At 49.4% G+C, this 121,874-nt stretch overlaps 5 protein-coding genes and 1 long non-coding RNA gene across 11 annotated transcripts; 3 read left to right on the plus strand and 3 right to left on the minus strand.

The window, feature by feature from the left end:
* Positions 1–338: 338 nt before the first annotated feature.
* TFAP2E (transcription factor AP-2 epsilon) lies at positions 339–23,336 on the minus strand. Of its 2 annotated transcripts, XM_071576704.1 has the most exons (8): positions 23,212–23,336; positions 22,669–23,115; positions 22,308–22,359; positions 9,187–9,405; positions 6,508–6,736; positions 6,172–6,290; positions 2,902–3,043; positions 339–1,869 (listed from the first exon to the last, which is right to left on the minus strand). In XM_071576704.1, the coding sequence occupies exons 1-8, from the start codon at positions 23,236–23,238 to the stop codon at positions 1,581–1,583; spliced, it is 1,524 nt and encodes a 507-aa protein (XP_071432805.1). In that variant the 5' UTR covers positions 23,239–23,336; the 3' UTR covers positions 339–1,580. The 2 variants fall into 2 exon arrangements, with proteins under 2 accessions (XP_071432805.1, XP_071432806.1); XM_071576705.1 differs by lacking the exon at positions 9,187–9,405.
* A 5,683-nt stretch (positions 23,337–29,019) lies between these two features.
* NCDN (neurochondrin) lies at positions 29,020–33,599 on the minus strand. The gene is made up of 6 exons (XM_071576674.1): positions 33,364–33,599; positions 31,281–32,267; positions 30,923–31,149; positions 30,525–30,749; positions 30,182–30,324; positions 29,020–29,732 (listed from the first exon to the last, which is right to left on the minus strand). Exons 1-6 carry the CDS (start codon positions 33,463–33,465, stop codon positions 29,296–29,298), a joined length of 2,121 nt encoding a protein of 706 aa, XP_071432775.1. The 5' UTR covers positions 33,466–33,599; the 3' UTR covers positions 29,020–29,295.
* A 120-nt stretch (positions 33,600–33,719) lies between these two features.
* Positions 33,720–64,854, plus strand: KIAA0319L (KIAA0319 like). Of its 2 annotated transcripts, XM_071576568.1 has the most exons (22): positions 33,720–34,022; positions 34,988–35,143; positions 39,486–40,147; positions 44,687–44,978; positions 46,982–47,083; positions 47,926–48,023; positions 49,105–49,192; positions 50,215–50,307; positions 51,303–51,435; positions 52,410–52,638; positions 53,378–53,501; positions 53,891–54,023; positions 54,867–55,015; positions 55,316–55,467; positions 55,636–55,774; positions 56,099–56,258; positions 58,811–58,953; positions 60,048–60,170; positions 60,701–60,791; positions 61,134–61,225; positions 62,697–62,823; positions 63,128–63,200. In XM_071576568.1, the coding sequence occupies exons 2-21, from the start codon at positions 35,002–35,004 to the stop codon at positions 62,804–62,806; spliced, it is 3,255 nt and encodes a 1,084-aa protein (XP_071432669.1). In that variant the 5' UTR covers positions 33,720–34,022; positions 34,988–35,001; the 3' UTR covers positions 62,807–62,823; positions 63,128–63,200. The 2 variants fall into 2 exon arrangements, with proteins under 2 accessions (XP_071432669.1, XP_071432668.1); XM_071576567.1 differs by lacking the exon at positions 62,697–62,823 and having other exon boundaries at positions 63,128–64,854.
* Positions 64,855–72,341: 7,487 nt separating this feature from the next.
* Positions 72,342–75,479, plus strand: LOC139682312 (uncharacterized). Its single transcript, XR_011699630.1, has 5 exons — positions 72,342–72,761; positions 73,054–73,108; positions 74,302–74,367; positions 74,664–74,768; positions 75,234–75,479. It is a non-coding gene; the product is annotated as an uncharacterized lncRNA (long non-coding RNA).
* A 685-nt stretch (positions 75,480–76,164) lies between these two features.
* LOC139682454 (interferon alpha-inducible protein 27-like protein 2) lies at positions 76,165–78,274 on the plus strand. Of its 2 annotated transcripts, none has more exons than XM_071576808.1 (5): positions 76,165–76,378; positions 76,555–76,769; positions 77,190–77,240; positions 77,571–77,732; positions 77,951–78,274. In XM_071576808.1, exons 2-5 carry the CDS (start codon positions 76,574–76,576, stop codon positions 78,142–78,144), a joined length of 603 nt encoding a protein of 200 aa, XP_071432909.1. In that variant the 5' UTR covers positions 76,165–76,378; positions 76,555–76,573; the 3' UTR covers positions 78,145–78,274. The 2 variants fall into 2 exon arrangements, with proteins under 2 accessions (XP_071432909.1, XP_071432910.1); XM_071576809.1 differs by having other exon boundaries at positions 76,165–76,343.
* Positions 78,275–78,625: 351 nt separating this feature from the next.
* On the minus strand, positions 78,626–120,387 carry LOC139682305 (zinc finger MYM-type protein 4-like). 3 transcript variants are annotated; one of them, XM_071576517.1, is made up of 29 exons: positions 120,118–120,387; positions 107,936–107,978; positions 107,012–107,539; positions 105,410–105,477; positions 104,687–104,857; positions 101,949–102,027; positions 100,979–101,237; positions 99,932–100,103; positions 99,608–99,820; positions 97,839–97,989; positions 97,062–97,177; positions 96,665–96,940; positions 95,702–95,852; positions 95,290–95,462; positions 95,040–95,190; positions 93,863–94,003; positions 93,532–93,569; positions 92,707–92,851; positions 92,411–92,529; positions 91,918–92,089; positions 91,284–91,337; positions 90,995–91,174; positions 90,379–90,473; positions 90,095–90,266; positions 88,197–88,348; positions 86,871–86,982; positions 85,558–85,806; positions 84,517–84,646; positions 78,626–83,403 (listed from the first exon to the last, which is right to left on the minus strand). In XM_071576517.1, the coding sequence occupies exons 1-29, from the start codon at positions 120,154–120,156 to the stop codon at positions 83,196–83,198; spliced, it is 4,557 nt and encodes a 1,518-aa protein (XP_071432618.1). In that variant the 5' UTR covers positions 120,157–120,387; the 3' UTR covers positions 78,626–83,195. The 3 variants fall into 3 exon arrangements, with proteins under 3 accessions (XP_071432618.1, XP_071432620.1, XP_071432619.1); XM_071576519.1 differs by lacking the exon at positions 104,687–104,857; XM_071576518.1 differs by lacking the exon at positions 93,863–94,003.
* Positions 120,388–121,874: the final 1,487 nt, after the last annotated feature.

The raw sequence follows: 121,874 nt of genomic DNA on the forward strand, positions 1-121,874 counted from the left end.
AGCTCGTTTGGAGCCTCATTGCCTGGAGATTAGTGGGGTTACTTTATCTTCTAATTAATCACTGATACCATGAGGTCCTTCTGCAGCTTCTTCACAGACAGGTTCAGATTTGACTACCCTGGTTAGTTCTGAATATCAACAAACTCATCATCTCACTGCTCATCTCTAGAGGCACCAACTGGCTCGACCCACCAGCTCCTTCCTGAGCTCTGCTTGGGGCATCAAACTGGAGGATTCTTTCTTAAATCTGTATCATTTCTATAGAATTAATCTGTGTAATCTATTTCAGCCACAGAGGATCCTTCTCACAAAGACGATGGAGGTGCTTTCTTCAAATAAAAAGAGGTTTATTAAGAGAATGAGAATGACATTGTGGTGTGGGTGTTGTACATCTATTGCAGCATTAAGAGAGACAACAGCAAGTACAAAATCCTGCAGAACTTCTGGAGGCGTCTTCATCCCAGCCTGGCTTGTCCATGGTACAGTTTGGTGGATCCAAAACTTCATTCCCATTTCTAATGGCAGAAAATCCAAAGATTTTCATCTTTGCAAAAAAAAAAAACCAAAACTCAAACCCAAAACCCAACCCAAAATAAACAAACAAAAAAGGCAAAACAAAACAAACAAAAAAAAAACAAACCAACTCAATTTGATATAAATAACTTGCACTGGACATTTTAAAACTTTCAGATTTTAATTACACATAAATAAATATATACAGATTTAGAACAGTTCAGTTTGGCCTGGTTCAAGTTCTGCTCCTTGTGCTTTATTAATTATTATTATTATTATTATTAATTTTAGAAACTTGTGTGCTGTAATCTGTAGGTTGTGGAGGTTTAATTAGTCCTGGGTTTAACTTCACCTGCCTTATCCCCAGCTGTGAGGGCAGCAGTTGGGAGGGCTCTCCTTGGCATCTGTGTGGTTGTTCCTCCCTCCTGTCATGGCTTGGGGCTCCTCAGACCACGGGAAAATCCACAGTGAGTCTCAGTTTGTAAACGAAGTCTGAACCTGCTTTAAATCCAAAGCAGTTCTGGCGATTTTCCTTGGCTTGGCGTTAGGAATGGGCTGTAGGGGGGGAAATGGGAAGATTTCCTGTGGTTTTGCCTCAAAACCAGCAGATAAATCCAGGTGCAGCCAGGATTTATCCATCCCCCTGCCCTTGGCTGCTCCTGCTCTGGGTCTTGCACTGTTGAGGCTTTTGCTCTTTCCTCTCAGTTTTTCAGTTGAAACAAATTCCTGGAGCACTTCAGGATTTCACTATGGGTTTTAAAAAAGAAAAATCCCAAACAAAATCAAATTGCACATGACTTGGCTTCCTGCATCCACGACTTAAAAAAAGAAAAGGCAAAACCCCAAAGCCACCAGCCTGGCTTCTCTCAATCCCACTACGTCCATTAGAGCTGTTTTCTTCTTAAATTCTTTACATCTCTTTTTTTTCCCCATCTTTTCTTGGTTTGCTTTACGAGTTTCCTCCCATATTCCAACGCAGCAGTTCAGAAAACAGTGCACTGGGTGTCTTTCCTGCCCGGTGCCACCCCTGGTGCCCGTGGGGAGCTCCCACAGGGGGAGGCAGCGCGTTATTTCCGATGCTTCCCCTCTTTTTCTGAGGCTTTGGAGTCCCCGGCCGTGTGCCCGTTCCCTGTGCTGTTCATGAATATTTTATCCAGCCCCTTGAGGGACTCCACCAGGTAGTTCTGGAAGGCTGTGAGGGCGGCACAGATGGCAGGGCCCCCAAAGCCGTGGGTGATGAGGCTGAAATGAGTCAAACAGCTCTGGACTCCGGGCTCGAGGATGAGCGAGGGGCGGCTGTTCCCCAGCGGTGACCGGTCCTGGGCTATCAGGTCTGCAAACTCCTTGCAAATTTGCCTGGAAGAGAAAGGGTTTGGTTGTTACACTGCTCATGGAGAGCTGCAGGACACAGAATCATAAAATCAGAGAATCCCAGAACAGTCTGGGTTGGAAAGGACCTTAAAGATCATCCAGTTCCAACCCCTCTGATGTGGGTGCTTTCCACTAGACCGGGTTGCTCAGAGCTCCATCCAACCTGGCCCTGAACAACTGCAGGGATGGGGCAACCACAACTTCTCTGGGTGTGTTGGGGGTCCTTTTCCTCCTCCCTGACCAAACAGCCACCTCCCCACTGGGAGTCTTCAGCTCCAACTTGTGGAAAGCTCCTGGATGCAGAGTCAGAGCCACTGCCACTGCTCCTGCTTTGAAGGGGCACACCAGGGCAGTGCCAAAATGCTCCTCCATGGCTGTGTCACCCTCTGCCATGGAGAAACAAACCCTTCAAACCATGTGGGCATCTCGCCTTCAATCCTGCACATCTTCAAGGTTGGTGAAGGGACTGGAGCATAAGTTCTATGAGGAGAGGTTGAGGGAGCTGGGGGTGTTCAGCCTGGAGAAGAGGAGGCTCAGAGGTGACCTCAGCACTGTCTGGAACTCCCTGAAGGGAAGTTCTGGCCAGGTGGGGGTTGATCTCTTCTCCCAGGCACTCAGCAATAGGACAAGGGGGCACGATGGGCTCAAACTCTGCCAGGGGAAATTGAAGTTGGAGATCAGAAAAAAATTCTTCACAGAGAGAGTGCTCAGGCATTGGAATGGGCTGCCCAGAGAGGGGGTGGATTCCCCATCCCTGGAGGTTTTTAAGGTGAGCTTGGCCGTGGCACTGAGTGCCATGATCTGGTAAAGGGACTGGAGTTGGACCAAGGGTTGGACTCGATGATCTTGGAGGTCTTTTCCAACCCAATCCATTCTATGATTCTGATTCCTGCAATAGGTGAGCCCATCCTTTCCCCAGAGAAGAGTAAGCTCTGGGGGCTAACACTGCCCAGAGTGTTACTCCTCCTGGTCTGTGGGCACCGAACACGCCGGTGGCTCGTTGCCATCTGTACTCACTTGGTAGCCAGCAGCATGTTTTTCCTGGTGTGCAGCTCGCTGGGGTCGGAGTGCTGCCGGCACAGGTACTCGGCCGCCGCCTTGGCGGGGAACTCGGTCTCACAGACGTACCCGAAGTCCCGAGCCAGGTGAATGGCTTCACCTGTGAGCAGCACAAAGGAACATCTGAGCTGAGTCAACACCCTGGGAAAGGGGAGAACTGAGCCCACATCCTGGGAAAGGGGAGAGCTGAGCCCACACCCTGGGAAAGGGCAGAACTCCTGCAGCAGCCTCAGCCATCTCACTGGTGGGGCTCATTTCTGGTGGGACTGGGGTGCTTCCCTTTCTCAGTGCCCACCCAAGAGCTCTCCCCACCTCCAGCTCTTGGTGTGGAAACCACAATGAGTTTTTCACTCTCCTCTGTAAGGCAATTAGTCTACATGGACCAAATGAGCCATTGCCTGCTCTAAACAGCAGCTGGATCCTTCCTTTACTGCCTTTTAAAAGAGCTCCAGGAAGGTGCTGGCACTGGAGCAGGGTGAGATGAGACTCTGGGCACCTGCTCCAAAAGGAAGAGCAGCAGAAGTGTTTCTCACCTGGGGACATCCCCTACTGCACCTTTTTCTCCCTGCTCCTTCCCAGATTTCCTGCTTGGCCTCTCCAAACTGAGCAGAAATGGGGGCTGGAGGGTGAAAGATCAGCCTCAGCCCTGTGTGCACTGGACAAATCAGGGCTGTGAGGAAGGGGCAGGAGGGAGGGAGTTGCATCCTCCCACACTGAGCTGGGGCCCTCAGGCTGGATGTGCAGGCAGCGTATCCATCACCCAGTGGAAATGCCCACCCATTGATGGAATTGATCCATCTCCAGGCGTCCCCATGGAAATAATCCGAGCTGATGGCAATTGATCATGCCCAACACCCAAAATCCGGGTTGGGCAGGCAGAGCTAATTCGACTTGCCCCCCTGCTGCTCACACGTATTAGGCCATCCATCCTGACAGCATTAACCCAGATCCCAGCCCAGCCTGCCCTGCTCCCTGAGCTCAGCTACTGAGAATTGTCTGTGCCTCCCACAGAACAACAGCACTTTCCACTTCATCTCCTCGTCCAGAGAAGGAGCAAATAAGTTAAACCTAAAGAATCAGAACTGTGGCCGTTTGTGTGTTAAAAGACAGTCAGAAAGGAACAACTGCTGGAAAACTTACTGGGACAATAAAAAATGGCTGAGTGAGCCCATGGTCAGAGACAAGGCTCAGCCAGGATTTATTTCCTCCACGAGTGTGAGTGGCTGCAGAGCTGAATGTTTTAAGGCAGTTTGGAGGCTGGATTAGAGAGGTGTCAGGGGGAACAGGGCAGTTTGGCTTTGGGGAGGGGTGTTAAAGCCACACTGGGGTAGAGTTCAGGGAGGAGAGGCTGGAGGGGGCAGAGGGGCCACAGGAGCCTGGCTGGGGCTTTTATGAGAGCTTAGGGATGTTTCTGGAATGGAAATGCAGCCCTGGGTCCAGGCTGGAGCTGCTCTCGTGGAGAAGTTGCTCAAGAGAGGGCGAGTGCTCAGCGTACACGGTGAGATGTTTCTCCCTGGTGATCCCTGGGTTCCCCAGGAACACCCTCCCCATCCATATGAGTGGGTCAGCATAAGAAAAAATATATCATTAGCATTCAGAAAACCACCCAGTGGCTTTTTTAAATGGTCAGACATTAGGAAGGCAGAGGGGAGAAAACAAATTAAGCCAAGACAGCAAACATCCAAGAAAGGAGGTGCCTGGGACAGAGGGGCAGAAGCCAGTCCTGTGTGCAGGGTGAGGGCAATGCAGCAGCACCTTCCTCCTGGTGGAACATCCTCTGGTACCATCACACATTCAGGAGGAAATTGTGTCCATCAAGCACACATGGCACCACTGCTCTTTACCCGGAGCTGGTAAGCAGCAACCAAAACATCAGCAGCCACCTGAACTCAGACTGTGCATTTCTTCCTCCCTTTCTTTCCTTCACTCTTTTCTTTCTTTTCTTTTCATGGAAATCAGCCTTTCATTCAGCACGAACCAACTGCCCTCGGTAACAACCTCGGCCTAATGAAGCGGGTCATTTAATTTGCCGGCGACAATGGGGATGATTTTCTATTCAGGCTCCGCAGGCAGCTGCCGGCACCGCGCCCGGCACGGCCACAATGGATTCCGGAGCTCGGAGGGAGGCAGAGCTGTCATTCCGTTTGTTTGTGGCCCGTGTCCTTTTCTCCCAGGACGCAGTGGCGACATCATCATTTCCATGGTGCAAAAAAAGTGGGAGGGGAGGAAAGAACCAAGTGGCTTTGGGCAGGGGCACCTCACACATCCAGGCAGGGCTCACCTGCCAGGGCAGCACATTTTCCATTGCTCAGCCCTCCAAGGGAAGCTGCTACACACCTGAGCTCCACCTGTGAGACCTTGGAGCTGGTTGGCATCTCCTGGGTGTCTCAGTCATCCTCTGCTGTCCCAGAGAGGAGGGAAGGACTTGGATGTGGGGCATTTCCTTCTCACAGGAGACAAGGCAGAGACCTGACTGTGGGGATGGAGCCCTGATGGAGGGGTCAGTGCCACCCCAGGGCAGTGTTTGGGAGCATCTGAATTGTGTCCTAAGTGTGTGCACAGGGTTGCAGAGCTGTGAAATCCTTGGCAGATTTATTCAAGCTTTTTCTGTGTTTGGTCTCTGTGACCCATCTTGTAGAACCAGCTCACAGGAAGGAGGGATACCCTGAGCTCCAGCCAGCAGGATGCTCACAGACCCACTTTTGACACAGCTTTTAGAACCAGCTCACAGAAATGAGGGATACCCTGAGCTCCAGCCAGCAGGATGCTCACAGACCCACTCTTGACACAGCTTTTAGAACCAGCTCACAGAAAGGAGGGATACCCTGAGCTCCAGCCAGCAGGATGTTCACAGACCCACCCAGCATCCGCTATGGCTCGTCTGAGAGAAGTGGCTGAGCTTTGGAAAACAGACACAGAATCTTAGAATGGTTTGGGTTGGAAGAGACTTTAAAACCCATCCAGTTCCAACCCCTCTGCCATGGGCAGGGCCACCATTCTTGGACATTTTCTTGGAGATTTGCTGTCTTGGCTTAATTTGTGTTCTGCCCTCTGCCTTCCCAAGGGTCTGTTCATTTTAAAGCACACGTGCTTGGACCAGCAAGGAGACTTTGAGAGGGACATTCCCAGGCTCAGCTGATGGTGACTGCCCCATCCTTTAAGTGTTCTGGTTTATGGAAAGGGAATGGAAGTTTTGGCACTCCCACCCTCAGTGGGAGCAGCTCTTACCTTCCACGAGGGATGTGAGCAGGGTGACATTGGCAGCTTTGCGCCTTCCTGCAGGCAGATTCAATCCAATTTTCTCTAACCTTTCCCTTAAACAACGACCCCCATTTTTTGATTTGGCTCTGAAAAGAGAAAACGAAGATAGGGGGGAAAAAATTCAATGTAATTCCTGTTAAAATAACCATAACCCCAGTTTAGGCTTTGAGATTTGAAAGGAAAGAAGAATAAGCAACAAAAATATTATTCCCAATGTACCACACACCAGAATTTCTCTGAATTTTAACCAAGAGGCAAGAGCTGGTGCTGAACTCAGACCCCAGGGTTGCTGGAGCAGCTCACCTGCGGAGGACCCCACCGAGGAGGGAGGCGTTGAGGCACTCGGGGGGTGAGAGCCTCCTCTGCACCTCCCCGACCGTCACCTTGTACTTGGAGGTGGAGCTAAGCAGGGACAGGCGCCCGGGCACGGAGCAGAACACCTCGTTGGGGTTCGTCACCCCTCCGATCAGGCCATCTTTGTTCATGGACAGGCTGGAGATGGTGGTGCCGTTGGCCTTCGAGGGGATGGGCACTGCGAGACAAGGAAGGGAGAGAGAAGAGGAGACTGTGGCTGAGAGACCCCAAAGCCAGGGATGCTGCGTGGTGACCTTCTGAGCAGCCCTGCAGCCCCCACAGACAGCAGGATGGGTGCTGGGATGGTTCAGTTAGTTCCTTATTTTCCTCAGTGGAAGAAGAGAGGTGGGGTGATGAAACTAAACTAAGTAAAGGTTAAAAAAAGGAAGAAGCCTGGATGCTGCTCTCACCTTCAGGTCCACACCTCCCAGCTCATTATTAATTAAAGCCAAGGTTTTGGGCTGGTCTCCTGGAAGGCTGGGGGCTGTCTGCAGTGTCACTGGCTGGGTCTGTGACCAGCTGCCCTCCCTGGCCCCTCTGGGTGCTCCATGGGGGTGGTGACAGGGCAAAGAATGGCTGGTCCCACTGGCTGGGATGCCAATCCCCTCCCGAGTTGGAGCTGCAGCCCAGCTCTGCCTGGCACACACTGAGTCCCACGGGGCAGGATCAACCCCCTGAGCCACCCCCTCCATGCCCTGCCCTGACCAAAACTCAGGAGCTGCTGGGCTGGCCTAGAGCTGTGCTTCCAATGTGCACCCACAGGATCCAGGAGAGAGGGTTTCTTTGCCTTCAGCTTTGGGATTAACCCCACAACCAGCCACAGCCCTGAACTTTCATCATCCCTGGCTTAAAGGAAGCTTGAGAAAATCAAACCAAATTAATCCAGCACAGTCTTCCCTTTACTTAATGGGCAAAAGTCAATTAACACAAGGCTGGGCAGCATTGCATCAGGCCTGTGGCATCGCACGGGGGTGAAGGGGCTCAGTTTTCCCATTTGTCATTCCATAAGAAACATTCTTAGATGCAGTAAAGGTTTATGGGTTAAAAATGTGGCTGAGACTTATGTCAAATCTCTTTGGCTTTTATGTTCTGAAATTAATAACAAATTTAACTTGGGGAATAATGGAGGTTTTGAAAGAATCCAAAGGCTGTTTGGGGCCTGGCATTCTTTGTGGTTCCTCGGGAATGGCTGTTCCACAGCCAGAATGTTCCTGCAAGAAACACAGCAGCAAATGCCAGGGTGAGGTGCAGGGTTTATAGAGGAAATACACATGCCCAAAATGAAACAGAAACCCAGGAGAAAACAGGGAGGGTACATAGCCTGGGCCTATGAGGGGGCACTTACAATCAGTGTATTGTAAATCCAGCTCAGTGACTTGTGGCAATTAAAGTCAGCACATATTCCATAAAAATGGCTCATGTTTTAAGACTAAAGGATGAACGGAAATGAACTGAAGGACAAGGAGTTTCCTCACAATATGAAACTTGTCCAAAGTCAGGGAGTGAAGGGCGGGATACACCAGTGCCCTGTGGAACCAGCAGCTGCAGTTGGTGTTTGCCATGGCTGAGGCTGGTTCAGGGATGTGCAGGGAAGAGCAAATACAGAAACATCCCCATGAGACATAGGAAACCAAAACTATTTCCAGGAAGCAGCAACTTCAAAGCTTTCTTCCACAGTCCCAGAGCAGGTTAGGTTAGTCTGCAGGGGATCCCTTAAAATCAGAGTGTGGTTTTCAAATATCCAGGCAGAGCTGCCGAGTCCCAGTCCCAAGGGTGGGGATTCTGCTGCAACACCCCCATACCAGACCCCCCTGGGGAGCAGGTGCTGCTTGTAGTGTTGTATGAAGAGCTCTGCATGACTGATACACTCTGTAAGGTGTGTTACACGTGGATATCCTTGTGCATGCCTGTGATCATGCAGTGCCCACGTTCATGCATGGCCGGGGACCTGCACACACCAAGGGACGGCAGAGCCATGCAGGAGAGGGGTCATTCCTCACCACACATCCATGGCACAGGGCATGTGGGCAGCAGGCAAACCCAGCTGGCACCAGCATGAGCTAATACTGGAACCTACAGAAAACAGGGCTGGAGAAGGGTTGGGTACAGCTCTGCTGTGTTTGCCAATCACCCACACGCACAGCAGGGCGGTGGAGAGGCACAGAGGATGCTGATGTGCAGCACAGAGACACCACAACACTCGGGAAACACACACTGGAGCTTTAGGAATGATGCCACTGTGAGAAACAAATCCCCTGGAAGGCTGTGCCCTGGGCTTGAGCGGGATGAAGGGCAAAGCCCAGCGCAGTGGGGTCTGCCCAGCTCCACACCATGAGCAAACAGGGCAGGCACTGGCACAGAGCGTGGATGTTGGCATTGCTCTTCTGCCTCGAGGCCTCAGTCCCGTCACTTCGGGCACGTGCAGGTGTGGCACAGGACACTCATGTCCCAGAGAGCTCGAGCCCTCACAGGGCACATGGAATGAGAGGAAGGGACAGAGCAGTGCCGGGAACTCAGCCAGACCCTGGAGTCCTGCAACAGCTTCATCCACAAGCATTGCCTCAACACAACAAGAATAAACAAAGCCACATTCGCCATTAATTATGAATTATTGTTATTTTGCCTCACCTGCTGCTGTTTGCCTGGTCTGATCTGCAGCTTGTTTGCCCATAAACATGCTGCAGGAGGGAGACAAGCTACCATTAAAGCCTGACAGCTTTGTTTCCTTGGCTTTTGGGGAACCAAAATTGTCTCTTGTCATCTGAGTAAACCAAAAGTCCCCCTCGATCTTCAGTTGCTGCTTTCCCGTTCCCGCAAGCAGCAGGTGATCGGAGCACCTGAGCCAGCCTGCAGACAAGAAGGAAGCATGAGAGCGGTGCCACCAGCCCCACGCCCCAGCTGAGCCCCTGGCCCTTCCCAGCCAGGCAGGGCAGGGCAGGCTCCTGATCCCACCTGGTGCTGCTTCCACAGCCCGTGCCGAGGGGTCGTCCCAGACACGGCGCAGAGAAATGACCCGTGGGAGCGGAGATGGGGATTTTGGGATGGGGTCTGAGGCACTGAATGGCCCCAGTGTGACTGAGGGACACACGGAGCAGAGGAGCAGCCAGGCACAGCATGGATCCAACCCCCACATGGAGCTTTGCAGCTGGGAACAGAAATGTCACACGGTGTCTCTGCGCTGGTCACCCCTCCCGAGGTGTTCTGCCATCAGACATGGAACACACCCATTTGTGGTGTGGGAGCAGGACCTTCCCACAGTGACCTGGCTCTCACCCTGCTCATCCCCCTGGCAGGGGTTTGGGCAGGCTCAGCTCCCACTCCTGACCACGAGGGACAGGGGGCTCAGCAGAAAGGCACCCCAGAGATTCTTGTTCACACAGTGACCAACACTTTACACAGGCTGACGAAGGAAGGGTTGGATACTGGTGCCCAAACCAGTGCCCCTCCAGCCCTGCCTGATGAGCAGGATGGGGCACACCTGGGTCACCCCACCAAGTCCCCAGAAGGTGTAAAGGGCAGGACACAAACTGAGTTTGGGATGATTCAGCCCAAGAAGGGGGAAGAAGGAGGTATTGGACCAACAGCAACTGCTCAGAAAGCCTCAGGGGAATGCAAGATATTTTATGGCCATCTTTTCTATCTGCACTTGTTATTTATTTAATTATTATTATTTATTGAGACTTGGTTGCTTCAATCTGTCCCCCTAAATTTTTTTTTGCTCTTTTCTTTAACTGCCCAGAAGGTTTTTCTATCCCGTGGAGTGGTTATTTATTTGGATTAATCCTGCTATTTCTATTTCAGCAAATCCAGGTGAGCTTGGCTGCAGATTCCACCAACCAAAGCCCCTGTGAAGCTCCTGGATGCAGGGAAGCACTGCAGGGCAGCCACAGTGGCTTGGGTTGGAAATGGGAAACTGAATTTGGAACGAGGTTACACTGGCAGACCTCAAAGAGCTTCATGCATTACTAATCCTCAGCCTGATGCTGGTACAGCCACCAAAGTCATTAAATCACTCCTGGCTCGAGCCGGCTCCTTCGTGCAGCCGGGAAAAATGAGGAACAGAGCAAGTTAAATGATTTACCAAAGATCAGGTACGTGGGCATGAGCTGCCTGTGTGCCATGTCAGTCTGTGAGAAGGCCTTTCTAAACAATCCAGGCTTCAGCTGCTGCCCAAGTGTTGCTGTAGCCTGACTGTGCTGCAGCCTGATTGAGCACAGCCTCTGATTTTATATTTTCTGTAGGATGCTGTGAAATAGAGGTGTTTGTCACCACATCATCTTGGCTCGGGAGGCTCTGGTGTTTTGGGGAAGGGCAGCATGGCAATAACAGGTGTACAATCCTCTGCTGAGTGTGGGAAGGGAAAATATTCTCATTTCTTCTGCACAACATCACAGGAAATGCCTCCATCAGGCTCAGCATCTCAACGCCGCCTTTAATGTCACAGGGCAAGTGACACTTGCAATGTATCATGTTCAGGTGTGTGTTGAGCAGCAGTGGAGAGAGGCACAAACACACACAAACCACCTGCACCACTGCTCGGGGCAGGTACACGTGGCTTTGCCTTCCCTTTGAACCACACGACTTGTGATCTCCCATCAGAGGTGCTGAGTCAGCTCTGATTTGTCTTTTAAATGTACCCTGGGTGTAACTGGAAGAGAATGAAGCTCACACAACTCCATTTGCTGTGGCACAAATCCCCTTGATGCAGAGAGAGAGGGTGATTTCAAACAGTTCTTGGTGTCCAAGAATACCAAAACTTCATCCCTGACTTCCCTGAGCTTGAGGACACTGTGCCTGCCTGGGGTTTTCTCCCTGTGTCTGGCACAGCCAACATGGAATTGTGTTACACCACAGGACAGGTCACCACTCTGGTTTGGGCTTGTCTGTCTCCAGCAACAAATTTGAGATAATAATATAATATAATAATATCTACCTGGGAGGGATGCTGGAATAATCAATTAAAACTTGCCAAGTGATCTCTGATGAGAGATTTCTTCAGGTGAGAATTCCCTGGGTGGTGACTGAAGCCAGGAGAAGTTGTCCAGAGCCTGAGCACAGGATGGGATGTGCTCCTTGGAGCAGCAGATAAACATGGAAAGGCAATTCCCATGAGCAACACGAGGTCCTGATACCTCCAGCAATGCCGTGGGTGGGATGTAATGTCGCATCTTTGTCTCCATGAGGTTTTTTCAGCAGACAACCAGGATAAAAAGATATCCAGTGGAATGTGAATCCAGTGGATGGAGCAAGGAGCCTTGTGCCTTCAAAGTGTTCCAAAACAAACCACAAAGTTTCTGCCACTTCTGTTCTGGTTTGCAGAGGTGGGTCCCTCTGCCTTTAAATTCCAGGTTACAAAGAAGAAGCAAAACAAACCCATTCTTCAAAGGCGTTTACCTGGAAAGGCTCGGAGAATTTCGTGCTTTTCCCTGAGGAATTCGAGCACAGACCAATCCACAGCTTTGCACCTTCCTCTCCCTCGTGGTCTGGGCTGAGGATGCTCCACGCCCCAGCTCCTGCTCTTCCGCTCCTTCCTGTGCTCACAAAAGTTTGTGGTTGAAATTCCCCTGTGATTCCTGGAAACGGCCACTTTGATATGTAAATATTCAGTGAAAAACGTGCATTTGCAGCCCGGGCTCAGGTTCCTCGTGTGGGAATTGCCGGGAGCTGCGGGAGCAGGTGCCCCTGCTCTTGGACTGGCACCACACCATCCATTCCTGGGTTTAAGGGAAAAGAAACTTTACCTACAAAAAGAAAAGAAAAGGGGAAAAAAGAATAACATGAAGCACTGACTCACTTCCACGGGAGAAATGTGTTGCCTGCTTCCAAAATGATTTGTACGCAGGAAAATTTGTGGTACTTGGGAACTGAGTTGCTTTATCGTGGTGTTATTTGTTCTGTTCCGTTTCTAGCCTGAGCTCGGGGTGCTACGAGGGGAAAAACAAGTCCAGAGGGAACATGCAAATCGCTGCCCGTCTTACAAGACTGTTTTCTTCTCCTCTCAGATACACTACAGGTAAATTCTCCTCCTCAGAAAGGCGGAATCCCTGGATATGGGAGCTTTTGTTGCGACATCCCTTTAAAAGTGGGAGTGTGCTACAGTTGAAATTGCGTTTTAAAGAGGTATCGGTGAATAGCCCTAGGAGACAATCTGGGACAAAGCAATCGCTCATCTTCAGGCACAACAGCGCTGTCTCCAGCCCTTGAAAGCCTCTCAGCCCCCCGTTCCTCTCCGGGGCCGTGCCCGGGTCAGCTCGGCCGCCTCGGGCATCGCTGCGGGGCGGAGACCTGAGCTGTGCTGCCCTGCGAGGGGCCACCTGCGCCCTCCAAACCTGCTGCAGGTGCCGAGGTTTGGCTTCCACGTCTCTGCAGGTGAGGTGAGGAGGGCCCCAAAGCCCCTGATTTGTCCCCTGCAGGAGGGTCCTGCCGCCCTGCTCAGCTCCGGGTGATGGATGTGCCTGTGCAACCCCTGAGGAAAGTGCTGCGAAGCGCTGAGGGATCGCTGCCGTTCTTCCAGGAAGAGCCGTCAGTGAGCTCACCCAACCTTCGTTTGAATGTCTCTGATGTAAATTATAAGATGGAGATACATATATGAAGAATATCTGGACGTGGGTGTGAGCCGGGGGCAGCTGCTCCCGCCATCGCTTTAAAAGCCGTTTTTCAGGGAGGAGGCGCTGCCAGAGTTCAGCCGCTCCAGTTTCCCGGTGTTTCAGCAGAGAGGTATTTATTGATGGTCCAGGGAAGGAGGTCAGAGCCATCAGCTGTATTTCAAACCCGCAGTCTGTAATTATCCTCTCTTCCCAGAGGGGATTATACAGGTATTTTCTTTATCTTGAATGCACAACCTGAACCAAGTCCCCGTGTCAAAGAGCCTCTCTAGGAACCATCCTCATCGGCCTTTTCAAATGGAAGGATGGAAAGAATCTTGGTTTTATCTCTGTGCTTTCCAGATTGCTGAGTCCTGATAGGGAAATGGGTCTGGGACCCTCGGAGGAGAGCGGGGATACAGCCCCAGACTATTCCCATGAGAAAGCTGATCAGGAGAGGTCCCATGCCTATACAAAGCTCCTATTTTTAACATTTTGTTTCCCATGCAAATCAATTCATCGGGTTGGGAAAGAAATGTGAAGATATCATGTGATATTAATTGCATTTTTCTTTCTGTGCCTCTGTCTGACCCAGTGAAGTCACTGCAGGTGCCTCCTGGGGATAGATGGATGGATGGGGCAGGAAGGTTCAGCCCCCTCCCAGATCAGTGGGGGCAACGTCTTGGTTAAAGATGGTCCCTGTGCCTTGATAGGAATGATCACTTGATATAATATTAAAATTTACTTCGCCTCCTGTGCTCCTGCAGGGCTGGGAAAAGGATTAGTAAATGCTTTGCAATTAATAATTTCAGCTAATGCATTTCCCTGCCTTATTTAGGAAGGACTCAGCCTCAAATGTGCTGTTTTTCAGAATAGTTGGTCAATATTTTTTTTTGGAAACTGCTCACAATTGATTCGTTTTTCTTCCACACTTCATTTTGTGGAGTGGGTTCTGCTGTCTGGGAAGCTCCTGCTGTTGCAGCCTGAGCAGTAACACCCCACTGCAAAACACCGAATATTATTGATTAAAATGTCCCCTTAAATAGTGAAACCCAAATGTCTGAACCTTCAAAAGGAATGAATGAAAAGGTTTGGGATTCTGCTTTTGAATGTCAAAGTGTGTTGCCACCTGATTCCTGCACTGCTGGTTGGAAGCTGCTCTCACACAGCGACTTCACTGGAAAAGTCACTTCAGTCTGGGAATTCACATTATTTCCCTCTTCCTGATTCTGATTTTTTTTTTCTGAATCTGCAGCTGCACCTTTATATATGTACACTAGAAAAATAACTATTTAAATTTCAGTTCAATTACTGAATAACTGTTTAAAATTCAGTTCAAATCCTTCTTGTACAGAATTCATGTTTCACAGCACGAACCACACAGGTCTGGGGAAGGCAAGAACCAGAAACAGAAGGCTGGAGAGCCCAAGGATTTAAACCAGAGGAACTGGAAACCCACAGAGCTCAGTGCAGACACCAAGGGAAGTTCCCCATCCAGTGCCACTCCTGGCTGTGCAGCAGTGAGTGCTCCCAGCCCTGCACACACCATCACTCTGCCTGTAGCACCAACCACTCCAGGTTTGTTCCTTTAGCAGCAAAAACATTTTGGCATCCAGTCTATGGGATCTTTATGTGTTTAAACAGTTTAATCCATTTTACAGTGTCATGCTTGAGAGATTTCCCCTGTGTTTGCTGTAGATGCACCTGAATATGTGGCTGGGATCTACATAATCTGAAAGAGGAGAGAGAGCAGAGCTGGGGTGTCTTGGTGAGCAGGGGATGCCATGGGAGCCACAGTGAAATTCCTGTCAATTTGTCAAATGTATTTAGTTTATTGAAGGGCAAAAGACCCTTCAGCAAAGATTAGACATGAATAATAACAGGAAAAGTTTTTCCCTTCATATAGAGCTCACTGCCAGCCTGCAGGGCTGGTGGGATTTTGGTCCAGGTCTGACCACAGCAATGTGAACCTGTTGGTTCAGCAGCTGCTCCGGAGCCATCGGCTTGCCCAGGGATCACTCTGGGGGCAGGCACTGCTCACCCATTTTCACAGAGAAAATGCTTTTATTTTTCTTTGCTCAGATGCCTTGGGTTTCTAAAACTGGTGTATTGGTGGTACAAACCCCCTGATGATGGTTTTTCAGTGGCTGCCCTGTCTCCTGCCAGCTGGGACCTTGTACCTGGAGTCCCTCTGAATACCCTCAGCTGGATCCTCTGCTCACACCACTCCAACCTTGGGATGGTGGCCCTGCTTTCTCCCATGCATGTGGCCACATCAGGGCTCCCAGGGAGCCCTGGGGACACCACTTGCTCCCTGGGACCTGTCTGACCAGTCCCGAGGGAGCAGCGCCTGACCCGATTCCTTGTTCCCTGGCGCCTCAGCACTGGGGTGACTGATGCCAGATAAATGCCTGAGATAGAGGGTGGGGACACTCAGCCTGGCTGGAATCCCAAGCATGCACAGCAGACACCATGATGGACTTCTAGGCTTCGATGGTGACCCTGCTCAGGGCTCCCCTTGTCCTGCTCATGAGCTGCCAACACACTCTGTTCTGGGATGTTTAATTGCAACGTGTCCCTTGGGCTCATTTCTAGCAATTCCCTCTCACCCTCCATTCTTCTCTTCCCTTTCCCACCAAACCACAACCCTTCACCTCTCACCAAACAGAAGGTGGTACCTGGACATGGCACTGCTGGGTTTGGGACAGGGCATGGAGACAAGAGCTGAGCATGCAGCAGTTCCAAGCATCACATCCACGTTTGCTAATTAGTTCCTCCATTAAGAATTAAAATAAACAAACAAATGGAAGGACAGCAAGAGTGAGTAATTCCCTGGATCACACAGGAAAGGGTGGGATGGTTTAGTGGTTAGGGTGCTAGTCTAGAACTTCAGAGAACCTCATTTAGTCTCTTTGAATAATTAAGACAGACTGCAAACATTTTTTTCTGAGATCATATATCTTGGAATATTACTAAACTGGGAGGAATGGTCTGTGTTTGCCTCTGCTCTGCTGCAGGTTTGGTGTGATCCTGGGCTGGAGGGACATAGATGGGCCCCTGTGTGTCTTGCCTGTGGCTGTGCTGCAGTGGGTGGGTGTCCTGTGGGACCCCAGGGTGCTTGTGGTGGAGCACCATCTACGAAAATAAGATCTTGGCACCACCTCCTTTGCAGGGACAAACACCACAGGGTGTCACCTGGCTGAGGCTGCCCCACTGCCAGCCCACAGGTGGGTGAAGCAGCCCCAGTGGGAGCCAGGGTGGTGACAGTGGCCACTGAGGTGCAAAAATATCTCCCTGAAATGGTGGGAGAGATGCTCCAGAGCAGAAATCTCACCTGGGGTCCACCTCTGGAGCAGAAGTGCTGCAGTTTTGACTCAAGCCACATGCCAAAAATCAACCCAAGCTGGCTTTTCTGAACTTACCCTTTAAGAGCTGCTCTTTATTTCTAACAAAGAAAAAAAATTCATTTAAAAACATCTAATTAAACAGTAAGTCACGACAAGGTACATGAAACTTGAAGATAACACATGCCTGGGAGGCACAGGGGAGGTTGAGACAAAGCCCAGCGCCTTCACCGGTACCCGCGTGTGTTATCTCACATGAACACACACCTGGGCTTATCCTGGCGCAATTATAGGACATTAAAAATATAATTTTAATGGAGGAATGGTGATCTGGATGCAGTTCAGAGCAAAAACTTTCTTTCAAGTTCCTCTGTTTGATTAGTAGGTGTTCCTGCCGCTCACGGTGCGCGCGAGGGGGAAGCGCCGCCATCGGGAGGTGGGACCGTGTTTTGAGGAACGCTGCTCTATCTCCCGGTGTGTGTGAGGGCTTGTCAAAACTTTAAAGCATTTGCGAGCAGTGCTAAGGCAGCAAAGCTACCAGTCAAGACCTGGCTTGCCCCAGGTGAGCCCCTTTTCCCACTCAGGCAAACTTCCACCGCAGATGAAGCTGCAGAGAGCAGGGAGAGCTGCCGGCTGAGCCCAGCACTCTGCAGCTGACTCTGGGCCAAGTGCCTCCACCCACAGTCCTGGACAGTCCTTTCCAAGTCCTGTCTTTGCAGCCCCAGGTGTTTTACAGGATGACCTCATTTATTACCTTGCTCGTCACAGGAAATGATGCTTATCTAATCTACCATTCTTTCAGGATTTTTTTTCTCTGCCACATCTGGCTTCTTATATTTCTTACAGCCCAGTTTCACCCTGCACCGAAACAAAGGAGAAATGGCACCACTGCCACCACACCAGTGCCCTGGTCCCACCAGCACATGGAGCCCATGGGGAGACTTTGCATCAAAACCTGGAACTTGTGTGTGGTGGCGAGTGGATCGAAAGGTTTTGCTCTTAATCTCCCTCCTCTGCCGCATTCCTTAGTAGTGACAGCAACTTCTTGCAATATCCCTGACTGTGGGCTCTGAGGCACAGCTTTCCATCCATCTGTCCAGCATCCAGCCAAACAGGTCCACATTCCTGAGCAGAAACGCTACCACTGCCACTCGAGGCAGCTCAAAAGCCTCGGATGGGAATTGGAACCAGTCGCAAACATGAGCGAGAGTGGCAGGGGCCAGATATCCAAACACAGGGGACAGGGGCAAGGGCCGGATCCAAAAACACAGGGGACAGTGGCAGGACCAGATCCACCAACAGAGGGGACAGTGGCAGGACCAGATCCACCAACACAGGGGACAGTGGCAGGACCAGATCCACAAACACAGGGAACAGTGGCAGGACCGGACCCACAAACAGGGGCAGTGGCAGGACCAGATCCACAAACAGGGACAGTGGCAGGACCAGATCCACAAACACAGGGGACAGTGGCAAGAGACAAATCCACAAACAGGGGCAGTGGCAGAACCGGACCCACAAGTACAGGGGACTACAGCAGGACCAGACCCACAAACACAGGGGACAGTGGCAAGAGCCAGACCCACAAATGCAGGGGACAGTGGCAGGACCAGACCCACAAACACAGGGCACAGCAGCAGCACCAGATCCCGCTGCCCCACTGTGAGGCCTGGGGACGTGTGCCATGCGTGCCTGGGTGCCAACATGAGCCCACGCTGGTTCCACCCTGCTCTGTCTCTACTCCAGGTTGGAAAATGCCACAGCCAAAACTCGTGCCCGCAAGCACAGGCCCCTGTGGCTCACCCTGCTCCTGCTGCCACAGGGCTCTGCTTCACTCTGACCCACCACTGGCAGGACCCCAGGCTGCTCCTGCATCCCTGTGTGTCTCCAGGTGCCAGGGAAAGAGATTTATATTTTTCTTTGTAATAAAAAGACTCTCTCAGCAGCTTTCTGCTGATCCAAAAAGGATGTGAAGGCAATAAAACCCCTCCTTATTTTATGACTAAGGCGCAGGATTTTTTGCTACTGAGTGCAGGGGCCTAACACTCGATTTCATAACCAGAAAGTCACTCTCTCCTCAGCCAGCCAAGGGAAGGACCCACACCAGGAGCTCAGGGCTTGTTGGACTCCCAATTTTTTATCTGAGTGGTCTCACAGTAGCTGATCTGGGTATCTAAACACCAGAGCAGCAGGTGAATGGAGCAGAAAATGCCTGAGCTGCTGTAGCCTAAAGCAGCCAGAGCCCTGGACTAAACTTTATCAGAGTTAATATTAATGTTTTCAAGTCAAATATCTCCCTGGCCTTATATAAATTCCTGAGAGGAAAAAATAAATTACTTGTAACTGCAATAAAACCACACAAACAAAACGACAACAACAAAAGGAACTGAAGTATTTTTGAAATACTTTTGAAAAAGGGGGAGAACAAACATAGGTACAAAATATTCCTAAAGGCTCTGCTGCCCTATCCAAGATTTTATCCACTTAATTCCCGAACTAAATCTATCCCCTGTTTGTCACGACAGCACGAGTAGAACTCACCCTCTGCTTTTCTATCACAACTCTCCCTGCTCCAAGCGAATCCCCAGCTCTGCCTCCCTCACACACCTCACCCCGCAACAGAACCGGACACCCCTCACCACCCTTCGGCCCAAGGGGTGTCCACGGGGATAACGAACCGGAGCCAGTCCCGAGGGCGACGGTGAAAATGGAGCTTTGAGCGCCTGTTTCCAGCCGGGATTTACCTCCCCGGGCTGTCCCCGCCGCCGGGACGCGGCTCCCTGAGCTGCGATCCGGGCGCTGCTCAGTCACCGCCGGGGCTGCGGGACCCCCGGACGATCCCCCGAGCCCGTATTGGGGCGAACACCCCCTTGTCCTCTCCTCACGCTGCTTCCCAAACTCCGTGTTACCCGCAGCGAAGGGGCCGGAGCGCTGCGGGCTCGGGAACACACGCGGGGAGGTGGGGAGCGGTCTCTGGGATCCCCACAAAATCCCTGGAATTATATTAACGGCTGGAACCGTGGAAGTTTATTTAAGAAGAGGAAAAGCGGGGATAAGAGACACGCAGCCAGAGGTGCTCCCGCAACGCGTTCCGAAGGCTCTGGAGGCTCCTTTCCCGCATCGGGAAGAGCAGCCCCGCGCCCGCGGCGGGGCCCGTCCCTTCGGGGGGACACGGGCAGGGACCCCCCTGTGCGGGAAACGGTCCTGGAGCCCCGGGATACGGGAAGGGATCGGCTGCGGGGCAGCGCGGGGCTGTGCCTGCTTCCCTCCCTTTCCGGGCTGTTCCTGAACTCAACTCGCCTCCAAGGACGGGAGTTAAAGGGGGATTTTGGGATTTGTGGCAGGTGATTAATATTTTGTTGAACCAGAACAACAGTATCTCGGCAACTAATTACGACGAGATGCATCTGTTTTCACACGCACAGATTTCTATCAGGTTTCTCTCCGACGGACATTCCGTCAGGAATTCCAGCATTAATTGGTATTTGAGATCTCGGCGCGATTTAGGACAAAACTGCGTTTTTTAGGGTTTACCTTCGCTCCCTGCAGAGAGGGGTCCTCGAGTTTCGTTGCCCACCCATCCCCTCCTGCACCGCCCGCCTGGGACCCGCAGGGAGCTGCCTCCGATGGTTTTAATTTAATTGTATTTTTGTCCTGGGGTGTCATTCACCCACGGGGTCCCGGGCTCGGCTCTGGCCCCGCTGGGTCTCCAAGACACAGCTCAAAGCTGGCAGAGGACTGAGAACGACCACATATTATATATTATTAAAAATTAAATAAAGCCGAATATAAAGGAATTCATTCCCCGGGCTGAGCAGAAAGCAGAGGCGTTTGATCCGGGATTTCGGGTTGCAGCTTCCCTAATTCCTCAGCTTTCTTTTGAGCCGAACTCGCCCGTTTGAGGGTTTCCAGGGAATAAGGAGCGCGGCCACCGAAATACGGGCGAAAGAGGACTGGAGTCCCGGATCGGTGCTGGGATGGAACCCCCGGTCCCGCCACTGCTCCAGGGAACCCTCGGTGGTTTCTCCCACCCCTCTCGGGGTGATCGCCCGCGTCCCCCCTGCAAACACCCGCTTGGTTTTGGATATATCGATTCCTTCAGCAAACTCGGGGAATCGCGCTCCAAACGTAGGAATAATAATAGAAAAAATAATTTAAAAAATCAAACAACTAAAATTAAAATAATTTTAACCGAGGAAAACACGAGGAAGGTAAAAATATATATGTAAAAAAAAGAAAGATAAAAACTAAACGAGAACAAGCATGAGAAGAGCAACTGTCCGTGGGCACAGCGAGTGCGGGCGACCTGCTCCCACCGTGCCTGCTTTCACCCAGGGATAATTTAATTTTATTTTTCCTTTTTTTTTCTTTCCAACACCAGAGAACTAGAGTACCTCTAGGCACAAACCTGGCACCAAACAACAACAAATCCTCCCGAATGGAGACGAAAAATTCTAACTAAAGGAAAAAGGAGGGAAAACCCGCAACAAACCACTGTAACTCCAACCTAACTTCCAGACAAATATTGCCACTGCGAGGTGTTCCCGAGGGCTCCCGGGTGCTGCTGCCCGGCCCAAGCCGCGGAGACTCTGCCGGTCCCAGCCCACGCTCCCCGCAGCTTGTCGCAACCATTCCTCACTCCCGGGTTCTGATAAAACGCCTCTCCCGCGTTCTGATTAAAGCTCAATTAATGCGGGTCATTAATGCCCCGCTGGCAGCCCCGTGTTCCTAGAACAGCCATTCCCAGGAAAAGGGGCTGCGGCGAACCGGGAGCTCCGCGTCCCCCGTGGAACGATCGGCGGCGGTGGAAGCGCGGCACGATCGGGATACTTTTCCCAGATCGCGGGGACCGGGCAGTTACCGGGGGTTCGGCTGCGGCCGGGACCGGCACCGGAGCTTAAACGCGTCCTTGCTATCCACACATTTCTGTAAAAAATCGCCGGGAGAAGCCAAGAACAGCGCTGGGATAGTCCACAGGAGATTGCCCCGAGCACCACACAAATCGCTCCTGGCACCAACTCTGTTCCCGCAACACCCCGGCGGAGGGTTTAGTACAAAAATATTTTAGGGAGTTGAGATGAATTTCTTGGGAAGTGGAGGGGCTGCTCAGCGTGCGGGGGAGAACCGGAGGTGGGAGACCCCGATGGCCGTGCAGGACCCCTGAGTGAGGCCCCGCTTTCCCCACCGATACCGGAGGGAGAGGCTGTTTCTCCTCGCTGGTCCCGGAGCGAAGCCCCGTTTCTGGACCGGCAGCCGGGGGGTCTCCGTAGGCCCAGTTTTGTCGAGGCGGGGGATGACCGGCCTTGCGGGCTGCAGGCTGCTCCGATCTGCAGAGACGCGCAGCACCGGCCCCCACGGCTGTGCCACCTTCTCGCCCCCGTTAAACGCGTCCTGTTCCTCGTACAAGCCCCGCCGAACGGGCCCGATGCTCCGCAACCCGGGAGTGTGCGCAGCCCGCTCTGTCCGACCGGGAGTGGCCAGACCGGGAGCACGGGGAGATGCCGCCGAGCCCCTCCGGGGCATCCCCGGGGCTTCCCATGAAAACCGTCCGCGACCGCCGGCGGGAAGGCCCCCAGGTCTCCCCGACAACTGGATCCGCCCGTTCGGGTCCTTCGGTCCCCGGTACCGGCAAGGAGCGGCTGCCGCGGTACCGCCCGGGGTAGTGCAGCGGGCCGGGGGCGGGTGGGAGTGGTGGCCCGCCGGGACCCGCCGCTTTCGTTTCATTCACGCCGGGGACAGCAGCGAGCCCTTCCCGACGGGCAGGGAACCGGACGCTGGGGAGCCCCGAGGGCAGGAACGGGCCGCCGCGTCGCGTTCTTACCTTTCTTGATCACAGACTGATCGAGAAGGTTCATCCCGCCGTCGTCCACGGCCTGAAAGCACCGAGGAAAGAGCCGTCAGCCGGCGGCTCCCGGTGCGGGCGGGCACCGGCTGCTCGCGGCGTGGACAGCGCGGCCGCGGCCCGGTGCTCTCGCTCCCCCGGCCAGGAGGAATCGTTCTGGCACCAGTGAGCGCCGGTAACCGGGATGCCGGAGCGGCGACCCTGCTTGCCCGCGGGTACGGGCGCTGCGGGGCTCGACCTGTCCCGGCCGGGACCCACGGGCGCACAGGCGGCTGGATCGGCCGTCCCGCATCCCCCAACCCCCGGGCACCCTCCCGGTTATCCCGCCGTCCACCCGTACCTGGATATCCTCGATGCCGTGGTGGCCGAGGCCGTGGAGGCCCAGAGGGCCGTCGGCGAGGCCGTGGCTGCCGTCGGGCAGCCCGTGGAGCAGGCGGGGCACGGCGGGGTACTCGCGGCGGGGGTCGAGCCCCAGGGCGCGGTGGGTCTGTGAAAGCAGCCCCGGCTCGTCCTGCCGACCGCGCTGGGGGGGCCAGGCCGGCTGCTGGTGCTGGTGCAGCGGGCTGAGCGCCGCGTACGGGTCCGCCAGGTGCGGGTAACCGGGCTCCTGGCCCTGCGGATACGGCAGCGGCGGCTGCGGGTACGGCGGGGGAAAGTAGGGCGGCTGGAAGTCGGCGGCGGGCGTGTGGCAGAGCGGCGGCGCCGAGCCGTAGGGCGCCTGGTTGAGCGAGGGCAGCTGCGGCAGGCGGGCCCCGGCCGGCGCCCCGGGCAGCCCCTCGGTGCGGTCCTGCGGCGGCGGAGACAGCGGAGGTGAGATGGGCACGGATCCCCGGACCACCCGTCCCGTCCCGTCCCGTCCAGCCCGCGCCCGTCCCGCACTCACCATGCCCGGGTAGCTGTGCACAAGCATCGGTGCGGGCCCGCGGCGAGCCCCGGGCGGGCCGGGCCCCGGGGGTGCCCCCGTCTCCGCCCCTCTATCCCGCCGGAGCGACGTCTCCCATCGCCCGCCCGCTCCTCTGCGCCGGCCCCGACTCCATGCACGCCAGTTATAGCGGCGGGGGCGCGCCCGCCGCCCCGGGAGCGCGCGTCAGAGCGCGGGGACGGGCACGCGCCGCCCGCTCCCGCGGGGCCCCGACGGCTCCAGACAGCGGGAGCGGCGGGACGGTGGCCGGGGCGGGGGGCGAGAGGTGCCCGCCGCCCCCTGGGACCGCGGCCGGTGCTATCCCCGCGCCGTCGGGCGGCCCCGCTCCCCGCACCGCTTCCGTGCCGCGCGGTACCGCAAACCCCCTCCCCGGTTCCAACCCCGGGCCTCCCGCCCCGCGCCGCGCAACCTGAGCGCCCTGTCTCGGAGCTCCCCGGGCCGGGGACCGAGCCCCGAGGGTCGGGAGAGCCCGCGGGTGCGGGCGGGGTGCGGAAGGTGGCGATGCTCGTGGTTTGACTTTATTAGCTCGAGCCGGCGGCGGGGCACTGGTCGGGAGCGCACCGATGGCCCCGGCGGCAGCTGCGACTCCCCCGACGAGGAGCGGGGAGCCGCAGCCCGGACTGGGGAGAGAGAGAAAAGTGTCTGGGGGTGCTCCAGGACTGGCTCCTTGCCCCAGGGGACGGGCGGGAGGGCGGGCGCCGGGTGCGACAGAGCCAGGGGAAACGGGGGAGCACCGACCGGCAGCGTGCCTGCCTGCCCGCCCTCCACCATCCCTCCCTCTGCCCTTCCATCATCCCTCCCTCTGCCTCTCCATCATCCCTCCCTCTGCCTCTCCATCCCTCCCTCGCTTTTGGGCCCTCCCTCCGGGGCAGGACGAGGCGCTCCCGCAGCATCCGATCCCTGAGCGCAGCCCTGGGCACCAGGCACCGTCGAAGCGAACCAGGAAGCCCCTTCAGCCCCTTCAGCAGCACAGAGTGACCCCAGCGAACAGCCTACATCCCTCCCATATTATGCCCACGCAGATATGTCCCCACGGTCCCACGGCGGGGAGGTGATGCCCCCGCGCATCGCTACATGGTGTTGCCCACCCCGGGCACACTCTCTCACTCTCACACCCCGACACGCACTCGCAACGCTCGGACACACACGGGCACAGCTCCCCGCAGCCCACGGGCGCCGTGGCCGGGCTGTGGGGTGGCTGGTGTGTCCCCGCGGGTCCCCACCGTCTCACCGTGCCACCCGCGGGGCGCCGGCCGCCCATGGCTGGGCGGGAGGTTCCACTGGCTGCGGGTTTTGCACAAACCCTTCACCCCCAGCTGTAACACGCTGTGCCGTGTGATCGACATCAACAAACACAACCCTACACTGCAGTTAATTTAATTCCACTCTTCCCGCCCCGAGCTACAGCTCCCTTCATTTTCATTTTTCCTCTGAATTCCCACAACTCAGACCTCTTTGATTTCCAGGTTTAATTAACAATGCTCATTAAATGAATTTTTATTCATTTCTTTTAATATTACCCTGCCACCTGTCTTTAGGAGGAAAGAGCTGATCGTTTATTCTAATTTATTTCTGCTAAAGATGGCATTTAAGGGAGGGAGGAGGGATGTGCAGAGGTGTAGGGGGTTGATCCATTCAAATCTCTTCATCCCCCTCAAATGCTCTTCAAGGACGCTGCTCCGGGAAGTTCTGTATTTATTTTCCACCAGATCCGTTTCATTTGCTGGGAAAAATTGGATTGGATATGCTGTATTTTGCAGTCATGTTCCAGTTCATTCTTAACGTCTCCCGCTCATCTAGTCTGTATAATGTCGAGGGTTTATTCACCTGAAAGAGGTGAAACCACGAAATCCAGGCGGGAAAAGCCGTGAGCCGACCCTTGTGGGACCGGGTGGGTGAGCGGTGGATGATCCCTGGCAGCAGCTGAGGGAAATGGTATTTCCACCCAAGAACGAGGCAGAGCAGAGGAAACCTGCAACACCTACAGACAAAGGGAAGGAAAAACAAAAGCCAAAGCTGCCCCGCTGCCACCCACAGAACATGCTGGGCAAACTGGGCTCATGGCAACACAGTGGGCAGGGCAGGGAGCTGGGACAGCCTGAAGTTGTGGGGCTGTAGGACTGCCAGGGGGTCTCATCCTCCCCAGTGGTGCCCAGGAAGAAGACAAGGGACCAGAGAGCACCCAAATGGTCCTTGCAAGATGCCCAAGACCTGCCCAAGTCCCTCCCTGTCCCAGATCATCTGTGCAGCACCCACCTGGTGATCAGTACGGATCAAACCACTGGGCTCCCATGGCAGGAGGCACCTCTTAAGCCACCTGTGGTGACAGTAACAATTACTCACTTAAACCTGCTGTCCCAAGGTCCCAGGCAGGCCCCAGGGCTGTCACACTGGGGACTGCACACACAGTGTCCCAGCAGCTGCCTGGTTCTGTTACTGATTCAGCCTGACCAGAGCGATTGCTGGGGCCACCTGAGCTCAGGACACTCAAACACTTCTCTCCACTACCTGCTCTTTAACCCCCCCATTTAAAGATCACATGTCCAGTTGTGCTTGTGTTTTGCTGACTGTGACATGATCCTGGAGAGGTCCTCAACACGAGATCTGCCCCCTTTCCCCCCAGCTATGGGGAGCATTCACTGTGGGTCCAGGCCAGGATGTCACCCCAGGGACCACTCATTGCTTTTGCACCTGAGCCAGAAGTCTCTGAAAAACTGGTTTTGAAACAAAGGTCCCAGAGCTCCTTCCCAGGAGATCATTGTGTGTGTTGGTACTTCCAGGAGCGTGTGAGGGGCTTGAGGCAGCAACCTCTGCTCTCTGTGGGTCAGCAACGAAAATACCAGCCCATCAGGGCAATGGGAGCATGGAGGCAGAAGTAAGTGGGCAGAGCTCTTTCCAGTCAAAGATGAATCAGTTCTTCTCCAGAAGCCCAACTCCATCAACACCCGAGGGAAATGCAGGCTGCCCCTATCAATTCCCTAGGGAATCTAGGAGGGGAAGGAATCTCCTTGCTCTGGGTCTGGGAAGCCAGGCAGGGCCTTGGGGAAGACAGAAGTGGGCAGGGAAGGGGACAGTCCCCTCTCAGCTCAGGCCTCCACTCTTACCATCCTGCTACATCTCACAGCAGGAGAAGAGGGCTGTGCTGAGTTCCTGCAGGGCTGGAGACAAATAACAATCTTATGAAATATTTAATTTTATTGCTGGTGCTTTTGGGGTGAAATGAATAAACTCTGTAAAATAATGTATGGCATGGTTGGGTTTGCAATGGTGTTATGACATTTAAGCTGTCAAAGCAAAACAGAATGTGCATCTGCTCCTCTGGGGCTCTTGTGGGAGCACAATGAATGATCAGCTTGTTCCTGGGGAGCTTCTACTGGTGCTGGAAGTGCACTGGGAGATGGAGCATGGTTTTCTCTGGGCATACAGGCTGCAATCCCACTCTGTGCTGGGATCTCTGGCAGAGAGGGGGACACTGGGTGATGCCACATCCACTTCAGTGGCACTAGAGAATCGATGCCCATCATTGCCAGTGGCAGAACCTGAGGTTGGGGTGGCAGAGCTCAGGGTGTCTGAGGACACCTTTGAAGCCCTGGCCAGGCTGCTGTGGCACCATCTCCCTCGTGTGGGCTGAGCCAACCAGGCATGCCAGTGCCTGCAGACTGGCACACGTGGAGCCAACGGAGGTGCCCACGTGGCAAGAGGCCTCCACCAGCTCACTGCTCTCCCCTCCTGAAGGTGCTACACTCACCGTTGTCAGAGCCCAGTCTTGGGGAGGGAAAACAGCATTTTAGGGGTGCTCTGTCTGAGGATGTGTTTGGAAAGCGTTGCCCTGGGACAAGAGAGCAGTGGTATTGCTCAAGGAGCTCCTCTGGCATTCAGCCTGGTGACATCCCAGAGCAAGGAGGGTGTCTGTCCCCTTCCCCTGTCAGCTCAGGAGCTGGGAGGAGCTCATGAGAAGCGTGTCTTGTGTCATGCAAAGAAACAAGCATATGACAAGCCATCATGGTCTCTGAGAGGGTCCAGCACTGGCAGGGCATGGGTGTTCCTGCTCACATCTGATGGAACTTTCCATTGAAGAGTGTGAGAATGAGACAGGAGCTCTTCTCCAGGCACCTGCTGGTGGCCAAACCCCCTCCCTGGGATGTGGGGAAGGATAAAGCTGGAGAACTTCCCTGCACTTCTGATTTGCTCTCAAGTGGCCTCTCTGGGAATTAAAGACCAGCAGCCAAAGGCCTCCAGGTTAGGACTGTGCTGGTGTTGGACAGGATCCCGTGGGATCAGGTTGGATCTCTGGTCAGCTGCTGTGGGTGCTCCAACTTTTCCCAGCAGGGATGAACCAGGGCCAAGCCAGACCAGCTGCCCACAGTCAGCCCAGCACCGCGCTGAGGAGAGCAGAGCAACCTCCTGCTGATACAGATCCTGCACCTCATTAGCACTAATGAGTGCCTGTCATTAATAGGAAGCCCACACCCCTGCCCAGTGGCAGGAGAGCTACAGGACCAGGAACACTCGAAGGTAAAAAGGATTTGAGTGGTTTTTTCTGGCTCTGCAATATGTTCCTGACTCTTCCAACACACTGTTTCCCTGCAGTGCAGGGATGTGTTCCTGGCAGGATGGGGAGCCTCTCCCAGCCCACGCTCTGCAGAGTTCTGCTCTTTTCCAAGGCCAGGAGGCTCATTTGCCTGTTTGGCTCGCGCTGCTCTGCTGGAGCACCTGCCTTTGTCCCAACTTGCACTGACTGGTCAGGGCTGAGCTGGAAAGATCAGGAAGACACTTTCCCTGAGCACCAGCCTCCTCTCCAGTCGTGTGAGGCACTTGCCATTTGCTCTCATAAAGCGATCAGCCAAAACCACGGTGTAAAGCAGGAATCCAGCCAGAACCAGCCCTCTGTTCGAGGGAGCTCCTCGCTTGATTTTCCCTTGATCAGACGATTCCACAGCCCTCCGGGATGAGTTCTGATCAGCGTCTCTGGCTGGCAGCAGAGCCGGTCCCGGCGAGGCTGCAGCTCCCAGAGAACTCCTCGGCTGACACCTGGTGGAAAAGTGGGAGCAGGGAGCTCCGCTGGATGGAGGCAGCCCTGTCAGCCACCCTGTCCAGCTGCTCCTCTGGGAATTATCCTCGGGGGAGCGGAGCACCCAGGAACTGACAGCCCAGGCTGCAAAGCCAGTGCCACAAGTGATTTACTCCGTGGTACGTGTGGCCTTTCTCTTCTGTAGTGCAAAGTATTCCTCTGTGTGTGAGGAGTCACTGAGGGGGAATTCACTTATTTCTACTTTTATACACTAAAAAAAGCCAAGCAGGTGGAACCCCCTTTGCAGGTTGAACCCCTAACCTTGCAGGAGTGGAAAAGTCACCCTGTATGTCCCATCCCAGCAGTGAGAGGGAGCAAATACAAATCCCCATGGAGGTGCTTTGTGCAGGTGTTTTATGGGGCACAACAGGCAAAGCAGGTGGTGCTGGGAAGGTTTTCTAGGTGTGAATTTGGGGTGGTGGTACCAGTGGTGGGGTTCATCCTGCAGCATGAAATCTTCAAGTTACAGGGAGTTATTCTCACTGCTATCAGTAAGTATTAAAACTTTTCTTATCCCTGCCTTTTCCAAGGTTCTGTGTGTATTGCAAAGTTATTTACTAACATGTGCAGGACTGACAGAAAATAAGGTGAGAACCTGTAGGGCTTACTGTGACAAAATTGTGACAGTGTTAATGGGAGCAGCAGGCAACCTGTCAGGGCCTTGGGCAGAAAGAAATCCCAGCACTGAGGAGTTTGAAAAAAAGGGCAACAGAAAATACCTTTAATAACAAAACACACTTTTTTTTTTTAACAGAGAAATCCTGACAGCAGATCAAGCAGGGGTGAAATGTTCTGAGGCAGCAGCAATTCTGCACACCATGGTGTGGACAGTGCCAATGCTCTGCTGCATCACTCCAGTTCTGTAAAGGCTGGTCAGTAAGACGGTTTTCTTTGTGCCCACCTGGCACAGAAGTGCAGAACAGACTTTGTGCAGGTGTCTGGCTTCACTTCCCACCTGAGGTGCTGGTGGCTCTTCACTGCTCGGCCAGACACTGTTCCAGAGCTGCCATTCCATAGAGGTTGGCCCACTCAGTGCCGTGGTGGGACAGGATCACATCCCTGCATGGCTTACTGGCCGTGGCCAGCTCCACCAGCACGCCCTGGAAAGCAGCGACGAGCTCGAAGTCCAGGGAGGCAGGAGCAGCACGGGCCAGCAGCTCCGAGAGCCCCTCGAGCCAGCGCGCCTGCAGGACCGCCCGCGGCAGCCAGGGGAGCTGCGGGATGCAGGCGGCCAGCGCCTGCATTCCCAGGAACCACAGCTCCCGGATGTCATCCCAGGCGCTCCTGTAGGCAGGAGACACGGCCACGGCCAGGCTGTCGCTGCTGGGATCCGTCTGGGCAGTGTGGGCCTGCGAGAGGAAGGCAATGGTGGCGCTGAAAAACTCCTTGGCAGGTTGTGTTTCCTGAAGGGCTGGGAGAAAAAGGAAGTTAATGATACAGAAAAGATTCTGAGATTAGCTCAGTTGGTTAAAACTTGGTTGGAATAATGCCAAGGTCATGGGTTCAATCCCATATGTGGGCCATTAACTTAAGAGTTGGACTTTATGATCCATGTGGGTCCCTTCCAACTCAGAATAGTCTGTGATTCTGTGAAGGAACTTGCTCAATCCAAGGAGGACCCCGTTATGGGTCTATGTGCAGCAGGGTTTCCAGGGAGAGCAGGAAAACATCCTCCTGCCCTAGAAATCTCTCAATCACAGCCCATCAGCCTGCTGAATATGCTCTACATACTCTTTGCTCCCCCAAATTTTTGGTTTGTCACTTTTCCAATGATAAACTGGACACGTTTCCCTTCTATTTGCTTTCTCCAGTTGCATCTGTGCAGAAAATGTGGGTTTTGCCAGTGGGAAATTCTCTTACCTGTTGACCCTGCAAGGATCCTGGCCAGCATCAGGCCTAGAGTGGCAACATTGGCTGCCAGAACCAGGTGATGCTCCTGGGGCAGCAGAAGTGGAAGAGACTTCATCAACACATCCATCAGGGAGGAAAAGGTTTTGTCTTGCCTAGAGAGAAAGAAATACCCCTGAGACGTTTCCTGAGCAGAGCAAGAAGCACCTGAAAACGTCAAGGTTAGATGTAATGGAATTGGGGTTGAAAAAGGAACACCCTTTTCAGTGTGTTAACAGATCCTCATGTTCACTGCACAGCCTCTTTCTTCCCACTGCCAACCTTAGAGCTCTGTTCCTTCCCACAGCCTTGTTACCTGACCAGGTCTGGAGCAGTCACAACCAGGTTGAGGAAAATCCCACACGTGGTCTGCAGGCTCATTTCTGTGCTCGTCAGGGGCGTTGGGGCTGCAGGCTCAGAGGTCAGAACCTCCCACTGATGGAGGAAGTACTCACACAGCAGTGCTGGTGCCCCTTCAGAGACCAGGATGTCCCGAGGCTTGTCCTCTGCTGTCAAATGGCAAAAACCAGGCAGCAGAAACCTGGAAGGGGAAAGAAATTGGAAGCATGAGGTAGAATGGGTCTAAACCCTGCATTTACATCCATGTGGGGGAGAAAAACCCCTGGAATTGGCACTGCAGGGAGAATGGGAAGTGGAAAAATATTAGAGCAGGGCTCTGCTAAAGTGCAACAACTCTGTGCATAAAATACTCACCTCAGAGCATCTTGGGGTAAGGCAGAGCCCTCGGGGCTGCCCAGCTCTGCCTGGGCAAGACTCACAGCTGGGCTGCCCTCCTTGAAAAGCTTCCTGGCATAATGAACAAGGAAGGGCAAGAGCTCACAGATCTCTTGCTTGAGGGAGGATGTTTCCTCTGCCATCCAGGCTCCAAGGACTCGAACAGAGGCAAATATGAAAGGATCTTGTAGCTCCTCTTGTTTAACCTGTATGAAGAAAGCAAAGTGGCACATTAGGGGTCACTGTGCATCCAACTACCACAGTGGGCCAAGAAGCACATTCTGCTCTATGCACAGACAGCTCCAAAACCAGCTCTTCATTAAAATCCCTGCATTACCTGTCTCAAGTAGAATATCACAGCTCCAAATGCCTCCTCCATAATCCTCATGAGCTGCACTTTTTGCACCTCATCCAGCTGCGGGCTCTCTTCCCTCAGGCACTCCTGGATCCCCATCTCCATGAGGACATAGCAGGCTGTCACCACTTCTTTTTTGCCCTCCACCTCCACAGGATCCAGATCCTCCAGGCTCAGGCGGACCTCCACACAAGCCAGGTTCACCAGCAAGGCAAGGAACTTGCTGCCAGCTCTCCCTGCTGGGATCCACTCTGCCCCACAGGCCTGCACGAGGCTGGCTGTGAGCTTCAGTGCAGGGTCCCGCTGTGACTGGCTGAGTTTGCTGCCCAGAATGTCAGCCAGCCCTCTGTAAACCCTGTGGAGGCACTCAGAGCCCTGCGAGTCCTGTGTGAGCGGAGCTGACAGGGGGATGAAGTGAGGCAGAACCTCACACAGCTCAAATTTGGTCATGTCTTCAGCCTTGAGGAAATCACTGGACAACTTGCTGAGCACAGCCAGGAGCTGTGGAGAGTCTCTCTGCCAGCACTTGGCCTCTGCTATGGCCAACAGCCCCTTGAGCAGCGTCAGGGCACGGTCAGAGCCGTGACCACCACTCAGGTAGGCCTGGCACAGGGCAGACACTGTCCCTTTGGCCACCAGCTCCCTGGGGCCCCTGGGGGTGGCCAGGATGGCGCTCAGACACTGGTACACATCATCAATCATGGATGTGCTGTCAGGGTCACAGGAGGAAAGCAGGACCTCGTTGAAGGTGGGGATTTTGCAGAGGACCTGGGAGTGCCCAGCCAGCTGTGGGTCGGTGCAGAAGCAGGCGAGCAGTGTGAGCCCCAGGGCACGGAAGGTGTGTGGGGGGCAGCCAGGCGGGGGCTGCCGGGAGCTCAGCAGGCGGGTCGGGAACGTGAATCCAATCGCCTCGAAGATCTGGCGGCGGGTCTTGGCGTCCACCTCTCCGGCTCTGACTGCTTTGGTCACCTGTGAGGAGAGCCAGAGGTGAGGGTGAGCACAGCAAGGGGGTTTGCTGCACACCTTGAGTGTTGTGTTCAGTTCTGGGCCCCTCAGGTCAGGAAAGAGATTGAGAGGCTGGAGTGGAGCCAGAGAAGAGCAACGAGGCTGGAGAAGGGACTGGATGTGGCTCTGAGTGTCCTCTGAAACGCCTCCAGGGACAGAGAATCCACCATGTCTTGATCCAACCCTACTGTGAGCAGGGACAGAGAATCCAACATGTCTTGATCCAACCCCACTGTGATCACCAGCCCATGGCATGAAGTGCCATGGGCTGGTGATCACAGTGGGGTTGGATCAAGGGTTGGACTTGGTGATCTCAGAGGTCTCTTCCAACCCAACTGAGAAGAGCAACGAGGCTGGAGAAGGGACTGGAGCACAAGTGCTGTGGGGAGAGGCTGAGGGAGCTGGGGGTGTTCAGCCTGGAGAAGAGGAGGCTCAGAGGTGACCTCAGCACTGTCTGGAACTCCCTGAAGGGAAGTTCTGGCCAGGTGGGGGTTGGTCTCTTCTCCCAGGCACTCAGCAATAGGACAAGGGGGCACGATGGGCTCAAGCTCTGCCAGGGGAGGTTTAGGTTGGATATCAGGAAGAAATTCTTTGCAGAGAGAGTGCTCAGGGATTGGAATGGGCTGCCCAGAGAGGGGGTGGATTCCCCATCCCTGGAGGTTTTTCAGCTGAGCTTGGCCGTGGCACTGAGTGCCATGATCTGGTAAAGGGACTGGAGTTGGACCACGGGTTGGACTTGATGATCTCAGAGGTCTTTTCCAACCCAATCCATTCTATGATTCTATGATTGACAGGACTAGATGGGTACATCAGAAGCCTGAACAACTTTTAATCAGCACAGGGGAGTACCCACAGAGCAGGCACTCGGTCCAGGCACTCACCCAGGGGTGTTCCAGTGTGGCAGCACTGCCTGACCCTCCACACGCCCAGCCCAGGCCCCCTCACTTTGCTGAGGGCAACCCCCAAGCCCTGACGCAGCTCTCTCCGAGCTCCCAGTTCCCATCTCCCGTGTCCAGCGGGGGGTGCGGCCTCCTCTTTGCCCGCCCTCGCTGTTCCTTACCAGGAGCAGCGCCGCGAACTGCTCGCTGTCGTTCCTCGCGTCTCTGAGCACACCGAGGCACCGCTTCAGCGTGGCGTGTCCATCCCCGGAGTCCGAGGCCATGGTCGGGAAGCGAGGATGAGGGACAAGGCGGGGGGACACACCAGCAGCCTCCTCTCAGCCCCTTCCCTCAAGGCTCCAGCCCTTCCCCTCACTGCTCCGGTCTCTTTCCCTCACAGTTCCAATCCCTTTCCCTCCCGGCGCCCCTCCCGTGGTCACGTGCCGCCCTTCCAGCCAATCAGCGCGCCGCTTCCGCGCCGCCAGCCAACCGCCTGCCGTCTTGTTGGGCGGTGCACGAAGCCACCGCCTCCGCCGCGGAACTGTGGGCAAATCACCTGTGGCTGCGCGGCCTCCGCGCCCGCCCCGTGCGGTGTCACCGGGGCCGGCGGGGGGACACGAGCGGTGCCACCGGCACTGGCACGGCCCCGGCACTGCCCCGGCACGGCCCGACCGCGGCGGAGCGGCCGTTCAGCTTCCTGGTAAGGGTGCGCTGGCGCTGCCATGGCCGCGGGCGGGGAGGCCGCGCTGCCCCCGGGCCTGCCGCGCTGGAGCCGCGCCCGGGGCCCGGTGCCCACCTGAGGAGCCGCCGAGGAGTCGCCCAGCCTCGCCATGAGCCCCTGGTACGTGGTTCTTCTCCCTGCCGCCCCCCGAGGGGCCCGGCCGGGCCCGGGGGGCTCCGGGGCGGGTTGGGCCCGGAGGGCTGAGTGGGGCCCGGGAAGTTTCCTCGGTGACCTGTTGGCTGAGCGACCACAGGTTTGCTTTTCCCCGCTTTAGAGTTTCCCTCCCGTGTCCGTTCCTGCCCTGCTGGGTGGAATTCCTCGAGGGGTAACAAGCGCTGGGTGTTTAAGCCGCTGTTATCTGGCTATAACACCATTCCCTGTTACTGCATCCCCTGTTCCAATATTCCCTGTAACACCGTTCCCTGTTACAATATTCTCTGTTACAATATTCCCTCTGGATCCTTCAGAGCCCGCAGGTTTAATGCCCGCTTAGTGCCTAAGGATGCTCCGTGGCTCCTTAAAAATCGTTAATATTCAGCACCTATGAAATAATTACTGTTTTCCTACCGCACCGCCCTAGCGGTGGTTGCCTTTAATCAGCACACGAGGCTGTGAAAGAGCCTTTGGCATCTGGAAATCTGAGATGTTTGGTGGTCCCTGCCCTGTGGAGCAAAATAAGAGGCAAACCAGGGCTGCTGTTGTTCTGCTTCTGGCTGACACCAGGGTGGCATCGCTGGGTAAATGTGCTGGATTTGTCTGTGTTACCCTTTGCTGCTGCTGGTCTGTCCATTCCTGGGGTGTATTTGGAACCCCAAACTTCCCCAGTGCCTGTCCAGAATCCAGCAGGCTGTGATACTGGATGGAAAAGTGGGGTCTGGAGGAGCCAAGCCACGCTGGGAGCTGTGCCAGCCCTTATTTTATTTTGGTGTCACACACTGATAGTTCCTGAGCAGCAGCTGGACTGGTCACACCAGATAAAACTTCCCTTTCCCTCCACAACGAGCCCTTCACGCTGTCCCTGGATCTGTGCAGGGACATTTCATCTGCCAGGGGATGTTTTGTGCTTCATGCCCTCGTGTTTCTAGAACTCACAGAGGCCATGGAGAAGAGCTTGGAAGTCAAATCCAGCATCAGCACCCTGTTCCTGTCACGATACTGCCTGGGAAGAGTTGTGAGGGAGTTGGGAATTGTGCAGCTGTTCTACCTGTGTGTTTGCCTGTGTGCCTTGTGCTCCTCAGCAGGTGAGTCAGCTCTTCTCTCTGACACTCTGTCTGTGGGTTTGTGTGATATTTACCCCTCTCATTTGTTCAAAATACTCTGAAACTGAAATGTTTTGCTGGTAAATGTTGTAGCTTTGGTTTTGTTTTCATTGCATTTTTTAAACTAAAAGCATTTGGGGGTTTTTTAAACCAAAACCAAACAAAACCTTAAAAGTTACTAAATGAGCTCTCAAAAGTGTAGCCTGTATCTCAGAGAGAGCTTTCCCTCGCCTTGTTTTATGCCAAAATGAACAAATAATAATCTGGAAAATATTCTAAGGAATCCTCACAGCAATTTGGAAAGGCAGGAATGTTTTTTAGCCCTCAGATACTTCACTCTCTCCCCAAGCTCAGTCTGTCAATAATCTTTATTTGCCTACAGGCAACGGTTATGTTTGATTTTTTTATTTCCTGCTCAAACTTGAGTAACCAACGTCCTGCTCAAGTAAATAACCAAGTCAGTGGCTTGGATGGAAGTTTTCCTGTACTGGATTTGGTGGGGTTTGGTTTGGGAATGGGGTTTTGCTTTGTTTCCCAGTAATGTGTCCTCCAGATTGTTGGAGCATCCCTGTTGTCTCACAGGACCTCCCTGGACAGTTCCCAGTGGCAGATTTAATTAAGCTAATGAGCTGTGTGACCTTAACCAGCTAATTTAGTACCTGGAAAGACAGATTTGTGTTCCTGGTCCTAGCAAAGGGTTCTCAGCACTGTGTGCTTGGATGGTGCATATTCCATGTCTTGTGGGCATTTCCTGTCCTCAGTAATATCTTGGAAGTTCAGTTTTGGAGCTCTGTGTCCCTCCTAGAGGGTGTTCCAGAACATGCTGGTGTGTTTGAGGGAGAGTTCAAACCAGGACCCACAGAGTCATAAAGGCTGGAAAACACCTCTGAGATCATCAAATCCAACCATTAAATGAATGAAAATTCCATTAAAATAAGGTTGTTGCGTGTGCAGGAATAAATATAATCATGTGGATGTAGTTACCCTGATGGGGACACTTTTTCCATTGCAGAGGTTTTGTTATTTTGGTCTTGTTTGTGTCACTCAGGCAGTGAAGTTTGGGAGACTGAGGAGTTATGGCTGCCTGGAAATGAGTGTGGTCATGTGGAGTTACGCAAGGGCAGCTCTGCTGACACAACTGGCTGACGTGGGGCAGGGCTGAAAGCTCCACACAGTCAAGTCTTTAATCATTAACCTGATACCAGGCAGGATCAACTGCCTGAGCAAGTCTGTGAACCTGAGGGGATTAATATAAGAGATTGAGGGGCTGAAGCAGGTCCAGAGAAGAGCAACGAGGCTGGAGAAGGGACTGGATGTGGCACTGAGTGTCCTCTGAAACACCTTCAGGGACAGAGAATCCAACATGTCTTGATCCAACCCCACTGTGAGCAGGGACAGAGAATCCAACATGTCTTGATCCAACCCTACTGTGAGCAGGGACAGAGAATCCAACATGTCTTGATCCAACCCTACTGTGAGCAGGGACAGAGAATCCAACATGTCTTGATCCAACCCCACTGTGATCACCAGCCCAGGGCACAGAGTGCCCTGGGCTGGTGATCACAGTAGGGTTGGATCAAGGGTTGGTGATCTCAGAGGTCTCTTCCAACCCAAGTGAGAAGAGAAGAGCAATGAGGCTGGAGAAGGGACTGGAGCACAAGTGCTGTGGGGAGAGGCTGAGGGAGCTGGGGGTGTTCAGCCTGGAGAAGAGGAGGCTCAGAGGTGACCTCAGCACTGTCTGGAACTCCCTGAAGGGAAGTTCTGGCCAGGTGGGAGTTGGTCTCTTCTCCCAGGCACTCAGCAATAGGACAAGGGGGCACGATGGGCTCAAGCTCTGCCAGGGGAAATTGAAGTTGGAGATCAGAAAAAAATTCTTTGCAGAGAGAGTGCTCAGGGATTGGAATGGGCTTCCCAGAGAGGGGGTGGATTCCCCATCCCTGGAGGTTTTTCAGCTGAGCTTGGCCGTGGCACTGAGTGCCATGATCTGGTAAAGGGACCGGAGTTGGACCAAGGGTTGGACTTGATGATTTCAGAGGTCTTTTCCAACCCAATCCATTCTATGATTCTGTTATTCCTGTGTTGTTCCATTCCCCTGGAGCTGCATCCCTGGGGCAGGAATTCCTGATTTCTTGAGAAGAGCAGTGTTTGCTGCACTGACAGGACAAAAGCAATATGGAGAAGTGACTAAGCACCCCCCTGTGTGTGTGTCTTGTGACTTGTGTGGTGCTGGACTTAGGGGGGATTTGTCCTCAGGGACGTTCCTGCTTTTCACAGATTAAATGAAATTCCTGCTTTCCAGAGATTAAATTAAATTCCTGCTTTCCAGAGATGAAATACAAATGTAGACTCAGGAGCTCTGCTTTCTGCCACAGAACTTAGAGCTGTCTGAATGTTTGATGCCCACCAGAGACCATGAAACTTGAAAATGAGAAGTGAAAATCAGTACATTTCTGTGGAAAATGCACATCTGAAATGCTGGGCTGGTGTGCTGGGAGTTGTTGGTTCACTTCAGTCATTCCTGAGAGTTATCTGAGTTTTAAGCTGTCCATGTAAAGCAATTCAGAAACCATATTGGCTAATTTCAAATAAACACATCCCAGCTGGGCATTAGCAGAGTTCTGGAAATGAAATCTGGTCAAAATATTGTTCAAATCTTGTTTTAGCAGAATGTTCTCAGCATGGTAGTGTTGTGTCATCTGGGCTAAGTCATGGTTCTGGCACACTGAGGAGATGCTTGTGGGGATTCAGGCTTTACATTTTAGATGAGTAAATATAATACTTGTGTTATGTGGAGATTTCTCACAAGAGGGATCTTCCCTGGGAACATTTTTCTCTTAAATGTGCCCCTTTCTGTTTGTGCTCCAGTTCTAAGCCTGAAACTGCTGCTGAATTTCACTGGTTCTGTATCAAGCCTTAATTTGAGTGTGAGCCAGGGCTGACATCTGAGGAGAGATGGATGAGGAGGGATTTTAGGGGTGTGGGAAGTAGCACATTTCCCTTGTGCACATGGACAGTGCTTGACTTTTAACAGAAAGTGAAGTTTTTAGGCAAAACTGAGTCTGAGTGGATAATATCCTGCTGAAATTCACAGGAATTGTCTTACTCTTCTATTTGTTGTTGTTTCTCCAAGTCTGTGTGTACATACAGATGGGTTTGTGTGTACACACATTCCATACCCCCTTCTAATTGCAGCCCCATCATGTTGGTGCCAGGTGCCTGTCCCTGGCAGTGCCTGTGACACAAGGACTGTCAGGGATGTCAGTCCAAGCATTTCAAGGCATCTCTTCTGCCCCAGGACTTGATCACTGATCATAGATGCATTCTCAACCAGGATATAATTTTAATTCAGACTTTATTTTAGTAGTTCCCCACTTTTGTTGTGTTCAAGAACTCTGCTCTTGACAAGGAGCCAGATCTGGAGCATATTCTCCAGCTGCACTACTCCCAGTCCAGCAACAACATGGTTTGTAATCTTCCAGTGACCTATTATCCCTTGGATGCTGAACACAGCACAAGTCTAACAGCCCCATAGGTCATTAGGCTATTTTTAGGGAGTCCTTAATCTGCAGAGCTCTGAATTTTGGAAGCCTTTAATCCATTGATCCCTGCAAGCACTCTAAATTTTCATGCCAAGAAAAAAAAACCCATATGCAAAGCAGTTGCTGCTTTACTGCAGAGCTGAGGCCTGAAGTAACTTGACTCTTGACAGAAATTATGTCAAATGTTTGGGATTTTGTAATGAAAGACACTTATGGTGGAGCAGGTGGTGAGGCTTGGCCTTGCAGACCCCTTTTCTAGAAGGTGTAACAACTTCCATGTGGAGCCAACTCAGTCCAAAAAGGCAAATTCTCAATTATCAGTGTGGAAGAGTTAATAATCCCTTTGTACACTCCACCAATCCTGTGTCACTCTTTCCAGAGTTCTTCAAGGTAAGCTTTGGGCAGAGAGGAAAGGCTGTTGCTGGTTAGAGTAGGGAACTGCACTTGGGATTTCTGGGTTCAGTTTCTGTCCCTAAACTTGCTATGTGACCTTGGCCTTGCTGCTCAGTCTGTGTCTTACAGACAGGAGTGTTTCTGTCTTCACTGCTGTTGTAGATGGTTGTCACTCCATTGCTGTTGGAAAGGGTGGGAACAGCAGATTGTTGCTTAAAATCTTGGGTAAATGCTGGATAACGAGGCCAGATACAGATTGAGAAGCCCCATTTGCTCTCCTGTCCCCTCTGTCCCACATTACTCCAGTGCCCTGAATTCCTCTTGACATGAATGATGAGAATCCACTGTCCAGTGCTTTAAAGGACTGAGAATTGTCTGTTTGTGTTCTCCAGAAGCAAACTGGAATGGATCTAAATGTGAGCCGGGGAGGATCCTGCGTGGTGGCCGTTTGAGGTCGTGGGCAGATCACCATTTGCAGCTTCTGGAAGGGTTCCACACTCTGCAGTCCTGCCAGGCCACCTGCTGCCAGCGCCCCACCTGTGATGCCTTTTGGTTCTTGGAAAACATGTGCATCCAGGTGAACTGCACCCTGCCTGGCACGTGCCAGCCCAACAGGACTGGCTTGTCGGGCTCAGTTTTGGTGTTTTTAAAGAAATCCAAAAGCACAGAGCACTTGTTAAACTTTCCAGTGGAAGGTGAGGTGAAGACCTTGTTTCACAAGTGGTTGGACTGGGACATCCCTGTCCAGAGGCAAAAAAGACTGAGGAGATCATTCCAGAAATGGAGCCTGGCAGGGGACAGGGTGGAATTCCTGCCCAGGGATCCAGCAGTGACCTCCAGCAGATCCAGCAGCCATGGGAGCAACACGGAGCACTTCAAGGATGAGGTGCTGAGGCACTTGGTGGCAGCCAGAGCTGCTCCTGAGAAAGAAAATCAGAAGGAAGAGTTGCTGAAAACTGGACAGAATCCAGGAAAGCAGAACTCCAAAAGCCCATTCCCTCCTAGGAGCAATAATGTGACCAGGTCAAGGGATGCTGATGGTGACTTGCCCCAGGTAAGTGTCATTGGTGGGGCTGCCTGGGACAGCTGTCCCCTCCTTGCTCTGCCTTTGGGTAGATTTTGACTTGAAACTGCCCAGCTGATGGGATGCCTTTTCAGGATACCTGTCCTCAGCCTCCTGTCAACAAAGGAAGGCCAACAGTTTGGGGTTTTGTTTGGTTTTTGGGGGTAAGGTTCCCCCCCTGCCTTTTCTTTGCTGGGATAAACTGTCTTTGGGAAGGTGAGGAGAGATGGAATCCACGATAATGCTTATCCTTCCTGTAATCACACCAAGTGCTTGCCAGAGGATCAGCAAAGGTGAGATGTGATGCCAGTGGGAAGTGTCTGGAGATGAAAAGTGTTACCTGTAAAAATACCTCTTCAGATCCACACAATAGAATAAGCTGTTTTCCTTTGAATGCTGCATTCAGGCAGTTAAATGTATTATTTTATAGACTCATGCATAGAGCTCCTAGTGCACTTTGATGTCAATCTGCCTGCTTGAGTTGGCCTCTTACTGCCAACTTTTTTGTTCTCTTTTTGAAGAGTCTTCAGCTTCTCAAATCCACCAGAGCTTACCTTGGCACTGGGTGAATGAAATCAGTTCAGCCTCTACTGCAGACTCACACAGTGTTAAGCCAGTAAATCTCAGTGTTGAAGAGAATTTGGCATATTTGAGTTGTTAAGTGATGTTTGTATTTTTACATCCGTAAATAACTTTTTCAGCCTTACCCTACAAAAAAACCTTGTGATGCTGAAGTAGTAAGAATTTGACTTTATGAAACTGTCCCTTAAATAGCTTTTGCCATGTTTCAAGGGTTTGGCACTGTACAAACCTGATGCCTCTGTTTCTGTAGATGTGACTGAATTTGTTTGTCCTCTTTTATTCAAACCTTGGTTGCAGGTAGGGCTGGGACTGGCCTGACTCACCACCCTGGAGCAGGATGTGGCCAGCAGCCAAGGGACAGAGCTGTGTGAAATCAGACACTCAAACCTCACAAATGTTGGATTTTTCAGAACCCCACAGCATTTAGGGCTGACTCAAGAGCTCAGCTGTCTCTCCCCTGCAATGCTGCAGCATTTCCACCCTCCCCATCCCTGGAGGTTTTTAACCTGAGCTTGGCCATGGCACTGAGTGCCATGATCTGGTAAAGGGACTGGAGTTGGACCAAGGGTTGGACTTGATGATCTCGGAGGACTTTTCCAACCCAATCCATTCTATGATTCTGTGATTCTATGGATGTGGCACTGAGTGAGAATCCACCATGTCTTGATCCAACCCTACTGTGATCACCATGTCTTGATCCAACCATGTCTTGATCCAACCCTACTGTGATCACCATGTCTTGATCCAACCATGTCTTGATCCAACCCTACTGTGATCACCATGTCTTGATCCAACCATGTCTTGATCCAACCCTACTGTGATCACCATGTCTTGATCCAACCATGTCTTGATTCAACCCTACTGTGATCACCATGTCTTGATCCAACCATGTCTTGATCCAACCATGTCTTGATCCAACCATGTCTTGATCCAACCATGTCTTGATCCAACCATGTCTTGATCCAACCCTACTGTGATCACCATGTCTTGATCCAACCATGTCTTGATTCAACCCTACTGTGATCACCATGTCTTGATCCAACCATGTCTTGATCCAACCATGTCTTGATCCAACCCTACTGTGATCACCATGTCTTGATCCAACCATGTCTTGATTCAACCCTACTGTGATCACCATGTCTTGATCCAACCATGTCTTGATCCAACCCTACTGTGATCCAACCATGTCTTGATCCAACCATGTCTTGATCCAACCATGTCTTGATCCAACCCTACTGTGATCACCATGTCTTGATCCAACCATGTCTTGATTCAACCCTACTGTGATCACCATGTCTTGATCCAACCATGTCTTGATCCAACCATGTCTTGATCCAACCCTACTGTGATCACCAGCCCAGGGCACTCTGTGCCCTGGGCTGGTGATCACAGTGGGGTTGGATCAAGGGTTGGACTTGCTGATCTCAGAGGTCTTTTCCAACCCAATCAATTCTATGATTCTGTGAAGTGCAGCTCAGCTGGTGGGCAGGGCTGCAGCAGCACTGCAGCACTTCTGCAGACACACTGGCAAAGGCTGGATGGAGGCAGGAGTGTTGCAACAGAGCCAGAGAGCTCATTCCTGCCCTCACATCACACCCCCTGTTTGGCTCCTGCTGTTACACTTCCTGCTAGTGCTGGGTGCTTTGTACTCCATGAGGAACAAGAAAAGGTCCCTTCTCAGACATGGCATTTAGTGCAGACAAGGGCACCATGTAAGGTGGAAAGAGCCCATTTTGTAAATTCAGATTAAATTAAAAAAAATACAAGAAAATTCTGGAATACAGGTATTTTTGTCTCAAGTAGCTTAGGCTCAGTGTGGATTCTGATGCACATCCCACTCTAGTCCATCTTACAGACAGAAACAAGACTCTTAGTCAAGGAGATCAGGCCATTTGTCCCAGGCCAAAGGCATTTAGGGGTCAGAATCAACAGTCACATTCACTCAGGCCAATGTGCTACTTATGTCTATTTTCTAACCTAATAAGATAGGACAGCTGGCAAACTTCTACTCTCCTTCTCGTTTCTCCCCAAGAATGAAATCCTGTTCTTTACTTTAAAGAATTCTGAGTTATGGAGCAAAGATAAGAAATGTCTCAGCTCGAAAGCATTAGAGGCATTTTTGACTGTTTTGTTGCCCCAGGCAAAGCTTATCTAATTTGAGCTCTCCACAGACACTTGGCTGTCAATTCATCCTAAGACTTTTGGAAGGAAGAGGATCTCTCTTAACTGTAAAGTGGGGGTTTTTAGGCATTAAAAGTGAGTTAAAGAAGCATCCAGCTCACTGGAAATATTACCAAGGAAAGTGGGGACTCTGCTGTGGCCAAGGAGTGGATGTCGTGACTCTTGTTCTTCTGGGTGGATTCTTGAGAAGAAAAAAATATTTTCTTTAGTGGTAAGAAGTCATGTAGACCTTCTGTTCCTGTACCTTTCCTGAAGTGTCTGTTTCATGTGTCTTGAGTTCCAGCCTGGCTGTTCCCCTCTTTCCTGGCAGCATTTCAAACTTTTATCTTGGTGAAAAGGAGTCATTCCCTGAGTTGGGCAGTTCAGAGTGGGTGGAAGGTGATACAGGTTGGGACAACCAGCTGCCCTGAGGCCACCCATAAAGAGCAGCATGCCAGGCTTTGCCTGCATGGATTCCAGGGAATCCACAGTTTTGTTAAAGTAAGCCCATTAACAAGTAACCAAATAAAGAAAAACACTTATGTCTGTAATGCAAACAAATAGTGTTTGGTTTGTTGGTCCATAAAGCTCAGATGTTAATCAAACAATTGGTTTAAATTCTTAGACTGAAAGTGAGCTAAGATATGGTGAGAGAAATTATTTGCCCAGGGCTGGAAAAAAAAAAAAGCCCTGCAGAGAAGCCTTGAGTGCCTTCCCTGCTGCTCCTGGCTCAACTGCTCAGTGTGGGCACCACAGCTTTATTTTCACAACCAACATTTAGTGTTTTCTAAAGCCCAGCCCAGTTACTGACCAGGATGTTGCCCACCGTGGTCTGAAGTGTTTTCCCAGTTCCTGTTTCCTGGACTGGATGCCAACAAGCTTGGGAGTATTTCCTTCAGTATGAGCTTTTGATCACTCCTCTAATGGGGAGTAGTGGTGGGAAATTCAGCTCCAAAGCACTTTCTGAGTCAAAGATGGTAAATTGTTCCATTTTAAATATTTAGCAGCTGTTCTCAAAATAGACTTAGAGCAATGAAATGTGCTACACACATGGACTTCATGGTGGAGGGTAAATTGTCAAGAGTATTGCCTGTCAGGCAAGGGACTGGAATGGGGCTGGGTCCTGTAGAAGGAATTTTCTGATGAAAGAAAGGAAATTGTTCCTGCCACTCTGATCATTTTCAATCAAGTGGCTCATCCTGTGGGGATGTGAGGAAACTTTGTGCCCTCCAGCTCCACTCCCTGGCCCAGCAGCATCTCCTGGGGCCTGCAGGCAGGGAGCTGTGCTGGGTCACCTTGCTTTGAAGAGGGATTCTGAAATAAATTTCCTCCTGCTGCAACAATTCGATTATTACATAAAAATGCCATTGCAACCCTCCTGCTTCGTGCTGGCCAACTGCACAGCTTTAGGAGAAGGAAATCACAGCCCAAATAAATGAACTCCAGGTTCTGGTCCCTGTTTTGGGGCCTGTCTTATCCCACCTCTCTGTTCTCTTGGCTCCTCTCACTGCAGTTTTGAACCTGGATCTTGTGTTATATTTGTCACATCAACAGTCTTGGTACTGCTGTAGTTAAATCTGGTGTTCAGCAGAGCTAGAAATGTCCTGTTTGCTCTGGAGGAATAACATGGAGAAACAGTTCAGTAAAGAAAAGAGGAGGCAGTAAAAAGTCCTGCTTCTGGGAAAAACCAGGGAGTTTTCAGCCTCCCTAAGTGTGGAGGAGATGGAGGGCAATTTGGAACTGATGTTTGATGTTGAAGTCAAACTAAGACAACTTTTTCCTTTGCAGATCCTCCCAGGAACATCTGCACCAGACCCATCAGTGCTGGCTACATTCTCCAGTCCTGTGGCACAGGGCTTGACATCCCCAGGGAAGACTGAGGAGCCTGGGCAGCCTGAAGATGCTTTGGGCCACCCTCAGCCCTCCGAGGCGCTGCCCACAGTCAGCCCCGTGCCAGTGAAAAGCACAGCCAAGGCCCAGGCAGATACTCCTGTGCCAAGTGGAGCTCCCACCAATGGCAGTGTCCCTACAGCCCAGGCCAGCCCTGCTGTGTCCCCAAGCACTGCTGCCACCACGCCAGGTGAGGACACACAGTGTCACCTCCTCAGGGATTGGTGACCAGCCTTGGCAGCATCAGAAAATAGGAGATAACTCTGGTGCCTTGGAGAAAGCACCGAGATCCCTGTGCTGGTCAGACCCCAGTAACTCCCAAGGTCTGGGAATGGGGCTTGGGCATCATAAATCTGCATCTGAGGACAGCTGGGAAGTGATGGGAATATCTTAATTCCCAAAGTGAAGGAGGTGATGCAGGGCAGAGGCCTGGGAAGTGTTTTTCCAGTAGCCTTGGCACGCTGCTGTCAATCATGTTGAGCTGAAATCTTTTAATGTCTGCTCAGAAAGGAGTGTCACTGATTGTTTTCTGTCCCTGGAATGTCACTGCACAGCTGAGCTGTGGAGAACAGTGTGCTTGGCTCTCAGCCCATGCTTTGCTCTGCAGCACAGTGATGTGTCTGTTCACACTGCTGTTTCCTAAAACAGACTGTGAAGATGTAGGAAAGGCAGAATGCCCTTTGGCAGCTCTGTTGCCTCAGCCAGGCCATCAGCAGTCCCTGCAGGGCAGGGAATGGTGTGTGCTGGTCCTGTGGTGTCTCAGGACTCAGTTAATTCAGTTTGCTGAAGCATCCGCAGCTGATTTTCTTTTCAATTTAGGGTTCCTTTCCCTAAAAAGGGAACAAATGGAAAGTGTAAGGGAAGTGCTGCATCCAAGGAGATGTTTGGCAGGAAGCTCATTGGCTGCTTCTGCTAACAAGCAATATTTTTTTAAGGACTTACCCCAGCTAAAACTGGAAAATATACTTTAAACATCTTCAATAGCTTGTGTTGGAAGAGTAACACAGCCAGGGCCTCCTGGTTTGCCTAACCAATGCAAAGATGATGTACAAAGTAGTTTTTCCAAGCTACCAAGTTTTTCCAAGGGTTTCTGTCTGTTGTTTGTCTGGGTTTTGTTTTTATTTTTGACTGCAGAGATCTGATTTCTTTTTGCCTTGAAACTTTTTGCAGCTGAAAGACTGATGGACCTATAATGTCCCATGATCCACAATAATTGAGAGTGGGGGAAAATGATTAATTCCAGTAGCTAATAAATTTGAAGATAATAGATGGGTAGATAGGTAATAAAGCTGGAAGAAAGGCTAAATATTTAAGGACTTTTTCTCCCATCATTTTTGACTTGATTTTCTGTGTATACCTCTGAAACATTATCTTTGACAGGCTCAAACTAAGGAAAGCAACTTTAATTCTTGTTTTCTGTGCATTATTTTCAGCCCCAGTAACAAAAAGACAAACATAAACCAAACATAAAAGGGAAGGGGATGGTGATGAGCCTGAGAGGTGCTTCTAAGAGATGTATTCTACTTTCTGGTTACCTTAATGCTAATAAAAAGCAGTAAAATATGTCACCAGGCACAGTTTTCAAGGTTACTCTGTAGTCTTTAAAAACAAACTACCTGTCAGCTTATTTGAAATGGAATGGCAAGAAAATTGTTAAGTGGGGGTGGAAAAGAAAACATAAATAAAAGGACCAGGTTTGTGTTTTGAGCTTCCATAGTCAGTGTAGCAGCTATGCAGGTTTTAAAAAATTCTTTTAGCCCTCAAGCAGTTCTTCAAAAAAGAAATTCTGTGGATTCTTTATGTGTTTGTGAAGGTCTGGGATTGCAGTTTGGAAATAGTGTTTGTCTTGCTGTGCCTGCAGCCAAGTTCTCTGCCAAAAACCTGTCAGGTAAAACCCTCCCCATCCTGCTGGACTTGGGGAAAGAGATACCCCTGTGCAGGGCCCAAGGGCCACCTTTCAGTGTCTGCAAAGAGAGAGGTGACTGAATAATTCTGGGCTTGTCTTAAAATTATAAACCCCATTAGTGCTTTTGGATTAACACAGAGAGCAAAATGTGAAGTGGGAGCTGTTTACAAAGTACACCACTGGTAGATGGGTTTTATTCCATCAACTCTGAAACCAAAGTGGTTTTATGTGTGCATTTAAATAATTATTTTTCCTGTTCCTCTCCCAATTCTCTGTGTCCCTCTCAGCTGTGAAGGAGCTGGTGGTGTCTGCTGGGGACAGCGTGGAGGTGACCCTGCCCAAGAATGAAGTTCAGCTGAATGCATTTGTGCTTCCTGAGCCACCACCTCGTAAGGCTTCCCTGGGAATTCTGCTCTAAGGGGGTGTGAAATGGCAAACAGGCTTTATACACAGCATTAAACAGGGGCAGTCTTGATAATGTCTTTTGCCAGTGAATGCTCTCCTGTATAAATTTTTCATTCTCTGTGATCACCTCATGGTGCTTCTTAAAGAAATGGTGAGACATAAAAAGGCATGGGAAGTGCTGCAAAATCATTGGGTTGGGAGATGGCAGACACAGAGTGGTGTGTGAGGAAGCAGTGGATCTTCAGCATCTATTCTTGGTATGTGCTGACAGGAACTGAGCTGTCTTAGCAAGTGGTCCCTAGTTTGGTGGGTTGAAATCTGCTTTGGGGGGCTGGTCTGCCAAGGAACACATTTCTGCACACTCCTCATTTCATCATGCAAATTGTTGGCAGGTGTTTTGTAAAGTTCTTATCTTAACTCTGCCCACAGTGGGAGCTGCAGAGGAGGGGCAGGTGTGGTCCATGTTGTGCAGCAGCAAGGATTGATTCATTCCTGTTCAAAACCCAGTGTTATGTTGTGTCTGCAGGATTTGAGGGTGTGATAAGGCTTTTCTCTTTTATTATCCTGTGGCTGTGATTGTTCCAAAGCTCTTTATGGCCTCAGAGGCTGAAAGATGGGTTTTGGCTCCAGAGTAAATGAGTTTAGAAGCACAGATTGTCTCTTTTCCTGGGTATATTCCCAAAAAGCTGCAGCCCAAACTCCAAGCTGTCTCGTTTCTCCACAGTGCAGCAGAATGTGGCTTGTAAATGTTTAATACCTTTGCAGTTCTTTAGCATGGCAGAAAGGCAGGCTTTGAAAATGAACATCTGGACCTTTTTTTCTTAAGGAACCACATATTCCTATGAGTGGGAATTGATTACTCATCCAAAAGACTACAGTGGAGAGATGGCAGGGAAGCACTCCCAGACTCTGAAGTTGTCTAAGGTAAAGTTTTTGCTTCTTACTATCCTGCTTTGTAAATGCCAAGTGGAGAAGATGGGAGCCCTGGCAGGCAGGAGAGACTTGTGTGGGATTTCAGGATGAATAGGAAATTGCATGATGGGCAGGCAGCCAACATTTGACTGCAAGTCCTTTTCTAAGGCTCTTACAAAAAGGAGATTGATCTGGCACGAGGGAAAGAATCAATTGATTTCAGGATGTACAAGTTGCCTACAAGCAGCGTGACAAGGCACACAAATAGCAGAATTTAACAGTGATACAGGGGTGGGAATAGTCCTGGAACTCTGCACTGGTCTGGCTGGGTCTGAGCTTTCTACTGCCCACTGAAAAAGAGACTTGCTGATTCCATTAATGGGTGCAATACCTTGTAGCATGTCCCTGGCTCTGCTCTTAAGGCAAACTCCAACAGGGAAATGATTGCCAGTTCCTGCACTTGGGGATTGTTCATATATAGAGTTCTGTATTGGAGACATTCCTTTGAGCATCTTGGATTCTGCTGCACTGCAAAAAAAATTGTACAGCTTCAGTCAGGATATCATGGAGAGCAAGGCCCTTCAAAAGGAGTGTGCCTGTCTCTGTCAGGATTTCAACCTTTTGGGTGTCATGATTGTTGTCCAGCACCTGGTCCTTCACCCTCTCTTGGCTTAACAGTGAATAGGGAAGGGGTCACTGCCTGGCTCATGGAAGGAAGAGGAGAAACAGTTTCATTTGTAAAAGCACACAAGAAGAGATTTTCTTCTTACATGCAGCATTTCTCATCTCAAATGCAATCTGCTGGTACAGATTCCTATGGCCAGACAACCTGAACTAATCTCTTTTATCTCTGTTCTGTTTGCCTGTTGCTGCTGGAAAGTAAAGCTTGACTGACAATCCCATGGCAGAGAGAAGTACCAGTCTTTGGTTTCTGCATAGCCATTGTAAACTAAAAGATGTGTAATACTATTTTGGCCTGGAAACCATCCTTTGCTGTGCATGCAGAGGCTGAGCATAATTGCCAAAGCACAGGAACTCGACCTTCCAATAGCTCTCAACCTGTAGGTAATTAATCCTTTGTGTTTGTTTCCAGCTGACTGTTGGTCTGTACGAGTTCAAAGTCGTTGTCGATGGGGAGAATGCACATGGAGAGGGATATGTGAATGTAACAGTGAATCCAAGTGAGTGGTGGGACTGGATCTTTCCTTCACCTCACCTGTCTCTGACAAGCCATGACATTTCTATCATGGATTTTGCTTATTTAGCTGGACTGTGGTTTAATGCAGTGAAAATTCATTGTGCTGTGACCTCAGTGTATATATCTATATCTATCTCTCTATATATCTATCTTTATTAAGTCATTTCCTGAGATGGGAAGCTATGGCTCTTACACAGCTATTTCTGCTGTACTGCATCAGGCCAGCCAGTCAATAAAAAAGCTGAACTACTGATACAGAAGTGCTCAGCAAACACCTCACCCTGGAAGGCCATTGCTTCCATAAAAACTGGCTTGTAGCAGCAGGAGCGAAAACTGAGGGGGAGCCAGAACTTTGAAACTCCTTTGAAGGTTGTTTTCTTCCCTGTCCAGTAAGGAATATCATTTCCAACCAGTCAATTCTCATTCCTTACTGTAAGACATGGTTTGGAGATGAGCTGATGGAGATGCAGCAGCTTGTGCTGAGTGTCTCGCTTCTTAGATGTCCTGTGTAAAGAGACAACCACAAGTTATAATAAACCCCCTTTATTTTTCACATTTCAGCAACACTTCTTCTAACACTTGTGGGCAAAGAAGGGTTCTTGCACTCCCTAAATTAGCAGGAGTTCATGTCCTTCTGGGTGCTGTGAATGATCATTTCCATGTAAGCAGCTGGAGCATGAAGCAAAACCATTCATTTTTCAGAGCAGCAGCCAAACTTTGGCAAGAAGCTGTAGGTGCTGCTCTGTCAGAATGGTCTGTACTTGACTGCTTGGCCCAGTGTGGCAGAGCTGGTGCAGGACATCCTTCTCCAGAGCATTGCTGTGGTGGCACTTCACCTCCTCTCTATTTTAAATCCCTTTTGTTGGCATTGGTACCCCAAGGTGGTGCAGAACTTGCTGAAAGCTCGAGTCACTGTCACTGACACTTTTGCAGCTCCTTGAGCAGGGCTTTCTGCCAGGATCTGCCTGGAGTGTCCTGGTGACTGCTGGGTGGTTGTTGTTGCAGAGCCCAGGGTGAACCAGCCTCCTGTTGCCATCGTGTCCCCACAGTTCCAGGAGATCTCACTGCCCACCATCTCCACAGTCATCGATGGCAGCCGTGAGTACCTGCAGGTTTAAGGGCAGCTTTAGGGCTGGTTTGTGTGTTTGGTTCTGGGCTGGCCCTTTGCACAGAGTTTAAGAGAAACTGGGACGCTCTCCAAGGCTGGAGAAGGGACTGGAGCACAAGTGCTGTGGGGAGAGGCTGAGGGAGCTGGGGGTGTTCAGCCTGGAGAAGAGGAGGCTCAGAGGTGACCTCAGCACTGTCTGGAACTGCCTGAGGGGAAGTTCTGGCCAGGTGGGGGTTGGTCTCTTCTCCCAGGCACTCAGCAATAGGACAAGGGGGCACGATGGGCTCAAGCTCTGCCAGGGGAGATTGAAGTTGGAGATGAGAAGAAAATTCTTTGCAGAGAGTGCTCAGGGATTGGAATGGGCTGCCCAGAGAGGGGGTGGATTCCCCATCCCTGGAGGTTTTTCAGCTGAGCTTGGCCGTGGCACTGAGTGCCATGATCTGGTAAAGGGACTGGAGTTGGACCAAGGGTTGGACTTGATGATTTCAGAGGACTTTTCCAACCCAATCCATTCTATGATTCAAACAAAGTCCAGTGAAAAGAATCAGCCTTTCTTGCCAGGAGAGTGGAACACACACAGCAGCAATTCTCTGTGTTCCCTTGTGAAGGGCACTGGCCTGAGCCAATCTCCTAAAAAAGAAAAAGCTCTAGAGGTTGCTGCTTAGAACAAAAAAATAATTAACTGTCAGTCAAAATTACCAGGCTCTTGCATTATGATTCAAACATGTTACTTAATGTCATACTGCCTTCAGTGATCCTGGCCTGCACCAGAGCTTTTCAGGAGTTTCTTTTAATAAATTCAGGTTGTCTTACCCCCAACTAGCATTGATTTGTTACAGTTTGGGTGTCTGAGCATAACAGAGACTCTGGGCTTGGATTAAAAATGCCTTTGCTCCACTAAGCCTGGGACTGAAGTAGGGGCTGACCACGTGGGGTCTGAGAAGCAGCATTTTATATGTGTGTTTTCTTCTCTAATTAAAACCAGAGAGCACTGATGATGATAAAATTGTCAGCTACCACTGGGAAGAGCTGAAGGGTCCCCTGCGGGAGGAGAAGGTTTCTAGTGACACTGCCATACTGACCCTGACCAACCTGGTGCCTGGGAATTACACCTTCAGGTGGGTTACACCTGGCAGAGTGGAGCAGTTCTCATCTAAAAGTAAAATGTGTGAGATTCCTGAGGTGTTCATCTGGTTAAAAAAAATAAACAACCTGCAAGACAGGGGGAGAATTCCATTTTGTGATGTTCTCTCCATTCCTACACTTTCAGGTAGTTTTGTGGCTTTCACTGCAGGAGAGATAAGCTGTCCAACTACTTCTTATTCTTAACTTTTAGCCCTGGTTTATGATGGCAGAAGGGAAGGAATGGTCTGTCAGGCTGCAAAATGTCTCTTGAAATGTCAAATCTAAACTCTTTGAGTAAAGGCTTAGGAAGAAATGCAGTCCTCAAATCCAGTTTTAAATGCAACGTGTTTAGCCCAGATAAGTGAAGGAGGCCTAATGGTTTTATGCAATAGAGAGCAGCTGATTTTACCTTTGTGTTTGTTTCTGTGTTTTTCCTTTGGCCTGCATTTTGTTTTTGATGTCCATCACTGCATCAGCAGATCTATTTCAAATAAAATAAATGAGAGGACCTGTCACTGAACACTGTTTCCTCCTTAGCAGTTGGCATATAAACTAATCAGGTCCATGTTCAGATCTAAATTTAGCAAAAAGTAACTCTATTTTGTGGTACCAGCCTACCTGAGGAGAGACATGCTGTGTCCAGGCCACTTGTGGATTAGCAATGAGCTTCACCAAGGTGTGTTTCACCTTGGAACTGGTTGGTGGATTTGAAGTGAGAGATTAACGTGACTGTTGAATTTCTTGCATCACTCTGAGAGTGACAGTTGGGCATTTGGAGGAAGTTTCTATTCAGAAAAAGCAAAGTTGAGGGATTTTTTTTCACTCCTGAAAAAAAATTAACTATCCTGCTTTTAGAAGTGTCTTAAGTTCCAACTCTTTTGTTGCATTTCAGGTAACCCCAGCCAGTGTTCTGTATTCAGCTCACCATGACCCTTCACTGCTTTCCCTTCTTTTCCCCCCTCTTCAGCCTCACAGTCGTGGACTCAGATGGTGCCAGTAACTCCACCACTGCCAACCTGACTGTGAACAAGGCAGTGGATTATCCCCCAGTGGCAAATGCAGGCCCCAACCAGGTGATCACCCTGCCCCAGAACTCCATCACGCTCTACGGGAACCAGAGCACGGACGATCACAGCATCGTCAGCTACGAGTGGCTGCTCAGCCCCAACAGCAAAGGGAAGGTCATGGAGATGCAGGTCAGTGCAGGTCTCCACTCTTCCACCTGGACTGCTCACCACCTGGCTTTTTATCTGTAATCAAAGCATTTTTAACTGATTGTTAGTAAATGTCTTCTATAATGCTACAAACCAAGCACGTGATGATGAAGTGTTACAATTAAATCCACATGAAGCTGGTATTGGCTTAGTGCTTGAGCTGATACACCAGCCCAGCCACTGGTTTTCACTGGCACCCTGTTTCCTTTCTTCAGCTGTGCAGTTTTAAATCCTGCTGAAGAAGGAGGATTGAGAGAGGTGAGAACTTTTGAGTTCAACCTTGGAGTATAAACTCTGCTGATATTGGCCAGACACTCCTCAGTCCTAAATAAAAATGCTGGAACTTGTTTCCCTGTCATCATTTTTCTTTTAAAGATTACTACTACTGCCAAATTTATAGAATAAGAAGGTCCATGAACTGGGTTCACAGTGTGTGGGATTTGCACAGGGCTCCCCAGAGGTTTTGCTGGAGTTGGGAACTATTGAATCCCAAAAGGCCTGAATGCCTGTATGGCATTCCTGTTGTTATGTCCCCCAACAGTGTCCTTGTAGCTGTGCATAAATTCAGCCGTAAGAGCTTTGCATGCTGAAGTGGCACAGACTCCTGCCCCCACACCAGGAGTTGGTAATAACCCCCTGGAATCTGCTGGTGATAGTTATTTTAGAATCAGAATCTTCTGCATGAGGATTGTTTTTAATCCCTGAATATGTTTTCTCTCAGGGGGTGAGGACACCTGTCTTGCAGCTCTCTGCAATGCAGGAAGGTGATTACACCTACCAGCTCATAGTGACTGATTCTGCTGGCCACCAGTCCACTGCAGAGGTCACTGTGATAGTCCAGCCAGGTAAGCTGCCTCTACCTGGCTTTGCTGCTTTCCTTCCAGGGGTTAGAGGTGAGCAGCAATCTGCCAGCAAACTCCAGATCTTATGGTAGCTCTGTGCTGCTTTCAGAAAAGCTGCTCTAGTTTAGGGCCATTCTGAACTGGTATATTGGAGCAGTGGAGCAGTACTTAGAGAATGAGAGCAAAATTCAGGATAACTGGATTTCAGTCTCATTTTATTACACGTGTGTGAGTGAAATGCTGATTGGAATTCTTAACTTCTTGCAGCCTCACTATTTGAGTAGAAGGCAGTGGGCAGGAGAGATACTGGGGATCATGGAGAGCTCTTAATGGTGGGGTTTTAAGCTCCACCTTTATGGCATGTGTATGAAAAACACCACGTTTTCTTTCAGAAAACAACAAGCCCCCAAAGGCAGATGCTGGTCCAGATAAAGAGCTGACTCTTCCCGTGGACAGCACCACTCTAGATGGCAGCAAGAGCTCGGATGACCAGAAGATAGTCTCCTTTCTCTGGGAGAAAACACAGTGTGTATCACCTTCCAGAATGTTCTTGTGTACCCAAATCTTTCATTTCAAACAGGACACACCCCCACACACCTCCCTTGTGTTCAGTCCCAGTCACGTTTGGGTCTGACAAGCTTTACCAGTGACCTGAATGAGACAAGGATTTATGTTTAATGGGAGAGAGGTGGAGTTTTATTTGAACATGAGAAATAGCTTTGCCTTCATCTCTAGGCCTGCCTCCCACTCTCCTTGTGGTTGTGGCTCAACCATGTTCTTCACAGCAGTGGAGTTTGGCCTTGGTCTCATGGAGACACTGACTCTTGTAATCCAAGAACTGCAGAGCCTTCTGTGATGCTTTTGCAGTTTGTTTGATGCTTTTGCAGTGTTCTCATCTCGTTGTTGTGCTTCCCTTCAGACTATAAATTCCCCAAAATTCTCTAGGGAATTTAGAAAAAAGCTTATGAACAGCTTGCAGTAGCCTTTTGTGTTTGCTAATGCAAAGTCTCTGCAAAACTTTTATAAATGAAGGACTATTTTTGCTCTGCACCTTTTTTTTTACCAAATCGACTCATGCAGTTCATGAGCCAATTTTCTGAAAAAAACACTTTTTGTATTAAACCACCAGAATTATGCTTTTTGTTCTGAATGCTGCATTTACTCTTTTGATTATCTTACTGTAACTGGAGAACATAATTTTGCTTTTTGGACACTATTTCCAGCCATCTGTCTGTTTGCATCCCCACAAACTCTGCTTGAGCCTCCTGTTTGGAGTGAGGCTGCTTCCCATGCTCTGTGCAAAGTTTAAACTGATCAAAACCCCTGAAAAAGGTCAAAAACTGAACAACCCCCCTGTGTTTTGATTAGGGGTCCAGATGGTGTGAAGCTGGAGAATGCCAACAGCAGCATTGCCACTGTCACAGGCCTCCAGGTTGGGACATACGAGTTCACTCTGACAGTGAAAGATGAGAGGAACCTGCAGAGCCAAAGCTCAGTCAACGTCATCGTCAAAGAAGGTACATCCAGCCATGAGCAGAGCTCAAGTCTCTGAGCAGTTCAGCAAAATCTGTGTTCAGAGACACAGTAAGAGTTGAGGAATGGGGGAAAAGAATGTGGAGAGCACTGAAATGGACTTGCCTACATCAGAGGTTTGCTTTTTCTGGAGGAATGGTGTCTTCAGCTCAGTCATGCAGTGTTTCCTGTCTCTTCCTTGGGGTTAGACAGGGATTTCTGGGTTACACAGGAGAACTAATGCAGTAATTTCTGATTGGGCATAACCAGATCTTTCTCCAGCTGCTTTCTCTCTGTTTATTTAGAGATAAACAAGCCTCCCATTGCAAAGATTGCTGGTAATGTCGTCATCACCTTGCCCACAAACACAGCAGAGCTGGATGGATCCAAGTCCTCTGATGATAAGGGGATTGTCAGCTACTTGTGGACCCGGGATGAGGGGAGCCCTGCAGCTGGGGTGAGTTTCTCTTGTAAAGCATCACAAAAGTCAGTGCAAGGTAGCACTGACAGCTCCTGAGGAAATGTAAAGCTCATTGTTGTCCTGTAGTGATATCCTGAAGTATGATGACGTCTCATGCCAGTTTGATCCTTTGTTTCCTCACACTTACTTTGTTCTGCCTTTCAGGAAGTCCTAAATAACTCAGACCATCATCCTGTCCTCCTCCTGTCCAATCTGGTAGAAGGGACCTACACATTTCACCTCAGAGTAACAGATGCCAAAGGAGAGAGTGATGTGGAAAGGACCACAGTGGAGGTCAAACCTGGTGAGTGAGTTTTATTCTGTACCACATTTTCCTACAGCCCTTTGGATACAGTTTACTAGGATTAAAATGTATTGTCTAGTCCAGCTCAGAACTGTAAAAGTCCAAAGTTTTGGGGTGTGTGATTCTGTTTTCCTGTGGTTTTTGGGGGGCTGACTTTGACTGCTAGAAGTTACCCTTGAAAGTCAGACTTGTATCCCTTCCTACAGTGCCATTCTGTAATTCTGTGTGAGTCAGAAACATTCTGGAAAGATACTAAAAGCCTGCCTTGTACCCAGACTATTAAATAGAAACTCTAAAGATGTGTATTATCTGCATTCTGCTTAGATCCTAGGAAAAATAACCTCGTGGAGATCATTCTGGATGTTAATGTCAGCCAGCTGACCGAGCGGCAGAAGGGGATGTTCATCCGCCAGATTGGGGTTCTGCTGGGGGTCCTGGACTCAGACATCACAGTGCAAAAGATCCAGCCCTACACTGAACAAAGGTGGGATTCAGCTGGGAGAAAAAAACAAACCCAAAGGCTCTTTCCTCTTGAGTTGCAGATTGGACAATCAGAACGTGTGGAGTTGTTGATTTAACATTGATATTCCTTCCTGCTCAGGTCAGAGTTGCCAAGCAGGTCTTGAATATCTTTCCCCTCTGGAGATGGTGCATTGTCCTTGAAAACTGCTGTTGTTAATGTCTTTTCTCCTCAAACCTGTAAAATAGGAACTAATCTGATTTGGTTTTGAAAATTGTGGAGATTTTCTGAAGGATGTTCTGCAGCTGTGATTTATAACTGGAGAAATAACAGGGCCTGGTGCAGGAACTTGGTGAAACACTGACCCCACACCAGAGGTGGTGTGTAACAATCCCTTTTCCCTTTCACCCTCACCTTCATGCCAGCTTGGTAGTTCAGAGAATAACAGGATGGTTTGGGTTGGAAGGGACTTTAAAGGTCATCCAATTCCAGCCCTCCACCAGGGGCAGGGATACCTCCCACCAGTTCTGCAATAGCTTTGCTTCCTACACAACTGCTTTGACTTAATGTACAAAATAATGTTGAAAGCCAATGTAATTTTTGTTTGAAGAGATAAGGAAAGCTAATTTTGATTGCTATTTGGCTTACAATAAACTGCATCTCTTCTAAATACATGGGGGTTGGCTGCTGGGCAGGGCTGTAGGTTGAGGTCATGTTGCCTGCCTGGATGGTGTGAGTGGCATCTGTTGAAACAAGTGCAATATTGCACTTAGTTTTTACTAAAAGTGGAGTAGTTTTAAGGGAGCTAAAGCACTGAAGAAGATTTAAGGGACATGCCTGAAATCCTGCAGCAAGTCAGCAATAAACCTGCTGTTCCTTTACACTTCCCTGAGTGCAGAGATGTATCGATTCCTTCGTGTCCACGTGGCCTGATGTAGCAGGGAAATCAGAACTCATGGCCCATGCAAACCTGGAGAGCTCAGAACAGAGGAGCCAGCACTTTCTGTTTGTAACATTACCTCTGTCTCTGCCAAGACCAGGCCACTTGCCACGGAGTCCCACTGGTGCTGAGGAAGGATTGAGCTTTGTGCCAAGATAAAGGGTGGCAGCCTTGGGCTCTCAGGTGCCAGTGGTGCGGCCCCATTAACACTCTAAAAGCAGCAACCCCTTTGTGTCCTGGTACCTTTTTGGTAATAGCGGTAATTAATGTGGGTAATTATGGCAATTGGGTAATTACGGTAATGTATGTAATTGCAGTAATAAGGGTAATTACGGTAATCAGGGTAATGAAGGCGAAAAGGGTAATTATGGTTAAAAGGTAATTACGGTTATAGCAATAAGTAATTGTGGTGGATGGGTAATTATGATAATAAAGGTAGATACAGTAATAGGAGTAATTACAGTAACAGGGCAATTTCCCCAATTTTTGAGTGCCCCTTTCCCCAATTTTTGAGTGCCCCTTTCCCCAATTTTTGAGTGCCCCTTTCCCCAATTTTTGAGTGCCCCTTTCCCCAATTTTTGAGTGCCCCTGTCCCCAATTTTTGAGTGACCCTGTCCCCAATTTTTGAGTGACCCTGTCCCCAATTTTTGAGTGACCCTGTCCCCAATTTTTGAGTGCCCATTTCCCTAATTTTGGAGTGCCCCTTTCCCCAGTTTTTCCCCCAAAATTCGAGTGCCTCTTTCCCCAGTTTTTGAGTGCCCCTTTTATCTTGGCTCAAAACTCAATCGTTCCTCAGCACGTGCGGGTCTGGGAAATTGCCATTTTCCAGCCAAGAATTGAAGACAGACGAAGATTCCTCCCAGGGAAAAGGTGCCAGGACACAAAGGGGATTGCTGCTTTTATGGTGTTCATGGAGCTGCATCATTGGCACCAAGGTCTCATCTGTTTATTAACTAAACAAAACAGTAGGAAGTATTATAAAAGAGCAGAGGTTATTTTCTGACAGATGGCTTTGAGATCCCATTTTGGCCTCACCTATCAAAGTAACTCATGCTGTTAAGAAAGGAGTTTTTTTATTTTTCACATACTCTGAGAGCTTTACTAATATCCCATTGACTCGTGTCCTTCCTGGTGATACTGAATCCCAAACATCAGTGCATCCAATGCAATAAAAGCTGCAGAATACAGAATACTCCATACCTGGGCTGTTTTCTGGCTATAACACTTGGTGCATTCAAACCAAGCTTTTCAAAAGACTCTTAAGCCTTCACTGTCTGTTGCTGGAGTTCTGTGCTGAGCAGGTAAATGAGCCCTCAGGTGTAATACGATCTAAGGATCCTACAGAGAGGGAGGAGATGATGAAAGTGGCAGGACCTTAAAGTTTGAGGATTTGGTGCTTAGCAGCAACATACAAAGATGTGCTTGATGTGCAAACTCAAAAACAGCCTAACCCTGGCTTTGAAAATATGAATGGATCAGATGTCCTGAAGGGTTTCCTACTGTAGGACTAGGTCTGCCATTATTGCTTTCAAATAAATTTGGGATTCTTAATTAGTCCCTGTCATGGCAGACTGGGGAGTGTGGCCCTCCTGATGTTTGGAGAAGCAGCAGGTAATCATTTCTGTGTGTCTTCCAGCACGAAGATGGTGTTCTTTGTCCAGAACCAGCCTCCCCATCAGATATTCAAAGGGCGAGAGGTGGCCTGGACGCTGAAAAACGAACTGCGGAAACAGCAGTCGGATTTCCTCATCTTCAGAGCCCTGGAGATCAACACAGTCAGTAAGTGAGAGCCTCTGGAGGACACACCAACACCTTTTCCCTTCTCCTCTGCTGCCTGACAGAACAAGGACTTTGTGGATGCTAAAAACACACACATGTCCACACAAACTTCCACTCACTGCAGGAGCTTTCGTGTTAGTAAATGGGAAACAGGAAAAAGGTCTGTTAGACTATAAACTAATCAAGTTATTTTACTTGTAGTGTTGTTGGGAAGGTAGGAATTCACAAAACCAAAAGCAGATTGATATTTATGAAACTAAAATACAGTGTTAATGGACTGCAGCTGTTGAAATGAGTGTCATCCTGAAAACAATGAACTGCCCATCTTGGTAGCTGTGAACTCTCATTTCCTGTCCAGCACACACATCAGTCTGCAGGAAATGTTTCCCTTCTATCATTTTTTCCCAACTTTACATTAGCAATGGGTTTTTTTATGAGCTCCATCGTGTGAGGATCATTTGCTAATCAGTTAGAGATTTTAAACTAGAATTATGTAAAGTCATTATTTTCATCACTTCCTAATGTTGTGATTTTGTGGTCTTCAAAAACCACTTCTCAGTTCTGTTTGGTCCCTTTGAAGGATCTGTTTGTTCCTTGTCTGTCTCACAGGGCTGGGTTTGAACTGGAAAATCAACACCTGAGATGAGCTCAGTTGGTTAAAATTTGGTTGTAATAATGCCAAGGTCATGGGTTCAATCCCCTGTGTGGGCCATTGACTTGAGAGTTGGACTTGGTGATCCTTGTGGGTCCCTCCCAACTCAGAATAGTCTGTGTGATTCTGTGTGATATTAAAAAAATAATAGTAATATGCAGAACCTCACATTAAAAAATCAGATTCAAATTCTGTAGCTCGTCTATCAAAATCAGGATTTATTAGGCAAAATGTTTGTTTTGTGTTTAGTGAAGTGGGACATTTCATGAGGCCCAGGTGCTTTGTGTTTTGAGTTATTTGATTATGGCTGAGCTATGAATGAGCTACAGAGGGGTCGGATTCCAGCCAGAGCCTGCAGGGCTGGGCTGTACTGAACTGTTTTGTCCCCTTTTTTGCCTCACCTGTGAGTCATTTAGTTCACCTTGCTGGTTTTGGTCCCCAGCCTGTCAGCTGAACTGCTCCGAGCACGGGCGCTGCGACTCCTTCACCAAGCGCTGCGTGTGCGACCCGTTCTGGATGGAGAACTTCCTCAGGGTGCAGATGGGGGATGGAGAGAGCAACTGTGGTACGTGCACCTCCCTGGGATGGGCTCCCTGGGAGACAGGGCAGTGTTTGAAACCCAGGGTGGGCAGACAAACAGGCTCCTGCTGTCTCACCGTTCCTCTGAGTGATGCCCACACAAGGAGACAGCCCCTGCCTGCTCTCATTGCTTGTACCTTGTGGGCAGGTGATGTTTGACAGGGGACTGACTCCTCTTCAAACCCTCCCAGTGAAGACTCACTAAGAATTGAGTCCATTCTGGGTGTATGAATCACAGCTCTCTTCTGTCATGCCCATACAGAGGCTTTCCTGCCACAGGAAAACAAATTTTATAAGTGAACATGCACTAAAACTTGCCCAGTGAGGCTCCATACACTGGATCTCCAGCCTCTGGCTTCCCAAGGGGAGCTGGTGGTGCTGTCAGTGAGGAATCCGAGCTCTAATTCTACAAAGGGTCAGGCCTTGCCTTTTCTTTCCCTAGAACAGCCCCCTAAAATGGTCACTGTAAGCAGTATGAGGTGCCAAAGCGTGTTCATCTCTGGGGTTTTCTTTCAGAGTGGAGTGTGCTCTACGTGATCATCGCATCCTTCGTCATCGTGGTTGCCCTTGGCATCTTGTCCTGGATGGTGATCTGCTGCTGCAAGAGGTGGGACTGAGGCCATAACCTGCCCTGTATCTGTGCTTCAGAGCCAAGTAGCTGCAGGAGGAGGTGAAAGACTCAATCCCGTGTCCCAGCAGGTTATCTACTGAGCCCTGGGATGTTGGGTTTTCTCACTTAAATGTTTCAAGTTTCAACTCTTGAGTTCAGTTAAAAAGCAAAATTTGGATTAACCTGTAAATGTGCAACTTAGCAACATTTTAATGTTTCACTTTGTAACATGAACATAATCCTAAATAGCAAGTGCTTTAGCTTTGAAGATCAGGGTTGTTTTTCTTCTGGCTCTCATAAAAATGGACTTGGCTCTTAATTCCTTTTCTTCCCCTTTAGACGGAAAGGAAAATCCAAAAGAAAAAGCAAATACAAGATTTTGGATGCAACGGATCAAGAAAGCCTGGAGTTAAAACCAAATCCCAAAGCAGGTAAAACATGAGAGGGAAAAGCTCAGCACTTCCAGAGTGCTGACTGAGAACTCCTTCTCAGTGGACTTAAAACACAGAGTGAAACAAACGTGATACAAGGACTGACAGAAGGGTCTCAGAGGATCTAAGAACTTGTTTCAGATCTGTATACGGGTATTTAGTGAAGTCATCTAATCTTGGGTTTGGAAATTGGGGCTGAAACTGGCCTGGTCCTGATGTCTCCACACGGTATCACCAAACCAGTGAGTAGATGCATTGAGCTGTGCAGAACAGCCTGAGCCAGGAAGCCCAAAACGGGGCCCTGACTGCAACTTCTCCTGCTCTAAAGTTTTCCTCTGGTTTCTGGTAATTCACTTCTTGCCAATATGCAATTCCTTGGCCATGCTCTGCAGCAAAGCAGGAACTCAGTGGCACTAAGCATTTCACTAAACTGAAAATACTTGTGAACTGGAGAGAGTGAGGTTTGTTTCTTCCCCCCTACTCTCCCACCATAAATGACTTGTTCCTAAACTTATTTACTGTTGCCCTTGTGAGCATCAGGCTCTGCAAATTTCACACTTTAGTTTCCTGTAAGCAGGTGCATTCAGGAGGGACACCCACAAATTCTTCAGTGCTCTGTGTGGCTGCAGACCCATTGGCCCATTCCAGAAAGGCAGGATTTGTCTTTAGTGTACTTAGCCAGCATTCTCCTGCCTGCATTGCTGTCCTGAGAGTGCCTGTCAGGTGCTTTGCAAAGATCAGGGAGTTATTTCAGACTGGAGCATTTTTATCTGATACCTGAACCAAGCTGTGGTCACCTGCTGACTGACCAGGAATGGAGGAAAATGTGAGAAAGGAGTGCCAAGCACAGCCCCACCAAGTGCCAGGGAGCACTGCAGCTGCTGAAGTGTGTGCTTTGAGTCAAAGTGTGTCCTGGATTTGTTATTAACTGTGTGTGGAAGAGATTCCCTGATCCTTGCTTGCTAGTGGAAAATAATTGTCCATCCTGGTATTCTCCCTTTTATTGGTGTTCAGCAAAGTGAGCAGTGCCCAAGAGCAGCATGGAGGGCATTGCAGTGACAGACTGATCAGCTGCTCTCTGAGGACCAGCCTGTCCCAACTGCTCAGACACGGATACCCTTGAAGGAAACCCGGGGGTGTTTCCCTCCCTCAGCACCCAACTCTGCTTTAATCAGACCATCTGTCACCTCAGAGCCCACTGCTCAATAAATGGAGTAAATGTGCCTCACCATTTGCTCTCTGGTAACTAAACTCATCTTGCTGCTTCCGAGGCTGGCTGCTGACTAAAGTCTTTTTCCCTGCTAGATACGTCCAGGGAGCTTTCTGCTAACAGAGGAAACGTTGCATTTCTCCATTAAGGAAAAGCTAAATTTAAATATTTCCTCTGCTGACAATATAAGTAAATGTCTCTCTCCTGTCCTTGTGCATTAATCTAAATTCATCCCACTAATTTATCTCTCTTCCCTTGCAGGCAGGAGCAGCAGAAAGGAGAGTAGAGAGGGTATTGAGATGGCAGAGATCTTCCCTCACACACCTGCATATTCTCTCACTCCAGCCATGAGCCCTCGGAGCATTTTCTAGGCAATGCCCTGAGCAAGGTCAGGGAGACAGAGCTCCCACATGGACTCACAGCCCCTTCTGGTCACATCACTTGCCTTTCTTCCTGCTTGTTGTGCTTTGTGCTGCCTTGGAGTGTCATTGTGACCTCTGACATGCCAGAGTGTGTGAAACATGATCACTTTGGCTTCCACATCAGAGGGAATAAGAGACACACAGAGGAAAGTCAGATTCGGCTGCCTCTTGGACGTGATGGGAGAAGGAGACTTAGAGGGGATGGAGTCAGGTGAGGTGGTTCACTGGTACTAAAAGCTTTTCTGACCTGGGAATATTTCTCCTTCCAAGGTGGCAGGCAGAAAGCCCAGGTCCTCAACACGAGCCTGATGCACTCAGAGTCGGAGCTGGACAGTGATGAGGCCATTTTCACATGGCCTGACCGGGAGAAAGGGAAGCTGCTCCGCAGCCAGAACGGCTCCTTGCGCAACGGACAAGTGACACTCAAACCCAAGAACCAGAGGGAGGAAATCCTGTAGCCGCCCTGGGGTGGCCTTGGGCTGGAGCTCAGCAGGGAAGGCCACTGCCATCCCCACCCCACCAGGGCCTCTGGAGGCCTCTTTGTTTAGGACAATGCTGCTAACTCGTTTCACAGAAAATAACTTTGGGTTTTTGGGTTTCTTTTCATTCAGTTAAAACTGGTTGTACTTGAATTTGAACTTCAAGGGAAATCAAAGGGAGGAGAAGGGAACTGTGAACCCCAGGAGAAGAGTTGGAAAAGGACAGAGCTGGCATCTGGAGAGCAGCAGGACAGAACCACTTGGAGCAACTGTGAATGTTCAGGACCCTCCCAGCCCCCCTCAGACTGCAGTGGAGGGAGCACCTGTGGACTTGCAGCTCACTTGCCTTGGGAGCTCCTCGGAGAAGGAAGGTCAAGGCTTTGAGCTGTGCTCTGAGCTCCCTTCAGGCTCCAGTAGCCAACCACAGGCTACTTGTACTGTCCAACAGCTTTCTTCTCCTTTACTCCCACCTTCCCTAATTGTTTAAGCACTATTTTAATTTAGGCTTGTCCTTTCACATGCACTTGGCTGCTGTTGGAGTGTAGAGGAAGGGGAATGTAAACACTGTGGTCACACTCCGTCAGTTTGCAGGTAGGAGAGGGGTTTGTGGCTGCTCTAAATCACTGTCAGGCCACTCTCACAGGGAGTGTTGGGGACTTGGTGCCTGTTCAGATGTGAAAAGCTGACCTGTGGTAATTGCTCAGGTTGGGAGACTTCTCTTGCAACAAGATCCCGCTGGGTACCAGAGCTGGGGGTGGACACCCACCTTTGGTACCTGAGTCCAATGTCTGGCTTCATTCCAAAGCTGTGAGATGTTCCATGGCCCCAGCACCTGCTGTTGGTCACCAAGCCGTCCGTGGGGCTGGACCTTAACCATATCTCAGTTGGGAAACACTATTTACTGTGGGGGTTTGGTTTGTTTTTTGTTTTTTTTTACTTTAAAATTTGCACATCCCAGGCAAGTGGGGGTTGATGTCTGCAGTTCCCACCTGGCTGCCCCCTTGGACTGGCAGCTCACTGGCCTCGTGGTGCTGTGCCTGCAGAGCCCTCTGTGCTCCTGTCACAGTGTGAAGAGCACTCGTGGTGGAAAAGGGAACTCTGGGTACTCCAGGGCAGTGGGCAGTGCCAGCAGCACGTGGCACAGTGTCCCTGTGTCCCTGCTGCCTGGGCCCAAGGGCAGGCATGGGGAGTCCTTTCCCCCTCCTGCTCCCTCATCTCACTGTGCTGCTGTCATGAGTTGCACCCCTGTCCTCGGGCAGAGCTCAGCCTCGTGCTGGTGTGAAGGATGCCACTCTGGGGATGGGTGGGCAGTTCATTGCCTTTCTTTGTGTTTAATTTAAAAACTGAAACTTGTTTCATTGGCTTTTTTTTTTCTTCTTCTTCTTCTTCTTGAGCTATGAAAGCCAAAAGGCTTTAACCACCTCAGTTGTATTTATATTGCTGCACTACTGATTTGTGTTGAGCTAGATGAAGATTAAACACTATTGAATGTGAGGGAACATTCCCTCGCCGAATGTAGTCGTGGCTGCTGCTCAGTTTAATTTTGGGGCAATCAGCTGTTCCTCAGGCCCAGCTCTGGAGCCTGTGGCTCCCCCAGTGCTTGTGTCACAGCAGGGCCACCCTCCAGCTGGGCTGTGGTGCTCCAGGCCAGGCTTCCCCTTCCCAGAGGCTCCTGCACCCGCTCTCCCCGGGCTCCTTCCCTCCAAACCCGCCTGGGACCACACACAGAGAGGGCTGACCCCAGAATGCTCCTCAGAGGGCACAGCCCAGTGCTGGCTGTTCCATGGCTGGACATTTAACCCTTGGGTGACATCACTCGCTGAATTTCCCTTCATGTGGGTGTAACAAAGACTGGGAGTAGGAGGGTTTGGAGTTGCAGTGGTGGACCAGGTGTAGTTCTGGGGCTGCACCTGGCAGTGGTTTGTGCTGGTAGAGGGCAGCTCTTGGGCTCTTACTGGTTCTGGTCTGTGGGGCTTATGCTTTTTGAGCCCCTTACTCCTGCCCGTCCCAGGGAAATCCCTCCTGGGAAGGACCCCCAGCAGCAGATGGGGCTCAGCCATCAGGCATTGGGTGCTTCAGGGGTCAGTGCCCCTCACAGCAGACACAGAGTCTGGCTGTGTGTTGTGGGAGAGGGAATTAAAATCTGCAGCTATTTCCTCCAACACCTTTGTTCAGCTGTGGTTGTTTCCTTTATCCCTGTGTTTCAGTGTGGGGTCACAGCCCCTGGGGTCAGGGTGCTGTACTGAGGGTCAGCACCCCAACCCAAGGCTGGGGTTTGGGGAGGGCTGTGGCATTCCCTCTGTGCCCAGCAGTAGTCACTTGTCATCACCCAGTGCAGGTTTGTGACAGCACAGCACAAGTTCCCTTTGGATTGCCAGCTCCCATTGGTATTCCCTGGCTGTGCAGCCTCTTCCCTCTCCACACATTAATCCTCAGTGCCACCAAGCCCTCGCCCTCAGAGATGGGAACAGGCAGCTCTGCACACCAGCTTCGGGGGGCACAAGGGGCTGGCAGAGGGGAGGAGACCTCCCCAAGCTGAAGGTGGGAATTTCTGGCCCCAGATAGACCTCCCACACCCTGAGTGGACTCTGCTGTAGTGCCCCAGGGGCACAGCCCTCCCCAGGTGTGTGCACAAAGCCTCTGTGGGATTTTGGACTCCCTTTCCCCTTTCTCCTCCTCCCCTGGCATCACTAATTTCACTGCCGGTTTGTTACCCGAGTGCCGTGAGCCTGACCTTGCTCAGGAAGGTTCTGCATTGCTATGCTTTATGATTTCACAATTAGAGACACTGGCTACAAGTTACCCATGTGTGGAAGTTAAAGGCTGAGACATCTGTTAGATGAACCATCAGCTTCACTCGGTTTTGTTTTCTTTAACATACTCAAGTGCTGGTGAAGATGTTGGAGGCAAATTCTAATTTTGAAATAGTTTGCTCTTAAATCTTTTCCTCATCCTGCTGCACAGCTGAGGTTGCTCTACCTGTCTGCAGTTTGGTTAAGGGTGTTTGGTGATTCCAGTGTTACTTGGTTCAGAATTAAAAGTTACTATTTTTAAACAAAATGTTTCTTGCAAATAAACAGGGAAGATGTTTTGCTGCTGCCCAGCTTTGCTTCTTTCTCCAGTTTCAGCTGTGGGATGGTTCTCACCAAAGACTTGATTTCACTGGAAAGCAAAATAGCAGCAGTGTCAGGGCTGGAGCTGCCCCACACCCGGGTAACAACCCCCCTCAGGCAGCAGAGGAGCATTTATTAATTAGTGGAGTCCTTGAAGGAGATGACAGCAGCCACCCTGCTGTCACTGGGGCTGTGTAAGGAACACACAGCAGCCAGGAGGGACCTGATGGCACCCTGGACATGGATTTTTTGGAGAGGGGAGGAGACTCACCTTGAGAGCAGCCCTTCTGTCCATGCACAGCTCACGTGGTCCATGGCGTGGGCTGGAGCCCTTTGGAGTTCACTTTCCTCAAAGTCTCCTAAAGACAGGAGAAGCCAAATCAGCCTCAGGGGTGGTGCAGGAAGAGAGATGGGTTTTCTCACTGCCCTGAGGGCAAAGAGTTGCTCCTGCCTCCAGGAGGTTCTGGTTTGTGTCATGTCCCCAGGGGAGAGCAGGCACTGTGCTGGAGCCTCAGAGCAGCCCAAAGCTCTCAGTCTGTGAAATGGGTTTTTATGCTGGAGTTTCACAGCTCAAGAAACTGAGGCAGCAGCTCGAGGACTCTGCCCCCCGTGGCTCTCCCAGTGTTTGGGTGGTTCAGCAGCCTGGGAAGCCCCGGGGCCCCCCCCGGGGCAGGGGGAGCAGGGATTTGGCCGTGGACACTGCGCTGCTGCAGCGGCTGAGACCCAGAGCCTGTCAGACCATGACAGAGCTGGGGAGCTCAGGGTTTTATTTGCAGCTACACCTCTTCTCCCTCCCTAAGCAGCACCCAGGGCTAGGAGGAGTTAAAGAAATCAAAAGGCTCTTTTCAGAGCCAGGGGAGCATGTTTTTTTCTCTCTCTGCACTCATCCTCACCCCATGGCTTGTGCTGTCCTTGCTCCGACCGTGTGGATTTGGCGCTGCTCCCCAGCGCCTTCCTGTCATTAGGATTCCCTGGATTACTGCTGCTTTCCCTCTTCCAGCTGGGCTCTCCCTGTCTTCTGTACCGACAGGAGCTCCCACACCTCGCCCGGGTCCCCCACAGCCACGGGGATAACGATGTGCTCCTTAATTACCCCTGTGCCGAGGGTGTGGCAGGAGCAGAGGGCACTGCAGGGGTCTGGTGGCTCCTGGGGAGGTGGGGACACTGTGGCACCGCTGGCACCCCGGCATGGCTCCCGGGGCTGTTCCAGAGCCGGGCAGGAGCGCTGGTCACCGCCCTGAGGGAGGCTGGGATTTGCAGGGAGCTCAGGTGGATTAGCGACCCTGTGCTGGCCGTGTCCCAGTGGGAATTGGTGACCTCAGCACAGCCCACCTGCTCCCCACCACCCGCACGCTGCACGTCCCTTCAGGCCGGGCACAGACCCAGCATCCCTCCCCGGGTCACTGCTGCTCCAGGGTGGTTGTGGAGGCATTTTGGCTGGCTCGGGACAGGGGCTTTGCAGAGCATCCCTACTCCCTCCTCCCCTCTCCCGCCGCTCCTCCTGCCGAGGCAGAGCCCCGAGAGACATCGGGGGTGATGCGAGTGCTGCAGTGGAGGCCCGTGGGCTTCGTCACCCTCCGTCCATCGCTCCGTCCGCCCGTTGGTCCATCCGGGGCCCCGAGCGCCGAGTGAGTCCGTCTTTCCATTGTTCAAACAATCCCTTTTCCACACGCAGTGCCAAAGGCTCCCCGCTCGCTCCCGCACGCGCCAGTATATTTAGCTGCCTCTAAGCCTCTACCTTTCCTTATATAGGAGAGGCCAAACGAATTTCGCACTCTCATTATTAATAGCCCGAGAGGAGCTCTTAGGAGGCTGCCAAAAATAGCAGGCAAACAGAGCGCACCCGGGTTGGGGAGGGCGTCGTGGCAGGCAGGGAGTCGCCGGGACGGCCGCGGCAGGGATGCCGCGCTGCCGGTCCTGGCTTTTCCCTTTGGGAACCACACTAAGGTGCCTCCTGGCATCCTGCCCCGCCGCAGCCCCGGGCAGGGGGTCCCCCGCGCCCCGCCAGCTCTCTGCAGGCAGAGGTAGGACCAGTGCGGCCCGAGGTGGGCACAGCAGGCTTGTACCCCCGGGCTTTGAGGCTGAGGATGCTGGAACAGCCACCTCGTGGGTGTTTGGGACACCCCAAGCGTGTGACCTCGGGAAGCCCTGGGATCCACATCTCTGAGGGGTTCCCCGGACCCAGGAGAACTCCTATGGCTGAAGTGGTGACAGGTTTCACCCTCCTGGGCACCCCACAGGCTCTGCTTTGCCCTCGAGCTGCCCCGGGCTGTGCTGGGCCCAGTGGTGCGTGCAGGCACCTCCCATGGCACGGCTTTGGGACCCCCACTGGGCACCCGGGGGGCGTGGGACAGGTGGCAGAGGGCAGAGGTGGCCAGCTGTTCGCGTGCTGGTGGCAGCCCAGGATGCCTCGTCTCTCAGCAGAGATCACCCACACACATCCCTGGAATTGGACGCAAGTCCCGGGACATCGAGCCGGGGATGGGACGAGTGAGGAGGGGGCTGCGGCGTGCCCAGCGAGCGAGGGGTCTTCAACTGCACTCGGAGACGGTGCATCCCAGGCAGGGTCTGCCTTAAATCCCTCCTCGCTCCTCCCTCCCTCCCTGGCGAGGAACTTCTCCCGCTGAACTGGAGGATGCTGCAAAGCTCCTGCGGACGAGCCGGAGGAGTCCTGTGGCAAAGTCAAGGCGAGCGGGGAAGCGGCGTGCTCGTGCCGGGTGTCACCGCACCCGCTGTCGCCAGCCCAGCCCGCAGCGGCCGCTGTCACCTCCAGGACCGTGAGTGGCCTTGCGGGAGGGAGGTGCGGGGTCTGCGGGGGGCAGCGGGGCTTTCCCCGCCGCCCACGTTTAACCTTCAGCGAGCCCGGCCGGTGCTGAGCCTGCCGGGGATGCTGCTGCTCGGTGTGAGCAGGGAGGGGACACCCCGGCGAGGGGGTCACCGCAGCCCCGCGCTGCGAGGGGCCAGCCCGGGTGGAGGCGGAGGAGTGGGAACAGCAGCAACTCTCTGTGGGGCTGGGGGCGCAATGGGGCACCCTCAGAGGGTCCCGGCTGCAATGAGGTCCTGCGTGGTGGGTGTTTGGCTCCGTGGGCAGTGCCCGGCCCGTCTGCAGCGGGACAGGTCACCCCCGTGCCCGGGGAGCCGGGGTGCCCTCGGCCACGCACACCGGTGGGATGGGGCGGGAAGGGAAACCCAACTCGCGGGCACCTCGGCATCGCATTTTGGACACGCACGGCGGGCACTGCTGCCCACCACGGCCGGGTGTGCCGGGGCCACGCACCCACGGCCCGACAGGGCAATGCCGCAGGGTGAGGACGAGGCAGGACGGGAGCCGGGACACTCCCCGAGACTCCCTCTGCCAAAGCTCCCCTCGCACCCACCTCCCTCCTCCTCGCTGGGCCTCTTGGTATTTTTTAAGCCTCTCGGCAGCTGGAGCAGCTGCTGCAGTGGGTTTGCCGGAGATGGATGAGTGGGGGGGAGCCGGCTGGGTGGGCAGTACTGGAGGGGAAACTTGGAAGGGCCCCTGCGAGGCAGCGGCTGCAGAACCGGACACGCGGCGCTGGCGGAGCGGGGGAAAAAGACGCTTCCTTTTATAGCCAGGCTGGGGTTGTTGGGTGCCTGCAGAGGCGTGGGTGCCACCACGGCCGGCCCCGCAGCCCTCCGGCTCCTCTGCCTCCCCCTGCAAGGCCGTCTGATCCCAGTGCCCACAAACCACCCTGGCCAGGACAGGAAGCTGCTCTCGGAGCAGATGGAGAACACGGGGGCTGCCCGGGCTGGGGACTCCCGGCCGACGTGGGGGCACAGAGAAGACGTGGGACAGGGGCTGCTTTCTGGTGGGTTTTGGCTCAGGGACGTGTCTGCAGCTGCCAAGGGCAGTGCTGGTGCTGGGGAGGACTCGGGGCTGCCTGCAGTGATGGGGACACCCCCAGGGCTGCAGAGGGAGTTGTGGAGGTGACTGGGAATGTTTGGGCATGGAGAGGGCAGTGGGACAGAGCCAGGCTGTGGGACAGGGAAGGGGCAAGGGGCAAGGAGGAGTGGTGGAGATGAGAAGCCCCCGTTGCAGAGAGCACCCTGTGGAGCTGGATGCAGCCCTCCAAGGTCACTGGGAGAGCCCAGGAGAGGGCTGTGGAACTGTGCCATGGGATGGGGCTGTGTGGGCAACCCGAGCTGGGCTACTTTTAGTACCCAAGTCCTGGGAGGATGCCCAAGGTCAGCTGAGGTGACTGGAGTTAACTGGGCTGGGATGCAGGAGCCCTGAGCTGGGGATTCAGGGTAGATGCAGCCACTGGATTTTGGCTCTCAGTGCACTCCAACAGCCCCACCAGTCTCTGCAGCCCTACAGAAAAACCCCATGGCAGTATCCTGCTGCACTGCAGGGCTGGCAGAACTCTGAGGGTTAATTGGGTGTATCTCTGCAGCCTCTGGCCTCAGGACACTCACCCAGTTTGCTTTTGTGGGGGGACAGGGCTGCTGGTCCAGCCAGACACACTCAGCTCCACCACTGCTGCTGGGCTGGGGACTTGTCCTGGATTCTGGGAGCTGTGACTGGAATCTCCAGGGCCAGATCCCTGGGGATCAGCCATGCAGGAGTTCCTGGGGTGCTGGTAGAGCATCCTGGGGGTACCACAGCTGTGCTGGCAGCCACCCTGTGCCCCGTGGCAATGGCTGGGGGCTCAGAGGGCCACTGAGCAGCATCTCTGCTGCCTGTGGGTGCTGTGAGTGGGGCTGGCAAGGTGAGGCTGTACTTGGCACCCACCGGCTCCTTGCAGGGAGCTGCGGCGTGTGTGGCCACAGCTCCCGGCGCTGAGTCACGGCCACACCGTGCTTGGCCAGCCCCACATTCCTCCTGCTCCTGGCCAGACCCCTCACACATCCCCTGCTGCCCTGTCCTGAGAGGGGCCAGCTCTGGGAACTCTGGGACACTCCCTGTACCTGCCATTGCTCCACTCCAGCTGCAAATTTAGCAATAGGAAGGTCGCTGGGGTCAAGGCATGTCTGAATGATGGTGACACTTGGCCCCTTTGTCGCCCTGCTCTGGCCACTTGGTGCTGGGTCCAGGGAGCCCCCACACAGCCCCATTATGGTCTTCAAGCCTCTGAGCTCTCAGCTGAACACCCTACCATGGCCAAAGGCATCTCCAGCCTCCTCTGTCCAGAGCTGCTGTGTGTAGAGTGGTTGTAGAGGATCTGGACCTTCAGCCCCTTCTCCTGGGCCTGCAAACAAGGTGGGCAGGGGGTGGGGATGTGGGAGGTGGGTCCCCCCAACACTGTCCCAACTGCACTGAGCTGCACCAGCTCCTCTGGCACATGGACAGTGGGAATTGGAGTGCAGAGGGTCCTGTGGGGTGCTGGGGTGGTGTGGGGGGATGAGCTGGTGCATCCTGACCTGGCACAGCAGCAGCAGCAGCAGCAGCAGCAGGAGGGATCCCTGCCAAGCCAAGAGCCAGGGCTGATGGGGACCCCCACTGTGGAAACAGCTGCAAGCACAGGCACCCACCTTTGTCATGTGTGCTGGCCCATGTGGGCTTCACTGTGGCCACCGTCTCCTTCCAGGATCCCAGTGGAGCTGGTGGGCACAGCTGGGAGCAGTGGGCAGTCCCGTGCCCCACACCCCCAGCCCCACACCGCCCACCACTCCCTCCCAACCCTACATACTTCTTCATATGCCCATATGGAGTCGGCCGGCGTTATGGAATGTTAAGAAGTATGTATTTTTGGGCTGGGACCCCCGCGCCGGGACCCCCCATCGCCACCACCGTCCAGGCGGCGCCTCCGGAGAGACGATGCGTCCCTGGGGCTGGTAAAAAGGAACCAGATCAACTTGCAACTGGATTTGGTCCCCTTCAACCAGCTGCGGCGGCGCATGAGCTGCGGCACCTGCTGCCCTTCGCTGCCCCGGCCCCGGGGGAGGGTCCTGCCCTGCCCGGAGGGGCAAGGGGTGAGTGCAGGGAGAGGGACGGAGCGGGGATTGGCTGAGTTTTGAGCCTGCCCGGTGGAGTGCAGGAAAGTGGAGGGGCTCCAGCTCCGCTGCCAGCCGGGGGCCGTCCCCGCTCTGCTCAAACTGCCCGGGGTCTCCAGAGGAGCTCCAGCGCTCCCAAACCCGCTCGGGAAACGCCCCGAGCGGCCGCAGCTGCCAAGGCACAGGAGTGAGGACCCCCCGGGACCAGAAGGGTCAAAAAGAAAGCACTGATACCGAAAGCGAAAGACAACGCGCCCACCCTCCTGGAAAACCACTTGTTTGCTGTGAAAGGGCTGCGCCCACCGTATCCCTGGTGGGATCTTTCCAACCGCTCAGAGCGCAGCAGGCGCAGGACAGGTTGGTGGTGGTTGCGAGGTCGTGTCGGGGTCCTGCGATGGGTGTTTGGGGACAGGGCCCTTTATCTGAGGGGGGGCCAAAACAGAGGGGCTGCTTACCCCACTGGGCTGGCGGAGCAGCCGGAGAGCTCTGGGCTGGGCACAAACGCGGTGCCAGGGGGGTCTCTCCTTTCGTGGGGTGGTCGCGGGATCCTGAGTAGGAGGGGAGTGGCTGGGGCCGGTCGGGCAGGGCAGCAAAGCCCCATCGGCTCCACTCGCCGCCCACGGAAGACATTTGTTCTTGCTCCCCGAAGGACCGAGCTCACAGTGGACCCGACGCAGCTGTCGCTCCAGGCCAGTGCACCATGAGTAAGTTGTGTGGGTCGTGGGCAGGACCCCTGCAGTGGGGGACACGGGCACCCCGGGGTGTGCCCCTTCTCCGTTCTCCTCCCGGCCGGGGCAGGCAGCAGGGCCCGGCTCGTCGCTGGTCAATTCTTGGGGATCCACAGGACCAAGGGCAGATGAAGGAGGGAGGCTGGGCCAGAAGAGCTGCTGCTGGCACTGGGCCCCTATCCTGGCTGGCACTGGGCCCCTGTCCTGGCTGGCACAGGGCAGTGGGTGGAGTGTCTGGGGGAAGTTTTACTGGCCGCACTGCGCTCCCTCCTGTTTCCACTTTCCTTTTTTCCTCTCCCGCTCTCCCTTTCCCAATTCTCCTTCCCCATCACTTTCCTCTTCTCTCTTCTGCTTTTTGCCCTCTTAACTGGGAGTCACAGAGGCAAGGGAGACACCAGTGGAGCTGCAGCTGGATCAGGGGATGGTCTGGCACTTGAGTTCCCTGCCCTGTCCCAGCCCCTTTGGTCCTGGGGGCCCCAGCCAGGCTGGGGCTGCAAGTACTGGGGCTGTGGGGACTTGGAGTGTTGGTGTGAGGGAGGGGCAGCACTGGCCTGGAGCTGCAGGTTTCTCTCGTGATGCCAAAATTGGGCCGACATCTACCCTGGTGTCACTCGGAGCAGTGAGTGCCCTGAATCCAATAGGGGTGGTTTGCAGGTCAGGTTGTGGTGGTGGTTGGTGTGTGGTCAGGGCCCAGGTGCTCTCCAAGCACTTTGGGATTTGCTGTGCTGCAGGAAGGGGTTCCAGCAGGCAGCATTCCCAGCCCTGCCCCCTGTCCCCCAGCATAGCCAGGGGCTGGCAAGGCAGTGCCTGGGTTTGTCCTGAACTGTGTTCAGCTCACCTTGTGCTGGCGACAGGTGACACACGGGGCTGACACATGCCATGTTGGTGGGTTGTGGTGGGCAGAGTAGGCAGGGCAGGTGGGCAGCCCAGGGTGTGCCCCTTCTCACCTTTTCCTGCTGGCTTGGGTGGCAGAGGGGCCCAGCTGGTCACTGGCCCCTTTCCAGGGCTCAGCAGGGGCCGGGGCAGCTGAAGGCGGTGAGGGGTTGGGGGAACTGCTGCCAGCACAGGGGCCCTGCCCCACCTGGCATGGGGTGCTCAGCCCTGCTCAGGAGGAGCTTTACTGCCCACACCCTTGACCTTCTGCCATTTTTTTTTCTTTGAATGGAAAGGCAAAGCCTCAAAACTTGCTGTTGGAGTTGGCATCGGACTTGGTGTTGGAGCTGCAGTCATAGCAGGTGAGGGTCTGGCACTGGGTGAGCAGTGCCTGGGGTCACCACCAGGCCTCAGTCCCATCTGGGGGACTGGGCTGGGTTGGAGCTGTGAGTGCTGGACTATGGAGAATTGGGGTGCTGCTGCAAGGGATGAGGCTGCACTGGCCTGGAATTCTCCTGCACTCACTGCTGCAGCCCTCACGCTGCTCCTCTCCTCCTGAGAATGGGCTGTCCCTGTCCCTGCACCCCACAGCCCTCTGGTGGCAGGGGGAGATGTGGGGCACAGAGACCACCCTAATGCTCTGGTGTCCTCCCTGCAGGAGTGGCACTGACTGGCCTCCCTGCAGCTCTGGCCATCAGCATGAAGGCAGCTGCTGACACCGGTGTTCAAATGACCATGATTTTGTTATTTGGTCTCAAGGCAGGTGAGTGGGGAGGGCAGGGGAGCTGGGCTGCACTGGGTTCATCCTCTCAGGAACATGGGGTTATACTCTGGACTTGCTGTAAAGCCAGACCTTTAACCCCTCATCAATCTGAATCACCCCAAACTGTGGAGAAGGGATAAATTCCTGATGCAGAGGGAAGAGTCAGGATCTGCTGGGATAGGGGCCAAGGCTGGGGGCACCAGGATTGTGCAGGGAGGTGACTGCTCTGTGGCAAGAACAACCACTGTGTCCATTTGCATCTCCAGCCAGAGCCAGAAAGGGACAGCAAAAAGGGGCTGGGTGTGCTCAGGGAGCAGAGCTCACTCCAGAACAGCTCCCTGGGGCAGTCTGGGTTGATCCTTGGCTCTCCCAGCCCAGAACAAGTCCTTGGCTGTCCCTGCTTTGTGCTCATTCCTCAGCAGGCAGCCTGGATGCTCCTGGAACATCACACTTTTGTCTTTACAGCAGCAAACACCAGACAATAAAGTGCCCAATGTCTGCCCTCTGAGCAGCACCTGGTGCCACGCTGGCCAGAGGGAACAAGTCCAGCTGACTAACTCAAGTGAAGCCAAGCAGATGCCTGATTCCCATATTCCTGTGGCCATCATTGGAAAGCTCCTGCAGATCCCCAGTGCTTCAGCAGCCCCCTAACATCTTTGGATTCTCTTGATTGGCATGTGCTTTGAAGCCAATAAAAGTGCATTGCAGGTTCTGGTGTGCTGGTGGTTGGTGTGTGGTCAAGGCCCAGGTACCTGGAAGGGGTTCCAGCAGGCAGCATTCCCAGCCCTGCTTCCTCTCCCCCAGCACAGCCAGGGACTGGCAAGGCAGTGCCTGGGTGTGTTCTAGACAGTGTTGAACTCCCCTTGTGCTGGTGACAGGTGACACATGGGGCTCACAGGTGTGTCTCGTGCTGTGCCCAGGTGTCACCCCAAGGCTCTCCTCACACTCAGCTGAGTTTCGGTTCCTGTATTGTCTCTTTTTAATTGCCCAAACCAAATGGATTGAGCGACCATGTTGGTGAAAAAGGCAGCACAGTATTTCCCTGCCACTCCTCCACTTCAGCCACCACCACTCTTGGAGCTGTTCCCAGTCTACCCAGACTCCTGGAATGAACAGCAGCTGCCTCTGTGCAATCTCAGTCCCTCAGATGGTGGTAGGAAGGTGTCATCTGCCTGGGCAGCCACCAAAGCTGCCACCAGGGCTCTGGCTTGGCCGCCACGCTGTGACCCCCGGACCCACACCGGGATGCTCTGCTGCGGCCCCGCACGCAGATCCCCGCTGCGACACCCCTGGGACCCTCCACCGGGACCCTCCACCTCTCTCCCGTGCCCCCCTCGCTGGATGTGACCCTTCAATTTAAGGCTGGCAAGCGCAGTCCTACGACTCCTCCCCAGGATGCTTCGGGAACGGGTGGGGCGGGATCCGCCCGGGACGGGCAGAGCTGCGGGGCAGAGCTGCGGGGCAGAGCTGCTCCCTGCCCTCCTTCGCCTTCCCTGTCCTCTTCCTCTTCGTTTCTGGTTCATCTTCTCTCTCCTGCCCTCCAGACTTGCTCCCTCTCAGCCGGGAGACTCAGAGGTAACGGGGACGCCACTGGAGCCGCGATCCGGAGGGTGAGGCACTCGCGTTCCCTGCCCCATCCCCTCTGGTTGTGGTGGTCTCGGTCGGGCTGGGCTGCGAGTGCTCGGGCTGAGGGGGTTGGTGTGAGGGAGGAGCAGCACTGGCTTGGAGCTACAGGTTTCTGTCTTGATGCCAAAATCGGGCTGACATCTCCCCTAATGTCACTCAGGGCAGCAACCGGTGCCAACATGTGCAAGAAGCCAAATCCGGGTAAGGACCCCAAGAAGGAGACAACTCCAGACAAGAAGGAGGAGGAAACTTCAGATGAGGAGCCTGAGGAGGAGACAAGTACAAATGGAGACCCAAGTGGGGACCCAAGTCAAGGGGGCACACCTAACAATGACAATAATCCAGGGGGCACACCTAATGACAACAATAATCCAGGTAATTAACCCAAGAGACTCCAAGAGGGTGCCCGATCCCAAGGTCTCTCTCAGGCAGACTGGCAGGCTCTGGGAAGCCTCCATAGATCCAAAGGGACTCAGCCATGGGGATGTGCTGGAGCACAGTGAGGGGCTGGCAAGGTGGTGGATGAGTGTGTTCCAAACTGTGTTTGATTCACCTTGTGCTGGTGACAGGTGACACCCTGGGTTGACAGGTGCTGTGTGTTCTCAGTCAGTGGGTGCATCGGGCAGGGCAGGGCAGGGCAGGGCAGGGTGGTGGGATCTGCAGGGGCTGGGCTCATCTGAATACAGGGGGCTGGGGAAGCTTCTGCCAGCACCTGGCTCCCTGCCCTGCCTGGCACAGGGCACTGGGCTCTGCCTGGGACGAGCTTTACTGCCCTCCTGCCATTTTCCTTCTTAGGATGGACAAAGAGACTCAAAGGAACTGCCATTGGAGCCACTGTTGGAGCAGGTGAGGGGCTGGCACTGGGTGAGCAGTGCTTGGGTTCACCGCCTGGTCCCAGCCCCATCTGGGTGTGGGGGACTGGGCTGGGGCTGTGAGGGCTGGAGCTGGGGACAACTTGGGTACTGCTGCAGGGGAGGGGGCAGCACTGGCCTGGAGTCACTGCCACAGCACTGCACACTGTTCCTCTCCTCCCAAGGCTGCCGTGTCCCTGTCCCTGCACCCCACACCCCTCCCTCCCCGCTCCAACCCCTCGGTCCTTTTGGTTCTGGTGGGCTGGTGGCAGGGGGAGATGTGGGTTACAGAGACCACTCTAAGGTTGTGGTGTCCTCCCTGCAGGAGTGGCACTGGTTGGCATCCCGGCGTGCATTGCTGGGCTGGGGTTCACCACAGGTGGCATCGTCGCCGGGTCCATCGCTGCCAAGATGATGTCGGCGGCTGCCATTGCCAACGGCGGCGGAGTGGCCGCTGGCAGCACCGTGGCCATGCTGCAGTCTGTGGGTGAGTGGGGAGCCCAGGGCAGCCGGGCTGCACTGGGTGCACCCTTGCAGAAACACGGGGTTGTGCCCTGGGCTTCCTCTAGAGCCAAACCAGCCCTTTAACCCATCATTGGTCTGAGTTACTCTCCAGGCTCTCCCAGCCCAGGAGAATTCTTTGGCTGTCCCTCAGCAGGCAGCCTCAATGCTGCTGGGACAGCACTCTTCAATCTGTCTTTGCAGGAGCTGCAGGTTTCTCTCTTGCTACCAAAATTGGGCTGACAAGTGGCCTGGGGTCACTTGGGGCAGCAGCTGGTGCCTGGGGGACTCGTGGGAAGAAGCCTCCAGATGACGAACCCAAACCAGGCGACAAACCCAAAGCAGGCGACAAATCCAAACCAGGCAACGAACCCAAACCAGGTGGCAACTCCAGATGAGGAGCCCAAGAGAAGTGCCTGATCCTGAGGTATTGCCAGGCAGCCCCCACGGACTGCACCCTCTCAAAAGCTTTGCATTCCCTTGAGCGATGAGTGCCCTGCAGTCAATAAAGGTGCTTTGCCTACAGCAGGGATGGTGTTTCCATGTTATTGCGGCTCCTTGGGGACAGTGCCACCTGAGGGTGACAGAGCACAGGTCACCAGCACTCCCAGGGACTGACCCTCTCGCTGACAGTACCACCAGTTCCCCTGCACTGGTTTGGGGGGTGGTTTGTACTTACAGCCCATCCCAGAGGAGCAAAACTGAGCGTGAGGTGCCAAACACCACGTGGGAATGAGCCAGCATTGCTGGGCAGCTCTGCAGCTGCAGCTGTGACGCTGCATTAAAGCCAGCTCAGCTCTCCCCACTTGAGATCCGTGAGACTCTGCTTTTAAACTTAAGATTCCAACATCATACAGAAAAGGAGGATGCACTCTTCCATTAAGGTTAAAGGTTTTTAATCACTTTTCCAGAATACAGATACGATTGAAACAAAAACTATTTTTGGGGGTCTCAATAATTCACTTATTAATACCATACATTGAACTCTATAAATTCTCATATAAGAAAAAGTCTTTTCAATATAGGTTATGATGCACTGGTGACCTAATTACATCTTTTGAAGTAACACTTTGCAGTTATATAGCACCTTTCATCACGGGGCTGCAAAGCATCCTATGGAATTCTGCCTCATAATGCCCAAAACGAGGTAGGAAAGTCTGGCCAATTTACAGAGGGTACAACCGAGGTACAGATTGGAAGGGATGAGACATGAGGCATCATTGATCCAACAGGAGTGATGGGAAGTGGGTGCTGGAGCCTGGGCTGGGTGATGGGTGGGCAGCTCAAGGGGGAGAAAAGTCTTGTGGCATCCCCCTCACCCTTCCCTCCAAAGCAGCTGCCTGGCCCCCAGCAGGTCAAACCCACCATTTCAAATAGTTCTGCCTTTTTGTGTTATAAATAAATAGAAGAGAGGATAAAAAGTCCAAGACTTGCAGGCCCAAGCCCCTTCACTGACTAAGAACCAAGAGTTAACCAACTCACGCCAGCCACATCCCTGTGGATCTGAGAGGATGAAAATGGTGCCCTTGGGATGCATTCTGAGGTTTGGGGGGTGATGCTCTGTCTGACTTCACTGTTTCATTGTCCCAAATTCCCTTTTCCCTCCTGGCAGGTGACAGTCAGGTATCCCAGGTTTTGTTTTTTAATAAAAGCTGAATCTCTGCTGAAAATCCATCAGCTTAGGGCATGTGATGTCCCATGGACATTTGAGTTTTGTGGTCAGGAGAACCCAACCTGCCAGGGCTCCTTTGAGCCTTTATGGCCTTAAAAACCCTTCCACAACTGTGCAACACTCCCTGGAGCAGAGCCAGCACTGGTGCCAGGGGCTGAGCACCAAGGACCTCCACAGTGAGATGCTTTGAATATTGAACTATGAATCCCAGATATATAAATATTTATATTAGTTTTTTGCCACATACCATCCATTACCTGCCTGCCCAACACCCTGCAGTGGCTTCTCTCCCACTTGCTCTTCCTGGCATGTCCAAAATTGCTCCCTCAGAAAGCACAACACAAAAGTTCTGCAGAGCTTCTTGGGAGTGTGGAGGAAAGTGAAGATAAAAAGGCAAGTTCTCACAGCTCAGCCAGGTGTGGTGGGATGAAGTCAGAGGGGCTGCCTGTGCCAGTGGTCAGACTCAATAATTTCCTCCTTAGTTTAAAAAATCCACCTAAAAAATAATAAAAGTAATACTGTGCAAAGCCATTGAACTTTTACAAGGCTGATGATGCTCAGGGCATGTTCTGCCAGGGAGCAGCTCTTTGTTAAAGACAGCAAGTCTTAATTTTGCCTCTGAAATGTTTAAAATGGATGATGCATTGAAGAAAAATTGGGGAGGAACCTGTTGTGTCACGGGGAGCAAAGCAGGTGGTTACAAGCACCACAAACATTCAACAGAAAAATAGTCCTGGGTTGTTTTGTTAAGGCAACAGTGAAACTGCTGCTCAAGGAACTGAGGAGAGTTACTGAGATTGTAACAAAAACCCCAAGGACTTTATTGCCCATTCAGAGTCACCTCTGTGAGCCTGGCATGGAACTGGCACTGCCAGAGCCTCCCACTGCAGAGCACACCTGGGGACACGTGGCACGAGGACTTTGCTGCTGTTTCAAGTCTCTGAGGAGCTGGAGACTATTCCAGAGAAATCCAAGGCCTTCTAGAGCAGGAGTTGGCAGAATAATTACTGAGATAATTTAATGTCCTTTTGCACCCAATTCTGTGGCTTTCACTGTGCTCCCAGTTCCTGCCTTAGTGACCCAAAGCCAGGCTGGAGCAGCAGGTTTGTCTCAGCTCCTCCCACAGTGGGACCTGCAGAGAGCAGGAAGTTTTCTCTACTTCTTCCTCACACCCATTTTGGTTTCTTTGTCCACACTGAGACTACAGAATAATTTTTCTCCTTAAAAAACATTGCAATAGACCTTGTTGTGTGAGTCAGAATTGTTGATTATAAACAAGTTTGTGTGCAGAACTTTGAGCCTGTGTGTGACCTACAAATGTATTTTAACCCTTCCAGATAATCCTTGTGTGAATTCAGTCTGGGCTGACAAGAAATCCCTGAGGAGGCAAAAAGAGCCCAGGCAAACCCTGGACAAGGCCAACCATTGCCAAAGGGCTTCCAAGCAGCAGTGAAAGTGAAACTAAAGCCACTTTTGTTAATTATTACCATGAAACTGCACTGAAATGTTCCTTATCTCGAAGCCACCACGAGTTTACACCACGTTTATCAACTTTGTTTTCATCAGTGAAGCTTAAACTGATTTGACTTTCCCTGCTGAGAGAATTTGGAAGGCAAATATCTTTCACTCAGAGTACCTGAAAAAAAATAATCTTAATGGAAATGTTCCCAGACAAGAAACAGTGAATTTTCAGAGTGGTTTTACTCAATAGGGTACAAACATCCTGTGTTATCCTATGGGAATATTTCTGTCAATGTCTCTTAAGGGAACACTGAGCTGGGGGATTATTTTTCAGAGCATCCCCATCCAAGGCAAACCTGTGTCCTCTTTCCTGGGGCTCAGGGAAGGAGGAGCAGCCAAGGGCAATTTGGTGCCCTTGTGGAGGGGATGCCCAAGAAATGCAGGAATTCCTGGAGCCTCCCCTGTCCTACACACACCAAGGCTCTCTCTGGGCACACTCGTGGGCAGCAGACACACCTCAGACCTTTCACCCCCTACAGAATGGTTTCGTTTTCCCTGGAATGTTCTATCAACCATCCCAATCCAAACCACTGCCTGCTGTTTCACTATTCCACTGTTTGGTGTTCAAGGAAAAGGACTGAGCCCACAGGAGCATCCCTGAGCCTCCAAGTGCCAGGGAATGGCAGGAATGTCTCCCCTGGGAATGCCAGGCCATGGAGAAGGCAGAATCTTTGCTCAGAAATGACAGACACAGATGGGCTTCAATCAGACAGAATCAGGGGCAGGTTTTACTTTTCACATAGTTTTCTGTATTAAAAAATACATCAGTGAAATCTGTTACAGGCAGGGACAGGACTACTGAGTACACAACGTCAATAGACTACTTTCTGATTTTATTTTTGTTAAATTACTTCTGTAACTGCTAAAAAAATAATTAAAAAACAAATAACCCAAACAAACAAAACAGAACAAAACAAAAAAGGAAATAAAATTCAAGGCTGTTGATTTTCATCTCTTGAAATTTTAGTGACAAGCTCAAATATCAGACCCCTGTTACAGAAGATGGATAACTGACCAGAGCTAGATAAAAACCATACAATTCTCTTCTTTAAAAATAGTTTGGGTTTCCAATGAATTTGTGACCATTGGTCACCAGAAACACACATCTAGAGCTTGAGGAAACAGCTACAGACAGTATCAGATAATGTCCTGTCCTCTAAACATCACATGGGAGCTTTTCTCTTCCAAAAGACTCAGTAACAGCCAAGCCTTAAAAAAATCTCTTTCAATTTCCAACACTATGACTAAATCTCTTTGGGTGGGGTGGGAAAAAAAACACATATGATCATTTTCTACCACAGTTCTGGTGTCAGAAGTAATACTGTCTCCTTTGTACAACACTGCCCGTGCTGCAAAGGTGGAAAGAGAAAGAGTGTGTGTGTGTGTGTGTTTATTTCTGTTTGAAATGACAAAGCCCTCTCCAGATTTGCCTCACAAAATAACCAAAACAGTAGGAGGAGGGAAAGAGGAGAAAGGAAAGCTGCCTTATGGGGAAAAAACTTTCCACGCACCACAGTATTGGCTGGATGACATGGACAGACTGCAGAGCTCCTGGGCTGGGAAGGGTCTGCACAGAGCCCAGGACATCCCCCCTGTACACCCCCAAAGTCTGACCTACAGCACCTCTTCCAGCAGAGCACAGTTGGCAGAGTCTGGCCTTGTGTGGCCATCCCACAGCAGCCAGTTGTCTGTCTGGATGGCCAGTGGCTCCTGCCTTCCTAACAATTGATCCCAGTTTCCAAAAGGAGTTATAAAAGTGTATGTGTGGGTGTATTTATAACAGGTGTCTGTTTGTCTCAACCTCACCCCTTTCTCTCGGATCCTTGGGAAGAGCTCAGGGATCTCCCCGTGTTCTTTGGCAGCAAGGACTGCCAGCCAGCAGGCTGGGGAGTCACCCGAGCCACAGTCCAGCTCTCCGTGCCCAACAGCGTGAGGGGAGATTTTACACAACCATTTTCCTTAAAAATATCTCACAACTTTAAAAAAAATCCTAAGCAGATAAAGGATTTATGCACCACTCCAATAGGTGAGTTCCACTTGGATTTGTTCCGAGGTTTGATCGGTGCCACAGGACGTTGGGTTTGCAGCTGGCACAGCTTTGCTTCCTTCCAGTTCCAGTTTGTACATCCACTGTGGTACAAAATCTGCCTGTGGGTGACATTTTCTTGGCCTATTTGATACACATTTTCCAAAGGCTGGACGTATTCACATTTTGGTGCTTCTGATGTGTATTCAAAGGAGAACACCCCACTTGAGTTAGTCTGATAACTCAATGTCAGAGTCCTCTGATTTGACTTTGGCAAGTTCTTCATGTACTTCCCTCACCATAAGAATCCGTGTTAACATGATGTCCAAGGTTCCTGGGTCTATGGGCAACGTGGAATACCACATGGGGCTGTTGGGGACACAGGAGCGCTCGGGCTGCAGGTAGAACACATCACTCCTCTGCTTCACACTCTCAGAGCTGCCAAGGCAAAGGAAGGAAGCTTTAGGAACTGCATTTACCATCTTACCCATGAAAAATCTAAAGAGAATCAGCAAGGAAGCTTTAGGAACACTGGGCTGTATTTACAATCTTACCCATAAAAAATTTAAAAAGAAGCAGCAAGGAAATCAAAGTTACATTGAGATGGCAACACTGTCATTCAAACAGTGTAATTCCCATCTTTTCTTTAGTAACCTGGTTTCCTCAATGTCACTTTGGGAAGAGTTAAGTTGTTTCCAGGTTGCTCAGCTTTAGTTGGTTATAAAGAAACAAAGAGAATCAGAGTGACTTCTTCACAGCAATGGCTCTCAACAGACTGGAATCCAATTAATGGCATTAGCAATGGGATGATTGATGGATATATGACATCCAATCTCTGAATGGAAATGGCCCTAGGACTCCAGAATTGCTGTGCAATGTGGACAAGTGGAATTGGCCTCAAGGTTTAGACTGTGCATTTCTGAGGGTGATTCATCTGAGTTTCAGCTGACACTAATGAGATGCTGTTTCACTTTGCATGTGTATTTTCTCTGAAGAGAGAAGAACATCACGTTCCACCTGCTCAAGGATCTAACTGAAGTTTATACAGAAACAGGAGAGAAAAATGATTTATATCTGTGTCCTTGCTATAGTCTCCTTTCTAACTCCTAAACACAAGTTAATCTCATGTCTCAGTAGGCAAAAGTTATCAGTTTTATCAAACTCACACTTCTCCTACCCTCTTTCACAGGGAATATGATGTTGGGGTATTAGTTACAATTTCCTCAAAAGAAGGATTGTGTATAGGAATTGAGGGAGAGGAGAATGCCATGGGCACTGTAGTAATGCCCCCAGTTTACATTCACACCAAAGAACTTCCTTGTTTAAATGACACCTCTCTCCCTATAACTCTACTCTTGACTCACCACCAGTAACAAAAACACCTACTGGGGATGTCACAGCTGGAATTCCTGTCAGGATGGTTCCTCTCACAGAGGGACCAGCAGCTGGAGAGAGGAGCCACAGCACAGGCACAGAAGGGCTGAGTGGACTCTTTGCCCACATACCTGTTCTGACCCACACACAGAGCAAAAATCGGGTTCTGTCACTTACCATTTTGATAAGTAAAATTCATAAAGTCGGACTGGACACCGCAGGGGATTTTCTGTGTTTTCAGCCATTTCCACTGCTGTTGGAACCTCCTCATCCTCACTGCGTTTCCTTTTGCCTACAGATAATTTATCTGGATACACAAAAAAGGCACCACAGAAGTTCAGTGAAAAGCAGCAGCTCCAGGTGAGAGCCCTGAACTCTCAGCCCAGCACCCAGGGGTGACTCTGCACCCCCCAGACACACTGGCTGACCTGTGCCCACCCAACTGGGGTCACCTGGTGTCATGTGCTGGGTGGGCAAAGGTTTGCAGCTCCCACAGGCTGTGCCCAGCCCAGCCCTTGTCTAAGAAATCCACAAGAACTGGCAGGAAAACACAAAGGATATAACTTTTCTTACTAAAACAGAGTTCATATAATGCACTGGAGCAGCCCATAGGATCAAAGACTTCCCTTTCCCAAATACCAAAATTAACTGAGAACAAAGATCTGTCTTTGCCTCTGGGGTCAAGAGCAAAGTCCCTGCTCATGTGCAAGCCTCTAACTGCTGTTCTCCACTGGGGCTGCCTGGTTTGTTCCCCACACAGATCCAGGATAAACCTGGGAATTAAAAAGGCACAGGGAGGGTCTGAACCTTGAAGCTTCGTATGAAGTGCTCAGAAAAGGACTTCAGAAAAGGCCTTTAAGTCATGCAGTAGTTAATAAAGTTTTATGCAAGTCAAGGATGTTATATACTAAACAATACTACTAAGCAAATACTACTACTAAACAAATACTACTACTAAACAAATAACACTACTAAACAAATTTGCAGCTAAACCTCTGACATCTTTTTTTTAAGATGTCTTGGCTTATGCAGAATTTCCCTTTAAACCAGTGAAAAACACTGGACATGTTCAGGAGAACAGCACAGCTCTGCTTACTGAATAACACTTTTCCTTTTTAAAAAAGAAGCAGACAGAACAGAACCACAGAATTCTGTCACTCTGTGATACAGACAACACAAATCTGATTGCCCAAACTCTGATGATCAGAGAACACTCACCTGATTCTACCTCTTGTTTTTGGAAGGGTGGGAAAAAACGTAAATATGTCATCTTAGTATTATACTTCAGAGTTCGGGTGTGCCTCATAACGTGGGCAAAGGAGAGTTTCAGGTGCTCACTGACATTCTTTAGTTGGAAGTATTTGGTGTTGAAGAATAGAAGGGTGTTCAATAAAACGATGGGGGAATATGCACCCAGCTGCTTACACTCCCACAGGTGTTCCTCTTCAATTCTTGAGAACATGTAACCTACAAAGAATGGGCAAAGAAATAAAGGAAATAGTTATTTATGCATCTAAGTCCTCTTTCAGCCATCCTATACTGATGACCCCACATATCAGAGCAAATTCACAGCTATTATAAGGAATCCAATGAAATCAGAATTCTGCATCCACAAATATATGAGGGACATGGAGAACCAAGCTGTGCAACAGCATAATCCTCCAATACCTGAGGAGAAGGACATAAAGCAACACTGCAGACACCAGCAGATCCTCACTAACTTCTAATTTCACTTATTAAACCACAATCAGCCAACTGCAAAAACCTGTAATTCCTGTAACACTGAACATGAGTTTAAAATGCCCCATTTTTCACACAAATAGCCCCCACTGTGATTGGCATAAGTCAATTAGGAAAAGGAGATATGGGGGCTTAGAAGAAATCTGTTAGGAAATAACTGTGTGCAGCAGTAATTGGATTATTTCTGTATTAAATAAAAACTTAATTTGTTAAAATGTAAAACCAGTTGTGGATACATATGTGGAGTTGCCAAAGCTACTCAAGTTTCATTGGTACTCTGAGAAAGATGTTGTGCACTGACAGGGTTGGTGCCCAGCTCTATGAATACACAGCATGATCAGACTTGAAAACCAATTAAAAATATCTGCAGAATTTGGGAACTCTTAATTTGGAGTCAAGACAAGATTCCAATGATTTGCTAATGTGATCCTCAAATTTAGCAGGAATATTTCCAGCACTAATAGGGAAATACCAGTGCAACTGTACAGAGTATTTGCAGTAACTCATCTCAAACATTATATTCAATTCTGGCTACTTGTGTTGAGGTCAAATTTGAGGGGAGAGAAAAACTAGTGTGTTAACTATTAGAATGGGAATCCTTTCTTTCCAAGGAGGCAAAGATATAATTAAGTGTAATCATAACTGGTGGATACAGACATAAAATCCATGGTGCCACAATTACAGGGTGCAGAGAGAGGAGACAAACACGAGTGCCCCAGACCACATGAGAAAACATTAATTTATGACAGAGCTTTGCCATGCAGCTACACAAAACAAAAGAACTGTCCTACCATTTGGAAGAATTGTAGGTTCCCAGATTTTCAGAAGTTTTGTGAGTTCAATCATGAACCTGGAATAGGGCTCGGTAAAAATGTTATCTATTCTACCATTCTCAAACAGGTACTACAAGAGAAAAAACAGGGAGACAGACAGTTTGTGATCATGTAACAGTGCAGAGAAGATGCAGGACATCAAATCCTTCCCCTTTCTTATGTCTTATGGGGCCCAACACTTTGGTGAAATCTCCAGTAAAACAGCAAATCAAATTTCCTGCAGGGATTGGGACCTCTCCAGTATGAAAAGAGAGATCTAGACAAGAACTATTGTTAGTATTTCAAGCTCTGGAGTTGCCTCCTATAAAATCATCTCTCTCTAAGTATTACCTATTCTTGAAAAAGTCTGTCTATGAAAATCAGAATAATTTTTGAGTATTTTTCTGTTTAAAAGAACTTTACATGCTAATATCTCCTCACAAGAGACACAGGCTGCTGAAATAGCTCAACTTGCAGCACACCAAGGGAAAAGAAGTTCCTTAAACTTTGAGAAAACTTTTTTTAACGAGTCAGGAGAACACAAAAATTACTGATACTCCTAACTTTGAAGGTTAACTTTACCTACATTTTTTCCAGGCATAACCAGGAATAAAAAGAATCTAAGACAGTTCTTTGCCTGATCAAACAGGTGTTACATTGAAAGTAGCTTTTGATTCCTTATCTCAAAGTGACTGTTTAAGGACAGGCCCAAGCAGCCTGTTCTGAAGGAAACAGAACATTGAACTGAACATTGATTTTTAAACAGAAATTAATGTTATTTTAGGTTTGTATGCAACTGTTGCAAGGCAGGTAGCAAGGACTTATTACATTACTCTTAAAATTCACTAATTGCAATGCAATTATTCCCACTGTATATTTTGTGCAAATATTGCCAACACAACAGGTCTTGCCACTGAGTCTTTCTTGGGTAATCTCTTCAGTGTAATCTTATATATTATTAGAGGAGCATCATGCAATTATTTTAGATCTAAAACATCCCATCCTACAGCAGACTTTTGCTATACATTAAATAGGACCAAAAAGGCTCCAGACCCAAAGATCTGTGTCAGCTGGAAACACCCAGTCCCCCATATCACACTCCTACAAGGACAGAAGAACTTGGGCACTCTGAGCATAAAAAAGTCCAGACAAATGAGCAAAATACAGGACTAAGACAAAGAATAAAGCACAAAAAAGAGACATTCTTGCCTTCTCTATAAAACCCAAGCTGCTACGTGGGACTAGAAATGTAGAGCATAAATAACCTCTGCCTGTTCCCAGCATGCCCCCAATCCCTGGAGTTACCTGCTGGATTCCAAGGCACAAGTATAAGATGCTGTCAGGATCATATTTTTCTCCATTTGGTCTCCGCACCTCTTGGATAAACTGGCACAAGCCAAAACTCAGCTCAGCAAAAGTGCATGAGAGAATGTCCTCCTTGAGCTTCACAGGATGAACTGGGGCCAGGAAAATGATCAGAAAAATTAACTCAACAGATTAAACCTTCACACAGTCCTTATTATCTCATGTAGGCAGAACTCCCAACTCTCCCCTCCTGCATGAACTGCCCTTTGTGGGCTGATAAACTGGTTCCACCTCTTCAGGTGGACTCAGGGCAGTGAGAGGCCATGAGGATTTCCTGATGGTTCTGGACATAGTTGGGTGCAGCATATCTGACTTCTTAAAGGAAGAATTTAATGGGACATGTGGGGGATTTGGGAAGGGAAGCAGAGCAACCAGGAATGGATCAAATGATCTGCAATGGAATTACCAGGCTTGGCTGCTCCACACCTCAGAAGGGACTGCTTGGGAATAAGCAAGCAGGGAATCTTTCTGGGAGTGGGCAGAGTTTCCTGGAAATAACTGTAATATTTACTTCCTTAGCCACAGGACAAAAACACAGTAACTCATGTGATTACTCCTCTTCTGGGAAATAAACCCCAGCTGTTCCCATATAATGGCAACCAAAATTCCAAGTAAGAGATGAAAAAGCAGATCTCCTCCTAATTAGAATTCTTCCCTTTGGGATCTTTCTTACATAAGTCCTGCCACGCTTAGTTCTTTACATTGCACCAGTATTTATTATGGTTTGCTCTCTTCCTCACCACCCCCAAAAAGCTCAATTCTATTCCTAACTTAAATTCTCACCCTGAGACTGAAAATTTGCCCACAAAACTCTGTGCAATGATGTAAGATCTGAGACCAGGGAAAAGGGGAGTCAGACACTGCCAAATCCCAGGACTGCTGGGGTTCTGTGAAAAAAATAAAATAATCCATCACTGGAAAAATAAAAGTGACATTGAATGCCATTATTATCTATCACCCCAGTAAGAAAATAGGAGCAATAAAGCTGAATTCAGGCAGGTTGCAGCACAAACTTTTGGAATGTTCCTTTCCAGCTGTGAAGCCTGAAGATAAGGTGCTAAGATTATGATGTTGTAACACAAAAATGTTTCACAGCAAACAGCTCTGCTGACAAACAAATACTTTGGGAATCCGCCAGCTAAAGATGAAAAGGATGAGGCCAAGCTGGTGCTGTCAACTCAGAATTATGGCCTGATAAATCTATGATTCTATAATAGCTGAGAAAAGCTCTGCAGCTGCATAAGGCAACTCTGCTACAAATGAAGAATTACTTTGTGCAAATGAAGGTAAAGTGGAGGTTAAAAGATCAATATTTCTAAGGGTTTTGAGCCTGTTTTTAAAGCAAACAGATCAATTAAGAATGTAAAAGCCATGATTTTTAAATGCATGGAAAGAGGTAAGACTGTATTCAATAAAATCTGTTCTCCACTCATGGAATTGTAAAACTCAGTGATATCCAGTCCTAATTTTGTGTAAAACTCAGTGACATCCAGTCCTAATTTTGTGTAAAACTCAGTGATATCCAGTCCTAATTTTGTGTAAAACTCAGTGACATCCAGTCCTAATTTTGTGTAAGACTCAGTGACATCCAGTCCTAATTTTGTGTAAAACTCAGTGATACCCAGTCCTAATTTTGTGTAAAACTTAGTGACATCCAGTCCTAATTTTGTGTAAAACTCAGTGATATCCAGTCCTAATTTTGTGTAAAACTCAGTGATACCCAGTCCTAATTTTGTGCAAAACTCAGTGACATCCAGTCCTAATTTTGACTTCAACAACATATAATGACACGTGTTCTTCAACTAAGTGTTTCTGTTTGCACTGAGAGCCAAATTTACCTGAAAATTTCAGGTCCCCTTGTTCCTCCTGTGAGTTTTTCCACTGGACCCAGTTTTTCCAGGCATTTACCCCATACATGTACTTGAGGGTCATCCCAGAGACAGAACACCCAGGGTAGGAGCCCTGCATGAGACTCCGGGGCTCCACAGCAACCACAGCCTTCTTCCGACCCTACAGGCAAACAAACACAGCCAGACACTCAGCATTTCATAAGCTTAGATTAGTGCACATGATGTTATTAACTCAAATTTAAGGGATTTGTGCTCCAGAAGTACTTCCTTACCCTTCTTTTTGGCTGTGGGAAGCCATCCCTGTGTCTCCGTCTTGCTCGTGAGCGTGAGTGCAAACCCAGTCCTTTACTGAGAGGGTCAAATGAGTCTGAAGTCAAATCAACACCAGGAAGAGTTTAATGACATGATTTGGCAGCCCAGGTAGAAGTGTCACTGTCACTGAGACACTGTGGAACACCTGACAGTTGGCAATCACAGCTGTATATTCAAATAATCCTGATATTTATGTAACTAAGCAATCTATGCACTTTCTGTAAAAAGAAAGTAAATTCTCAGTAGGAAAAAAAAGCCCCCTGAAATGGTGGGTGTATTTATTCAGGCAAACATGATCTTACCCCCCACTCACATGGATTATACCCAGGGACACAGAAGGGATGAAACAGAGGAGTCAAGCAAGGCTGCCTGCTACTCCTACCAGAGCTTCTGCAGAATGCTGTCTTTAAACATACAAGAAACATCTTAAAAATAGCAATTTTTAGTAGAGCTGATGAATAACTGCAGCTTTAAATACCCATGAAAACACCCAGGCAGGCTGCTGGTACAATGCTCATGCAGAAAACCAAGTGGTGCTTTTACAGGACAGTGGGTTTTCCTTCACATTACACCAACCTGATGGAAAATCAGCCTCCAGGTCCTGTTCCACATCACCTTTGGAGAACTGCTTGAGTTCTGGGTCGGGTTCTGGCAGGGCATTGGGGCGTAGGGTGTAGTGGTTCAGCTCCTCCTCCCAGCTGTGAGGAGTGGACACGGCCTCTGACTCCAGGTCTCCGCTGTAAGTGCTGCCCTGGTCTGTGGCAGAGGATCACACAGAGCACAGGAAACACATAAACCAGGAGTTTGCAAGAAAAGATGCAACAGGATCAAAATTCATGTGTAAAAATAAAAATATCTGACTGACCTTTCTCAAATATCTTGGGGTCCAGGAAGAGTTCATGCTCAGATGTTTGAGATCCTTTGGGAAAAGAAGGAAACTGTATCTACACAGGACTGGCAGCTTACATGACTAATATAAAATACACTGAACACCAAAAAATCATGTATTAGCTCATAATGTTAACACACATGATGTGTCTTTTCCACTGGAGTTCTCCCAACAACTTTCTACCCAGGGGAAACAGAAATGCAGAACTAACCTATGCTTCCTTTTCCAAAGGTTACCATCCCTCTCTGTTTGTTATTTGAATCATCTTTGGACAAATAAGATATTCTGTTGGTCCCTTTTCAGCTTGTTCCACTTCTATCACATGGGCTGCTCACTATCCAACACACTCTGACCTGCATCACCCTTCAAGAATCCATCACAGAAATCCTGACAGGTAAAAATTCTTTTAAAACAGTTGCTCTGTCTTCTTGATTTTGACGACTCCTTCTAACACAGGATGTTCTGATCTGGAGATTGCTGCCTCTAGTAAGCTGTTACTGTCAACCAAAGCCAAATCAGCAGACAGGATGGGGGAAAGGGAAATCTCCATGGTGAGAGGATGGACCTTCACCTCCCTGCATTCCATTTCCTTTGGAAAACCACCACCTACCACCATGGGAGTGTGTTTTGTCTCTCTCTGCATCTGCTGCAATCATCTCTGCCATCTGAAGGAGATCAGCTTCAAAGGGATTTATGGACACCTTTTCCTTGCCATCCTGAATATTTTCAATGATCTTGTCAGCATTATCCAGGGTAGTTGGGAAGGGCATGGGAACTGGTACCTATGGAACATGTGGAAAACATTAGACCATATTCAGGGGTGAAGGGAAACAGCAAATACACAAGGGAGATTCCCCTCATTTAATCTTATATATATTTATATATACTAAAATTAAAAACAACTTCAGACTGGACAACTTGTTCTGTATTCTCCCTACAAATTGGTAGCTTTGTGTGATGGTGTTTAACCAAACATGATGCAATAAGGAGAGAAATGACTTCAGGGACTCCAAGGGCCACTTGCATGAGCAGCCACAGCACCCAGTGACACCAAACAAGACTGGAAACCACTGACTTCTGCAGGGAACTGCAGCATAACTTACAGGTATTGGCATCCCCAGGGGAACTGGTGTGTACTGGGTGTAGAGGTGGAAGGGCACTGGCACAAACACTGGGACAGGAACAGGTACCACAACGATCTGGGGTGGAACAGTCACTTTTTCTGTTATACCAGAAACAGAACAAACAAAAAATTATTGGAAAAATACCACACAACAACCTGAAAACTAGTTAAGGTTTTAAAATACAATAAATAATACTCTCTGTTACATGAATCATGTATTACTCTCTGAACTGCAATACAGACTTTTACACCAGGGGGAGGAGATCAGACACCCACCTGTCTGGCATTCTTTGCTTTGTGTGTGAGGTTTGCAGGAGGTGGCCTTAGTCTGTGTGAATGGCTTGCACAATAAAGCTTTGTTTTTCAGAAGTCTGGGTGGTTTGGATGATGGGAGCTTTAGGGCATCTGTCTGGGTACTTGCCTGTTTGGAAAACACAAAATCAGGGCAGAGTCAGTTTTGGTGTGAAGGGTAACACAAGACTAGGGAGGTTGAACAATTTAGAACTATTTGCTGATAAAAATGATCATTTAAAAACTACTGCAAAACCAGTTTGCTGATGTATTTGGTGCTTTCTGGTCTCCATCTCAATTTACTTGGATCAAACAAAAATGTTGTTTAAAGCTAATTTTGCTAATGAAGCTAATTTTGTAAACAGTGAAGAAATCTGCAAGAATATTGGGCTCCTGCAGTCAAATAACCACAATAAACTTTTGACCTTGGAATCTCACTAATGGCCAAGATAAAAGAGGAGTTATGTGTTAAGATACTTTAATAACCAGAAGTCTGATACAGATACCTAAAAAACTGAGTAAAAGGATGTGAAACCACTGAATTACTTGAGAACCACAGATACCTCAAGAGCTACAATCTGACAGGCTGTGCCTTAAAACATCCAACCTGTCAGTGGACACAGCAGGACTTTTATGCCATGCAAGTTCTATGAATTTTTAAAAAGCATCTGCAATGTGGATGGATTTCAAATCCCAGTCAAAACCAGGGAAAGCACTTACAAAATGACAGTGCAAAATTCTTGGATACTTTACTTGTTACTGATACAATCTGGGTGAAAGTGAGAAAAAAAGGTCTCTCATAAAACTTACATCTCCTATTATTTTTGCTGTCACAGTAGGGACTGCACCTGTGAAGAAAAAAACCATACAATAACCTGTGCACTTCTCACCAAGGACCATAATCCATATTCTGCCAAGGTCAAGAAAAAGAATTCCAATTAAAACTCATTCCCTGATGTAGGTACATAAATTTAAGTCATTATTTATACCTATATAAAGGAAGAACAAATGCAACCAGCTGCACTGATGTGAAGAATAATGAAGGAGTGGTTGTGGTCCTCAGTGAAAAAAATCCCTGAGCAAATATAAATGTTCAGGAATAGAGATTTAAAAGTACAGGCATTGTATTCAGCTGCCTTACCCTGTAAGACATTGTTGGAGTTAACAGTAGGCTGGGCAGCTGGGGTGCTTGCAAGGGACACCACGTTTGCTATGACAGGGGTTGAGTCCTTTCTCAAAGAAGGAGGGCCTGAGGAGGAGGCAGGAGCCATGGAAAGGTTTGCTGGACACAGTGAGCAGAAGAAAATGAAAATAAGCAGTAAGATAATTTGTAAAAACAGCATTTCTGAAACAACACCCTCCCCCCTCCTTCAGATTTATCTCCAGATGAAAAAGGCAGTTGAGTGAGAAGGGGGTGAAGGTGTCAAGCTGCAGCATTTCAGTTTAAACAGGAGTTGGTCCACAGGAAAACAAAGCAAGAGGGGAAGAGCTCCCACCAGTGTAAGCAGCAGATGTGCACCAAGCTGAAAGCTGGCTGTGGCCTGATGCACACAATAAACTGTCAGTTAATGCTCTTTATTGGGTTTGGGTACCTCACTGTTGCAGCCACCATCACTCTGTGGGAGATTATGCCCCTCTTTAGGATCAGTCATATTCCTGCCTTCTGTTCCCCTTCCTCTTCCTGTCTTTGAGGGCCTTTCTTTCCCTTTGCATTCCACTCCCTACAGACACACATAGTTCCTATTCCTGTGGGCTTCATTCCCACCCTCATTCCCATCCCACCTGCTCAAGGAAACAGCTACAGCCCTCATTAACCTTGGGAATGGCACTTCCAAGAATCAATGACACAGAAATGGGAGCTCTTCCTACGCCCACAGACTGCACAGAACTGGCTGGTTTAAGTGCATATATGGGAGTCTGTATTTACAACATCTATTAATTTCACAACTTGATTGCTTTTCTTAGATGAAAATTAACATTCTACTACAACTTCTATGTGTCAGCAAGACAAGTGAGATATTTAACATGTCTTCACTAGATCAGCACATTTTACCCCAAGAGAACAGGCCTTTGTTTCATGAAAGTGACTGAAAAGCAACTGCTTTTGCTTCATCTTCTTTCAAATTTGTTTGGCAACTGAAGCAACTGCGTTTCACACCTACAGAAGTTTGAAATTGTCTCAAGCAAGACTGATCTAAACCTGAGCCCATCCAATAGCAAACTCCCCAGGAGTTTTTTCAAACAAACTCAATTGAGTTTCTAAAGAAACATCCATCTCACCCACACCCAGAGGCAACACCATCCCCAGCCTGGTTTACCTGTGTTGTTTGAGGGTGGAGGGTCAGAAGCACTTTGCTGTTTACAGAACAATGGAATACAAAGCACACTGCAAAAATGCTTCATGTCTCCTTGCCATCTTATGGACTCGCTGAGTTTACCTTGCCTCTTACAACCATCACACTTTGTCATCTAGGAAAAGAGAGGGAGGGAGGAATTGAGCACCCCTGGAAACACCAGTGAGGAGTCTGGATAAAAACCTCTTCTGGAGGGTGTGATAATGTGGCTTACCTGGTAAAACAAAGCTGTGAATTTAGACATGCACTCCTCAGAGCAAAATTCCTCCATTTTCCCTGCAAAGTGACTCTGGACCAGTTTGGGGGAAGTCTGTAAACAGTAACTGCACGTTTTGCAGTGGTTCCCCCAGCGCTTCGACAAGTCGTGTTTATAGAGCAGTTTACAAACTGAAAGAAAACAGCAGAACATCCTTCAATACCAAAACAACACTCAGCACTTCCAGTTCTTGTAATTAGTGATGTCTGTAGTAATTTGTTGAAACATCATTAAGTGTGAACAAGGTTTTGTGTTCCTAAAAACCACATTTCTAACTTTAAAATGTTAGATTTCTCTCAGTATCACCAATAATTTTAATGCAAACCACTTGTGACTTGACTTCTCTGAGACAGGGTTTGCCCTTTCTTACCTTCACTACAGAATGTTTTCTCTGTGCCTGAGACTCTCATTGTCTCCTTGATAATTTTCTCAAACCTGCAGTATTCACACAAAGCCATCACACTGTTCTTCTTCTTATACTCATCACTGCAGGCCTTCCCACAGAACTGGAACATTTTTCCCTGCAACACAGACACAATGTTTTGGTTTCAATGTCTGAATGAGTCACATCTCAGATAATACATTTTAATTGTTAATGGAAATGCAGAAGCACATTTATATCCTTGGAGATCAACAACAGACAGGACCAGCAAATCAGTCTTCTCATTTAGCTTTATAATAAAGCAGAACTCCCTGAAGGGAAGTTCTGGCCAGGTGGGGGTTGGTCTCTTCCCCCAGGCACTCAGCAATAGGACAAGGGGGCACGATGGGCTCAAGCTCTGCCAGGGGAAATTGAAGTTGGAGAGCAGAAAAAAAATCCTTCCAGAGAGAGTGCCCAGGGATTGGAATGGGCTGCCCAGAGAGGGGGTGGATTCCCCATCCCTGGAGGTTTTCAAGGTGAGGCTGGACGTGGCACTGAGTGCCATGATCTGGTAAAGGGACTGGAGTTGGACCAAGGGTTGGACTTGATGATCTCGGAGGTCTTTTCCAACCCAATCCATTCTCTGATTCTAAAAAAACCCTCATCAGTGTGTCTTTTTCCTGGATTGAAATTATCATCTCTAGGTCAAAGAGATGAAAATGTGTTTCTTTAGCCAGGCAATCATTTAGTTTGAGGTTTTTTTGGAGTTCTTTTTTTCTGATTTTAAGACCACATTTCTCCTATCAGTATTTACTTTGACAATGGTAAAATGATACCAAAATCAGTTCCAAATCCATCCATAGCAGCTCATAGTAAGTAACAAAGGAATACTGACAGAGCAGTGCACACAAACTACAATTTCTTGTGTTTCTGCTGAGAAAAAAAAGCTTGAAAAGCCCTGATCTTGATTACCTTGTACTCGAGCAGTTCAGGTTTGGTTGTGAATGCTCTGTTGCAGTGCTGACACTTGAGTTTGACAACAGAGCGGGTAAAAGTGACCTGCTGGCACTGGGCAGCCAATCTCTGGAGCCCTGCTGAGGCCGAGGTGCTTGTGGAGCTGGGGGTCACCGTGGAGGTGGTGCCAGCAGCCGACACCACTGTGCCCCCCGAGGGGATGCTCACCATGACCTGCCCCTGCGACAGCGGCACCACCGAGGAGTTCAGCCCTGCAGGCTTGTTGAACAGATTCTGCAGGGAAGCAAAAGGACAGGGTTTTATTTTACAAGGCTACACTTTTCACCTGACAGCCCAGGTTTAGCATTCTGTTAATTCAGAAGAATGTCTAAGATGAAATCCTGGAATGTCACACCTGAAAAGCCACCACACAATTGTAGCTGCAAAAGTTGCGTATGCTCCCGTCTGACATGGCCAAGTGATACTGAGGGTTTGATGAGGTTTTACAGCTGTTGCACTGAACTTGAACACCTGAGGGTGAAACAGAGAAGAAAAAGTGATTTATGCAACATCAGGTTGTATTGCAGATAATTTTGCACCGTGCATACAAAAACAGAGTCTGAATGATGAGCCAAGGCAGAGAGAGAAGCCTGAGACGACGTTTCTACAGATTCAGAGGCAGACACTGCAGCTGCTGTGCCTGTTGCTTGCCAGAAATTTAATTAATCTCCCAGTATTCTAGGATGTCAGTAAGCATTTTTCTATTTCCACAAGAAAAATAGATGGGAAGATGTTTGCCCAGCTCCATGGAACATTGGGCTGAGGTAACAGAGCTCAGCACCCCAGAGAACAAGGGCAGAGGAGTCCCAGCAGTGACAGGGTGTGTGTCCACACAAGTGGTTTGTCTAGCTGGGAAACCCACCAGCAGCACTTCCAAGAGCAGAAAAGAGATTTAAGGTTGATTATCATGTTTAAGGTCCCCCAAAAACCAGAACTGAAATGGCTGTGCTGTCACTGCTACCTTTATCTATGGTAGAAAAGTCCTTTTGTTCCCATCTCAGAGAATTAAAAAAAAGCAACTCCCCATCATCCTTTTCAAACAAAGACTATCAGCCTTAACTTTCAGACAAATGAAGTTTGGATATGAGCCATGTGAAATTAAGCTTCTATAGAAGTAAAAGGAAGAGCTTACCTGAAGTGGAGACAATTTTTACTCTGTATGCTGATAAACAGTTCACAGAGCAAAACAACTCCGTTTTCCCCAAGTTATTTGTGCTCTCCACCATCTCAGCTGAGGATCTCAGGGTTTTACACAGTGTGCAGGGTGTGATTTTAGCTGCCTTCTGTGGAAACAAGGAAATCAGTGTTTTTATTCACCAGGAAATTACCAGTAACTTATAAAACCTGTATAAAATGTCCTGGTGTGCCTGAAACAGCACTTGTTTTACAGCTGTTATTTGTGGTGCAGATCCAGTTATTTGAGTTCTGGTTTGAGCTGCCACCCCAGCCCATTTTAACCAGGGCAAAGGCTTCTGATGCAGCACAAAATCCTTCCCAGCTTATTTAATTTTATTTCCAGATTTGTTTCAGAGGACAACTAATGCTGGAGATAATTTTCTGGATGAAATACTTTTACTATAATTTTTTTTTAATTGATTAGGCCTTTCTTGGCCTAAGTGGCCTGAATAATGGGACAGCAGAGTCCATTCACAAAATGAAGTTACACTCTCTTATCAGAGGGCAATTTTTCCTAAAGTAATTGCATTAAGATAGGTCAGTCAAAAATAATTGAGCTATTAAAACAAATTAAGACTCTCTCAAATGATCAGTTAAGAAGATCCATTATACTAAAAATGAAATATTAGAAGTTTTAAAATAAAAATCGTAATTATCAACTAATTATTACTTTTCCTCTCCACTTATTTTAAGAGCTACAATTTAATAAAAAGTACTCAGGGAGCATCTCAGAGACTGAAAACAGTCACAGTGGGCTGCTGGTGGGAGGTCCCACTGTGTCTTCTCCCACACTGGAATTCTCTGGTAGCTGGTTCAGTGGTAAGGGAAAAACAGAGCAACATGTCTGGGCAAAGATTAAGCAGCAAACCATCATCCCTGGAAGTGTCAAAACATAAATAAGTGCAGCACTTTGGGATACAGTTTAATGGGAACTGTGATATTCAGCTGAAGGTTGGGCTGGATTATCTTGGAGGGCTTTTCCAACCTTAATGACTCTGTTATTCTATGAAATGGCAAGGGAAGTTCTGGCCATGTGGAGGTTGGTCTCTTCTCCCAGGCACTCAGCAATAGGACAAGAGGGAACGATGGGCTCAAGCTCTGCCAGGGGAAATTGAAGGTGGAGATCAGAAAAAAATTCTTTGCAGAGAGAGTGCTCAGGCATTGGAATGGGCTGCCCAGAGAGGGGGTGGATTCCCCATCCCTGGAGGTTTTTAAGGTGAGCTTGGCCGTGGCACTGAGTGCCATGATCTGGTAAAGGGACTGGAGTTGGAGCAAGGGTTGGACTTGATGATCTCAGAGGTCTTTTCCAACCCAACCCATTCTATGATTCCATGAACAGCAGTTACCTTAGATCATTACAGTAACTGACATGATCAACTAATACATTGGGTGTTCTTAAGGCACTCAGAATCTCATCAAACCCATATTTTTAGTATTCACTCTAAACACAAAATCCTAAAATAGTGGAATCCCAGAATGGTTTGGGTTGGAAGGGACTATAAAGACCATCTCATTCTATCCCCTGCCACAGGCAGGGACATCTCCCACTATCCCAGATTGCTCCAACCTGCCCTTGGACACTTCCAGGGATGGAACAGCCACAGCTTCTCTGGCCAGCCTGTGCCAGGGCCTGCCCACCCTCCCAGGGAACAGTTTCTTCCCACTGTCCCATCGAACTCTGCCCTCTCCACTGTGAAGCCATTCCCCCTGTCCTGTCCCATGTACCTGCTTGTACGCTGTGACACACATGGAACTGCAGAACTTCTTGGCCTGTCCCTCAATCTGCAGCACGTGGGACTGGCCAGAGCCACTGTAGCAATACCCCCCACAGTATTCACAGCAGTTCATGGTCAGGTTGTTGGCCGAGCGGAACTGGGAGAAACAGGCGTCGCTGCAGAGCTTGTGCACCACGTTCTGGTAATTCACCTCGTGCCTGATCTGGGAGAAAAGGAGGAATACTCAACAAGGGCAGAAGGAATACGTGTGTCCATCTGTGAGACAGCAAGTTGTGCTGATCTGAAGAAATTCAATGAAGGAATTTGCAATTACCACTGCGTTCTTCTGGCACATGCTGCACTTGGAAATGCTGTTGGTGTGGATAGTGACAATGGGTTTCCTTTTCAGTTCATATGTGGACAGGCAAGACTGGCTGCAGAAATCCCTGCTGGAGTATGTGTTATCAAACTGGGCAGTGATTACATCCTTTGGATTTAGAATTTCTCTATGGAACAAAAAAAACAAACGCAGATATCAAGGATTTATGTTAGTTTCATGTCAACTTGCTGCTCTCAAATCCTCAAGCCAGATGAACCAGAAATGTTAATAATTAAAATGACTGTTAGAGCTGAAGATTTGAGACTGTGCATCCAACAGGACTGTGGGAAATGCAGGTATTTTCTAAAGGATTTTGTCCAAGTAGGCTCACAAAAGCCAACCTCACTTTTCCACCTAGGCAGAAAGTAACTGCTTTGGGTGCTGACACCCAAATTACCTAAAAAACTCAATTCTTAATAGATTTAACCTCTCTACACTTTACAAAACAGGAGTGACATATTTTGAAGGTCTAAGATCTAAAGAAATCTAAAACCTACAAAAATCTAAGATTACAGAATGGAGCCAGATCAGAAAGTTAACTTAAAAAAAGTAAAGAATCTAAGATAATATTCTGCCTGGAATACATTATTTCACTCATGTTTTGGTTCATTTTAGAGATTCACAGATCTGTGTTCCTCCAGAAGGAAAAAAGGCATAAAATACATTTTGAAAATATACTTGTTAGTGGTTCTGAGAGTGCAATGACATTTTGAAATGGCAGGAAAATGCAGGACCTTTTGAAAGAGTTTTTCGTATTTGGCTCATTTAATCTAAAAAAGACTCTGTTCACCACAGAGGCTTTTAAATGTGTGTATATAACACCCAATTAAGGAAATGGAGCTGCCAGCAGACAGACCAATTAACAAGGAACAGCATCAGCCACCAATTTTTGAAGGGAAGCAGCGCCACAGACACAGTGAGAGGCGCAAACCCAGCACTGAAGCCTTTCATTATCTGCTTGAATATCAATTATTATTAGAACAAATTAAAGCACTGTCCTACTTCGAGCAGCTTGAGCAGGTTCTCTTGGTAGGAGGAGGAGCTGGTGGGCGAGAAGCTGGAACGGTGTATCCAGTGAGGCACAGTGTGGAGCAGAAGAGCTGGGTCGAGCCTTTCCTCTGGTAGGCAGTTTGCCCCTTCTGCAGGACTTTCTTACAGCCAGAACAGGAAACCCGAACAGCTGTGCCTGGAACTGAAGGGAGCATTTTGCTCATGCCAGAGGATGCCACAGCAGGCTGGAAACCTGATGACAGCTGTGGAGCTAAGGAAAAAAAAAAAGCCACACTGAGAAAACACAGTGTGAGTGTTACGGATCTGTTACACAGAACTCGCTGTGTGAGGGGCAAGCACAAGGCTCGTGACTTTATTTGGGTTGTCAGGGTCTAGAGGAGAATCAAATAGCACATGAACTCTCCAGAAATACATGCCCTGTGCTGGGTTTCTGCATAGCAGATTTTTTTTAACTACTATTAAGGCAGGGAATGCACTTTCAGCATCCCTTTCATGGAATCACAGAATGGTTTGGGTTGGAAGGGAACTTAAAGCTTATCCAGTTCCAAATCCTCACCTTCAACTACACTTTCCACTAGCCCAGGTTGCTCCAAGCCCTGTCCAGACTGGCCTTGGACACTTCCAGGGATGGGGCAGCCACAGCTTCTCTGGGCAACCTGTGCCAGGCCCTGCCCACCCTCTCAGGGAAGAATTTCTTCCTAATATCTAATCTGATCCTGCCCTCCTTCAGCTTAAGGCCATTTAACACATTCATTTTTGCTTGTATTTCACATTTAATTTTCCTATGCCTCAAAAATACAATTATTTTATAACCTCAATTTCCTTGTCTCTAAACCAAACTAGTCCTTTATTCCTACTGGGGTCAAGACACAGGAAATGAAATGCAGAACAACGTGCAGGACTATTGCACAGGTGACATATTATACAGATTTAAATGAAGTTAATCTTGCCTATTCCTTACCAACAGGATTGCCACTGACTGAAAATACAGCACTGATTTTCAGCTCCCCTTCCTGAGATTTTGGCTGTTGGCCGTACTCCTAAAACAAAGGGAAAGGAAAAGGAGAACAAATGCACACATGTAATCACAGGTTACAAGATTTCCATTCTTTCACAATGCTGCAGTGAACCCTAAGGAAGAGTGAGTGTCCTAAGCCAGGTGAGAGTGTTGGTGCTGTCTGAGCACCACCCACAGAACCTGCTCAGGGGGTCACAGCAAACCACACCTGAGGGGGCACAATGGGAAAGTGGGGCTGCCTGGTGCATTCTCCTCTCCAGCCTTGCTCCAAGATACATCAGAATTCAGCCAAAGCTTTAGGAAATCTCTGCTTTCCACTCACACCAACCTTCCATCTGGAAGTGCTTTGCAGCCCTTGCCCCTGTTCTGTGAAACAACATTTATGTTCACACTCATGCAGGAAAAAAATGAAACAGAGCTGGGACCTCAGTGAGAAGCTCCAAGTATTACCCAGCAGTGAGGACTGTGGGGCAGCCTGAGGTGAAGCTTTGCAGCTGATCAAACCTGGCACCTTCACAGCCAGACCATCACATCCCTGCTCTGCCTGGGGAACACCTCACACCTGGTGCAGGATGAGAAGATCCCCATGGACAGCTGCCTGTGGAATTGCTGTCATGCTGCAAATGACTGGCTTAGTCCCCAGCAGCTCCTCACACTGACCACAATTCCTGCCCCTGCTCTCCCCAGAAATCCGAGCCAGAAAGCAGCTTGGAACACTCTGCATGTAAATATTAATAGGCTGAAAAGCATAATCTCTTTGGAACCACAGAGATGGTAAGATTTAACCTCCTTACAGCTATCTGGGAGTTGTGAGGCAGGATGTCATGTTCTGACTGAGCTAAACCCACAGTTGCTGCCAGGGAAGCCACTTCAGAGTCACTCTGTCCCTTCCCAGTGACAGCCACTCTCCTTCCCAGCCTAAACCAGCTCCTAAAATCCCACACCATCCATCACACAGCACAGAATACTTCTCCTACTCCTGAGGGAAACTAAAAGTTTCTACTCTAAGAAAATCAAACTATTTCTCAACAGGTTTCCCAGGAGAACAGGCAATGGTATTCCTTGACTGTGTGAACCATCAACTGGAACACTCAAATCTCAGCTAAGAGAAGCTCTAAGCTGGGTGTGGGTGTGCTGTGATAAGACTTTAAAGCACCATTTTTATTATTAATATAATTATTATTTTAAAAAGCAGTTATTTGCAGACATACAGTTTCATTTTAAGTGCAGTTTTATCCTTGGTCAATACTAGGAAGAGAAATGGAGGCAAATCCTGCCATCAACTGTGCATGATCAAGCAGTTTCACAGCAGTGTAGCAGTGCTGAAAGCCAAAAACCTTCAGCTCCAACTATTGGTTACAGCAAGAAATGCTCTTATTTTTCAGGAAATATTAAAAAAAAAAAACAGCAACTCCCCCATATTAATTCCAACCTAAAGCAAAACAAAATGAACTCAGTTCTACTTTCCCAGTACCAGGCAAAGTTGATAATCACAGGATTTTACTCCAGGAAGGAATTATTTTGAACCATATGATATTTGACATTTAAATTCTTCAAGTCTTCATATTCACTTATTAATATGATCTTTGACAACCACAGACATCTCGCCTTGCATTCCACACAAACCCATCTTGGGAGGACAAAAGAAGAGACAGATTTAACCACCCTACAGGTGGTTTGACACTCTAGAGGCACCAGGAAAAATAAACCCAAACAATCCCACAGAGGCTGAAATCAGAAGGGCAGTGAAATCTGAAGTTGCAAATACTTCACTTCTTTATTTAATTAAGTTGATAGTGTTATGGGAAAGGAAGAAAAAAATGCTGGGAAGAGGCCCAGAGAGCAGAGGAGGTTTAGCAGAAGGACACAGAGTGATGCTAAAAAACAACTAACACCTGCACAGTGTCAGTGCAAGGGGATGGATCACTTTGGGAAGCTTTGCACACCTTGAACAAACACATAAAGTTTGGCATGTAACCCAAAGATGAGCAGTGAGGAGGCAGGAATTGCAACACAGCTCATTTCCCTGGAGTCACAGAATAAACCAGTGGCAGAGACTGGTTTGAGCTCAGCAATCCTGGCCCCAGCACTGCTCACTCCACAGGGCTGACCTTCTCCAGGTTGCAATTATTGATTTTTTCACCTGTACCATCATAAAAAATGTCAGTCTTGAATGAGGGTCACTTAAAGACATGTTTAAATTGACCTCACTGATGCATAAGTACTTAAATACTTTGTTATGACTTTTAAGTGTTAATTTAAAATAAGAACAACTGTGCTTGTAAAGACAACCTTTAAGAAGGGAATAGCAGGAATAGCACTGTTTTAACTCACATCTCTAACTGTGACTACACAGAAAGAATTCACCAAAATGTGATTTGCAGTTTATTTCCTAGTTAGACTGAGATTAAGTGTTTCTATTGCTGAAAATTTAGTAACAGAAGTTTTACAGCACTTGGCTTTTGTTTCCAACTGAAAAGCAAAACATTTTCAGCGACAAGATATAACAGGACATGAAAAAGTTGGGGGGTTGGGTTTCATGGTAGTGTAAGAGGGAAAAATCCTTCTACTAAACTATGTTCTTCAAGTTAAATTTCGGGCAACAAACCAAAGAAATTGCTGAATTTATGTTCAGCATATGCGGTCAGCTGTCAGACCAAAATGAGAAACGGGAAACTTACCTCAGAATTACCAGGTTCATCTTTAATTTTGTCTAATAGTCCCTGCTGTGGGGCCAAAGCTTTATCATATGCGTCATCCAAAGGCTCCTCCTTAATTCTAATATTTCGTGCAAAGGAATTCCCCAGCTCTTGTCCAATAGATTCCTTACTAGAAAATAGGTAGCTAGACTCCTGAAACAATAATATGAAAAAGAATTCACCCTCCTGCATCTGCCATGAGGAGTGGGGCTGCTGCCAAGGGGTGTGTGGTGCAGACCAAGAGGTTTGGTCCTGCCACTGGAAGGTGGGAGAAATGCTGGGCAGCAGCTGCTGCCTCGACCTCCCTGCAGCCCCCTCTCTCATCCCACCCCCAATCCTCTCCACTCCTCTGGCCGAAGCAGAAGCCACCCAGCTCTCCTAGTTGGTTGGTTGGGAGTGTCTCCTGTGGATACAGATGTTCCCTGGCTCATGTGGAAAAAAGGCAGCAGGTCAGGTGGATTCATCCAGGTCTGGCTTCGGCTCACAGGTCACTCAGACCGTGCTGAACTCAGGAAAAAAATCCTCAATCCAAAGAGAGGCTCAGGAACATTTTACAAAATTACAGGCACTGTTTAAGTAGCACAGATGTCTAAGAGTCAAAAGACCAGTTTCCTTGATATTCAAATTTACACTCAAATACAAAATTTTGAATTATTCCAGCATATTGCTGCACTTGGAAAAGTGGTGGAAAGGTCTATAGCTTACCCTGAAGTTAGTTTCTGGAGTTTGTGGCGCTAACTGCGTCCGTAATGTTTCTTCTACTTGATTATGAACTGAGGAAAACATATACATTAAATAGAAATGAATACAAGTTCCAAGGCATTTCCTTTAAAACTATCAGAGTCTCAGCCTGCTCCCCAACCCCAGAGTCTGACAGAACCTCACCAGTGTTGAACTACTCCCTTTCTCCTCTCTCTGCAAGATGGTAATCCCTAAAGAGAACTGACACTTTTATTATTCTATTGGATTATTATTTTCCCAATCCAGCAAAATGGTTGTAAAATTCAAAGGCAAATAGTTCATTCAGAATTTTCCACACCCCAGAAGGTTCTGAATTCTCCCCAGTTTTGACATTGGAATAAAAAAATACTTTTCAGAGCAAAATCTTTTGGCTTTTTTTTTTGCTGTTCTGATATTTTGTCTTTTTTCCCCTTCTCATGAAATAGCAGCTTCTGCTTTTTTAGAATATATATTTTAAAAAACTGGATGTGCCTAGATCCTGGATGCTACAACCCATGAACATTTACCATTCCTGTCCCAACCACTGACTACTCTTCCTGTAGAGTATTTTTAACTGCAAGTATTTGCAATTTTCTGAAATACACCTTTTGTACTGACATATTCTTCCCTTCATTTCTAACTGAAGGTAGAAGTCAAGAGACATCTTTAACTCTATTTTAAAAACATCTCTGTGGTTTCTCTCTCGTTGGTGCCACCTGGAAGCACCAACTTTAAGATGCTGTTGTTGGACATATCAAGTGTAAATAAACCTCAGAACTGTGAGCTGTGAATGTGGACAAGCAGCCAGGAGGCCTCACGTGCTGGCTCACCCTCCCTCTGCTGAATAAGATTAAATCACTTGTTCCAGCCTGGTTATTCTTAACTCCTTCATTCACTGTTCTGCTGGAACTTTCAGAGCTTGGGAAGGCAAAAATAAGTGTGTGGGCAGCAAGACTACGGTGACTGTCAAATGAGAAAGGGATTCCAGGCAACTCTGTCTCTCTCCATGTTGGCTGGACAAAGTCCAAGACAGGAGTGTTTGAGGAAGAAGGAGAACAATCTCCCAGGAAAAGCAGATCTCAAGCTACACTCTGGCTCAGTTCCTGCAGGCACTAATACCTTTCTAGCAAGCCTTTCCCTGATGCTACTATCAAATCCATGCTGCTTTAAATACCTAGACATCAATGAAGAATTGGTACAAAAAATCTTTACTGGCCATCAACTCAACCTAAACTTCATCAGCTTTTCTGATAAGGATTTCCACGGTCTATAAAAAACCAGCAAGAAAAACCCAAAGGAAGCTTGAATTGTCACCCAGCTTGGTTTAGGAAACCACAACAACAAAGGGGATGTTGAGGCTCTGATATGAGCTGTGGAGGATGAGACCACCCCTAATGCTCTGCAAATCCTCCTCCTGAACAGAGTTCACTGGATTTCAGGGTTCTTCACAAAATGCTCCCCCCCACACACAGCTCTGCCTGTTCTCTTCAAAAGGTGATGCTTTTAATAACTGGCCCTGTTGCTAATTCCTGTCTAGTTCTTTCTTCCTCTTGGTTGTGCAGCCAGGTCTGTGATGGCAACAGTTACCTGCTTTGTCAACTAAACTGATTTTCAACCTAGAATCCGTATCTTTAGGGATTTTTTCCAACCGTTTTTCACGTTCTTGAAAATGTCCTTCTCTCTTCTTATCCTTTGCTGCAAAAGTCTCTTTGCTGTTATCTCGTGTTATGCTAAAATCCTTCCGGTGGGATTTAAATACAGGGCCCTGCTCAAAGCGGGAAGGGACGTCCTTCTGGACTGAATTCTGAATCTGGATTTCCTTCTCACTGTCCAGTTCGTGTTCTGGAACTCTCTTGCCCTCTTCCAGATGATCTTCATTGGGAATTGCTGAAGAAAGAGTGTCCTTGGGAGTGAAATTCTGATCCTCTTCGTTGTCACTCCCAACAACAGGAATGCCTGCAAGATCCCCAGAGTTCAGAAAATAATCATGATCATCCCCACCCTGCAGTGAGTGTTCAGGTCCTGTTTGGTTGGATATTCCGTAGGATAAGCTGTCGAGGGCAGGGGTTAAGTTGTCAGTGTCCTCAGACATTTCTGCATCCAGAATTTCACCACCTGGGGAGAAAAACAGCCCAATGAACAGACAGAAAATGGACCAACTTCATGTGTAACAACAGAGGAGGGTCAGTGTCCTTTGCTAATCTGGCTGATGCTGCAATTCCTTGAACACTCTCAGCCTTCTTGGGCCACTAAAACTTTGCTGACATAGAGACAGTTCAGTTCCCCTCACACTCTGAAGCAGAAACTGAACTGAGTAAAAACAACCAAAGAGAGAAAAAACATTAATTTCCACTCATCTCACTTGTAACACTTGTGGAGAGGGCAATGCAAGGGAGGAAATGAGCAGCAAGGGCTGGAAGAAGGGCAGGACAGTCTTGTTCAGTGGCAGTGATACTTCCAAGAAACGTGTTGTGAAATTATGACCTTATAGAAATAAACAGAAATACTTACATTTTTCTGTAATATCAAACACAGCATCAGATTTATCTTCAAACTGTAAAAAAGGAAAGCATTGTGTTATTATCATGGTCAGCTGCCACATACTCTGCTAAAAAGTATCTGATCAAAACCCACCAGAAGGATCACAATTCCTCCTCCTTCCTTCCTTGCCCCAAGCAAATTTTTATGAATTAAGACTGTTCCATTACCAAGAAGCCACATTCACTCTGACATTCAGAATATATAGAAAAGGCACATAAGGAAAACTTAGAAATCTGCTTTCCAGAGGAGAGAGGGGAGAGAAGGGAATGGCAATTTTCTCTCCTACGTGAGATACCAGGTGAAGGTCCCAGTTCTGCCCTCTCTGATGCTCTACGAGCCTTCATTCCCTCTGAACATTACAAATGGAAAACCAGGAGCACCCATAGCTTCCAGTGCCATGGGCTGCACAGATCCAAGGGTTTCCCCTCTCTTACAGGGCATTCCCTTTTCCAGGAACAGGAAGTGTAAAGTTTAACTTCCCAACAGGCACAGACAACACGTGTCAGTTGAGTGTGGGCACAGAAGGACCAGATGATGTCTGAGTGGTGCACAAACATCTGTTAGCACTAAACACACTCTGACAGATGTTAAAGTTGACAGCAGGCTGGGATGCTGCCTGGAGAAGGATAATTTAAGTTTCCTTCAGAATGTCCAACTCATTAGCAGCCTTCCTTCCTGCCCCAGAGATACCAGTAATTCATTTAAACCCTCTCTCCTTTCCCTGTGTCGACAGCTCTGCACTTTCCTTCCTGGTAGATCCTGCTCACACTGCAATTCTTAAGCCATCTTAAGGAAAGTAATGGGATTTGATAGCAAAGGGATGAGCCCTAATTTCATTTAACTCAAGTCATGTAGTTGATAAATCCGATATTCCACAGGACTGTGATGGGAACTATCAGTTTGGTGGCAGCCAGCCCTGGGAAAGGATGACCAAGGACAAGGTCCATGGGGTCATTCCATGGCAAAAAGTCTCTCAGTCCCTTTCCAATACCAGTTGCAGGTCCACAAAGACAAGGCACCTCCTTCAGCTTAACTGGACACACATGGAATAGTCAGGACCTGTCCAGTGTGGTATCAACTTAACAGGATACTGTGCCCAAACCTTCTGGTTTCTCTGAGCAGATAGTGGAGGCTGGAAAAGTGAAATTCAGAACCAAAAAAAAAATGGTTACACTTCCACAAGGTTGATGCAAGTCTCTTCCCTGTAACTATCTACAGGAAAAAAAGAGTAATGAAACACCTCCCAGGAAGGTTTGCAAGGCCTGAGCTGTGCCTGCTGTGATGATCCCAGGAGTGTCTCCAGGGATGCAAGTTTAATGTTGATCTAAAGTCCACTCACAGTCAACTAAGTTTACACCAGTGTAAAATTAATCCCCATGAATATTGGATGTACTCAGTGCTCATACAACTGCTGAGGACAAGGACAGCAGTGGTGGGTTGTTTTAGAGAAGAACATGAGAAGGAACTTGTTGCCATTTGATAATAAGATCAGAGTATGAAGCTTTGGGAGGCAAAAACAAAGCTCAGGTCTCTGTCTCTGCACTGACCTTCCTCAATCCTTTTCTTGCTTCCTGTCGGCAATGCTCTACCCTCTCCAAAAATGCCACAACAGAGTCTGGGGGTAGGATGAAGGAAGTTTTCAGTTGAGATGAATCATAAGCTCATCCTTTCCTCAGAGTAGGTTTGTGTCAAAGCAGTTCTTTAACTCTTTGGAGATCCCCAGTACCTATGGGAAAGTATTCCAGGTCCTACACAACCCTGGGTGCCTTATACATCCAAATCCTGTGTATTCCTCCTCCTCCTCCTCTGGAGATAACAAATTTTATCAATAGGTGACAACCCAGGAGTGCTGTTATTAGGAAAAGGATACACTTTGCAGTCTGGATCTCTCTAAGTGCTTCACTCCAAGAAGCAACAACACACAAGTCAGCACAAGAGCAAATAGGGACTCCCACAAACATTTTGGACAAGCTGGAAAACATTTACAATCCACCTGGAAGGAATCCAAGACACTTCCCAAAACCAAGCTCATCCTAGGAGAAAAAACCCACCCTATTTTGTTTCTTTTTCTTTTGACATGCTACCAAAAGCAAAGATCATCTTGGGTATTTTCTTCCTCTAAAGGGTTTTTTGGTACAGTGGAAGGCACGAAGTGTCTGGCAAAGGCTTTCCCTGCCATGATTTATAAACCAGGAGCTCCAGCATCTGACAATACCAATATCTTCAGCCTCCATCTCATTTCTGATGGTGAGCAGCATCAGAACTCCCACAGAGTGTAAATTCACAGGGAGGAAACCAGGGGAAGTGTTTGGATGGTTGTGTCTGTGTGAATATATATGTATTATATACACCTAAATATATCTCTCTACATCTGCCCAGTAAATTACACATTCCATGAGTCTGTAACTGGATTTGTCCTGAAATGAGAGCTCTTTTTTTCTGTGTTAGAAAAAACACATATAGTCCTTTCCTCAGTCCTATTACAGTCTTGTTTGATGCCATCTCGGGAGGAAATTCTGGGTATCAACAGTTAGATAAAAATATATCTCTTTAATCAATCCTGTAAGTTGGCTTTCAACTCAATCATGGTTTTATATTACACAAAAATGTAAACAACAATGCTCAGCTTACTATTTCTGTATTATTCCCTTACAGTTCTGCAAGGCAATTCCCTCTCTCACATTTCCTCCTTGATTAGCCTTCATCACCCTTAATTCTCTTTATTTCTTCTGCTCAGAGTTTTTAAGATTGGTGAGGATTGGAGCAAAAATACTTGAGGGGCAGACACAGAACTGATGGTGTTTCCTCTGGGCCACTTTTGACAGATAAAAGAAGAGGCACCTCCATATCCCACATTAAATCCTTGGTAACTACAGAAGGAAAGTACCAGGAACAGAAAGTTTTCTGTTAAAATACTGAGGCTTCAACTCCTCAACTCAGTCCTCAAAACACACTTGCAGTTGTAAAACAAAACTCAGGAATAGAATATTTTAGAACACCTTCATTCAATTGTTTTGGCCAATAATAGCAATACTTAATTAATCATACTTATTAGTGCTTTTAAGCAGTGAGGATTCCCTAAGAGTTTAGGACACACCAGGTAAGTTTGGTAGTAAAAAATTCATTGTTTTAGGCTATATCTTAGTTACTGTTTCATTAGTTAGCACTGCACAGAGCAGTGCTCTGCCTACGCAGGCTTTGAAAACTAAATATATATATAAATAAATATATATAACAAAATAAATTAAATGAGAACACAGAAATGGTGCCAAAACAATGAGGTCTTCCTGCAAGCAATGGGACTTGCTTTAAATTAATTAGTTTATACATAAAGACAACACTGCTTTTATTTAAAAAAAAAGTTAAAATTCCACCAAGTTAATTGCTATTTTTTTATAGATGTACATGAGACTCTCGGGGTGCAGTGTCAGCACCAACCCACCCTTGCTGGGAGCAGGGGACAGGACACTGTTTACAATTCAACACAATGTGCTAATTTGAAATAACTAAAAACCTGCTCCACACCTTAACAGCGTTCAGTGTTGCCATGGCACCCATAAATCAAATAATTAATAGGTTTATTTTTGTGCAGTATAAAGAGAGAAGCTGCCTATGGCTACAGAATTGTTTTGTATGCAAAACAGAGAATTTCTTTTAAAAATAAACAAAATATTGTAACTGCTTTACATACACAGACACATTTTTCTAGCAAGCCTTAGGAAGTTTGATCCTAAGCTTTCCTGCAGATTGTGGGAAGGAAGCAGGTGTTAAAAAAACTGCAATTAAACCCAGAGATGATTCCCAGTTTCCCTGTAGTTGCCTTGTCCCTCTATCCACAGCTCCAGAATTCATTTACCCGGAAAGGCACCGCTTGAAACAAACCCAAGTAATTTAAATCGCAATGGCGATTCCCGAGGCAGGTGGGGGGAGTTCAGGAAGCACCCCCTGACCTTTCCCACATGACACATTCCCGGCAGGGATTCCAGGGATCCATCCACCCAACCACGCTGTGTCTCTGCCATGGGAATCCCGGCGGGATCCAGGCGGGGGCTGCGCCGGAGCCGATCCCACCCCAGCCCCGCCAATCCAACCATCCATCCATCCATGCATCCATCCCATCCATACCTTGGCAGGGCCGCGCAGAGGGTAACAAAGAGCCGGGCTGCTGCTGCAGGTACCTGCCACAGGAAAAGAAGGGCTGCGGCAGGAAGAGAACCCGGCGGGGTCACAGCCACAGAGCCGCGCAGGGCCGGGCCGGGCCGCCAGAGCCCCCCCTATAGCCCCGGGACCCCCCGGCATTCCCGCCGGGAACGCGCTCCACAGGCTGGGAATGGGCACAGCGGCGCCAGGAGGTGTCCGGGGGGCTTCGCTGAGCCGTGCCCGAGACTTCAACAGCTTATTCTTAATCTAGTCTAAGGGTAGTTCAATGGAGACTGACGGGTGTTTTTAAAGGCAAATCCCAAACAATCTCCAGTACATGTGAAAACACAAAGCATTTCCCAGCTCCTTGTGGCTCCCCGGGAAACTCAGTTTTACCCCACATTTCACTTACACATCTTCAATTTTTAAGTCTCAGGACACAAACTGCTCCACTTTCATTTGTGCATTTTAAGAATTCTGGACGATTTCACCAGAAATCACAGGGAGCAGCTCGGCAGGGAAGTTTATCATCCCTTTCTGTTCCCCAAGTTTTTCTGACATCCCTGGGGGTTTGGGCTAATTCCAAACAATCCTTATGGTTTCCATACCCCCCCAAAATGCACACAGAACCTGCACACTGTTACCAACCCATACTGAGCCAAGATGAGTCTGACAAACACACAGAAAGTTAGAACAAGCCTTATTTTTTTTCTGAAATATTGGTGGGTTTAATCTGTACCTACAAAAAGCAGAGGGAGATCCAAGCCCTTCTCCCATTCACCCACAAACTCATGGATCTGAGCAGGAAGCAGCTCCACGTGTGAAGGCTTCACCCTGCAATCCTGGAATGGTTTGGGTTGGAAGGGAACTTAAAGATCATCAGATCATCCAGTCTTACCCCTCTGCCATGGGCAGAGACACCTTCCACTATCCCAGGTTGCTCCAAGCTCTGTCCAACCTGGCCTTGGACACTTCCAGGGAGCCACAGCTTCTCTCAGGGAAGAATTTCTCCCTAATATTAATTAATAATACCCATTTCCTTGCAATGGTGTTCACAAAGACACTCGAGTTTGATGTGCTGATCTCTGGGCATTGCAAAATAGAAACACACACAGACACAAACCACACAGCAGAAAACCATATCCACAAAAAAAAAACAACTTTCTTTTCAAAACAAAGAACTTCTCACCTCAAAACCTCATCCAGGCTCTGTGCTGATGGTTAAGACACTACAAACAACTACTGAGGCTGAGATTTTGGTTACACTAAATCTGTGAAAGCTGAAATAAAGATAATTCCTGTTTATCACAGCATAAGGCAGAGAAACCCAAATGTAAAAATCACCAATACTGGAGCAGGTTATCACAACAAAGAACATTTTTCTGCTGTGATGCTCTGCAGGTAAATCCCTCCAAACGAAGCATTTCAGCTCAGTTACACATTTCAGCATCCCACAATCCAAGCAGCATTTCCCAGACCACAAACAGGCACTTTGAGCCAAAGCTTTCACAAGTGTGGCTGGTGAGAAGATTATGCAGAGCAGGGAATTCCCTTAATTCCAGTTAACTCCCAAGCTGAGCAGCTCCTTAAGAGCAAACCATCCCTGTGTCTTTTAGGGAAAGCCAATCCATGCAGGACAACTAAGGAGCAACAGGGGTGACAGTCAGGGAGCAGGAGCAGCAGTGGAACCTCAGCAAGGTCCAGCCATTCAATGTATCCTCCAACATGTTGATTAACTATGTAGCAATTAGTTGCTACTAGTTATGTTACTACTAGGAGGAAAAAAACCCCAGCTCTCTGTAAATTAATATTTAAAGAGTGAAAACAAAGTTGCCTCATCGGATTCTGAACTCAAATGAGAAGCCAACAAGCAGCTTTTGCATAAAAATTGGGAAAATTTACAAGTGTGGCACCTTCTGCTGTTGATAAACAGCAGGACCATCATCCCTCCTTCCCACAGTGCAGGATCTCGGCTCAGATCCCAGGGGGAACTGCAAGACCTTTCCCTTCTCCTCAGAGTTCACTGACAACAACCACCGATGGTGCAAACTGGAGAGCCTGGATGTGTATCCAGTTCTGTTTCACTATTTCTGTCCTTAAAGAAACACAAGATTTATTTTATTCTCCAAAATGCATTTCTAACTCAGGCTTCCTTTGCACCTGTTCCACTATTATAAAATCCTGTTAATAGGCTGTATTAACAATGTTTCATGAAGCTTTCCCCATTTAAAGATGAATTTCAATAAAGATTAAGTATTTCCACCTGTATTTCCACTTACTTTTGACTGTTTTAATACAAAAATTCACAAAAATACACAAATAAGTTATTCAAAAATAATATAAAAAAAGGAAGTACTTCAAAATGCCTCCTGTAGGAATAACTGTACAGTTGTGCTAATTCTGTCTCAGGTTCTTCTCACCTAAATTTAGACAACTAAGCATTAGTTTATTAGGCTAATGATTCAGATCTCCTCTTTTTCCAATGGAAATTAAGAAATTCTGGCAGCAGCAATTTATCCTACCCAGCTATCAAAAAGGAAAAGGACCAAATGAAAAATTAAAGTTTTGGGGTTTGCTACCAAAAATCTGATGTAATAAACTGAGGTTATTACAATCATTATTATCATACACTTTTTACTAAAAACTTCAAAGGTTTTAGACACAACACACTTTCAAACTGTTGTAGGTGAGCCCTGTAATATTCCAAGCTGCTTTTAAAGCTAAACAGATTTATCTAAAGCAGACAGTAAATATGGTAACCAAAAATAAATATATTAACTATCATTCCTCAATCAGTATTTACAGAAAGGACAAATAATCACATCATTTTTGGACCAATATCAGTTCAGTAAAACAAGTTAATTTCTTAAACTTTTTCTTTCCCTTGACATTTCTGAGGAGAGTTCCAGAAGCCAAAGGAAGAGTGTGGTGATACAGGGTGAGATGATGGACACTGAGAGCCCTTGATGAAACATTCTCTGTGCAGAAACCTTATTTTGAAGAGTTCAGATGATCACAGAGAATAAATATTACAAGGAAAAGCAGGAGGGAGGTCCAGGAGCTCTTATGCCTTTGCAACACTCACAGAGTGGATGCTGGAAATTGTCAATCACCTGAACCAACCTGGCCATGGACAGAAAACCTTGAAGTTCATTAGAAAAAATGAACTAATCTCCCTGCAAGACTAATTTAGGGAAAGGCCAAGAGGAATTGGAGTGTCTGGAAGGGATGATGAGATCCAACAGTCACTAATCTTGGAATCACAGAATGGTTTGGGTTGGAAAGGACCTTAAAGATCATCCAGTTCCAACCCCAAATTAAAGAAAACTTCCAGAACTTTGGGAGTGATTTCAGAACTGATATCAAGGCAAAGGGTCTTGAAGTGGGCACGAAGAGCTGACCCTCTGAATTTTACACAGTGTGAAAAGCCTTAATAGAAACCCCTGAGATCCACAATGCTTATTTTTAAAGATTACAACAATAAAGCACCTCAGAAGTCTGTAAGCCTTGGCAGAGAAATGTTTTCATGGTCTTTGCACCATTCTGGAGCAATCTGGTGAGATGATCTCCTTCAGTTGTTAATTAAAGTCATGCAAAATTAAAAATCTTTTTGCAAACAGCTGTTTTATTGATGTGGACACTCAGGTGTTCAAATCAAATTAATTTCTGAGAGCCCAAGTGTCAAATTTTAGTACAGCCCAAATTGTCCTGTCCAGTCCAAGGGGTTATAAAGAACATTCACTGTAAATAAATGAACATTCCAGTGAAAATATCAACAGTTTAAGACAATGATTTTATATACAAATTAAAGCTGAATTGCCACAAATATTTTTATAAACTACATTAAAAAAACCCCCACATGAGCAGCCACTTTTCAAGCTAATCTTGAAAATATTTAGTAAACTTGAAAAGAAAAATCAAAATTAGACAAACTTCTCTATTAAAAATCAAAATTAGACAAACTTCTCTATTAAAAATCAAAATTAGACAAACTTCTATCTCAGTCTTAGACTGGCAAACACTTCATTATTTAGTTGATGCTGATTATTGTGGACAGAGCAAAGAGTTGGTGACTTTTCCATGGGATTTCCAACATGCCAATTTCATGTTTTGCTTCTAAAATAATGTTTACAAAATATTTAAATGCAGAAAAGAACAATTCTGAAAACACCACCACTCCCTAAGTTCCTCTGTGAAGATATCATTGTATTAGTCATTATATTTTCTGTGCAAATGAAGGTAATTTTTATAAGAAATGCTCATTATGCCTTAAGCACAGGAAGAGTCCAATGCCAGAGGCTGCTGTGGAATGGGAACTGGAACACTTGGGAAGAGCACTGGGATAAGCAGGTCTTCCCTGACCTCATGGATCATTGGGAGAGTCTCTGTGCTGGATTTATGGTTTGCTCATCCCACCCTCCACAGGCTCCACCAGCACCAGGGGGATTCAGTTCTCCCCATGTTCCTCAAGAACATCTTGGTGCAAAACTGGCTTTGGGATGGGAGGGAAGGTGAGGAATTCACCTCCCAAGACTCTGAGGATTCCAGACAGACAGAACACAGTGCCCTGATGCTACTGTTTGTTTTTCACAGCTCACAGAAGCCACTCTGGCACAATTAAGCCTAACCTTGGTGTCAGACTTGGGACCAGGAAGGGATTTCCCATCACCTACAAGGACACACAGAGCAACAACTGATGCAGATTTCTAGATCTGGCACCCAGGGAATGTTCAGCCTGGAGAAGAGGAGGCTCAGAGGTGACCTCAGCACTGTCTGGAACTGCCTGAAGGGAAGTTCTGGCCAGGTGGGGGTTGGTCTCTTCTCCCAGGCACTCAGCAATAGGACAAGGAGGCACGATGGGCTCAAGCTCTGCCAGGGGAAATTGAAGCTGGAGAGCAGAAAGAAATTCTTTGCAGAGAGAGTGCTCAGGGATTGGAATGGGCTGCCCAGAGAGGGGGTGGATTCCCCATCCCTGGAGGTTTTTCAGCTGAGCTTGGCCGTGGCACTGAGTGCCATGATCTGGTAAAGGGACTGGAGTTGGACCAAGGGTTGGACTTGATGATCTCAGAGGTCTTTTCCAACCCAATCCATTCTGTGATTCTAACTGATAGAAAAATGTTTCCCAAGACCAATGAAGATGATATTGACTTGATGATAATTTGTTATTCCTTAACAGATAACTGCCACGTTTGAGAAGAAAAAAGGCAAGTTTTTCTTTTTCTGCTCATGACACCAAGTAACTCAAGAGATGAACTGAGCATGTCAAGGCAATGAGTATGAAGAGACCACAAGCCCCAGGACAGATTGTGGGCTGGTGATCACAGTAGGGTTGGATCAAGGGTTGGACTTGGTTATCTCAGAGGTCTCTTCCAACCCAACTGAGAAGAGCAACGAGGCTGAAGAAGGGACTGGAGCACAAGTGCTGTGGGGAGAGGCTGAGGGAGCTGGGGGTGTTTAGCCTGGAGAAGAGGAGGCTCAGAGGTGACCTCAACACTGTCTGGAACTCCCTGAAGGGAAGTTCTGGCCAGATGGGGGTTGGTCTCTTCTCCCAGTGCCATGATCTGCTAAAGGGACTGGAGTTGGACCTCTGAGCAACCTGCTCCAACACTTCAGGGAAGTTTCAGGGAATATTCTGAGTTGGAATGGACCCACAAGGATCATCGAGTCCAGCTCTTACATGAATGACCCACACAGGGATCAAACCCACGACTTGACTGTTCCCATGGAGTGAAAGTATTTCCTTATGTCCACTGACACTTCATTTACTGGGAATGAAGTTTAATTCAAGATTTCTTAAGTTACTGTCCTACTTGCAGCCACTTCCCTCTAAGCTTCTTGCAACCAGGCAAAATTTGATCCCCCAAAGACCTGCACATTTATGTAATGTCTGTGAGCAATTCCATAAAATTCTTGGATTTTACTCATAAATTAGTGCCTGAAAGACAGAGGTCACTGATGTTCATTTCCTTGACTGCAGAGTAGTCAAATGTCTGCACAACTCACCCAATGAGACCCTGGGAGGTCAAGTGTTCTGTTCAACAACAACTTGTTTCACTGTAATCACAGGCTGCAAGTTCCCTGAAACAAATTCAGCAAATCAACCTTCCCTCACACACAGCAGTGGAAAACTTGAGCCTCTGCTCTTGTCTTGCTTTCTCAAGGATGGAGAAGGGGAAAACTTCCTCATCTTTGGGAAAAGGAAACTGGACAGCTCAGAGTCTTGTAGAGATCTATGGACTCTTCCACACAAGTACAAGTGGGACTTAACCTCATTCCTGGCAGAAAGTTTTCAACCAAAAGCCACCTGTGTGCAGGAAAGAGGCCTGGACTGACTCCAAGATTATTTTCAGCACTGCTTAAAAAGTTACTCTCCCTCAGCTCCTTCACAGCTCCAAAGTGTTGGCCACAAAGAACCTTTCATTGGTTTAAACGATGAAGCATTTCCTCAAGTAAGGTTGGACTTAATGATCTTGGAGGTATTTTCCAACCTGAACAGTTTAAGTAGATGAGTATGGACAGTGAGCTTAAGGCCAAGAGGGGACAATGATGGACCAACCCATGACAATCAAAGACCAAGTCCTGGGATGTGCATGGCTAAAGAAACAGGCACAAGGGTTACAGCCAAGCCCTGGGATGGCCATGGCTCATGGGAGTCACCCCAGGGTTACAGCCAAGCCCTGGGATGGCCATGGCTCATGGGAGTCACCCCAGGGTTACAGCCAAGCCCTGGGATGGCCATGGCTCATGGGAGTCACCCCAGGGTTACAGCCAAGCCCTGGGATGGCCATGGCTCGTGGGAGTCACCCCAGGGTTACAGCCAAGCCCTGGGATGGCCATGGCTCATGGGAGTCACCCCAGGGTTACAGCCAAGCCCTGGGATGGCCATGGCTCATGAAAGTCAGCCCAGGGTTGGTTACAGTCAAGTCCTGGGATGGCCATGGCTCATGGGAGTCAGCCCAGGGTTGGTTACAGCCAAGTCCTGGGATGGCCATGGCTCATGGGAGTCAGCCCAGGGTCACAGCCAAGCCCTGGGATGGCCATGGCTCATGGGAGTCACCCCAGGGTTACAGCCAAGCCCTGGGATGGCCATGGCTCGTGGGAGTCACCCCAGAGTTGGTTACAGCCAAGCCCTGGGATGGCCATGGCTCATTGGAGTCACCCCAGGGTTACAGCCAAGCCCTGGGATGGCCATGGCTCGTGGGAGTCACCCCAGGGTTACAGCCAAGTCCTGGGATGGCCATGGCTCATGGAAGTCACCCCAGGGTTGGTTACAGCCAAGCCCTGGGATGGCCATGGCTCGTGGGAGTCACCCCAGGGTTATAGACAAGCCCTGGGATGGCCATGGCTCATGGAAGTCAGCCCAGGGTTGGTTACAGCCAAGTCCTGGGATGGCCATGGCTCGTGGGAGTCACCCCAGGGTTATAGACAAGCCCTGGGATGGCCATGGCTCATGGAAGTCAGCCCAGGGTTGGTTACAGCCAAGCCCTGGGATGGCCATGGCTCATGGGAGTCAGCTCAGGGTCACAGCCAAGCCCTGGGATGGCCATGGCTCGTGGGAGTCAGCCCAGGGTTGGTTACAGCCAAGTCCTGGGACGACCATGGCTCGTGGGAGTCACCCCAGGGTTACAGCCAAGCCCTGGGATGGCCATGGCTTGTGGGAGTCACCCCAGGGTCACAGCCAAGCCCTGGGATGGCCATGGCTCATGGGAATCAGCCCAGGGTCACAGCCTGAGTCCCCAAGCACTGGATGGCGCCTACCAGTATCCTGCACGGATAACGAGCAGCAAGGACATCGTGCTTCAAACAAGGAGAAGGACGGTGGCAACAGCTCCTGCTCAGCTCCAAGTTTATTCTCCCAGTGATGGCGAGGCCCCGCTGCCCTGGGGGGGCCCCGCGGCCGGAGGGGCCGGGCAGCCCGGGGGGCTCGCTGTGCCCGCACCCCCCGGCCGGGCAGGGCAGGGCCGCGCCTCGCCCGCCGCATCCCCCCGGCGCCCCCCGCGCCCCGCACTCACCCTGCGGGGGCCGGGCCCCTCCTCCTTGGCCTCCGCCATGTTGCGCCCCCCCCTCAACCGTCCCAGCCCGGGGCGAGGGGCCGGGGGTCACCCGCTCTCAGCCTCGGGGGCGCCGCGGCTCCGGGAGGGGGGGGCCGTGCGGCGCTGCGGGCGGGCCCGGGGCCGGGGCCGAGGGGGGTCCCGGCAGGTCGCGGGGCGGGCACGGCGGGGCGGGCACGGAGGGGTCGGTGGGGTTGGACCCGCCAGGCCGCGGCCGCCGCTCCCGGAGCTGCCCCGACCAGCACAGCGCGGGGACGCCGCGCGCATGCGCCGTGCGCCGGTGCGGCCCCTGCGCCTGCGCGGCCCGCGGGTCCCCTCGGGGTGAGGGGGCACCGGGCAGGGGGTGGCACTGCGGGGACACGGCGGGGACACGGCGGGGACAGACCCGGGGCACGCCCGGGACACCCCGCAGGGCAGCGCGGGGCTCCAGCCGCGCCAGCAGCTCGCGGCGTGGAGGGGATGGAGGTGGTCGCGGGTCGCGGTGGCGCCTCCAAACCCCTGAGGGGAGGCCCCAACCTCGGGGTTGTTCCCCTGAGGGAATATGAGATTGCTGCTCTTCTTTATCTGAGTTTGGTCTTGATCTTGATTTGATTTTGACTTTGATTTTGATTTTGATTTTGACTTTGATTCTGACTTTGATATAAATAACCAGAGAAGAGCAACGAGGCTGGAGAAGGGACTGGATGTGGCTCTGAGTGTCCTCTGAAACACCTCCAGGGACAGAAAATCCTGTTGGATAATTATTCCTCACTTCTCGTGCTAATTAGTCCCTTCTCAGTCTTTCTCTTCTTTTGGGTTGGGAGTTTCTTGGCTTGGGATCTCCCCCTGACAAAATTAACCTTAACAAGGCAATTCTACCCACAAATAATTTGTTTTTCTAACACCTGGACATCACTTGGAGCTGACTGGCCACTCTGTCTTGTCACAGATCAAATCTCTCTTTTTGTTGATCAGGCTTGAAACTTTTCAAAAATAAAATTCAGCAAATTAACCTTCCCTCACACACAGCAGTGGAAAACTTGAGCCTCTGCTCTTGTCTTGCTTTCTCAGGGATGGAGAATGGGAAAACTTCTTCATCTTTGGGAAAAGGGAACTGGACAGCTCAGAGTCTTGTAGTGAACTATGGACTCTTCCACACAAGTACAGGTAGGACTTAACCTCATTCCTTGCAGAAAGACTTCAACCAAAAGCTTCTTTTCTTAATAAAGTTTTTATAAATTCCACATTTTGCAGCTCTGGGTGCCCAGTCATGGCCAGCCCCTCCCTCACGTGGCACCCACCTCACCCCTTTGGTTTGTTCTGCATCACTCATGGATTAATTAATTCAGAACTAAGTAATTTTCTTCGTGAATTTAACATTCCAAAATGTGGAAGGTGTGAAAGTTTTCTTGAGAAAGGATTGGTGTTTGATCTTTGTAGACTTTAAAGACTAATAAACAAGAAGAGGGGTTTAATCTGTGAGCAAATATCAGCCAGCAAGCTCAGAGTGATGTCCAGGTGTTGGGAAAACAAATTAAAGTCTGAGTCTTGATGTGCTTCAGTGACCCCAGACCCAGGGGGAGGTCAACAAAGCCTGGGAAAAGAGGATGCCACTGATAGTGGAGACAAAGAATTCAGGATTTATGGGACATCTGGCAGAACTCCCAAAGTAAGGAAGAAACTAATAAACCCAACAATAATTGTGCTGAAATCAGCTCTAAGTGGTGAAAGGTAATTCT

This window comes from Pithys albifrons, chromosome 24 (assembly GCF_047495875.1).
Source record: "Pithys albifrons albifrons isolate INPA30051 chromosome 24, PitAlb_v1, whole genome shotgun sequence".
NCBI lineage: Eukaryota > Metazoa > Chordata > Aves > Passeriformes > Thamnophilidae > Pithys > Pithys albifrons.

Excerpts from the sequence above, each read along its gene's own strand:
- TFAP2E (XM_071576704.1), bottom strand. The coding sequence starts at position 23,238 with ATGCTTGTGCACAGCTACCCGGGCATG. Across the intron at positions 23,116-23,211 it reads TGCACAGCTACCCGGGCATG|GACCGCACCGAGGGGCTGCC; the intron begins GTGAGTGCGGGA and ends CCGCCGCCGCAG. Across the intron at positions 22,360-22,668 it reads ACGGCATCGAGGATATCCAG|GCCGTGGACGACGGCGGGAT; the intron begins GTACGGGTGGAC and ends CGGTGCTTTCAG.
- NCDN (XM_071576674.1), bottom strand. The coding sequence starts at position 33,465 with ATGGCCTCGGACTCCGGGGATGGACACGCCACGCTGAAGCGGTGCCTC. Across the intron at positions 31,150-31,280 it reads TGATATTCTACTTGAGACAG|GTTAAACAAGAGGAGCTACA; the intron begins GTAATGCAGGGA and ends TTCTTCATACAG. Across the intron at positions 29,733-30,181 it reads GATCCTTGCAGGGTCAACAG|CCCTTCAGGAAACACAACCT; the intron begins GTAAGAGAATTT and ends TTTTTCTCCCAG.
- KIAA0319L (XM_071576567.1), top strand. The coding sequence starts at position 35,002 with ATGGAGAAGAGCTTGGAAGTCAAATCCAGCATCAGCACCCTGTTCCTG. Across the intron at positions 48,024-49,104 it reads AGACTCTGAAGTTGTCTAAG|CTGACTGTTGGTCTGTACGA; the intron begins GTAAAGTTTTTG and ends GTTTGTTTCCAG. Across the intron at positions 52,639-53,377 it reads GGAAGGTCATGGAGATGCAG|GGGGTGAGGACACCTGTCTT; the intron begins GTCAGTGCAGGT and ends GTTTTCTCTCAG.
- LOC139682454 (XM_071576808.1), top strand. The coding sequence starts at position 76,574 with ATGTGCAAGAAGCCAAATCCGGGTAAGGACCCCAAGAAGGAGACAACT. Across the intron at positions 76,770-77,189 it reads TAATGACAACAATAATCCAG|GATGGACAAAGAGACTCAAA; the intron begins GTAATTAACCCA and ends TTTCCTTCTTAG. Across the intron at positions 77,241-77,570 it reads TGGAGCCACTGTTGGAGCAG|GAGTGGCACTGGTTGGCATC; the intron begins GTGAGGGGCTGG and ends TCCTCCCTGCAG.
- LOC139682305 (XM_071576517.1), bottom strand. The coding sequence starts at position 120,156 with ATGGCGGAGGCCAAGGAGGAGGGGCCCGGCCCCCGCAGG. Across the intron at positions 107,540-107,935 it reads GTTTGATATTACAGAAAAAT|GTGGTGAAATTCTGGATGCA; the intron begins GTAAGTATTTCT and ends TTTTCTCCCCAG. Across the intron at positions 93,570-93,862 it reads CTCCAACAATGTCTTACAGG|GTGCAGTCCCTACTGTGACA; the intron begins GTAAGGCAGCTG and ends TTTTCTTCACAG.